The sequence below is a fragment of the Aegilops tauschii genome, chromosome 2 (assembly GCF_002575655.3).
Source record: "Aegilops tauschii subsp. strangulata cultivar AL8/78 chromosome 2, Aet v6.0, whole genome shotgun sequence".
In the NCBI taxonomy this organism is placed as follows: Eukaryota; Viridiplantae; Streptophyta; class Magnoliopsida; order Poales; family Poaceae; genus Aegilops; species Aegilops tauschii.
In genome coordinates this window covers 618,185,618-618,304,318 of record NC_053036.3, presented here as the reverse complement: position 1 = coordinate 618,304,318, position 118,701 = coordinate 618,185,618, and the positions used below count along the sequence as shown (strand labels likewise).

Here is a 118,701-nt window from a genome sequence, read left to right as displayed (position 1 = left end):
ATTTTTCGTCATCAGTGGTGTTACACCAATGGCGAACAATTGAAATGTGGGTCTAGTATCACTCACAATCAATTTTGAGAGATATTGATTTGAGTGGGAGTGCACTGTTGAATTAACATGTTTAATTCTTAGTGCAATTAATTATGAACATTGTCTAAGTGTTATATGCAAAATAGTTGTAGAATAATGGCTCGCGTTTCCACCTTCCCTATTAAAATTGAATAGCTGTTAAATATCTGGTTAAAACTTTACGATTGGTAACGTAATATGAGGATTGTCCTCAAAAGTGCCGAGAAGGACTTTGTCCTATCGCATGCTTTCCGTATCCTCCCGCTAATGCTATGGATCATGTGACTCTCGTCCTTCGATCCAAAAGCTAGAATTCTGTTACGGTCAAGTGGAATATGTTTGCTTCCATGAAACCCAAACTTCGAAAGTTCGGATAGTTATATGATATTCATGGAACTGAAAATTATTTTCAGATACAAACAAAGCAATGTTTGTTTGCAAGTATTAGTAAAAGTGTTTACTATGCATTTGACTGTTGGGAAAGGGATCCAGAAGAACGCCTGTCATATAATGAAAGGTGAATAAAACAACAACTTAAAGAGAAAGGAAGTGTCCAAAGGGTGTTAGTATGACTTACACGCCTAGGAAGTCCGGGGCTAACGCCACTCTTAAGTTGGGTGCTTCTTTTGCGAGTAGGAGAAATACTAAAAGTTAAACTGTTAGAAGTATAAAGGCAGAAAGAAAGATGACTGGAATATCCAGCTCATGTATGAATGTCATACAAGTTTTTGATGTATAGTAGGCTGGTCAAAGATATAGTTCTTGGGAATTATGGTTAAACATGTTAATCACTAATTCTTGGGTATTGTGAGTTAATCACAAAGATACCCGCTCGATTGCATTCTGTTGCGAATCAATGTAAGAGCTACTATGGCCTAAAAAGACTAGCCAGAAATGAGGTTAAGGTATACACAGGGAACATAGTAAATGTTACTATACCTTCCATCGGTGTATTGCCGTCTGTATTTATTTTCATAATTCATTTAGAGTTTTACAAACTCTATCCCATTGCATAAGGTATCTTGCAAGAAGGTTGTTCATCAGAGAACTTTTTATGTTCGATGTTATGAATAACACAAGGGCCATACTTTCATTATGAATGAGATGTATGTTATGAATATTGATAATAATACAATACCTCTGGGTTTACTTTCATAATTCATTTTAGAGTTTCATACACTCTAGCCCATTGCACAATGTTTGTTGCAAAAGAGTTGTTCATAAAAACAACAATTATTGTTAAGTATTATGAATAACATGAAGGGCCATGCTTCCATCCAAGATGGATGTATGTTATGAATATTGATGGTGATATAATACATCCATAACACTGACGCTAAATGTCGCAAGACTATGAGAATAACACACATGTGTGGCACTGTATTTTGTCACATTGGATAAACCCGCATGGAAAAATTCCATTGTGATGGATTTTGAAGTCGTTTGATTTTGAATCATCTGACACTTGCAACTTTTCTCTGAAAAGTGAAGTGACTGAAATACCGTTCACAGGCCATAAGGAACGAGCAACAAACTTATTGGTGATCATACATTTTGATGTGTGTAGTTCAATTATGTTGTTGCAAGTAGTGGATTTATATATCTTCAGAAATGACTCAAGTAGATATATGGATATTTGCTTGATGAGACGTAAGTCTGGATCTTTTAAAATCATTCGAAAGGATTTAAAAAATGAAGTAGAAGTTATTGTAACAAGAAAATTATGTTTCTGCAATTTGATTGCACAAAGGAATATTTGGGTTACATGTTTAGCGAATGTCTGATGAGTTGTGAAAGGGGTTTCATAACTTGCACCTCCCGGAACACCACTGCAAGTGAAAAGTCCGTGGATATTTAATCTAACCATTTATGACATGGTAAGGTCAAAGATGACATAAATAAATTTGCCATTATCCTTTTTAAAGTGATGCTTTAGAGACTGCGGCTTTTACACCGAAAAGAGCTACATCGGGTCTGTTGAAATTAAGCCATGGTATGGTACGCCCAACCATGTTATATCTTTTCTTAACATTTGAAATATGGGGCTTGTGTAAAAGGTTACAAACCTATTCCAAATCAGACAAGTGCTACTTTGTAGGTTATACCAAAATGTTGGGTATTCCTCCCTCACTATACCGAGGCAAATAGTTTTGCCGCGAAACGGTATGATTTTAAAGAGAATGGTTCTTTCAAAAAGGTGAGTGGGAGAATAGTGCAACTCGACGAGATAAACAGTATCTTCGTCATCAGCTCAAAGGAAAGAGACCTTGGAAGTTATTCCAGAGTTTCCTACTGCGACTGATACGTAAGTCTCTACAATAAAATGTATGAACTTCGGTCGAACTTGTAGCTGAACCACGTAGGCAAGGCTCGTGCAAACCTCTCAGGTGCGCAAACGAGATATTGTTGTTAGACAACATTATACCTACGATACACAAGGAAGCGTTGATGGGCCCTGACTCCGGAATTGGCTAAATGCCAATGCAACCCGAGTTAGTTTCCATATAAGTGATTCAAGATTAAAACCTTGATACACCTTTCGGAAGACTTCGAGTCTAACGAATATTTATGGAACTTAAAACTGATACGGATAAAAATGTTTTATCCATAAAGCTCGACTTGTTGAAATAACAAGTTCAAGAGTTGACTACGATGAGGTTGTTTTCATCGTAGCGATGCTTAAAGTCGGTTCGGGTTGAACTAGCAATTAATACATATTTCAATCATGAGATATGAAACATGGATGACAATAGGATTTCCATCTGATGGAAATGAAACCAAGGACTTGCATGTGTTACAGTCCAAGGCATTTTGTCTATCCAGAGGATGCTGGTAAGGGTGCAAACTTAAGAGTTCCAGCGATGGACAGAAGAGAGCAAAATGGAGTTGGAATCTTCGTGCTTTGATGAAATGGTCAAAGGGGTTTGACTTCATCAATGGGTAACGAAGATGCTTGTAATTCAAGAAAGTAAGTGGGAGCGTAATAATATTTCTAAAAACCTTGTGTGCTTGACACATTGTTAATTGGAAATAAATTTCTTGACACGAATTAGGACTTCATTTGAAAATAGTTTTTTGATGAAGTGCTTAGGCTAAATAGCCTCAATATTAGGCATAATGATCTATGGAGATAGATTTACCTAATAGGGCTAAGCAATGAATACATATTGACAAGGTGCTAAAATCTTTTAGCATTTAAAACCGCCAGGGAGTTATTCTTGCCGGAGTCACATGGAAGAGTTTTTTGCAAGACTCGGTGTCCCAAACCACTGATGAGCAAAATACATGATGCAGATTCCACACACTTTTGTGTTTGGATTAATCATGTATTCCATGGTATGTAAAACAACCAGATACGTCTGATACTCCCAAGGTGTTGCGAGTATGGATACTAATGTGATCAAAGTACTGATCATGGGACAACAGTGAAAGATGTCATTGAGTACTAGAGTAAGTACTGATGATATGTTTTCTCGCAAGCGGGGATCATGAAGAGTTCGTTGTAAAATGTTACATCGATACAGTCTTCATCTTTTCTTCATGCGATTTTCGATTTAAGTTAAGGGTTTTGTGTAATACACAATATGGTGGCACGTTAGTTGGAAATTGTTCCAAACAAGTTACTGTGGCGAATTCTATAACAAAGGCGGAGTATGTTGCCGCTTTAGAAGCGACAAAGACAAAGATGTTGAATCATATAGTTCATTCATGAACTTAGTATGGTTCCAAGAAGGCTTTGGTCAATGGGACACTATTGCAGATAGTTGCTCCATAACTCAGTCTGAGGAATCAGGTTTCGACCAATGATTCACATATATACAAAGCCAAGTCCACACAAAATATGAATTTTGTGAAAGAATGAAAATGTGAGGATATGCAGAGATACACATGGAGCTGAAGTTGTCAGATCCGATGGACATCAGGTTATACCACATGCGAAGCATTTTTTTACACCAGTATGCCATAGGTGTAAAGTGCATTAGCATTAACTAGATTATTGACTCTAGTGCAAGTGGGAGTCTGTAGGAGATATGCCCTAGAGGCAATAATAAATGATATTATTTATCTCCGAGTTCATATTATGTTTATGTTCCATGCTATAACTGCAATGATTCTCAAGTCTGCAATATCCACGAGGCTCGGAGGAAGACTCATATGCACGTGTGGAATAATAAACTGGAAGAAGTATTCCTAGTCTGGCCTCTAAGACTAGCTCAAGTGTTGCATGATGGTTCTATTTTCCTGATCATGGGCATGTCTATGCCAGCAACTTTGAGGGCAAAATGTTAAGAGAACATTTGTGTTGAATCGACCCGGATTGATGTTATGCTATGAGATTCATTCATCACAAGTTAATGGTACATAACATAGAGATGGTTAACGTTTGCATGATTCCTTAGACCATGAGAGTATCGAGTTTCTTCATGCTTGCTTCATGAACTTTGGGGTTTGTTAAACGTCATCCGTAAATGGGTGGCTATTACGGCGGCTTACGGGTTCATGGAAAAGTGTGTCAAGTAACTTGATAGCTCAAGATTGGGATTTTCTCCTCCGACAATGGAGAGATATCTCTGGGCCCTCTCAGTGTTACGGTATCCATCATCGTCTGGCCAGACACTTTGTGATTTGATCACGGGGATGCCGGAACACGATAACGAGAAAAGAGAACAATACCGCTAACGAGGTAACTAGTATAGTGGACAAGTTGTTGATCCACGGGAATGCCAACATGTCTCACCTCGGGTATTTGTAACATATCGCGAAGCAACAGGAATAGCACACGGCAACTGGAGGTTCACTCGAATATTTATTCGTGTGGGTATAGGGGTCAATATGGGTGTCCACGGCTCCGATGTTGATCATTGATCGGAAAGGGTTCCAGTCATGTCTATACTTCACCGAACCTATAGGGTCACACGCTCAAGGGTCATCTATCTGCTGAATACTAGACAAGGAGTCTGAGAGAAAATCACCGAAAAAGTTTCGGACACCGGAAAAGGTTCCGCAGAAAGAGGTCATCGGATGAGTTTCGATGAAACTGAAAAGTTGTTTCAGGGGATACCATAAAGTCAAATTGGTTTCGGCACATGCCTGATAATTCTTGGAGGGTGCCAGAATCATTCTGGAAGCTTTCTGGAATTTTCCAGGATAATAACCGGATATGCTCCGGAGCTGCCGGAACCACTTCAGATGCTTTTCGCAGATGAAAATCACTAAACCGGAATTGTTTCGGAATGCGTTGAAAATCATTATGGTGGGTACTGGAAATGTTCTAAGCCCACATAAATATTTTCAGTTCGAACTGACGCTGAAAAATGTCGTCGTGAATAGTGAAAGTGCATTTTGGGATATTTTATGGTGAGTCACCTTTTGGGATATTTCCAAAACGCTTCTAGAAGGGCTTGGGGGCCAAGCATGCTCCTCATGGGGGTCCCCCAAGGGGGTTGGCCGGCCACATGTGTGGGGCTCCATGGAGCTCCACTTCCCTCCCCATTATGCCCTTCATGTGTGACATTTGCATGGGCATTTTGGGTTTTTGTGAGCCATCCCTACCCCTTGGCTTTCCTATAAATAGAGGAGGAGTGGGCAGCCCAAACCTCATCCCTTCTCACATACAAGTGCCTTGCAATGATCTGGCTTCTCTCTCCCTCCCCGCGAAATAGTTTCGTAGAGCCGAAAGGCTGTCTGGGTTCCGGCAGGAACTAGTTCTGGACGGCGAAGCCCTGCCGGATAGATGACACCGTATGTGTGCAACTCTGTAGAGAGATCGTAGTTTCGATCTTAGTTCGTGAGTGCGTCCCGAAAGGCTGTCCGTGTGACCGTCCGAGTTTTGAAGGTCCTCCCGAAGGGCTGTCCGAGTGACCGTTCGAGTTTCGAAGGTCCTCCCGAAGGGCTGTCCGCGACACCGTCCGGGGGGCTGTTCGACCGCCTCCCGGAGGGCTGTCTGAGGAGCAGATGAGGGTATACATCCTCGCGGTTGGGAGGTTGTAAATCCTAGCTGAGGGGATTTGCACCGCCGATCGTCATCGACTCTACTTCCCGCTGCGCTACGAGTCGGTAACGAAAAAGATAAAACCTTGTATGCAGTCTCCATAGTGGTCCTGGGCTGGTGCGTAGGTCGGAAATTTTTTGTTTTCTGCTGCGTTACCCTACATGGAGGTCGGCAGGTGGAGCGGCGTTGGATCTACCGCGTCGACGAGGACGAGTATTGGCGGCATGGTGTACAAACTCAGAGGTCATCGTGAGAGCACACGAGCAGCAACAACGTCGAAGCCACTAACATGGGATAACGCATGGAGTCGTGCCATTGCCAACCCCTAGACATCGAGCACCCAACATTAGGGTGGTCTTGCATGTGGCAAGATGAGAATGGCGGAGGGGGCGAGACGCCGGCCTAACGAGCTTGCACAAAGAGAGGGTTAATTAGCACCAAGAAGGGGTTCTGGGGTTGGTGTGAAGTAGCGGAGGAGTGACAGGACCACAGATAGGCCTCCAAAAATATCTCAACCCATGGCTTTGTGTAAATGGAGGACACGCACAACCCCAAGTTGGCGATAACAGAGGATCCAGCAAAGACGGGACAGAATGTTGCAAGACAACTCATCATGCAAGAAGAAGAGATTATCAGGTCGCAGAGAAGGGGACTATAACACGAGGGGCCGCAGGTGATCCGATGCAAGATCCTAGGTGGATGCACCGAAGCTCCACAACAACGCCTCGAAGAAGGTAAGCAACGCCGGGGGGCAACGTTGTTGCTGCCGCTAGAAGGAGCTAGTGGAGAGATTTCCCCCGGAGACAGATCAGCATGCCTTGGTTTTGCTGATGGGCACTGACGCGGGAGCCAAAGGCGGCTAGTATTCACTCGAGTTTCCACCGGAGAATTGTCTGATCAACCAAACAACCTAAGGGCCTCTTTAAATCGCGGGACTTCTAAAACACATGAATGGAATGACATGGCATCTTCATGCAGGAAAAACGTAAGATTCTTTACACGAGGTTTAAAATTTAATTACAAAAACTAGTACATAGGAATCCTAAGAGCAACTCCAACGCGGCAACCCATTTCGTCCGCGCGTGTTCGTTTGGATCGTCACGGACAGAAAAGTCGGTCCAATGCGGCGACACAAAAGGACGCGCGTCCACTTTTCGTCCGCCTGCCCATTCCCAGCTCAAATTTGAGTCTCATTTGCATCGGCGCAGACAAGAAACGGACGCACGTAACGCGCACCTACTCCTACCTCTGGCCCGCCAGTCGGTGGCACATCGACCACCATTTCCCTCCACTTTCCCAAAACCCTCCCGCCCGCTAACGCTCCCGGCCATGGAGGACGCGCCGACCCTCGATCCCGCCACCGGCCTCGCCTCCCTCGCCTCATCCAGCCTCACCTCCGTCTCCCCCGCCAAAGGCAAGCCCCGTGCGCCCCGCAAGACCGCGGCGCCACCCAAGAAGAAGAGGAACTGACGCCCGAAGAGCGGGTCGTGCGGTAGGCCAAGAGGAAGGGCCGAAGACACGCGGCGGAGCAAGATACGAAGCAGCGGCCGTCCCCGCCCTCTCCGCCGTCGCACAGTAGGAGGAAACCAATGCCCGAGTCGTTGCGGCAACGATGGAGGCCCTGATCTACCTAGGGTTAAATCCTGGCCAGCATGGGCTCGTCAACGCCGCCGTGGACGCGGCCAGCACGGGCTCGTCGACATTTCCTCGAATGGTGCTGCCAGAGTCACCGCCAATGCCAAGACCAAGGCGAAAGGAGTGGCGCTCGCTAGCATGATGACGGGGTGGAGATCATGAAGGTGGACCTGAACACCGTGTCGCCGAGGAAGAGGCCATGGTTCGAGAAGATGCAGGCCGACATGCTCAAATTCGACGACTAGTGATCTATGGCGGAGAGCGCCATCCCTTTTTTGTATGTCGGCTATTGTGCTGGCATGACCACGACCGAGATGGTGTGGTCGAATTCCCACCCCTTTTTGTGTGCTGGCCGCTAGCAAGTGCGCCAACATGAACTGTGTGGTGCTTTTTTTGGAGGCTGGCATTGTATGTCGGCCGCTGACATGGCACCGGCATGAACTTTGGACGATAGCATGGCCGCTGGCACAGGGCCGGTCCTGAGATTTCGGGGCCCGGGGCGAACTAAACATTGGGGGCCCTCAATATACAAGTCATTATAATATAAGTATATATATAAATTTATCTCAAAAATAATGTATATATAAATTATTATCAGTAACACTTCAATGCATCTAAAATCAGTATGTGTATCAAATAATTTATACCTATTACCTTAAAATTTTCTTCTAACATTTCTCAATGCAAAGTCACTTATGGTGGGGTCGATGTCAATCTCATCCAATATTTTCTTCTCGATGCATAATGTAGCCAGACCATTTAACCTCTCTTGAGTCCTCAAATAATTCTTCAACAATTTCAACTTCGAAAAGCTTCTTTCGGCCGATGCAACCGTCACACGCACAATAAATAAGATGCGATAGGCAATGGAGATATTAGGATAGCGGTCAACTTCTCTCACATGCTTGAAAATCTCCATAGCAGACATTACGCCATCTGGCAAAGTGAATCGCATAATCTTCAATTCAGAAATAAGATCATATACCTCAACATCAGATGAACCATTAAGGTGAGAAAGTTTCTGGAAATTTTGTGCAACATTCTTCCAGTTCATTGTCTCTTAATGACTTCAGGGTGCCTGAGCTCAATAAAAATCCGAATATATCTTTAAACACCATCAGTTCTTTAAATCTAACATTCAAAGAAGTGGCCGCCATATCAACAAAAACATTAAAATATTTAACTCGGAAAGCCTTCTCAGCTTCTAGAATTCCTTCTTCTTTTTCCTTTTGCTGCTACCCGATGGATAATTCCTCTTACTGGAGGACTTCATAATAACACACACACAATGCCGGAAAAAAATTTGTTCTATCAATTATTGAACATTGCCGGCTATGCATCAAAGGAATTTTTCTGTATCAGTATTATATGAATATACCTCAATACCTGATGGAGAGATGGCTGGTCAAACGTTCAGTGCGTGCGCATACGTAATACATTACACAGGGGATTGGCCGATTGCACAGCGCATAGAGTCTGCAAAGGATTGAGAAGAGAACAATTGAGCAAATGCCAAAGGGGTCCCCGGAATTGAAATCAGCAGCGAACATATACAGATTAGGAAGAAAATTACCAGGCGGCGGCGAGGCAGTGCGTGCAGCGTGCCTGTACGGCGGCATCGGCGGACAGCAGCTACAGCTGGGACTTGGGCGTTGCGTGACTCCGCGTGATGGAAGAGTCGAACAGAACAGGAAGGAAATCATCCAGGCCCCTGATTGATCGCTCTTTTTCTTACGTGAAAGTAAATACCGCTGATCGCTCAAAAACAGTCGATCGCTGGGATCAGGAGATCGGGCTGCTGGCATGATCTATAACGGTTGGCCTTTTAAATTTATGTGCAGATATGAAATGGGTCGCACGCGTTGGACGCACGGCCGACCCAAAACAAAAACAAGACAGACGCCAAGCGGGCTGCTGATCCAAACGGACGAAAAACGAACAATGCGCGCGTCCGTTAGAATCGGCACGTTAGAGTTGCTCTAAGAAACTTTTTTCATTGATTGAAGAACCAAACACTATCCTAGGGAAAAATCCTACCGATTAGAATCCTCCAAAATTTTCCTTTGCAAGTCCTTTGAATGAAAGTGGCCCTAGACTGAAGAAGGGCGGGGAAGACCAAATCTGAATTCTACCCTCCCTCCAAAACAAACGTCCACCCGCCTTGCACATGAAAGGCAAGCAGGCTTTAACCGGAGCAGTTGCTAAAGGGCTCCCAAAAGAAGTAATCCTCTGTGGAACCCCTGTACTCCTGTAGCTGTATACCACCCCCCACGAAGACCAGTTTGACCAGGGAGACGACACCATGGAGGAAGGCGGGAGCCTGAGGGCCTTCAGGGAGCCCTCCGACCCACAGCTAGGGGGCGAGGGGAACCAGGACGGTGGGAAGCAGCGCACGGGAGAGGAAGAGGAAGAGGATAAGGGGGAGGGCAGCGCCGGCAAGAAAAGGAAGAAGGAGGGGGAGAGCAGCGCCGGCAAGAAGCCCCCGACGAAGGTGTGCTATGGCACCGGAAGCATCCTCCACTCCTGCGACCGATTCACTCTGGTGTTTTCCGTCGCCCACACCTTCGCCAGTTTCCGTCCCGCCGGCGACGGCCCGGGTGGAGCGCCACTGGTCGTCGAGGGCACCAAAGTTCTAGCGGAGTTCTTCGACGGCAGCGTCTGTGATGCGTCTATCCAGGCCATAGGATGGTCACACGACATGGCAATCATCATGGTGATGCCGAGCCGAACGTACCGCGCCGTCAAGTTCATCGATCACACTTGCTCTGCCATGGGTTTCTCCGCACATGACAGAGAGACGCGTATCTACAGCATCTGCACCTTCCCTGCCGACCCCATCAACGCCTTGTTTGCCACCGCTCTCTCTGGCAAGATATGGTTAGTAACTTATGCGTTCCTGCTGCTAGTTCATTAGTGTGTCTGAAGAATGTTGATGCAAATCTGAAATGCACTCTACAGTGGACCTCCCCGGCGTGGCCGAGACATTGATCCATCACTTCACCGGGAGCTAAGAATGTTCGAGTTTCTGATGGATGGAGCGACTGGCTGCTCCGGTGCTCCTCTCTTCACAGCAACTCGGCAGGTCATGGGGATGTGGACATCTCATGTTGGGGAGTTGAAGTTTGGTGTCCTTGTTGAGTCGATGTGTGAATGGCTTCGCAGCACCTACAATATACAAGAGGTTAGTACTAGTTTGTTTACGGTCAAGTGCGTATGTTCAATTCCTAAGTTGTGCCTAACTTTGAACTTGACTTCTCAGCAGACTAGCATGAAGCATGTGGTACCTAGGTTGGTGTCGATTTACTTGGAGCACCTGAGGCTACTCGATCTATCCACATGAATGATTCAGGTACATATTTTCAATGTTCGTTTGTACCTAGCTAGGATGTCAATGTTATGCGAGAAAAAACATTAGCTAATGCATAAAGTTTCTAGTTGGTTGGCATGGATAAAACTTTCACAGGCCAAGGATGATCCATTATGTTGCTTATTAGTAATGATCGATAGTTTTAGATTGTAATTGCACAAATTGTTCATGCATGTAAAAATAGTTGGATTACTTACTGTCGCTCCTTGGCTAATCTGTTGTGTAGCAAGTATATATAACCTGTTTTCATCGCACACAACTAGCTAGGGAACAGAAAAAAAAAGTATAAACTTCTTCTGTTCATCAGCTTTTTAGCCCTCTACGTATATTGGTTCTGTCCTCAACTGATTGAAGTAGAATAAATGATGGTTGCTCTATCTTATAAGTATGTGTTAAGTTTGGATAACAGAAATTGTTTTGTTGTAACTTGCCGGGCCATCTTCTTCCCCAACTTAATAGGGCTAACTAACTGGACTGCTATATATAGCAATTTAACCACCTGTATTCACATAAACATGTGTTGCACGTGCATAATTCAGTCATCAAATGAATGCAACTACTCTTGAGCATCATGTGGTTAGATCTCCTACGCCCAGGAGCATTATTTTTACTGTCAGTTCCTGTTCTTTGCTCTACTGGTCAGGTGTCCTGGAAGAAGCAGACAGCGAGATTCATTCTTGGCCATGGTGATGATGCAGGTTTTGGCTGGAGGAGAAGTGAGGAATGGTCGGTCACTCTTGTGTTGGGTTTTGTTGGCGCTCTTAGTCTCTGGTGCTGTGATAAAATGTGCAGTGGGAGCATGTGCCCAAGCTCTAATGCTCTCTGAACACGTACTGTTGTGTGATCTTGGTTGATTCTGACTTGTGTAGTGTCTGGTGTTAGTAGGGTTTTTGCCCTGCCATGTAGTCTAGCCATGCTCTCTGCTCTGCTCTCTAAAAATTGGTTGTTAGGCTGCCTCTACTGCTTGCTTGCTATCCTTAGTTTGCCTTCACTTGTTGATGTTCAGTGAGCATCTGATCTGATAAACTATGCATGGCTTGATTGGTGGAATGTTTGTCAGTCAGTAGTTCAACTGTTAGTACTAGTCGCTAAGATTGATACTACCTTGGTGATTTCATCCGGTCTAAGAAGAAGCGTACTAATTTTGAGTCACTAGCACTAGCATTGTTTAATCTGTTGACTCTGCGATTGTCTTGTCTACCTCCGCCGGCGCGCATGATTGCAGCATGCGTGATGCTCCTTGTACGTAGTACCGAGGTTCAGTTTCGGCAGCTAGCGATGTTGTTGGTTCGATTCCAACACCATCGGGCGGGTCGGCATGAAAACTCTCAGCGGTGCTGGTCGTCTCGCGCTCTCCTCGTCCCCTGACGTGCTCGCGTCGGCGTCGCGTACTCCCCCGTGCGTCCATCATCGGCACACGACCCTCGCCTGGCGGCTGGCGATGGAGGTGCTCCGCGCGCACGGCGTCGAGTTCGGCTCCGGCCCGCCGAACGGCCACTTGGGGCATGGCGAGTGCCCAGCAGAGCAGGCGGCGGGTGAGGATGGCCATGGCAACTGGGATATATATGGTCGGCAATGTCCGGCGGCCTCATTGATATATATGGTTTTTGTGCCGCCGGCTGCCGGCTGGATCCAGAGCACGACGACGGCCACCCACGGAATCATATCACAGGCTTACCGGAGCAACTCCACTGACACGCGACACGCTGAACGACGCGGAATGCGTGCAGCGGACACGCCCGGCTCGGTGCTGCCATCCTCGTCCTCGCGCTTTTTCGTTTTTTATCTGTATGCCATGGCCTTGGGTCGGTGTCGAGCGACGAGTTGGACTGCGAGAGCCGGAAGATGGATGGCGACTAGCTAGGTGGTGTGCAATTGTGCAGCTCCCGCACCCACACCACGGCGACACTGACACGAGGGCAAGAACCAAGCCAGAGGACGCGAGGCACGCTCCAAAGCCCGTCGCGACGTACGTACGTGTGCGTAGGCGTAGAGCACCCTCAGCGCCGGGCGGGACATCTCCACGGCCACGAGGATGCCTTGGTGGCCAGCAGACCAGAGACCACGGTGCGGCAAGCGTGGCACGTGGGCAGCCGCGACGTGCATGGCCACCCACTGCGTCACGTACGTACCCGGGGGAAGCCGGAGGTGAGTCCCTCCTCGTCCCGCACCTGCACCATCATCGTCGTCTCGCTGTCGCCGGCGCCCATATACTTGTGCAACTGGTAGCTGAGGTGCAAGAAGCATTTTAATGTTCATTTACGTGCATTTTCTTCTTCTTTTGACTGACAAAAAGGCAGGGTCACTGCTTTTCATTGTGCTTTCAAGGAATAAAATTTTACAGGGAGAAAATAGAATATATAGTCACATCAGTCTGGTTCTAGAGGGCGTTCAACGGCCGGTGTCGACCCAATCCTTTGCCTCTATCTGAATTTTGTGAACGCTCTAGAGCTTTTTTTTTTGAGCATGTGAACGCTCTAGAGTTGCAAGAAGCATATATTCCTGAACACTCTTTGCCGGCCGAGCCACGCGTCGCTAGGACGAGGCGGTCTACAAGCTGCGTGGACCAGCCGGTTGAAAATAAACGATTTCCTTTTATTTTTTATATAATTTGTGACACAAGTGACTGTTCAGTGCAACTTCATGTATACCATGGTTGGGCATATGCAGCTCTTTCTCCACGGGGCATGTGTCCGATTTTTCTGCTTGATCTGTCCGTCGGTGAAAGTATAATCATTTACCTTGCTTCAAATGGGATGCAAAAAAAATTCATGCGTCAGAAAGTCCAAGGCTGCCTACACGCGTACTTCCATTTTTTTTTCCTTCTGATCAGCTTGTTATCGTAGCCGTGGATCAACACGAGATCCACAGCAAATTACAGGTCATTGTTTCTCAAAAAAAAAATACAAGCCATGGAGATCATGAAGAAAAGTGTAATCGACACGGTTAGGTACTCTACCATGCAAACGCTAGGCTGAGGAGGGGGGGGGGGGGGGGGGGGGGTGCTAGTAGACGCCTATGCCTTGCGGCGTGACATTTACTACGCGCATCTTGTAGCTTGGCATCGGCGCAGGCCACCTGAATGCAAAACAAAACAAGATGTGATGGCAGTGTTACAAACAACGCTTCAGCAGCAAATATGACGTTAATGCTTTTTATTTATAAAAGAAATTGATTTTTGCCTGTTGTAATTGCTCTCTTCCAGCATCTCTGCAGCTATAGTTTTTGACACCGTGCTGCCATCTCCTTGTCGCTTTATTACAACCTAATAGAAATTGTAAATGAAAAGAGATAAATTTATGAACAGAGTACGTACATGCCAGAGAAAAATGGAAAAGAACATGTGATGGTATTTGAAAACATATCGCTTGAACGGCTAAGCAAATACCTCGATTGCCATGCCCCCATCACAACCTCCATCAGCTTCAATATGACTCACGGCAGCATCCAGTAATATTGCACCAAACTGATGCATGCATTTTGAAGTTATAGTAAATTACAAAAGGCATACAACGAGGCAAAATCATAGCAGCAAGCTACAGGAAACATAGTTACCTCTGGAACACTCGAGAGAACCTTTTCACCGCATTTTACAATAACATCACCGACACATAATCCAGCAACATCAGCAGGTGATCCCTCAACAACCTAACAATTTATTTGATCCATTTTATACAAAGCATGCTAGTGAAACAACTATATAATAAGCCAGAAAATAAATAAATAAAACTAATTCAGATATTGCATTTTGGGGAATTAATCTATATGTGGTTTGCAAAAATAGTACTATATTAAAAATACCAACATGTGCACCGTAGTTCAAACATTAAATTCACTAACCAGCAAAGCACACTCTTATATGCAGGAATCCTTTATAACTAAACAGATGCCCCCTCTATTTATTTTTCTTACCACCTCCTAAAGCCATGTCATCAGGTCAACTCTAGAGAACTAGGCATCAACCAGTTGGCTAGCTAGGTCATAGCCTGCCACCCACGTTCGAGGCTCAGTCTCCGCTAGGTTGGTGCTCGGCTTTCTTAAAACATGCAACCACGGGCTAGTCCTGGTTGGTCAAAGTCATAATAAAACTCATATTTTCCCCTTCTCCCTAAGACACCTCCAGCATGCCCCATTCAAATCCTCACATTATGTAACCATCAAGGCAACTATTCAAACACCCCTAGCGAGTAGCGAGGAGCAATCAAGCGGCAGAACATGACCAGAGAGTAAGGTATTAACTCTGCCCCTTCCACAACATCATATTTCAATATGTTCTCATGTTTCTGTTTCTTTTCATTAAAATCAGAGTTGAATCAACTTCACCGATAGTTTTGGTACTATATATTGTTGAAAAAGAGCATTAAGCTCCAGACAATTTGGTATTCATGGAATGCCATTAAAACTCCCGTTACTGAGCCCATGAACTTCCATCCTATTCTAATTTCCATGGTGATTATGTGATTGCTTTCAGATTTTCTCTTATGTAATTCAGTTGATACCATGAATTATTGTTTACCGAAAGCAGAAGATTGATGGTCATATCTCTAGCAGTGGTTAATCTAATTAGCTACTCTTTTTATGAACGCACGGGCGTTGCCATGTTTTTTAACTGATTGGTGCTTGCCATGCCTCCAATGGCTGAACAGCTAGTAGATCCTGCATTGGAACTTGAGGTAGGTGATTCAGATTCTTCTTCTTCAAAGTCATTACCAGGAGACTAATTGGTTTCAGTTTTTGTCTTTATTTACTTTTGCCTACAGCATTGTACATATACTTTTTCAGCAAGTTATACATATATAGTACTCCCTCCGTCCCAGAATAAGTATCGCTGATTTAGATAACACACACGCCATGTAACCTGCGTCACAATGCCTAAAGAAGCTTCTTTTGTGATTTTCTCTTTAAGCCTTGTTTGGATTGTCTTTTCGTTTTCAAATACCCCTGTAAAAAATACAGGTCTCGGCGGTCGTTTTGTTTCCGGCCGGAAATTGTTCAGCGGCCAGTAAGATATACTGTAAATTAAACACCCCCGTACTGAAATACAATGATCCCAAGCGCGGCCTTATTGTGCATGGAGATTGCCATGCACTACTGATGGTGCTACTCAAGCTCAATTTTACATGTTTCCTTTAATCAGCAGCACGATTTTGTTCAATGGTCTAAATAGACGGATGGTGCTACTCAAGCTGAAACATTCTGTAATACTGTGGAATTGATCAAAGCAAAGCTAACCGTTCATTTTCAAGCCTGATGAACAAGATATTTGTGTGCGGCAAAGAATAAAATAGCATCCATGACATGTAAGACTAGGTAGCAAGTTATTGGCCTGAAGTACCTAATACCATTGTGCGGCAAAGAATAATGTAGCATCAATGACATGTAAGACTAGGTAGCAAGTTATTGGCCTGAAGTACCTCATGCCGTCAAGCTTTACAGTTCATCTTTATGGGACACGGACAGGAAAGAAATAATTGGGTCACATATTCAATTTGTCTTTCACCGGTCTATGTTAAAATTTTGGTCAACAGCATAAATCACTTCTAGAGCTCTTCCATGTTCCTTTACATATTTCCCACCTCATTTCCTTGACTATTTGTGCAACTTCTAGACATGCATATCTTGGAAGGAAAAACTTTAGCAAAATGTAATATCTCTGTGCTTAGTTATTTATATACTACTTTTGCAGATCCAACATTTTTCTGTTTGGGCCCGCGGCAATGCATGAGCTACAAATTAGTACTCCCTCCTTTCACAAATATAAGATGTTTTGGATATTTCAATATGGACTACATACGAACTTAAATGAGTGAACAAACACACTAAAACACATCTATATACATCTGATTCACAAAAAAGTTAGAACATCTTATATTTGTGAACGGAGGGAGTACTAATTAATGAGGAAATCCTAATTGGATGAGCAACAAAGAGTTCCCATCAAGCGTCCTGCATCTAGATGCTTGCTGTAGCACCCTACATTTCAGCATCACCTATGGAGAAATTCTGATTTGATTGTCGTTCCGAAATATCAGACTGGCACCAATCGAACACCATCTAACCTTTCAGACAGATAAATCAGCCCAATGCGAACTATTCGTACAATCGTACTGATACTACTGTCTGCCTAGCGGTGCCTTAGGAGCGTTGAAACGCTGCCATTGTTGTATCCTTTCAAGCCATCAGCATGCTGCTGTGTGACTATGGCTGGCAACAGAGCTATTTGGGATGGCACTAGGGCTATTCCAAAAAGGGAGTGCGTTCCCATCCCAGCTTCCTATTCACTTATCACGGGAGCTCTTGCTTCCACCACCAACGATTTGGCCCAAAACTGGGGCCAGTTAAGAAACTAAATCAAATAACATTGGCATCAATTTTATCGTATAGTAGGAACATAACATTTGTATATTATTAAGTATGTAGAGGCCAATCCTGTGCAAACTCAATCCACTATTAAGAACTTGTCTAACATTTGAGAAAAGATGACATCATGCAATGCCTATCAGTTTACTCTAAAACTGGAAGGCTCATATTCCTAAGAGGAACTTTCTGACATTCAAATAAGATAATCAAAGCAAAAAAGAATTGAAAAAAATAGAAGAGATATATACCTTTGAAACATATAAACCCTGGTCAACATCTGGGAATTTTCTATAGATACGCTCCAGGACTGCCAGTGTCACCATATGAAGAGAAGTATACCTTAATCCAAGCCAAGGGCTAATTAATTTCCTGCACAGCAAGAAAATTTCTTATTTGACACATACTCAGCTAAAAAAAGAAAAGGGAAGTACTAAAGAACAAGTGAGGAGTCCATTTTCCCTAATAAGAATGCTAAGGTAAAACCTATAACAGAAAAAAAAAAGCAGTGGAAGCATCACAAGTAGAATAGTTTACCCGAAGCTATGATGTTGTTCCAGGATCCTTGAAACAATTAACACTGGAAGGCACGATGTTTGATCGTCTTCATAAAAGTTAATACCAAGAACTTGACCATTGTAATTGACAAGAGGTCCTCCAGAACCAGCCTGCCAAAAGGGAGAAACAATGGGAAAAATGTCAGTGTAATAAAGAGATAAACAAAGAATTTGCAAAGACTCCTGAGGACAACTGGCCAGCACCATGGATGGTGGATTAGCCAGTTCAGGTTCAGCTCATCCCTCGTCATTTTGTGCTTGTGTGTGCGGGCAGGGGGGTGGGGGGGGGGGGGGGGGGGGGTGTAAACAGAAGAGTGACATGTATATATAGTAATTTCAGTTTCACCATGAAATATGTTCGAAGGGGACCTCTTCCTTCTGTCTTACAAACTGAAAGAGAAGCATGCTTCATGAGTGCCTAGCTTCACTAAATTGAGATTAAATTTAACCAAACAAACAAAGAATCACAATTATGGTCAATTAATTAGACTTTTCCACTTTCGTAGGTGTTACTACATTGTTAGTTCATGCAGCTTCTGCACTATCTAGGTTTGTGTGGTACACAGGTCACAACTATGCGGACGGGGTCAATAAGAAGATAAAAAAATATGATATATTTTATACCATTGAAACCTCGCAGCTTGACACCAATAGCTCCGCGCACCCAAAATTGCTTTTCTTGTTTAAAACTTGACCCCGTGAACACATGATATAACCACCTTCATATGCACGTCCAAGTGCTAACACAGCTCCATTGTTGGTAGTGCTTTCTTCTAAGAGCGCTAAATAAGCTGCAACTTTGACAACAGCTACATTATAGTGAAAATCCACAAGAAAGATGTGGCCATCTATTATATGCCCATCAGGTAGAAGAACCTTGACCTGAAATCATTTATCAAACAACATAAAATAAAAACAAACTACTAAAATACATCTACAGACTTGGCAAGGATTAAGGCAACAATTACCGTCACGTCAGAGATCACATTATTATCTCCATTCAGAGATCTAACAAGTGTTGCTGAGGTTAAAACCATATTTACATCGGTATCGTCTTTTCGGCGCATCACAAATCCTGAGCAAACACGGATCCTCTTTCCACCTAAACTTTATTAACAACACCTTATATACTGAGGATTCAGTGCAAACCAAAAGTGAAAAAAAAAACGGCTACTAAGTAAACCTATGATATATATACCTGCAAAAGAAGACAGGCTGACGATTGATTTTGAGACCAACAATGCAACTTTACGAGCCTGGAGACTCTCAAGGCTGCCATCATTGCAGTTACCAAATGTATCCTCCACAGATAAGTCACTTTCCCCGTTGAGGCGTTTAACTACGATATGCAATTCATAGCCATGGATAAAGTCAGATAGAAGATGTGTCTGATGCCCAATTAGAGTAAATGATTATGCAGAGATAACAGATTAACCGTCCAAGTCTTGCACTAGTTTTCCAGACTAAAGTCTACTGCATATGATCGATGACATGCCGCCGCGAAAAAAAATCATGAAAATGTCTTAGCGAGAGAACCTTTTCCACGTATAAATGACTGACACACTCATAATCTGATTAGGTGCTTTATGATACAGTCATCAACAATTACAAGTAGAAATACAAAAGGCATACTGAAGTGAGAACACATTGGTTTTTTAGACGGTGTGCGAAATACTAAAGGCATGTTGAATGGAGATAATAATGTGATCTGTGATCTACGGCAAGCCTATACTAAGGTGCTTTGAATAGGAAAATCGGAAGGCGCTCTGAATTAATACTGAGGAGTTATTGGTTTTGAGTTAATTTTGTACTCAATCAGAGAATGTAATATAATTATCACCCCATGTACACACTAATGCTCATCTACAACAAACTACTTGAGCGATTGGTTCAATTTCTCAGGATCAAGGAAGGATGTGAGAACAAATGAAGAGTGGAACATTCCACAATCTAGTGTTATTCCTTGAAAGAAGTGCGGAAAGATAAACATATCTAAGGAAGAAAAAAAATAGATAGCAGTTACTGTATTTCTTACGTAGCTCGGCAGTTTCTTTCTTCCTGGCGTCGCGGACGGCGAGCATATGCCGCACCTGCTCGCCCACCATGGCCCTGACCTGAGCCGACCCATCGTCGTCGCTGGTGGTAGCGCGGTGCTCCTGGGATGGGGCAGGTGGAGGCGCAGGCGGTGCAGCCTTGGCGCCGCTCCGATTCCTCTTCCGCTTCCGCCTCCTCTTCCTATCCTTCTTCCCCGGCCCCGTCTCGCAAGCGACGCGCCGGCCCTCCTCCCTGCCGTCGGCACCGTCGTCGTCAGACTTCATGTCAGCACCGCAAGGGGTGTCAGGAACAGCTAGCTGCAGAGGCTAGGGAGGGAGATTAGGGCTTTGAGGATCGTGGATCGGGGCCGGGGGTCGAGGGCGTAGGGGGAACCGGGGAAGCGGTGGCTGGTGGACGGTGCGGCGAGGCCGGGGCGGTGGCGACGCGTTCTGATCGGGGAAGAGACGGGTTACGCCGACGTGATTGGAGGGCCAATCCTCTCTATTCCCCGCGTCACATGGGCCGGCCAGTTTACAGGTTTACAGTGTGTTTTTTAACAGGTTTTGCAAGGTTCTAGGAAACCGATTTTATATGTTTTTCTTTCCTGATTTTACCGGTTTTTATTATTTTCTATTTTTTTGACAATTATCTCCTCCTTTATTCATTCATAAGGATCATAACATCGCTTTAAGAGGAATAACCACATCCGGGACGGTGTCCATTCAGATATTTGGAGGAGAAAATCTAGCTATCCTAGCCGGTTCATGAGCTACTTGATTTCTTTCCCTATTGTAATGATCATAGATGACATGTGTAAAATCAAGCGACATAAAAATAATATTCATCAAAGATAGAAGCTACTGAAGAAGAATAACCATCGATTAGGGCAGCAACAACCTCCACACCATCAGAGTTAACCTTAATCTTACTGCATCCAACTGTACGTGCCAGGTTCATTCCATACCTCACTACAACTGCCTTCGTCATGAATGAGTCAAAGCAAAGATCAATCTTTTCATTTGTAGCTGTAATGAACTCTCCATGATGGTCTCGGATGACCGCTCCAACCGTCCCCTCAAGCGTGTCAACATCAAAACCCGCATCAATGTGTACCTTAACGTAGCCATATCTTAGTTTCAACCAAGCGTCTGATCGCACTTTGGCCTTAGGACTGTATGAGATAATATAGTTAGCGGCTTGTTTACATATTTCAGCAGGTTTTGGGAGGTTCTAGAGAACCGATTTTACACATTTTTCTTTCCTGATTTTACCGATTTTATTACTGTCTAATTTAAATTTATTTTTCGGAAAAATAATTCTTGAACATTTCTTGAATTTGGGGAACATATCTAAAGTCGTGAACATTTTTTATAAATTCAGGAATATTTTTAATTTCGTGGATACTTTTAAAATCCGGGAAAAAACTTTCCAAGAATATTTGTCGGATTCATCAAAATTTTCTAAAAGTCAGGAAACAATTCTAACTTTGTGAACATTTTTCATGATTTTTATGAATATTTTGGAACTTTTTATATTCAATGAACTTTTTTCATTTCATTATTGTTTTCGAATTCATGGACATTTTTAATTTGTGAACATTTTTTGGAAATTGAGTATTTATTTTTCATTCGTGAACATTTTTTCCAAATTCGTGGAATTTTAATAAAAAGTATAAATATTTTTTGAATTTTTGTTTTAAGAAATTTGAAATACTCGAAATGCATGCAAAAACGTAGCGATCAGCAACAGACGAATAAAACAAAGAAAAGTCAAGCAGGATATGGGCCGGCCCACCTAGAGCTCCAAGAGGGGAAGAATTTACACGTAACACGTTTGCACTATATCCAACGCATAGCGCGTGGAACAGGAGCAGTCTTGTTTGGGTCGATAACCATGTTTTGTTAGGCTCACAAAAAAAAGATGTTTGGGACAACACTGGTGTTTGAGTGGCATGTGTTGCTCCCTGAAAAAAAAACTGGTTCGATTATTTGATACTCCCTCCATAGAAAATATAAGAGCGTTTAGATCACTAAAGTAGTGACCAAAATGTTGTTATATTTCTTTAAAGAGGGAGTATAGTTTAAAAAATATTTTGAAATTTAAAAAATGTACACACAATTTAAAAACATTTGTGAGTTTCAAATCTGTTCACAATATTTTCAAAGTTCATGAATTTGAAAAAAATGTGAACTCAAAAGTGTTCGTGAATTCAATAAAATATGAATAGAAAAAACGTTTGAGAATAAAATCACAAGTTTGAAAAATATTTTTACTATTTTCTAAATTTTGTACGATTTTTTAAAAAGAAAAGGAAAAACCAACAAATAGAAGTAAAGAACGGCCCAGAGAACTGGAGGGCAATACCGGTGAAGGAGAGACTATATGGGTCACAACTCTATTTGGCATCTTAAGCGCCGCAACATTTTCCCTACTAGACCTCATCTTATGCCTTTTTTCCTTACTTCGAATTCTCTCTAACTCGAGTAGATTCTGCTACCAACACAAAATACCCAAAGTTATCTCTACTATTAAAGGGGAGTCAGCGGTTGTGATCGTACGTCATGGTTTGGTTTGGCTTCGTACGTTTGTTGGTTTTAGGTTATTTATGGAACGGGGGGGGGGGGGGGGGGGTCACGTTAATTATGGACTAACCTATTAATTTAGTGTGCGATGCTAGTTGCTATTTTCTGCATGTTTTTGGTTTTTATAGAAAATTCATATCTATAGAGGTCAAAATACCCTACCGATTAATAAAACTTTTTTGGCACGAAGATTCCAGGAAGCATCGGAGGGCCACGAGAAGAGGCGAGGGGGGCCCACACAGCCACCTAGCGCGGCTAGGTCCTAGGGTGTCCCGCTGGTTGTATGGGCCCCACACTTTACCGCCTTTTGTCCATTCAACCGCCATAAATTTCTATAAATACATAAACCTCTGAGATATTTTTATCTGAATTTTTTCGTCGCCGCAAGCTTCTTCCGAAGAGATCCAATCTGGAGGCCTATTACGAAGCTCTGCCGGAGGGGGAATCCATTGCCGGAGGCTTCTTCATCAACCTTGTTACCTCCATGACCATGTGTGAGTAGTTCTCTTAGGACCTTAAAGTCCATAGCAGTAGTTAGATCTCTCTCTCTCTCTCTCTCTCTCTCTCTCTCTCTCTCTCTCTCTCTCTCTCTCTCTCTCTTATCTTCTCCGTGAGATGCCTAATCTTGCGGTGATCTATATCCCAGTGACATAATGGGGACAAGACACGTATTGTATTGTTGCCACTAAGGATAAAACGACGGTGTCTCATCATACTGCTTGATGTTTTGCTGTCTACATTATGTCATCATGCTTATTGCAATGCCCTGTTTCTTGTAAACTTAATAATTCAGGATACATGTTGGATAACAGTCTTTGAGTGGAGCATTAGTAGTAGATGCAGGTGGATTAACAGTCTACTTATTATGGATGTAATGCCTATATGAGATAATACCATGAATGACCATAGTCATAAATATAAATATTCCAATTTAATCGCTGCCCAACTATAATTTGTTCATCACACCACTTGCTTGTTCAAGAGAGTTTGTTATCCATTACTGAAATTTTCATTAGAATTGCTACTTTTACTTTACCGTTTTATTTTGCTACCAACTATCTTTATCGTTTGCATTTTAATCTTGTAACTAGCAACACAAGGGGCTTGACAACCCTCTTGTTGTGTTGAGGACAAGCGTGTTTTGTGCTTTGTGTGCAGGTACCGCTCACTTTGTTTGCTAGGTGCTCTTACTGGTTTGATTAGTTGTTGCTCTAACCAAGGGAAATACTTACTGCTTGGTTACAACACCCTTACACTTGGGGGATCCCAACCATTACGAGAGAGCAAGCAAGGCCTCTGGAGTGGAGGTTAAGGAGGGAGAACAACTACTAACTAAGATCAAAGATGACATAAGAGGGCCTCCCTTTGATGCAGAAAATAAGAGAGAAAGAGGTATTGCCATGAGAGGAAGATGAAAACATGCAACACCTCGACTCCGCTCATGCCATCAGGAAAAACAATATGAAGCAACAGTGAAAGAAAATCGACATAGAGAGAAGATATCGTGGACCAGAACCGTCGAGGAAGGGTCAAGAAAGCATGATTTTTCAAGCTCCAGTGGATGAAGAGAAAGCGAAGGAAGAATATGACCAATTTTTTTTGATGTTACGATATTAATATATTCCCTTTGGCAAAAAATAATTTTTGATGTAATTTACGTTTACGAGTGGTTTTGTGTCTTGTCGCTAACGTCTCATGGCCTTCTTAGCTGCTTTTAATGGTATAATGAGACCTACCAAGGGAAAACATGATCACTCAACCCGTAAAATAGTTGTGAACCAAACTATGGTTGGATGGCTAGTCATAAATATAAATATTCCAATTTAATCACTGACCAACTATAATTTGTTCATCACACCACTTGCTTGTTCAAGAGAGTCTGTTATCCATTACTGAAATTTTTATTAGAATTGCTACTTTTACTTTACCGTTTTATTTTGCTACCAACTATCTTTATCGTTCGCATTTTAATCTTGTAACTAGCAACACAAGGGGCTTGACAACCCTCTTGTTGTGTTGAGTACAAGCGTGTTTTGTGCTTTGTGTGCAGGTACCGCTCACTTTGTTTGCTAGGTGCTTCTGCTGGTTCGATTAGTTGTTGCTCTAATCGAGGGAAATACTTACTGCTTGGTTACAACACCCTTACACTTGGGGGATCCGAACCACTGTTACGAGAGAGCAAGCAAGGCCTCTGGAGTGGAGGTTAAGGAGGGAGAACAACAACTAACTAAGATCAAAGATGACATAAGAGGGCCTCCCTTTGATGCAGAAAATAAGAGAGAAAGAGGTATTGCCATGAGAGGAAGATGAAAACATGCAACACCTTGAAACCACTCCGCTCATGCCATCAGGAAGAACAATATGAAGCAATAGTGAAAGAAACTCGACATAGAGAGAAGATATCGTGGACCAGAACCGTCGAGGAAGGGTCAAGAAAGCAGGATTTTTCAAGCTCCAGTGGATGCCTTTTTAAAAGTTTATTTAAGGAGGAGATGCTGAAGCGCAACCCTTATTATTTTATTATAATTATTAGGTGCGCGATGCGGCGGGCGTCACACGACCTTGACGATAGCTCCGCCCACTGTTAATCAGCCGGTGGGATGCTCAGCGACGCCATTGTTGCCGCCTACATGAAGGTCGTTGAGGCCATAGCTCATGCATTGGTGCACGCACAGTTCCATCCTTGACGGGTCATGGTAGTGATGTTGACATTTCATCTCGCAGAAAGCTCTGCTAGGATGATGATGCTCCCGGCTGTGGCACTCGTTCACGCACCGTCGTCTCCCGGCGGGGTCTTGCCAGTGCTGGCACTTGATGTCGCACATGTCGTTGCTTCGGTCGTCGGCACCCCAGCCGACCTCCAGCTCCCAGGCGTGGGGATGGTGATCGACGTCGTTGTTGCTGTCCGCATGGAGCTTGATGCCATAGCTCATGCACTGGTGCACGCACAGCTCCATCCTTGACGGGTCATGGTAGTGATCTTGGCACTTCATTTCGCAGAAAGCTCTTCTAGAATGATGAAGCTTTTGTCTGTGGCACTCGTTCACGCACCGTCGTCTCCATGCGAGATGTTGCCCGTGTTGACACTTGATGTCACACATGTCGTTGCCCTGGTCATGGACACGCCCACCGACCTCCTCCTCCACCTCCGCGACGACGGTGACCATGGCCCCATCCTCCTGCTCCGCTCCTACGGCCGCAGCAGCGAGCAGCACCGCCGCGAGAAAGAGGAACCACCAAACACCACCCTTGTGAACGAACACCATTGCTGTCTACGCGAGACTAGGAGAGACAGATGACAACGGAATGGAGAAGCGGGAGGCCGGCGCCGGCCTTTATATGGACGCGTGAAATATTTGCCGTTATTTATCAGGTCTCAAGCAAAGTTGATTTAGGGCCGGCCCTTCGCGAATGGAAACGCGTCTGTAGTCTGTAGGCTGTAGGAGTGCACGTAATGTAAAGAAAAGGTTGTCTAAAGAAACTGCAAAGAAAGAAAAAAGGACATCCAGATAAACACACATCGCGTGGCCAATGTCGGAAAATGTCGGTGTACCTAAAACTGTATTACCTGGGTATATTCTAGCGAAATACTACTGGTAATATATGTACTAACACAACGCATGAATGATTTATCATGATACCAAGCAACACATTTTTTAGATAAAGACATAGTAACATATGCACACACAGAGATCTAGCGCGGGTCTTCCCCTATGATTTTGCATGACAGCTAACAAATGTTTCTAGCACATCGATATAACACATGTCGCACACTGTTTTAATGTCTTGTGGCCTCAGTCATGATTTGGCTGGACATCTAAAAGATGTTTTTAGCAAACCAGTTTAGCACACATCTTGCACCGTTTTCCATGCGCTTTGTCTTGACTCATTATTTCATCAGACAAACAAGAGATGTTTCTAGCACATAGATCTAGCACACGTTTTTCTAGTGAAAAAGCATCACGCCTCACTTTATAGATAAAGCCATCTTCCACTGTTTTCAATGGTTTCACTCATGATTTTATCCAACTAAGAGATGTTTCTAGCACACAGAGCTTGCAAACGTCTACCACCACTTTCAATGTGTTGTGTCCAAGCCAACTCGGAAAAGATGCCTTTGCCGGGAGGAGTCCAGCTGTGTCACCTTTGTCGAGTGCCGCGTGAAAAGGACATGGAGAACACTTCACCGAGCTGATTTAGCTCACCGAGTACCCCTGGCACTAGCCAAACATGGTAATTCAAGAAAAGAAAAGAAAGGGTAGTCTGATGCATGTAGCTTCCGCTTGTGCAGGGTTCGGACTTCGGGAAAGGGTCCGACTACTTTGAGTTTATTGTACGCAATATTTCTCTGTATTTATGCAAGAGGTTTTTTTCATGTCACAAGGCGACGACTTTACCGCTGCGCCAAAGCTCCCTTTGTGCTAATTCGAGTAGTGGGTTAGAAATTATTTTGTGTCATACGGTGGCGTAATAGAACACACTTAAGTCTAAAGATCGATGTAACGAAAGATGTACATGTTGCCTGCGGGCCACTTTACTAGTTGCATGGAAATTTCAACAAGGCTTCGTGGAACCGCCTAGGAGTGAGACTGACGACCACGACGACAAGGTCGACTGTAGCGTACGTGCCACGGTCTCTTTCGTGCGTTTCATCATCGTACTAACTGCATGCCACCGGCTTACGAATGTAGACCATTGGCGATTGGCCAAAACACCTCCAGAGTGCAGCAACAATGGCGCCGTATCCACGAGCCATGCGCAACCTTCTCCCTCTTGCCGCAGCCCACGCCGGCGATCCTTCCTACCCCGAGTATAAGTCTTTTTAGAGATTCCAATAAGGGACTACATACGAAGCAAAGTGAGTGAATCTGCATTTTAAAATATGTCTATACATCCGTATGTAGTTTGTATTGAAATATCTAAGAAGACTTACATTTAGGAACGGAGGGAGTAGATGACATTTGATTTAGACTTTTTTTTACCAAGGCATGCATAGTGTTGTGTTGGTGCTGTGCAATGTGTATTCCATTCTTGGATGGTGAGGCATGATGATGCTCTCTTGTTGGATGGGTTCCAGAGCAGGGCTATAGTTTCTAATTCTGGGTTGGTCAATATTATGATCGCCTAAACCATATTGTACTGATGGTGTGGAGTAGCTCCTATTACAAAGTGTATGTGTCGTGCATAGTGTTTATCTACCCTGAGCATATGTTTACATTCTTTAGCTTGTATATTTTGTCAGCATGCACCTCTGTTGATGCATCAGAGAGAGACCGTGCAGCCGAACGCCAACATGGCACGCGTCCGGACGCCAGCAAACCTCCCCTCGGTTTGCTTCTGGTTTGTGGGAACTCGAACGCTCGGACCAATCCAAGAATGTGTAATGCACGGCGTTGGAAGACAAAAAGTATGCAAACGATGTTGTCCGAACGTTTAGGGACGTTTTGATGCATGGCATTGGAGTTCCCCTTATAGCAAACAACTTCGTCAACTCGGATTTTTAATGGCTATGTCATATTTCGTAGTTGAATGAGCCATGGTGATGGGGTTTAGGACATCTCCAACGCTGAGCCGTTGTATTTATGCGACGGGTATGGAAGACATCCATCCAATCTTATACCTCGAATGTGTGTTAACTTTAACAACACCAACCTTCCGCCGCCAAATAGCAGCGGTCGCCTAGCACGCTTTCCGCCAAATAGTTGACCAATGTTAGAATGTTAACTAAATCACAGGTTAGCTTAAGTCACAGAGGTTGGCTATGTAGCAAATGCTAGCATTAAGCCTTTCACCAAATCAACTAGGCATTAGCTAGCTTCTGCCCTTCCAAAATACATACTCCGCCGTTAGCTAGCTAGCTTCCGCGAAGTGCTTCACTATAAGCTCAAACGCGTACAAGCATGCATGGCCATGGACAGCCATGTTGGCTTCCGCCAACACACACAAGCATGGACACAACACCGTGAATCATATAATAGTCATGTTTTATCTACTATTTCTGTTAAGAAAATCATATGATAAATTGTTCATAATTTCAACACCGTGTAGACGCTTGCGGGAGGTCTGAGGATCCGCTTTGGAGATGCCTTTACCTCTAAGTATTTCGGTCGAGCATGGGTTGCGCTGCCTGGCTTTGCCCATTGTCCCATTTTATGCCCTGTATTTTTCTTTGTTACTGGCAGATTTTGCCACCGAGTCAAAATGCCGAAAGAGTAGAATACACCCAGCCACGCCCCATCGTGATTGAAACATGGCATGAATTTCAATCTGGTCGCGGCATCCTGGGAAGTGAAAGTTACAGTCACCAACCACACGATCGTGCAGGGTAAGCTATCACAAAATGAATCTGGAAAAAATGGAACATTTGACACCTAACTCTGCGCTGAAAGATGCATGGCAACGATGAGTGACGGCAATGGCATACACACAACTGAAAACAGCAACTTTATTTTAAGCAACGATGAGCTCAGATACATGAACATTGATACATATGTCGGACTAGCGAATGGTAGCAAAGAAAGGACAATAATTGATGGAATACCACAAATCGACTGTAGAGAAAAGGTCGAGCTAGCAATCAAATTACAGAGATGAGAATATAGGGACACCAGGTAGGATGAGGCCTGAATCTACAACAAAGATGTTACCACTTATATATGATGATGTTTCATGGATCAGGAAACGAACCAGCGACGTCAACGCTGGGTCAGGAGTGCCGATTGTCTTGAGTGGCAGGATCTTTGAAAAGACATCGTTCACCCATCTCTTTTGCAGTAAGGGAGCAGTTATCTCCGACTTGAAGATTCCGGGCGCAATCGTGTTCACCCGAATGCCATGTGCTCCTAATTCCAATGCCATTACCTGCAAACAATCGTATCACATCATGTATATTATGAGATGAAACCTACACATTACGTTCTTCGTGAAATAAAATACTTACGCATTACGTATTTCACTACTCAAGCTACAATATACTGTACCTTTGTGACGGAGTGCACGGCAGACTTGGACGCCGAGTAAGCCACGGAGCCATGTGTCATCCCACCATCAAGACCGGAAGTGGACGAAATGTTTATTACTGAGCCCTTCAGCTTGGCGTCACGCATGCGTCTGCACACATGCTTGGCCACGAGCCATACTCCCCTAAGGTTGGTCTTCATGAGTTTATCCCACTCGTCCTCCGAGCAATCCAACGCCAAATGCACACCTCCTGAATTACACAAAGCACACCTTAATGACTTCTTTTTCCTTCACCCGGAGCTTGATGACATAGACACTTACTCCCTCGGAGTGGGTATGTAAGTTACATGCACATGCATGAGATGATTGGCTATTGAATTTGCTGGACCAACAAGCTAGTGAGGTGCAGGATATGATCATCATGTTACACTGGAGCATTTGGCACTTGCGGAGTGAACTATCACATGGAAAAGATGCTCCTTCGATCGAGACGTATTCCTGTGCAACTATTTATGTTATGCATATTCTGATTCTCACAATTCTGGCACATCGGCGACACGCTTCCTAGGTTAGCCCCACTCCCCCTCCCCCGCCGTGCTGGCCGCTCCGACCGCGGCGGCCACAGATCCGACAGTTATGGCCACCGACCCACCGCGCCCCTCGAGCCGCTCCTCGGTTGGCCGACAGCGTGTGGGCCCATGCGGTGTCTCCCTCGACCCCGCGGTCCCTCGATGTCCAACTGTCCGTCGCCCGCCCCTGCCTCGCCTTCATTGTCGACCACTACGCTTGCGGGGTCAGATCCGGCCTTGATGCCGCAAATCCTGCAGCGGAGCCACTCATCCCTCACAGGGCAGCAGCGGAATACGGCGGATCTGGGCGTGTCGCCCCTCTTTGGGCATGGACGCCTTAAATCCATCGTGGTTGCTCCGGCTCCGGCGGTCAACAATTGCTCTTCGGGCAGCGATGAGGGATGGACAGAAGTCACTTCCCGGAAGGGAGGGCGTGCACGAGACAGCTCATCGCTCGATCAGCTCTGGTCGCAGGGGCAGCGCTCGCACCCATCGCGCGTTTAATGCCACGGCCGGCCGCGACACCTTCTTAAGAAGGTTATGGGGCAAATGCATCAGGTGCCTCAGCAAGCTGCATAGGCACAAAGACTACAGAGGTCAACTACACTGCATCATCTGCGAGCAGCTCGGCTACTTTGGCCGGGAGTGTCCGCAGAACCCAAGGGACAAGGGTCCAGGAGAGACTTCTCGTCCAAGGCTGCAACCAGTGCCGCCTAGGGCTCCAGTGCGCGAGCGACTGCACTTCCCGACGCCGTCGATGCTGCCCCTGCTGTGCACTTCGTGTGCCATGGACCGCTTCTTTCATTGTGACCCATCGCGGCAGCCACGGGGCAGCAACAAGGTGGTGGTGGCCTCACCGGCGCTGGAGCATGAGGAGTTCATCCTGCGCCAGCACGAGATCACCCTCAGGGCTGTCCACAGGGTCCACACCACCAATCCCATGGCGGTGAGCAAGGCCACTGAAGAGCAGCTCAGCACGCCTCCGTACTAGCTGCGCGTCACCACCCACCACCCTGAGGCTTTCCTCGTCCACTTCGACCTGCCGGCGCACCGCGACAACGCGGTGAGGTGCAACATCTTCAAGGTGGATGGCGCCAAGTTCTTCATCCGCGCCTGGCACGAAGACGACCATGCAGCAATCATGAAGTTCCCTCTCCATGTCCGCGTCATGGTGGGGGACCTGTTGATGCAGTTATGGTCCATGGAGGGCGCGGACGAGGCGCTCGGCGACTTCGGCCACGTCGACCGCCTGGATAGCGGGACACTCGAGAGGGCCACACCAAGACTTTTGCCTGCTAGCTTTGGGTGTGGGATGTCGCCCACATCCCGACCAAGCGGGCACTGTGGGTGCTCAAGTGTGGAGCTAGTCGCCTCAACGAGATCATCGACTTTTCTCCGCCGGATCACCGTGTGCCGCCCCACCAAAAGTTCGCCGCTATGACCTGCTGATACACATGGACAAAGTGGAGGACTGGACCCGCTCTCGCCACGCTCGTTGCACTCGGGGCAGATTGGGATCCTCCCTCGGACGAAGACGACGACCGCCCCTTCCCTCAGATCGAGCCCAGCGTCCGGTTGGTGGAGGATGGCCAGGCTGGTGGACGACGCTCAGGTCCACTAGTGGGGAGCCCCCCGCACCGACAACAGACACGACCACGACGATGACGGCCAGGGTGGCTAGCAGCGTTCCTGAGCAACTCCTACCACGCCAAGGGTAAGTCAATGGACGTCGTCGAAGCCATGCAAAGAAGACGCAGCAGAACCCCGGCTGGGGCATCACCATGCCGGCCAGGTCAGGGGCAGGTCCAGGGGGAAGTCAGCGAATGCTGCCCCAGCTCTGCATGCCACTCCGCCGCTACCCCGACTGTCATAAGATGCGCCACACCAAGCCCTCCCCAAGCCGGACCCAGTTGCTGAATTATTCTCCTTTCTTGCCGGCCGCACGCTCTCTCCCCCCTCCGCACACAGTCATCATGTAGTTGGAGATGGAGAACACTATGATCAAGGCGCTCTCCACTCCACTTGCGTTTGAGGATGGGGAACCATCTCCACCGCGCACCAAGACCCGCATCGTGGCGATGGTTGAGCTGCACGACGATGACATTCTGCCATGCATCACCAACCTCGCCTCTCCCATCGTCCACTCCTGCATCAGCTCTTCGGTGCCCGCTTTGGCGGGGTTCCATCTCACTGCGATCACGCAGAGGGTGGACCAGCTTAGGACGGGAGGGGAGCAGGGATGCATCAACCAAGACGGGAGATAGCTACAACTCTTCAACCCTGTCACCCAAGCCATCATTGTTGCACCGCCAGCACGCAAGCGTTCTTCTGCACCACGCCAACACGGGCGTCCTCCGCGCCAACACGCCGCAATGCTCATCAAGGAGCGGCAGGATGCGACGTGCCCGTGGCTTGGCGGGCCGCACTGTGCCTCATCCAGGAGCTTGGGAGGTTTTGCCGCAAGGGCAAGATGACCCCCAAGGTGCTCGCCGACCTGCTGAAGCGATTGGTGGAGTCGCTGACAGCCAAGGACATCGCTGCAATCGTAGAACTCACATGCCTGGATTGCAGGGCTCTGAAGATCGCGGCCGGCATGGCGGGCGGGGATGGAGATGAAGCAGTCTGATCATGTTAGTCTTCTTAGGTAGTCTTCATCGGAGGCTGTTCTTAAACCAGCCTGAGCCAGGTTTAATCTTGATCTGTAGTGACCGGAGAGTATGGATTGTAGCTACACGACGTTAGGAGTTTGGGTCTATTGGTGGCCGTCGTGGCCCCATGGCAGGATGTACCATGTGTTGTTAACTTCTTCAATAGTAATGTTAGTCGACGAAGAGAAATCTATGCCTCCATGTGTGGTACAAACTACATAATCATGTCATGGAACGTTAGAGGATTGAACTCCCCGACACAATGATCGGCGATTAGTGAGGTTGCGCACGCGAATAGGATAGCAATTTTGAACCTGCAAGAGACAAAAGTAGAGACTTTGACAACAGAAATGGTCTCTGACATCGGTGGTGCATCACTTCAGGGATGCGTGGTACTTCCGGCAATGGGGAGAAGGGGCGGAGCGGCAATTTTGAGGGACAAACAGTTGGTGAACATAGTTTCTCATGCCATAGCTAGTTTCTCTATCATGGTTCAAGTACAGATCATCAGTAGTCTGACGATGATCAAAAGTCAATTTTTTTGTCGGAGCTGGAGGCAGTTGCAGCCCCCCTCTAAACCATGGATGTTGAACGGCGGCATCAACATGATTTGCCAGGCTAGGGACAAAAAGAATGCTAATCCTAAAATAAGGATGATGGGCCGTTTTCACAAAGCAATAGACCTAGCCGGGGTTAGAGAAATCAAATGTAAGAACAGGAGATTTACCTGAAGTAGTGAGAGGGAGGAACCCACTTTGTGCAACATCGACAAAGTGTTCTGCAGCAATGCATGGGAGGACATGCACCCTAGTTTCATGCTCATGGCAGCGTCAACCTCCTTCTCGGATCATTGCCCTATGCTGTTGGCAAATGGAGAGCCACCGATCAGACAGGCCCGGTTCCATTTCGAAAAAATTTAGTTGCGGTTCCCACACTTTCAGGAGACTATTCAGCGAGCATGGGAAAGACCAGTTCAGCATGATTGCCCATTCATCAGAGTGGAGAGGAAGATGCAAAGAGTGGCCGCTAATCTCAAGATCTAGAGTAAATCTCTTTTTAGGGGAGCAAGGCTGCAATTCCACATCGCAAACGAGGTGATCCTCAGGCTGGACGTAGCGCGGGAGTCAAGAAGTCTGACTGACAAAGAAAGCAGACTCGAAAAACTACTGAAGATGAAAGTGCTCGGGCTGGCAGCAATCAAGAGGGCTCAGAAACGCCAGGCATGAAGAATAACTTGTCTTCATGAAGGCGGTGCTAGTTCAACATAATTTAATGCAAGAATTAGATCACGAAGGAGGAAAAACTGCATTCACTTGATCAAAGTGGGAAATTCAGAAATTACTAACCATCAGGAGCAGGCCAAAGTGGTGCACGATCACTTTGCAGAGGCTCTGGGTCAGAAATGACAGTGGAATTGCACTCTCAACTGGTAGTAAATCCAACTTCCGATAGTCAACCTGTAGGGCATCGATCTCCCGTTCGGTCAGTTGAAAGTTTGAGCTGCCATCGGAGCCTCCCCAACAGAAAAGGCACCTGGCCCGGACGGCTTCACGGGGAGGTTTTTCAGAACCTGCTGTAACACAATCAAGATTGACATCATGGTAGTCTTCCAGAAATTCTATGATCTGGCGGGATCGAATCTGGCCAATTTAAACACCGCGTTCATCGCTTTACTGCCAAAGAAGAATGGTGCAACAGAAATGAACCACTTTAAACCAATCAGCCTGATTCACTCGATTGTTAAACTGATCACAAAGATTCTGCCGATGCGGCTGGCTACTGCCCTCAAAGACCTGATCTCGCTAGCGCAGACTGCATTTCAGAAAGGAAAATGTATACATCACAGCTTCCAATATGTGCAGGGTTGGATGAGGGCACTCCACCAGGAGAGAAAATCGGATTTGTTGTTTAAGTTGGACATCACCAAGGCGTTTGATTCCGTCTCCTAGGAGCGCCTGTTGGAGTTGCTGCAAAATTTAGGTTTCAGTTTGAGATGGCGTGACTGGATCTCAATGTTGCTGTCAACGGACTCCTTCTCTGTTTTGCTCAATGGGGATCCGGGAGATCAAATCTGGCACTGCCAAGGTCTACGGCAGGGGGACCAGTTGTCCCCTCTATTATTCATCCTCGCCATTGACCCGTTGCGTCGTTTGCTGGCTGCGGCATCTGAGCAGGGGGTTCTGGCACCGTTGCTTGGCCATGCATGTCAGTTTATACGCGGATGGCGCATTAATCCTTGCCAATCCATCTAGGCAGGAGGTAGACATGTTGATGGATTTTCTCACATGCTTTGGGGATGCCACTGGCCTCAAGCTGAACCAAGAAAAATCATCCGTAGCCGCAATCAGATGTGAAGATTTGCCATTGCCGGAAGTGCTATGGGGTTTTGGGGGCAACCTCATCAACTTCCCCGTGACCTACCTGGGTCTACCGGTGAAGACATCAAGACTGAGAATGGTGCACTTCCAGTTCATCATCGACAGAGTCAATACATGTTTGGCCGAATGGAAGGGGAAGCTGCTGAATTTGGAAGGCAGAAGAGTGCTTGTCGGAAGTGTTCTATCTGCAATATCAACCTTTGGTCTGACTATGCTCAAAGTGCCAAAGTTCAGCATGACCCTCAGGCTGAGATGGTTGTGCTCATCTCTGCCCATCCTCTGCTCTCTCCAACTGCCTCGTCAACAATGACGGTGGAGACGAGGTGGCTGTGGACGCCGCCATGCCGCCCTCGCCACCTTCCCCTATGACGCGGCTGCTGCGCATCCCGATGTTCACCTCCGCACGGCTTCGATTTGTCAGGCTCGACAGGAAAGGCGACAGCGGACGGAAGGATCAGGTCGCCACCGAGAAGAGCGAGGCGGCATCGACCGACTCCTGTGCGTGTGCTCGTTGGTGGTTTCTGGTTTTAGTTTCATGGCAGCTAGCCTCTGCTCAATTGCGTGTCAGTCCACAGGTTCGAGCAGGGCTGGCGGTCCTTTTTTTTTCGAAAAAACTTCCAATCTATTCATCTTCAATCATGGCAGTACAACGGACACCAGAAATAAAAATTACATCCAGATCCGTAGACCACCTAGCGACGACTACAAGCACCGAAGCGAGCCGAAGGCGCGCCGCCATCACCGCCCCTCCATCGCGGGAGCCGGGCACAACTTGTTGTAGTAGACAGTCGGAAAGTCGTCGTGCTAAGGCCCCATAGGACCAGCACCCCAGAACAGCAACCGCCGCCGATGAAAAATAACGTAGATCGGAAGGATCCAAACCGAAGACACACGAACGTGGACGAACAACGACGAGATCCGAGCAAAGCCACCAAAGATAGATCTGCCGGAGACACACCTCCACACGCCCACCAACGATGCTAGACGCACCGCCGGAACGGGGACTAGGCGGGGAGACCTTTATTCCATCTTCAGGGAGCCGCCGCCGTCTCGCCTTCCTGAGTAGGACACAAATCCTAACAAGATTGAAAAAAACAACTAAAAACGGAGCCCTCCCGCAGGCCCTTGCCAGGATCCACCGCGCCTCCATGGCCCTAGGGCCACCGGAGACGAGGCGGACCTGCGCCGGCGCCGGTGAGAGGCACGAACCCTAACTTTCTTTCTTGGAGGAGGAGGAGGCAAAGCCCTGGCTCTATTTTGGGGGTCTGGATAGGGCTGGCGGTCCTTGACACTACACGGCCTTGGGCAGCGGCGCGGCGAGGTCCTTGACGCTGCTGGTGACCTCCTGTCGAACGCCCTGACCCATAGGACATCGCCGATGAGAAGACCAGCGACTTCAGGCGTGTCCGGCTTGCTCACTAGTCGTGTCGACTTGGTCACCATCGCCGTGGGGGCGCATAGCAGGTGTTCTACGAAATGCATGAGCCAAAAGCAAGTTTTAATCCGTTATATATAAGGATCGGCTAGGACCGGCCAAAACTTAGTGGAGTAAATTTACTACACTAAAGATTTACTCCACCGGATACTCCACTATTTATTGAGAATTAGTTAGAAATGCCCTTAGAAAAAGCTATTTCTCACTCGACCCTGATAGCCGCTTGATTGAAATCTTCTCATCCCTTTGTACTTACATGAGTTCTTAAATAAATAATTTAGATTGCTTACCACACATATCACGTGCTACTTACATGAGTTCCACTGTCTTGAGAAGGAACCTACGAGCAGAAGTATAGCGGAGTATAGAGGTATACCAGCTATTTCTTAGAACATGTTTATTTTGACGGCGTAAAAATCTGACTATGGATCGGTAGGTCTGTGGATAATTATACAAATATGGAGGCAAAGAAGCATCAACCCAACGGCAGAACAGAATGGCGCCCAAGCTGTTTTCAGCTGCAAATTTAGGGAAGTAGTAGTAGTACTGATCACTGGAGCATGCAAAAAATGAGTTAGAGTACCTCGGACTCCGGCGTTGTTAATCAAGACGTCGACACGGCCGAAGGCGTCCCACGCCGTCAGCACCGCCGCCTCGACGGACGACTCGCCTGCAGCGACGTCCAGCCCGACGGCCACCGCCAGGGGGACTTGGGCGGCCGCGTTGATCTCGTCGCAGAGGGAGCGGAGACGGTCGGCGCGGCGCGCCGCGCCGACGACCCGGCAGCCCGCGCGCGCCAGGTCGAGGCAGAACTCACGGCCGAGGCCGGAGGAGGCGCCCGTCACCAGCACCACCTGCCCCTGCAGCTTGCTCCACGGCGCTCCCCCCGCCGTCTCCGGCCGTGACGACGCCATCGATCGATTGCCGTCCGGGTTGCTGCTTCTGCTTGGTACCGCGCTCTGCCGGCCGGTCGTCTTGGTTTCGTTACGCGGTTAGGCCAACGGTCACGGTCACCAGTCTGCTCACGGACAGATCATGCATGTGGACGTGTGGATGGCGTCGTCTTGCAATGCTTACAAAATTAATCAATCATTTTTCTCTTCACCGTGAAGGGCTCCTTCCGAATCCTCCTGCATGCGCATGTTGAACACATGCTCGGCTGACTCGGCTCCAACTGGGCTCGCTGGGATGTGGACGGCGAGTCCGAAAATTGCTCCGATCCCTTTTTAACCCAAATACTACTGTAATGACGTCAGAAATTTCACGACTTGCAAGCGCAGTGAACGTCCTCTACGTCATTGGATCCCCTGCACGAATCTCCAAGTGTTCACCTTCATGCACACACCTCCTAGGGAACTACGAGTTGACCGCAATACACAATTCGCTCTGGTCGGCAATCTGAGTGAACACTTTTTTCAAGATGGCAAATTAAGTTGTTGGTGAAGCATGGCAATTTTCCTTCAGCTACATGGCAAATCGTGGGCGTCGCAATTCTTGCCATTTTCATGGATTCAAGAACTGTTTGTGATTTTGAAAAATGTTCGCGAAATACAACAAATTGTTCATGAATTGAAATATAGTGCACGATCTCAAAAATTATTTGCGAGTTCAGAAATGTTAACAAATTTATAAATATCGTCTCAAATTTCAAAAAAGGTCCACAATTTGAAAATTGTTCCCGTATTTTAAAAATATTCACATATTGCCAAAAAATTTAAGTAATTTCCAAAATGATCGCAAATTTGGATTTTTTGCATGATTTTCAAAAAGTAATAGAATTTGAAAAAACATTAGCGGGTTTGTAAAATCTTCACAAATTTGAAAACGTTCACAAGTTTAAAGTAAGTTTCTGGATTTGAATAAGGAAAAAAGAAAAATAAAAAGTAAGAAAATAAAAGAACAAGAAAGAAAAACCAGAAGGAAAAACAAAGGAAACAAGAAAAAACTAGTCAGTGAAGGTTCTAAAATCTTCGCAAAACCGGTGGGGAGAAAAAAGCAAAATGGGCCGGCCAATATAGGCGTGCGGGAGGGTATGCGAAGCGACCTACGCGCGAGCAACTAACTCGAGGTTACCCCTTGCGGGGGACCTCCAGGGGTCACTTTGGGTGCCCATAAGGCATGCCAAGTGATGCGTCCAGCTGCTGCCACATGCTCTCTCTGGATTTTTTTTTCATATGCGTTTTTGGGTTTTAGATGGGCTTTTCCTAGGTTTTCTGGCTTTTCGTTTCTTCCCTAGGGTTGGAGAAAAAAACCATGATTTCATTTGCGTGAAAAAGCACATATTTGATTCTCGTGGAGGCACAAACTTGCTTCTGTGAGCTATGCTTCTTGAAAAAAAACTGTGCTTCCACAGGAAACAGTGATTTGTTTCAGCAAGAAGCACAATTGTGCTTTTTAGAAAGTGAAAAGAAGCACATATTTACTTTTCTTCTCGTGGAGGCACATATTTACTTCCACGAGAAGCACAAATGTGTTTCTTGCAAAGGAAAAAGAAGTGCAAAACAAACCCTGCTTCCAGCTCTGTTTTTTTCTTCCATTTTCTAATCATTCTTTTTTTGGCTTCCGGTCTTTTTGGTTTTCTTTTTTTACATTTTTTGCGTATTTTTTTTTATTTTTTTCCAGTTACAAGTTTTTCTGGTTTTTTCCATGAAAAAGTTTGTTGAAATCTATTTACATGGAATCTAGTTTCGAAGATCTTGATATGAGAAATACAACGGGGAAATCAGTTCGAGATTTGGACGCACGGTTCAAGAGATAAAATATTCTGAATAAACAAATTTATGAAAAATAAAGTAAATACTCCTCGGTTGCGATAAGTGCGCCACTTGTGAGCGTCTGAGAAGATGGGAGTGGCCTTTACGAGGGGTGTTTTTTTGTACTCCCTCCGTTCCTAAATATAAATCTTTGTAGAGATTTCACTATGGACTACATACGGAGCAAAATGAGTGAATCTACACTCTAAAATATGTCTATATACATCCGTATATAGTTGGTAGTGCATTCTCTAAAAAAACTTATATTTAGGGACAGAGGGAGTAGTTGCAAGGGGTAATCTTAATTAATGATTTCGATGAAATAGGGATCACCTTTTTTTATATCAAAATCACTGCCATCTGAAGGCATTGAGTGCATGCACTAGGAAGTGGACAGGCCCTGCTGGTCGATCTGGGCCATGAACGTTTTGTGCTACTACTTATATGGGCCGCGTAGTTGAGCCTGTTTGATTGACATCCTTATCCATGGCCCCGGCTGTCTCAAGAAAAAAACAAAATCCATGCCACCGGCGGTGGCGGCGTGTCCAGCCAGCCGCGGCGGCGCCTCAATGCCCCCCCGGCAGGTGCGGCGAGGCGTTCGCGTGGTATCTTATCTTAGCTTTCTTCCCCCTCTGTCTTCCTTTCTTCCCTGGGTGCGGGGCGCGTTACCATTGGCTGCGGTGCTGGTGGTTAATTGCAACGACGGCAGCAGCGCCGCCGCCGGTCACCACCATGCTCTCTCCCATTGGCTAGCTCAGCTCCTCAGCGCAAGCTGGACTTGCTTAGATATACAGCCTCACCTTTCGTTTTTTTTTTTTCTTAAGCTTGCGTGCTTTGCATTCGGGATGGGGAACTGGGGATGCCTAGTGCACTACAGAATCAAAAAATAGTGCAGAAGATAATTGACAGCAATGAATGCCAGGTTCCTCATTCTTCAACTATTTCATTGCAAATCGAATCCAATTTAAAATGCTTCTACTTCATAGTTGTTACATCATAGTGGCTCATAAGCTACATCAGGAAAAGAACCTGACATAGTTGACTAATACGCAACCAAACTTTCTAGTTCTGCATATACTACTGCGACGAACTGCACTAGTGCCATGTAATACTGTATCCCTCAAACGCGTAGGACTAGTCCGCTGTGGTGCTACGATCTTCATGCTTTGTTATGGCGCGCGGCGATTGTCAGATGGGACAAAGGGCTTAGGCGGCATCTCTAGATCCTGCAAACTTCCCAATAACATGTTTATCACCTTTGTCATTGATGGCCGGTTTCTTGGGTTCCACTGAATACACCAAAGTGCCACAATAGCCAGCTGTCTCGCCTTTTCTTGCTCTTCTGGTGTCATTTCCAGAGTAAGCACCAGTTCCTCTCCCGTCACTACTTTCTCATAGATCCACTCCGGGAGGTATACCTGGTTCTGAATCCCGATACTTGGGTCTGAGTTCCTCCTCCCACTCACCATTTCTAATACCAGCATGCCAAAACTGTAAACATCTGACTTGTAGATATCCCTCCAAAATTTGTAGAGTATAGTTCTGGTGCGATGTAGCCCATAGTGCCTCTTGTTGCAGTCAAGGTAATGATGCTTTGCTCCCTTGGACACAACTTTGCGAGGCCGAAGTCTGAGATCTTCGGATTGAAGCTGTAGTCCAGTAAGATATTGTGAGGCTTGATGTCCAAGTGTAGGATGCGCTGATTGCATCCTTGGTGTAAGTATTCCATTCCTTTAGCAATGCCTAAAGCAATATCTAACATTTTATCTGGTGCCAGGAGTTCTCGGGAAACAATAGAATTACCCGAGAATATATATTTCTCCAATGAATCTTTAGGCATGAATTCATATATAAGAGCCCTTCTTGTCCCTTCAGAGCAAAAGCCAAGGAGGCGGACAATGTTTGTATGGTGGATTCTCCCGATAGTTGCAACTTCATTGATGAATTCCTGCCCCTCTCCGTTAGAGTTCTCTAGCATCTTGATCGCCACAGGAACTCCATTTGGTAGCTCACCTCTGTACACACTTCCAAATCCACCTTGTCCTAATTTATCCTTGAATCGTCTCGTTATCTTCTTAATTTCGGAGAAAGTGTACCTTGTGGGTTTTGATGTGCCATATGTCTTGAGGAACATTTCAACTTTCAAATGTATCTCTTCATTGTATCTTGTCTTTAGCGAAAGATAAAGAGCAGTGGCTACCATCAACAGAAGAACAACAAATGCCGCCGAAGATGATGTAGCTGAATACATGGAAATCAGCATGTTCATTAGGGTTGGAAGTTATTGCTTTAACGATTGTAATGGGGATGAGAGAATATTAGTGGGAATAGCTAGATAATTAATTTATAAGCAGCAGATATATACTTTATTTTCATCTTTTTTAATAAAAGTAATGTTTGGATTGGAGCTGTACCTGCAATGATTTTGACACGTGAACCTGCAAATACCAAAGAGGAGATTAAAATTTGATTGTTTATTTAGTACATAATAGGAAAATTAACTAATTAAGCTGAGGAAAGAAATATTAGATCCAACATTGATGTATGGCCAGTGAGGGTGGGGCAGGATTGGGTGAGAAAGATCAGAAGAAAGCTTCCATTACCAACTCTGGTAAGTGGTAACAGAGGAGTCTTTAGGGTCAATCAAGAATCATAAGGGTGGGTCCTGCTCAGTGGCTTGATTGGATTAAGGGTTATATCTCACCTTACAGTCACAGTCTCACATATCTTGGCCTCGTCACCCGTCAAAACACCCTCCTATTGTAGAAATTTCCTGCTTGTATATACCTTGCACTGCTACTGCCAGATGTCACGTTGGGGACACACAGCCTCCCAGGTAAACTTTCTGCAGGCATATCATGCATTTATTCATTTCTTGCTTTCGCTTCTTATATTTCTCAACGTCAGGTGGTTCTTGTTCTTACTCTGTTCTTTCTGATATTTATTCCATTTTATATTCTTCACCATGCAAATCTATTCTTTTTGCACAATACCACATTATATCAGTATTAGTACAGCTGATGCGGCATCAGGCTCTAGTACTTCATATCCCAGCATAAATATGGTAGCACAATAATGCCTGGAAGTGAATGCATGGTGGTGGATTTGAGCTGCCTAACTATAACATGTTTTGAGTTTTCTGACATGAGTCGACGCTATTTGTCATATCAAATTGTTGGCTTGTCACTCCACTCCCTGAGAACAATGCTGATACCAATGCATATTTGCGGCGTTACTAATATTACTAGTATGAGCTAACATGTATTCTGGACCGAGTTTAGCCTAAATTGTTGCAACCCGATTTATCTTGGCAAGTTTGTACAGGGGGAAAGGAGGGAAACTAGAAACAAAAATGGATGTAACATGTTGGCTTGCGTCCAATGGCGACCATAGAAACTTGAAGTTCTTTGAATATGCTATAGGAATTCTGAAGTAAGTATATTACAACTGAGAGATTGCTTGTGTTTATCTCAGATGTGTTTTTGTCTATCTGCATATTTATCATGAAAATGCTAAAAAATTATAGTAGTATACTGTCATATATAAGAGATGGCCATTCGCAAATTGATGAAATAAACCCTAATCATTGCCATAATTATCATGGACTGCTTAACAATGGAGCTGCTTTGTTTTTGCTTAATTTAATTTTGGACCACCCAAGTTTTTCTCCAATGTTTACAAATATGTGACCCATTTTTGTTTCCTAATTTCAGAAGATTCAGATGAGAATTTACATGAGCTTATAATGTTTTTACTCAAGCTACCTACCCAAATGGTTTGTCATACTGTTTATGCAAAATAATTTGACAAAAAAACTCCTGGAAATATCGTACAGTAGAAATTAATGATACCTTTATGAGGTTGAGACAAGCAGAATGTTTCATTCTTTTGCGAACTGAATGTGCAGTGTTGCCCGTCCTTCTCACATTTTTGGCACTCAGAGGGAATGGATGACGGCTCCTGTTCACTCCAGTCAGCTGCTATGTCATAAAAATGGAGGGCTCCTTCAACACCATGCTTGGATGCTGAGCCATAATATCCTGTGCCAAATATTGGGAGGGCGACATCTGATATGACCTTGCAGTCTAATGGAAGATCATACATGAATGCATAAGTTGCCACCAAATACGAGAAGTGGGTTTTGTTGCTAAGGCAGGAGATTGGGCCGGCAATAGTATCGGCAGCTGAGGCAGAAGCATAGTAACTGCCTCTGTCGTCATAGACGGGATACTGAGTAATCCCGCTTGGCTTGAACTCCCTTGAGCAGCCTACAAGCCTTCCAGTTCTGCTATAATGTGGAGTACAGTGGTGGCCAGTGTCAGTCGGTGGTGAACTTGTCGATATGAGATTCTGAATCACTGTGCACGCAGAGGTAAGCGGGGTGATGTTGAGGAGGGCACCGGTGTAATTTATGGCGTTGACATTGCATGGGCCAAGAAGTGGGTGAAGCATGATAGTGGATTGGCCTGAGCATGCTAGCTTCGCACATGTTGCACCGCAGGATGATGATGTATTGCTAGAATCAAGCCGGAGTGGGAACCGGATCTCGGGTCCATCTTTGCTGCACCGGGACGGCGGACAGTTTCTGAAGAAATCTTGGTCATCCCAAGCTGCCGAAGATGTGGCCATGTCGGCTCCAGGGCTGACAAGGCAGACCACCAGGGCTGTGACAAGGAATATACTCATCTTTCTGCTTCTGCAGTACGAGATGGATGAAGGTAAGCCAGGTATTGTAATTACAAAGACATAAGAAAGTCAGTAGTCTAAGTTGTGCTTGCCTGAGTAAGAACTTCCTCCGTCCGTGGATCGGTACAAACCTCCTGTATGTTGTTTTGTAGCAGGTGACTGCATCGTTGTAGATCAAGCTTTGTAGACTGCATCACTACAGTAGAATCCAAGACCTGACACTGACATGTATCAACCCCCTTGCCAAGTCACAGAAGCATATACCAGCATCCCTGCCTGATTATACTAACCAGGAGGAGTTAACAAGGATCATATACATATGGCAACATCCTCTTTATGATGACATATGGCAGCAGTGATGTGGACGTTAACCATCTCTGACCGGGTCATTCTACAGTTTTTTTATTCCATCATCCCTTGTATATGTCGTGTTTGTTTTCACCCTTGTTTCCTTGCAGTCCATTAAACATGAGAAAAAAGCACGCAACAAAGCCAGAACAAGAGATTAACAGTTGACTATCGTCGATGCCTCCATGGTGGTTTCTGGTGCACTTCATGGTCGCAGTTCTTGCCGTGGATGTTCAGGGGCGACATGATAGCAGGTACGCCTGCGCTCCTTTCTCTTGCGGACATCTCCAAGATGTCCAGTACCCTTTCCGCCAGCAAGGAGATCCATGGTGGTGCGGTTCTCCATCATACGAGCTGACTTGCACCGATAGTAATGCTACAATTCAGATCAACACAGGGACGTACTTTGTCACTGAGATTGACTACAAGTATTCTTCCTTCTGGGTCGTGGACGCCAACTTGGACATGAGCAGCAGCTGCCCTCTTCCTCGCTGGGATCAACGCCCTTATCTACATGGCCTCGAGCAGTCCGACGGCTCCATCATATTTGACCCTTTTTTCGTTACGTGGGCTAGCTTTGTGAATTGTTCGCGGGTGGTCACGAATAATAGTGACTACATACCGGTCACTTGCCTGAACACGAGGTATTCTTTTGTCTATGTGTTGATTGACTATATTTCTGTTGGGGACCTTGAGCCTTCTTGCGGGTACTTGGCCATGGCTGCTTTGGGTGGTCGGAGCATGCGATACGATAATGCAAGTCATGAAATTCTGGTAGAATCCATGAGGAGAGGATTTGCCGTTAGGTTTCCTTTCAGATATCAAAGGACTTTGGAGGGCTTCAAGGGGTGCCTAAAGGATCGCTTTGTGTGAGTTTGGGATCATCTATACACTGTGCTTCTGTTTTGGAAAATACATACATTCCTGACTTTTCCACATTTTCTCCAATGTCTGCAGCCTAGGCCCTGGGTATTCAGTGGGTTATCTCGTCGCGCGTTCGGCTGTGATCATTTTGGCACTCGATTTTGAAATATTGTATTGCGCATTTAGAACGACAGTTTCTTCCAATGAACATCTAGGCACACTACAAGTTGCATTACTATACTCCACGTCAACATTGAAGTTGATTGCTGGTACGTCGACAGTATACATATAGAGGCCTCTTACATGTACAAGCTACAAGTGTAATTTCTTGGCGATCTCACGTAAAATTGTTCTGTATGTGCAGTACTATGCAGGTTCGTGGTTGCTCCCCTGGTGGTATTGTTCTTCCTAGCCCACAAATACTGGAAAACGAGGATCACAATTGATGCGGTCGAGAAGTTCCTACGGATGCAGCAAATGATCGGCCCGACAAGGTATGCCTACACAGATATTGTTGCAGTAACAAGCCATTTCAGAGACAAGCTGGGCCAGGGAGGCTACGGCTCGGTGTACAAGGGCGTTCTGCTCCCAGGCGATGTCCATGTGGCCATCAAGATGCTAGATGGTAAATCCAGCTGCGATGGAGAAGATTTCATCAGCGAGGTCTCCACCATCGGGAGGATCCACCACGTCAATGTGGTGCGTCTCGTCGGGTTCTGCTCGGAGGAAATGAGGAGGGCGCTAGTCTACGAGTATATGCCCCATGGTTCTCTGGACAAGTACATCTTCTCGGCTGAGAGGAGTTTCTCCTGGGACAAGATTAATGAAATCGCCTTGGGCATTGCGAGGGGGATCAACTACCTGCATCAAGGATGTGACATGCAGATTCTGCACTTTGACATCAAGCCGCACAACGTCCTTCTTGACAGCAATTTCGTCCCAAAGGTTGCCGATTTCGGCCTTGCCAAGCTGTACCCAAGGGACAACAGTTTTGTGCCGTTGAGCGCCCTACGGGGAACCATTGGGTACATAGCTCCTGAAATGATATCCCGGAGATTCGGCATCATATCGACCAAGTCTGACGTTTACAGCTTCGGGATGCTGCTGCTGGAGATGGCCGGAGGACGAAGGAATGCCGACCCGGGCGCGGCGAACTCAAGCCAGACATTCTACCCGTCGTGGGTGTATGACCGGCTAAGCAAACAGGAACTGGGTGAGATGCGTGCTGAGATGCATGAGTTGGAGAGGAAGCTTTGTGTTGTTGGGCTTTGCTGCATCCAGATTCAGCCTCACGATCGGCCGGCGATGAGCGAAGTCATAGGGATGCTTGAAGGCGGCATGGATGGCCTGCAGTTGCCTTCGAGGCCATTCTTCTGTGACGATGGGCAGACCCCTGTAGCGGAGTCTTATGATTTCTGCTCTGGGCTGACTGCCATTTCAGAGGAGGATGAGTGAAATTTTGTCTATGTTCAGTGTCGTGTATTATTACTAGAGGCGATGAACTTGTGAAAAGTTACGGTAATGGTTGTCTTGGGAGTAAAAGAATGTGAATTATCTACCGTGTTTCTTTTGAATGTTATCCAAAATTCAATCATATCGAGTGTAAAGTTTCATTTGACCTCCAACCTTAGGAGGATGGTATCCTTTGCCAGAAAAGGTGTGAGATGTTATGAAAAAAAATCTGAAGAAAAAGGTACAGCAGAGAATATCAAAGAAAAAAATGTATGCAGTATACAGTGAGCTGTTGGCGAGGGCCTGATGATGCCAAATGAAAAAAAAAATCTGATGATGTCGACCACATTATCTTTCTTCATGGCACATTATGAATATGAAAACAACTTACACTCTCCATGGGATATTCAGATCAGAAGTAAGGCTGTTTGTCAGTGACCTGCTTGAAAGTTGAAATCTGATTGTACATTACCTAGTTTTTTTGGTGTGTGAAATCTGTTAGGAATGGGCAACTACATTCACAGGAGGGCCAAGGGCCAGTACATATACATGTGTATGATAAAGTGCAAGAGAGACTATACATACTCGAGCGAGAAACGGCAGTCTGTTTCTTTGTCTTCCAGGCAATAAGAGAGCCACCAAGAAAGACACAATAAGCAGACAGCAAGCGTCGATCAGAGGGATCACTAGCCCAGATAGCATCAGAGTAGGCCTGGAGCTCAAGAGAGCTGGAGCGGGGAAAGAAAAGGCGCTGAGAGAGCGTGTCACGAAGATATCGTAGAACACGGAGGAGATGACTATAGTGGACAGAGGTGGGGGCTGAAACGAACTGACTCAGGATATGAACAGGATAGGAGATATCAGGACGCGTAACAGCAAGATAGACAAGACTGCCAACAAGGTGACGATAGCGAGTGGGGTTAGGGAGAGGGTCACCATCAGAAGCACGAAGCTGAACGTTGAGTTCCATAGGAGTCACAACTGTGCGCTCATCACCGAGAGCAGCGCGAGCACGAAGATCCTGAATATATTTTTCTTGGGAGATGTAGAAGCCATCAGAGGTCGAGGAGATCCCAATCCCAAGAAAATAGCGAAGTGGACCAAGATCAGTCATGAGGAACTGGTCGCGAAGGCGAGCCTTAACAAAGGCTATGTAGTCAAAGTCGTCACCAGTGATGATCATGTCATCAACATAGAGAAGGAGCAGAGTCCGACCACGAGGAGACGTGTGAACAAACAACGCGGGATCATGATCACTGGACAAGAAGCCAGCGGCAGTCACCACAGAGGCGAAGCGCTCAAATCAGGCGCGAGGGGCCTGTTAAGACCATAGAGGGAGCGGCGAAGTCGACAGACCAAACCATCAGGAGCATAGTACCCCGGTGGTGGCTACATATAAACGTCCTCACGCAACTCGCCATTAAGAAAAGCGTTCTGAACATCAAGTTGAGAGATAGACCAATGACGAACAGAAGCAACAGCAAGAAGAGTGCGAACAGTGGTCATGTGGGCCACAGGAGCGAATGTCTCATCATAATCGCGTCCCTGCTCCTGCTGAAAACCACGGGCCACAAGGCGCGCTTTGTAGCGCTCAAGAGAACCATCAGAGCGAGTCTTAATCTTGTAGACCCACTTGCAGGTGATGGGACGGACACCGGAAGGGAGGGAAACCAGATCCCATGTGCCAGAGCGCTCAAGGGCAGCAAGCTCTTCGGCCATCGCAAGCTGCCATTCAGGCTGAGTCATGGCAGTCTGATAGGAAGTGGGCTCAGCAATAACAGAGAGGCCGTACCGATCAGGAGAGTAGCGATCAGGCGGGGGCGAGGCCGAGCACGGAGGTTATGAACCGGGGGAGGCGTGAAAGGAGGTGCACGAGAGGTGGAAGGCGCATCAGGGGAAACATCCTCAGAACGAGGGCGACGGATTGGAGATGATGGTGGAGAGTTGGAGGAGGAGGATGGGGAAGATGGTGTCGGTGGTGAAGGGGAAGGAAGGAGAGGTGTAGGCGGAGGAGGAAAAACATGAGGAGGCACATAGCAGGGTGTATCAGGGAGAAGAAGAAAAGAAAGATCGTCCACAGAGAAGCTCGAGGTAGAAGGACGTGGGTAGTAAGAGCGAGACTCGTCAAAGGTCACATCACGCGAGATGCGCAAACGAAGACCAACAGGATCCCAGCAGCGATAGCCCTTGTGCTCATCACTGTAGCCAAGAAAAACACACTCAACCGACTGAGCAGTCAGTTTGGTGCGTTCTCGCGGGGCAAGAAGGACATAGCACACACATCCAAACATACGAAGAGCTGGGTAGTCAGGAGAGTGACCAGTGAGACACTCCATAGGAATACCACCCTGCAGAGCAGTCGATGGCTGTATGTTGATGAGATAGGTGGATGCAGAAACAACCTCAGCCCAAAAATGGGGTGGGAGAGAAGCGGCAATCATCATAGCATGAGCCGTCTCAAGTAGATGACGATGCTTACGTTCGGCAACGCCATTCTGAGCATGTGCACCAGGACATGAGAACTGGGCAAGAGTACCCTGTTCCGCAAGAAAACCACGCAACAGCTGGGAGATAAACTCACCAGCGGAGTCAGCACGAAAAGTACGAATGGGCGTGGAAAACTGGGTGTGAACCATGGCAGCAAAACGTTTGTATATAGAGAGAACCTCGCTACGAGATTTCATAAAGTAGAGCCAAGTGTAGCGAGAGAAATCATCAATAAACAAGATATAGTAGTGGTGACCACCTTTCGAATCAAAGGGAGCAGGACCCCATACATCAGAATGAACTAAGTCAAAAGGACGCTGAGATACCGACTCACTGGTAGGATAAGGTAACTGGGTCTGTTTGCCAAGTCTGCAGCCATTACAATGCAAAGAAACATCTCCAGATACAGACCCTAAGAGGCCCTAACGAACTAAAGAAGACAAGCGAGAGCCACATATGTGACCAAGGCGATGATGCCACTGCTGGAAGGACGCAGACGAAGAGGCAGCAAGAGCATGGGAGCTGGCTGAAGTGGTGGCAGCGGAAGGAACACAAAGCCAGTCAACCTCCCAAAGGCCCTCTCACTCACGGCGCCGGGGGCCAGCACCAACCAAAGCCTTGGTGCGACGATCCTGAATGGAGCAAGAGTCGATATCAAGAATGACACGACAACCAGAATCAGCAAGTTGGGCAGCGGAAAAAAGGTTCATGGTGAGGCGAGGAACATGTGAAACAATAGGAACAGAAAAAGATGGAGTGGAAAGAAGACCACGGCTAGCAACAGGAAGAGGTGTGCCATCAGCGGTAAGAACATTAACAGGCGAATCAAGAGGTTGGAGAGAAGACAGCACGGAAGAATCAGAAGACATATGAAAAGAGGCTCCAGAATCCAGAACCCACGAAGATATACCTGACTGTGTAGATGCCTGCGGTGGTGGAGCAGTGGCTGCAGTCACAGCAGCAGCGGAACCGGTCGACGAAGAGCCTGAGGAAGCTAAAAGACGCTTGAGCCTCATAATGTGCTGGTCAGTGAGTGACGGGGCCGAGGAGGATCCAGGAGTCCCACTGGAAGAGGAGCGCCTCTGGTCTCGCTTCTTCTCACGGCAATCAGACTCTGGGTGACCCGGCCGAGAGCAGTAGCCACAGAAGGTGTCACGGCGCGACCGGCCCCTCTCAGCATAAGAAGGACGACCCACCCCCTCTGAAGGAGTAGGTAGGAGCGGTGGAGCGGTGAGGCGAGCAGGTGGCATAGGAGCTCGGGCGGCCAACACTGATGGAACCACAAGTAACCCAGCAGAGCGTAGGCGGGTCTCTTCAGCACGAAGCTCAACAAGTACCTCCGAGATAGGAACACGACCACGAGCGAGCAGGTGAGCACGGCGAGGCTCGAACTCAGAGCGAAGACGAGATAAGAACTCGTGAACCCGCTGAAACTCCAAATCGGACCGTGTAGTCTGACAGCAACGGCAAGTTCCACAAACGACGGTCCGAAGAGAGTCAAGCTGACGCCAGATGGCAGAGCACTGTGAATAGAACTCATCAACAAAGGAATCACCTTGCTGGAATGCATGCTCCTGACGCACCACAGATAGGTAGAGAGCATCACCAGAGGGCTGATAGCGCTGACAGAGATAAGACCACATCGCTGCAACTGTGCCAAGTCCCATGAACTCCGAGGCGAACTGAGGAAGGACACTCGCAGTAAGAACAACAGCAGCACGAGCATCATCATTGCACCACTGAGTGTAAGCAGACAGATCATCACGATAGGCAGAAAGGGCATCCGAATAGGCTGACATCTGCTGATCATAGGCATCAACTGCAGTATCATCGAGAGCCTTGGCGGCATCACGATCAGCCTGAGAAGCATCAGCAGCAAGAAACGGCGGTGCTGGCGGGGTAGGAGCCACTGGAGCAACAGGGCAAGGCGGACAGGGGACCTCGCCAGAGAGAACACCCCACAGAAGGAGACCACGCATGTGGATACGCATAAAGCCCGCAAACTCGGCATAGTTGGTGCCATCGAAGATCACCGAGCACCGAGTAACGGCGACATTGCCCGAAGAAGACATGAGGAGCTCTTTTTTTTGGTCAACTGCTACAGGAGACCCCGATCCAGATCGGGATGGGGCTCGCGCTGGCTCGATCCAGCCCCGATGGAGGAAGCGGGGGGGGGGGGGGAGGGCGAGCGTGGGAGGGGCCGGCCCTGGGCAGCATCGGCTGCAGCAGGAGGCGGCCAGGGGCGGCAGGGCGCGGAAAGGTCGCGGACGGGCGCGGGGAGGTGGCTGCCGGCCGCGGCCGAGCACGGGAAGGCGCAGGGTGGCGCGAGGCGGCAACGGCAGGCCGCGACCGCGCTCGGGGCGGCGCGGGACAGCGGCGGCAGGCCGCGGCCGAGCTCGGGGCAGCGCAGGCTGGGGCGAGACGGCGTGGCGGCGGGGAGGGAGAGAGCCGGGGGCGAGGGAGGAGGTGGCCGGCGCCGGCGACGAGGTAGAGGGAGGCCGGCGACGGGGGAGCTAGGCATGGAGCTGCGAGCGTGTGGGAGCGGGAGAGGAACCTAAGCATCTGATACCATGTTAGGAATGGGCAACTACATTCACAGGAGGGCCAAGGGCCAGTACATATACATATGTATGGTAAAGTGCAAGAGAGACTATACAGATCTAAGAGCATGTCTAGTAGAGCCCTCAAACCCTTAAATCCAAAACCAGTTTTAAGGGTTGAGAATTGGCCATTTTTGACACTTTTAAGGATTGAAAAACAGGGGCAAAGACTAGAACCCTCAAACCCAACCCTTATAACAGAATATTCCGTTATAAGGGTTGGGTTTGAGGGTTGTAGTCTTTGCCCCAACCCTAACCCTTAAAACTGTCATTTGACATATCACAATTTTCACTAGAAAAACACAATCAACCTTCAAACAAACACGCAAATGAAGATCATTGATGCATGGCTTAATAGTTTACATCACCCTCTCATCGGCACCATCACCAAAAAGTTGCACCTGCACCATCTCCTAGACCACTTCCACGTCCATCAAGCACCTCCATTGTCGTCGGTGGTGGAGTCCTCCACACCGCCATCGCCACCACCACTCATCGGAGTGTCACCTCGAAGAGTAGAGGACGCACCACGGAACATCCTCTTCCTCTCCGCGATGTCCTCCTTGTAGTCCTTCCACCATTGCAATTGGTCTTCACCCATGTCCTTCTTGGACATCATCATGTGCTCCTTCTCTTCCACCATGAGTTCTTTCCATACCTTTGCCTCTTTGAGCTTGATCATCCTCTCCTCCAAGTCGGCCTTGCGCTTTGCTTCTTCACGCTTTGCTTCAATTTGTGCAAGCTTGACCTCTTTCTTCTTCTCGGTTATAAGAAGCTTCGTCTCCAATGTCTTCGTTGTCAATTCCTCTCTTGCCTTCATCATGTGCTCCATCTTCTCCCTTAGGCTTGACGCCTCTCCTTCCATCTTCTTCCTTAGCTTATCCTTCTTGTTTCCAGCGGGCTTGTGCTCGTTCCTTCCCTCATCTTCACTATCATCCATACTAAGCATTGCCGACTTCTTGGGTGCGGTCTCTTGATCCCTCAACTTCCACTTGTCAAAGGTTTGAAGAATTGCCCAAGCATGCTTAAATGGGAATGGCTTGCCCTTGGAAGCGGCCATCTCCTTGTACCTCATGCCGGCAATTGTCTCCTATCAACCACACATAATCACATAAGAACCCACCAATAGCATAGTACACACACATAATCAAAATAGTGAAGAGATATGTACTCACATAGTCACTCTCCACGGTTCCACTAGGTGGTGCATCCCTCACTTGGTCCATGGCCGCACTCCAACGAGCACAAGCGGGCTTCATCAACTCCCACCGGCCTTGAAGCGACCGGTAAGTGCGAGAGATGAACCCACTATTCTTCGGCTTTATCCTACAATAGGTGTCCTCGATCCTTTGCCAATACCGTTTACCGGTTTGATCGGTACCGGTGCTTGCATCCATCCCCACAGTTGCCCAAGCATGAACCAAGAGGATATCTTCCGCCTCGGTGTAGTTTGTCGACCGCGCCTGTGGGCGGGAAGCGGCGGTGAATGCCTCCTCCCCTATCTCGGCCACCTCCTCCTCGTCATCCCCTTCATCTTCCTCATCTTCCTCCAAGTCGTCACCAACCCTAAAGGGGTCTAGAGGCGGAGCTCCGAGGTCCACCTCCGCGTTTTCGAGGAGGTCCATGAACGAGGATGGGGTTGCCATTTCCTCGAACACCTCGTGCGCGGCGGGAGGAGGTTCGGCGACGGCGGCGGGCGGGGCCGCGGGCTTCTTCCGCGCCGCGGGCTTCTTCCGCGGCTTGTTCACGGCCGGGGACGAGCCGGCGACCTTGGAGGAAGCCCCTCGCGGCCCACGGGAGCCTGCCTTCGGCCGGCTCTTCTTGGGGGCGGGCGCGGCGGGGGCGGCCGCCGGGGCGGGGCCGGGGGCCGGGGCGGGAGCCGGGGAGGCGGGAGGAGGCGGTGCGAGGCCCGCCCGCAGCCGCTTGGCCCCGACGTGGGTCGCCGCCACCACGTCGGCCACGGTCGGGCCGGAGGCGGGGGCAGGGGCGGGGGCGGGGCCCGAGTCGGCCGGGGCGGGGGCGGGGCCCGAGTCGGGCGGGGGCGCGGCGGCGGCGGAGGCCTCCATGGCCGGCGCGGGGCGAGGCGGCGGGAGGAGCAGGGGAGGCGGGATGAAACTTCCCTCCCGCGCGAGAGGAAAGAGGAGTGCGGGTTGGGGGGGGGGGGGTTCCTCTCAACCCTCACTTCTACAGGTGGGGAAACAGTTTGAGGGTTGGACCTCTAATTTTTTTACGGGTTTGAGGGTTTAGAGGTTCTAGTCTACGGCTTTTTTTCAACAAAAACTGTAAAAAAGCAGTTATTTTTAGGGGTTTGAGGGTTTGAGGGCTCTACTAGACATGCTCTAACAAAATCCATGGGCTTGAGGATCTGCCGACGCTTATTGATACGGCTCTACACGAGCGACATTTGCAAGCGCATAATGGATCAGTGAGCTTTCATGCATTGATCCTGATTCGTCGCTGTTGAGTTCTCAAAGCATGCACATTTTGTGAGAACAAGTTCCTGTTTGGTGGTGTTATGAGAGAAGCCAAAGCTGTAATAGCTATTTCATCAGTTTTAGAGGAGTGCAACCTGTTTACATACCTCCTGTTTGGAGCTTAAATGTTGCTCCTAAAACTCTTTCGAATGTTGAATGTTGCTCCTAAAACTCGTACCTTTCTCTGGCTACTTGCTCATAATAAGCTCATGATCAGAGATGACCTCAAGAAGAGACACATAATCAAACTTTTAGTTTGTGTTTTCTGCTCTCAAGATGAAATGATAAACCATTTGATGTTTGAGTGTGTTGTCTCTAGTTATTTGGTTGGTAATCAGTGAAGACTTTAGTATATCACTGGTACTGATTACCTTTCAGTTGCTAGATTTTGGATCTCTAGTAAGTAGAATTCAGCTTTAAATACAGCATGTGCAACAACTTTGTGGTGTATTTGGAAATTCTGAAATTCCGTGATCTTTAATAACACCATTTGGATGTCTGTGAACCAGGTGATAGGGAATATTCTAAGGACAATCAAAAACTGGATGATTCTTTCTTTGCAATTGGTGAGAGTGAGGGATTATTCTCACAGTTCCCAACAAATCAACATCGGTCCTGGAGACTTGCTGGTCGCCTGTGAAGCCCTCCTCTTCACAGCTAAATTTTGGTCTTTACCAGCCATTTTCATCTTTTGGCGCCTGCGTGTGCTACTTCTTTCTTTTAACTGCTTGAACTATCTGTGTGGCAGCTTTCAGCTTGCCTTTACTTTTAGATTTTTGAACCTTGTTTGAGATACTCATGGTTTCATTCCAAGCTAATGGAACGGGGGATCACCTCCCTGTTTTTCTAAAAAAAAAACAATTTGATTACAATCATACTGTGGTTATTTTTTAGGGATAATTAGATTTATGCCCCTAGTTGTGTTCCACTCGTCTGTTTTACCCCTAATTCTCAAAAGTCACCGGTTCTGTCCAAGTCACTTTGCGCCTCTTATGCTTTTGCCCTTTGACCGTTTGACCGTCAGTTTGAAAACTTCATAACTAATTCATACTAAACCAGAAAAATGCAAATAAGATACCAAAATGTTCGGAAAAACATCACCTATTTGTGATTGTCATTTGCTTTCGTGAAAAAAGTGTTGGAAAGTGCCCATCCGAGTTTTAGCTCTTTTGATACCACCATGAATAGTAAAATCTAAAAAAATTCAAAAAAAATATGGTGGCAAAGAACGACAAATGTTCTAAGTGCTTGCCAAGTTTCATCAGGGAACGACATTCGTGGAAGTCGTGTCAAACAAATAATCTATTTTGGAGTGCTGATTGTTTTTTTTGCCGCGGCACTCACGAATGTTATTTCCTGATGAAACTTGGCAGGCACTTAAAATATTTGTCATTCTTTGCCACCAAATTTTTTTTGAATTTTTTGAACTTGTATAGATTTTACTATTCATGGTGGTAGCATAAGAGCTAAAACTCGGATATGCACTTTCCAACACTTTTTTCATGAATGCAAATGACACACATATATGTGATGTTTTTCCAAACATTTTGGTATCTTATTTGCATTTTTCTGATTTAGTATGAATTAGTTATGAAGTTTTCAAATTGGCGGTCAAACGGTCAAAGGGCAAAAGCATAAGAGGAGCAAAGTGACTTGGACAGAACCGGTGACTTTTGGGAATTAGGGATAAAACAGACGAGTGAGACACAACTAGGGGCATAAATCTAATTATCCCTATTTTTTATGAACAACAAGCTACTCCGCCCAATACATCAGGGAGAAACAACCATCATATAGTCAAACGAAACTGCAGCTTTACAACCTCAGCAGAGCCTGAACTACAATGCAGAACATTCAAATCACAGCAACACAAACACAAGAGCCAAAATCTTGGTGAACGAGAACTTGGTCCAGCCAAATTTTTTTTCACAAAAAGCACTCAGATTGCTTCATGGTAAGAACAGAACCTTATCAGGGATACATAACTTGGTGAAGGAGAGAAGGTACTACTCGAAACAGGCTTTCGCCCCGCTTTATAAATAAAGCAACGACCACAAGTTACACGGTGGAACCATACAATATGATGAAGTAGCCCTCTGACACAGCTGACCCCGAAATGACATACCAACATAATCACACGATTACGTGGCCGAACACCTAAGCATAGGACGACCAGATTACAGACGACGAGACCTAAGAAACCTAGCCTCCACGACAACACCCTCGGGAGGGGAACGCAAGCACCGTCGCTGCCGGGCCCAAAGGCCAGGGTTTTCACCCGGAGACTTGCCACGAAGAGAAGAACCACGACGACGTCTTCAAGAAGATAATGACACCCGCACATTTCGTCGCTGTTGGTGCCAGGGCGCGGAGCTTTCGCTCGGCAACTCACCCGTGTCACCATGAGGTCCCCAGATCAGTCGCCACGAGAATCAGCCTCCAGATCCGGATCTGGGCAACGCCATTGCAAAGAGCAGAGAGCTGCCCGAGCTACGCACTGCTACACCTCTCGCCATCCAGACGACCAAGAGGCGTAGCCACCACTGCCGCCATGGAGCCTGCCGGAAAGCCACCATCTCGGAACACCGCCCCGGCGTCCCTGTCCCAAGACCTCGCCACCCATCCACCTCACGACGCACTAACCCCGGCACGAAGAGTAGAAGGCACTCCTTCCACTCCTAGCCTGGCATCAGTCCCTAGATCTGGGTCAACACCTTCACAGTAAGAGGCGTCAACGCCTGTATCCGCATCCAGTCTCAGTTGACCGGGGGGACACGACCCGAGGACTGCCGACGGCCGCCGCCAAACCCCTAGGCCTAACCCAGGAGCTTACACGACGCCAAATCCGTGGTCATCGGCATCGAGATACAAGACGAGGAGCATAGTCAGGACCACCACCACCACCATGCACCGCATCCATGAGGACACCGTACACGGACGCAACCCAGGCCAAGACCAACCTCACCTACCCGAGGAATGAACCCCGATCTGCCCTGGGCCCAGATCCGGCCTGCCTAGGCACAAACCCTAGGATCAAGCCGCCGCCACAGCACGCAGCGCTCGCGTCCAGCCCCGCGCGCTGCCGGTCCAGTCCCGGGAGAAGAGAGGCCACCGTACCACCGGCCAGGCCGCAGCCGCCACGTCATAAGGTTTTGCAGGGTAAATATTACTGAAGCAAAGCATTCTTCCTAGGGTCTAGGCACATAAATCCCCATCTTGACAGGATAGGGTGATTCATCTTAACAATACTAAGCAGATGAACAATATTTTTTTTTTGAATTTTTTCTGTAGCCACTGCCCCTCGTATTACGATTTCAGCAATCCTGCCTCTGCCACTGCGTACACAATCTTGGTTTGCATGTATGTGGTTCTATTTCCAAGTAATTGGTCTTCATTGATTCCCTAAATATCCATTCCAGTAGTTGTTGCCCAGTGTATAGAGAAATAAGGAAACCATCGAAAATGCTACACCTAGGTACACCTACTCGTAACCAACTTACGTAACCTTCCTAAATTCTCTCCTCCCCCTGAATTCAACCGGACAAATCCTGTTCGGCGCCTTAAGCGCGCCGAATATAGGCCATTTGGTACAGGGCGCACACACCATAACCAGCCGACCAACTAACCTCGTGTGCTTACATAGTGGTTTCTTTTGCCTTTTCTTCTTCTTCTTCTTCTTTCATCTTTCTTTTTTGTCCCTTTTTTCAAATTCATGAACCTACTTTTTGCGAAAGAAATTCGTGAACTTTTTTCAAAATTGATGAACTTTTTTATCAAATTCATGTACTTTTTTCTTAAAAGTAGATGAACTTTTTTCAAACTCACGATTTTTTTTTCAAAATCTATGAACTTTTTTGAAATTCGTGTTTTTTTACAAAAGTTTGATGAACTTTTTTTGAAAATAAGTGAACTTTTTTAGAACCCGTGAGCATTCTATTTCTTAATTCTCTTTTCTGAAATTTCTAAAACAAATCTGAAAAGACAATGGTCTATGGTTGACTGGTCTACCACTTCCAGTTATACGAAATGATCGAGCATCTTTTTTTTCTTTTCAGTAAATGAAACACGATCGAGCAAGGAAAGCCGGGAGAGCGCGCGCCGTGCGCGAGCTCGTCGGCTCATTCTTGGGCTGGCTTACGTAGCCAGGCGCGCGGGCGCTGGTTTTGGGGCCTCTATGTCTCGCTTTAAGCGAGATCTCGGGAAACCCTTGCGTCATGGCAGCTCTAGATGGGCCAGCCCAGGTGCGCTGGAGGGCACATCCTCGTTTTTTTCTGTTTTTCTTTCACATTTTTTTGTTTCGTTTATTTTTTTTACTTTTGTTTACACTTCCAAAAATTATAAAAATATATATTAAAAAATATAGTTTACATATTGTTTTAAAAAATGTTAAAAATGCATAGAAAAGTAATGTTGAAAATATATACGAAAAATATTGAAATAAGTATTTAAAAAATGTTGAACATGTATGTAAAAAATGTTGAACAAGTATTTCAATTTTTCTTAATAAGTATTAAAATATTGAATGATTATTTGAAAAATGTTGAACAAGTATTTGAAAATGTGGAACAAGTATTAAAATTGTTGAAAAAGTATTTGAAAAATATTGAACAAGCATTCGGACAGTGTTGAACCTGTATACAAAAAATGTTGATCACTTATTAGAAAAATGATGAATTTTTTATCATGTATATAAAATTGTTAATCGAGCATTTCGAAACAAATGTTGAATAAGTATTTAAAAATTATTAATCAAGCATTTGGGTAATGTTAAATGTGTATAGAAAAAATGTGAACCATGTATTAAAAAAATAATGATATATATATATATATATATATATATATATATATATATATATATATATATATATAAATGTTAATTAAGGGTTTAAAAAAATGTTGAACAAGTGTTTGAAAAATGTATATCAATCTTTTGGAAAATGTTAAACGTGTATAGAAAAATTGTTGACTATGTATTTAACAAATTTTAATCTTTTTATTTGAAAACTGTTAATCAAGCATTTTAAAAAATGTTTCAATTGTATATAATTTTTTTTGAACATGTATTCCAGAATAGTTAATGTTGTATTTGAAAAAAAATCAAGTGTTTGAAAATGTTAAAATATGTGTAGAAAGAATGTTAATCATGTATTAAAAAAATTATAATTTATATTTTAAAAATGTTAGATGTGTTTTAGAAAAATGTTGTTGACATATACAAAAGATGTAGTATAATAACCAAAAGAACAAAGAAAACCAAAAAAGGAAACGACATGAACAAAAGAAGAAGAAAAGGAAGAAACAAAATGCAAAAATTAAAGAAGAATGAAAAAACAGAGAAGTAAAGAAACAAAAGAAAACGAAAAAACAAAAGGAAAGAAAGAAAACCTGATTGAATCCCTAAGTAGGGTGCGCCGCTATTACTTATCGTGGACGGGACCTAGCGGAGTGGCTAGCAGCGCCTGGTTTCTCCTGGGAGACCAGAGATTAATTCCCACTTCTGCCATTTCGTCTACTATTTTTCTTGTTCTGCGCACGCGAATGGGCCGGCTCAATACAATGTGAGGGAGGAGAAACCTTCAGCGAGAGCTTGCTACTATCTTACTTAGGGCCTGTTTGGGACTGCTCTGCTCTTTAAAATTCAACTCTGCTCCGGAAAACACAAGCCAAACAGGGGCAGCTCCACGATATGCTGCTCCGCAAAAAACTAGAATTTGGGGTATAGCTCCTAGTTTTTTATGAAGCTCCTCAGGGGGTGCTTCAAAAAACTATAGAAGCTGGAGTTGGGTGGAAATTACCCACCACTGCCACCAGTAAGTGGATACCCCTTCGTTTCTCCGGCCTCAACCAATTAAATAGATCCTTTCCACCAAATTTCACATTCTTGAAGCTGGAGCTAGATGGAAGCCAAACATTATCTTTGATAGTGCTACAACTTCTGCTTGAAACTGCTCCAAAGTGAATTTATTGGAGCGAAACTGATTTTGAAGAAGCGGAGCAGTCCCAAACAAGCCCTTAATGCGAGACATAGGGCTCACGCTAGTTTCGTCTACTGGCGCATAAGGCGCCAACGAAGAGCTCCCATTTAACTGTGGGGGTGGCCTAGCAGCTAATCTTGGCCCAACTAATTTGGGCCACATCAGCACGTAAGATTAAGTACGTAGCAATTGTACGTAGATCTTAGCATTGGAAACCATACCCCAAGACTAATTGTCAAGACTGGTGACATTACTGTCAAATATTTGAAGAACTTAGTGAGCAGGATGTCCATTAATTCATATACAAGTTCATATACATTTATTGCTAAAAAGTCACTTTAATATTTTGATTAACAAACAGAAAATGCAAAACTAAGCCATTAACAAGTCACTAGGGAGCAAATATACCTTGAGAACTTTTGGACAATTGTAATACGCATTGTGTTGCATCAGCAAATGCTTGGCAGGACCCAAGCCAGAGGTACGCATTCCTTCCTTGCTGCTCGCCCTTGGTACGTACTCCCTCTGTAAAGAAATATAAAAGCATTTAGATCACTATTTTGATGATCTAAATGCTCTTATAAAAGTTTACAGAGGGAGTAGTCGGTAACAATTTCATGCAAAGATCATCAACCAAAGAATACTCGCTCCAGTTCCCGGAGTCTCCACTGAAGTACAAGCAGTCTGTCTGAATTGCCGGATGATCTGGACCAAGGCAACCCGCAAACTGATGTCTATTAAAGAACAAGCTACAGCCACCAAGGCTAGTAGTCCTCGCCCACTTCCTCTCCCCATATTACCACCGGCAAACAAGCTACACACTTGTTCTGACAATGACCAACAGCTCACAGCGGCTCTCAGCAAGCCAGAACATGGTAGAATAAGGGACTGTCTGCGTGCTGAATTTGTCACCAAGAAACGACAATATCACCGAATTGTTGTCAAGCTTGACGACAACGACAAAGTAATTTGGATAGATGAGTGCATAGAGTGTGTCTTTCACGAACATCAGACTTTAAAGCAGGTGGCCTTGATCGCACCATGCCGCTCGCCAGTGAGCATCCCCAACACGACAGTAGTAGAGGTCATAGCAGCATCGCGTGAAGGCGACGACGAGGTCGCCAGAAAAGGTGACTGCTGCAAAGCCTTTCGGGGAATCGGACATGCGGGTTCGCTCCCCCGTGAGGAGGCGGCGAATGCGGAGCTGCGGTGCCTGGGGCTGCCGTTGTTGCCGTAGATGGCGACGTGGTAGCCGAAGGAGTGGAAGGAGGTGCAGCCGATGTTGTGGGCGCGGAAGAACCGGCCGAAGGAGTGCAAGCAGGCGAGGATACGGCTGCGCGGGAGGCGGAAGCGGAGGACGCGGCGGAGGGGGACGTGGAAGAGAGCCTCCGACATCTTTTGTCCCTGGTCGACATGTTTGCTTTGGCCAGCTTGATGGTCTTTCTTTCGTCCCTGTAAAAATTGTGATGGTTCAATACAAACTTGAGAGTTTGCCTAAAAAACCCCTGAATAATCGTTTTCCCTTCAAAAAAGAAAATCTGAATATTCATTTTTCTCTCAAAAAACCCTGAATATTCATTCCACTAGCTTTCCGAGAAGTTTAACCTAAATTACCTCCATGAAAGAGTTTTTTTTTACCACAGTACGGACGCAGATGCTTATACACACACATACACTTATCCTTATAAACACACGCTCGCATACCCTGCCCCAATAAGTACATTCGAGATACTAAGCCTGCACATCATCTCTCCATCGTCCACCAAGAAATGTTTGACAACTACTCCCTCCGTCCGAAAATACTTGTCGGAGAAATGGATGAATCTAGACGTATTTTAGTTATAAATACATCCAATTTTATCCATTTCTCCGACAAGTATTTTGAGACGGAGGGAGTACTTATGTGGCACAAGGCGAGAGTTTCCTGCCTGGAAACATGGAACAATCACTGACATATTCTTTCAATGCATCTATACATATTCTTTTTGTTCATCATCCAATGATGGGTCCATGTTGTGTAAATGCCGGCATGTGAAGTAAACATATTCCCACGGTAACGGTGTTGATTATAATTGACTGATGCGAGCTAGGAAGTAGAAAAGTGAAAGATGCATCCAAGTACAATTATATATTGTCATGCCATCACCGTACATCACCAAAAAAATTGTGGATCTTTATTGTCAAATGTACCAAAATTTTATCGGATACAAATCAAAATCATTGTTACAAAATGTTATGAAAATTGGTTAAAATTTTCAATATGAATGTTGATTGCCCCTAGTGTTTTGTTATTTTATCATTTCATAATGTTGCCCGATCCTTTCTAAGGAACTTATGAAAAAAAAACGTTATGAATATGGAGTATGTTTATTAAGGAAAACAGTATGGTAATGCTTCACTAGAATTTTCATAATATATATCTATATCTATATATATACCTAATAATAATAAATGGGTTATTTATTCTGGCGGTAAGTCACAAAAATTACTCATAAAGTTACAAAATATAGTACCCACCAAATGCCACCTATAAGTGATAAATAAACGTTTTACACAGGGGAATCCCCCGCCTGGGCCGGCCCATGCAGTAAGGACCTCCTATACTGCGCTCTGCACGCTGGAAGAAGACGCAACGTGTCCGTGTGAGCTGGCCCATGTCCGAGTGGCCTTTTTTTTTATTTCTTTCTATATTTATTCCATTTTTGTTTTTTCTACTTTAAATAATTAGAGACTTCAAAAAAGTTCGGAAAATTATAAAAAATAAGAATTCTGAAATAAATTTTTAACTAAATTATAAAATGTTTGTGGATTCAAAAAATGTTCGATTTTATAAAAAAAGTAGCTTATACAAAAAATGTTTAAAATTTGAAATTAAATGTTCGGGGAATCCGAAAATGTTCATGATTTTTTTAAATATTCTTGAATGGAAAAATATCCTAAAAATTTAAGAACTGTTTGTGACTTACAAAATATTTTATTCATTCATAAAATCTTGTCTGATTCAAAAAAGATCATGCATTGCAAAAAATGTTCATTAAAACAAAAAAATGTTCATAAATTTCAAAAATTGTTCTACCACTTTCTAAGAAAATGTTCGTTGATTCTAGAAATGTTTTCCAATTCAAGAAAATTTGTCTAAAGAAATGTTCACAATTTTAAGAAAAATGTTTGCAAATAGTATACAATTTCATGAATTCAAAAAATGTTCTTGATTCTACAAAATATTCAAACATTTGTAAAAATGTTCACGAATTTGAAAAAATATTCATGATTTCAAAAATGGTTCTTGATTTCATGAAATTAAGAGTGTAGTGTATCTGGGTGATGCAGCCAAATGTGGCCATCATCATTGGAGATTATGATTTTTTTTCCGTTACAACGCACGGGCCCTTTTGCTAGTGAGTATAAAAAGACTCAAAGGGGAAGATCCGACTAATCTCAGCCAGTTCTAAAAAAAACTAATCTCAGCCATCAAACCAGGTCAATCAAACGACCTAGACTACTCCAATGTCGAGCATTCAACATGTTTAGCGTGCAATTAATATTATTCCAAATATAATGCTAATCACATAATTAACATGCGGATAATATCCTACCTAATATCCACATGCAAATATAATGCCTAATATTGATGTGTCACATACACATCTATCTATTTTTGTGAATGCTAAAAACTTATATTTCTCAGATGATAGACATATAGTTTACAAGTAGATGAGAAATAAAGTTAAGAATTAACTCATCCCAAAGACCAGGAGATCTAGAGCTAAAGAGTGTCTACCTAATTCATCTGCTACTTGATTTGCTTCTCGGTGACAATGTTTGAATGTGATCTTTGCAAGGTCCTTCTTGGTGACAATGTTTGAATGTGATCTTTGCAAGGTCCAAAGCCATCTGCTTACGTTCCATAAAGTGTTTTGGGTAGCTCTCTATTGATTTCCTAATATTTGAGAATTTATAGAAGTGGAATTAGGTCAGACGGAGCCTCGAGGTGCCCATAAGGCATCAGGGCGCAACCCCTAGGCGCGCCCTGTTGCCTTGCCGTCTCCTCATATGTCCCCTGGTCTCCTCCCGAAACTTCCGTGGTCTCTTATGTCCAAAAAATCATAAAAAAAGTTTCGTCGCATTTGGACTCCGTTTGGTACTGGTTTTTGGAAAACCAAAAACAGAAAAGAAAAATAGCAACTGACACTGGGCACTAGGTTAATAGGTTAGTCCAAAAGATGATATAAAATAGCATATAATTGCATATAAAACATCCAAGATTGATAATATAATAGTAGGAAACAATAAAAAATATTTCTGGAAAATATTAATAAGGCAATGACATGTGGGCCCAATATCTGTTTGAAAAGTCCTTTTTTCCTTTTCTTTTTTTAGACTGGCCCCACATGTAAGTGTGTGTGTGTGAGAGAGAGAGAGAGAGGGTGAGAGAAAGTGTTTTTCATTTTATTTTTTGAGAGTGGGACCCACCGGTAAGTGGCACATGGACACAGGGGCAAAAATGTCAAAGAAACGGCCAGATAGCTGTCAAAGCTCTTTGACCGGACGGTAACGGCACGGAAGGGGATTTCTGTAAGGGCACCTAACAGCGGAGGGGCATTTTTGAGCAGGCTTTCGAATTAGGGGTATATCTGATTAGGTGGTTCGAGTTAGGGACAGAAATGCAAATGACCCAAAAGATTATAGATACGTTGGAGACATATCATGCACCAAGGTGTGGGCTGCACCCCAAACCCTAGCCACACCATATGGTGGATTGCCACCAAGCCTATGGCGGCGCCCCACTAATGGGCCACTAGGGCCCATGCAACTGCTACCCACTTGGGCCTTGCCCATGGGACTAGCCCATGGCACCCTGGAACATTCCGGGAGGCTACAGGAAATTCCGGAACCTTCCCGAGCCTTCCGGTGGTACTTTTTAGGGTTCCAATTTTTTTCGATTCACCAAAGCGCTTTTGGTTTTCTTTGAAATACTTCCGATTTTCCTTGGACACTTCCGGATCTCTCTCCATAACACTTTCGCTATTCCTGAACTTTCTGGTGCATTTTTCATTAGCTTCTAACCCATCTAGTACTCAACAAATCGATGACCTTTAATCTTGTGAACCCCCATATTTGGTAAAGTGTAGACATGACATAGGACTCCTTCTGGTCAATGATCAATACTGGAACCATGGAGATACATATTGACCCCTACACCCACACGAATTAATACCGAGTGAACTTGTTGTTCCCATGTGCTATTACTTTTGCCTTGCAATACTAGCCCGAGGTGAGACTTATTGGTATCCACATGAAGAAACACTTGACCATTATGCCAAGTTATCCTCGTTACCGATTTTGTACTCTTTTCTTGTTCACGTATTCTGGCATCCTCGTGAGTATGTCACGTCGTGTCTTGCCAGACGATGATTGATGCAGTAATACCGAGAAGGCCGTAGGGAATATATCTACATCGTCGAAGGAAAAAAATCATGTCTTAAGCTATCAAGTCCCTTGTCATACATTTCAAATACACCACAAAGTTGTCGTTATGGTCATCCTATTATGGGTAACGTTTGACGAACCTCAAAGCACGTTCACTATGAAGATACTTGATACTCTCATGGTCTAAGGAATTATGCATAAATTAACATTTGTGTGATTATACTAATAACTCGTGATGATGTGATCCCGTAGTATATCAATCGACTAGGTCTGTTCAACACAATTATTGTTATACAATGTGTTCCCATTGTCTACTTTACCTTTCCCATGATCGAGAAAATAGGGTCATCATGGAACACATGAGCTAGTCTTAGAGGTGAGACTAGGAATCTACCTACTTGCCATTTATTATTCCACACATGCACACTAGTTTCCGTTGAAACTCGTTTATATTTCATACTTGAGAACCATTGCAATTATAGCAAAAAAATGAACATTAATTACAAACTTGGAAATAATTAATAACATTTACTATTAGCTCTAGGGCATATTTCCAACAGCGCCTACAAGCTCCCTTGCTATGAGACCATCATATCTAGGTGGACAATGAAGAAGTATATGGAGGAGCATGCGGCTGCATCGGATTGGTGTGGCTTGATGAGTGATCCAACACATCATCATGTCAACCTCACCCTCCCCGGCGTCATGTAGAAGAGGGTAAGAAATGGAGTATCACTTCTTTAGGGCTTTCTTTTAGACCCATGAGGAAAAGTAGCTGAATCTGGAGATTTCAGGGCTGTGGTCGGTCAACGCAAGAGCCAAGTTGAGGGTTGAGGTATAAACGAAGAAGTTCAAGGCGGTGCATGAGGCCGTGACTGATCTACTTGAGGACCACATCGACCCTGAGGTTGCTATGTCGGTAGGAGAAGGCCTAAAGAATGGCAGTATGGTTTGGCAACGGTTTCGTCCCTATAGATGGCATTCGAAGTATCTCCGAGCTATGTGCTACTTCACAACCTAGTATAGAGCGTCGTCCGCACAGCCAGCAATAATGATGATGCTTAACTCAATGCAGCTATGTTCTTCTTCATTGATCTTACACATGATTATGTGCTTGCATTGCAACGGAGATGACCCTACGAGGACATAATGTAGGCCCACATGGATGAAGAAGTGGGACTATTGGAGGAGCCCGAGAGATATGCGGAGGAGGCCCAGAGAAAGACGGAGGAAGGTCGCTCCAAATCTAGCAGATGTAGGAGATACTCACACTACAACATGTAGCCTACGATGGAAGGTGTACACTCCTTTTCGTGGCAAGTTCTTTACCATAGTAGCCTATGATTCCATCCATCAATTAGCTTAGAACATGTAACCATACATGCTCAACAAAGGTATGTTGAGTATAGGGGCTGTGCAAGGCGGAGATCTGCAAGATCCTTCCTCCTCTTCCTAACTTCAACTTTGTGAGTTCTCTTCCGATACTTTTCAATCACCATTTTCATCCTTACCTAATACATCTTACTGTCTCATGTTTACGTCTCAATCTGAGTGCTGGATCGAACAATATGCAAGGAGGTGCATCTGGCCCTGCGCAAGGAAGCCAGTGACGCCTACAACTCATGCCCCTTCGATCTCCAAGCAACGATGACTCCAGGCCAGACGAGTTCTTGATATGTTTGCTTGCATGTGATTGCAATGAAAAGACACCTCTTTCGATGAGATAAGCAACCTCCATTGATGTCATCACCGCTTTCTCATAAATTATACTATGATTTTGTGTCCATAGACACAACTTCCACACCATTAATATATTCTCACAAATGCCATAAGCAACACATTCTAACTTAAGTGTGCACATCTTTTGATAAAGAGCTTGAAACGTTTTGCTCATGTGTATGCGGTGAGTGTTAGCAATCATAGAAGACTATATGATGGTTGAGTATGTGGACTTGCCAAAAAGGCTCCGATATGTGACCCTTCCTGAAAAGATGATGAATTGTAGTTGCAAAGTTGTCGGAGAACATAGTTTGTTGGTTTTCAATAGAGTTTATGCTTTATACTTCGATGTTGTGATGAATTGTTACTTATTCATAAGAAGTCTATGATGAAAGTTTTATGATAAAAGTTCTATGATAAAGTATTATGTTAAAGTTTGTTGTTGTTATAATAATATACATGATGCTTCTATGTCCGTATTTTTTTATCGACACCTCTCTATCTAAGCATGTGGACATGTTTTTCGATTTCGGTTTTTCACTTGAGGACAAGCGAGGTCTAAGCTTGGGGGAGTTGATACGTCCATTTTGCATCATGTTTTCCTACTGTTATTTATATTGTTTTTATGCATAATGATGCCTTTTGGAGTAATTCTAATGCTTTTTCTCTCATAATATGCAAGGTACACACAAAGAAGGAGAATACCGACAGCTGGAATTCTGGACCTGAAAAAGCTACGTCAGGCTACCTATTCTGCACAACTCCAAATGAGATGAAACTTCACGAATATTTTTATGGAATATATAAGAAATATTGGAGCCAATAAGTACCAGAGGGGGTCCACCAGGTGGGCACAACCCACCTGGGCGCACTAGGGAGCCCAGGCATGCCCTAGTGGGTTGTGACCTCCTCGGCCCACCTCCGATGCCCCTCTTCTGGTATATAAGTCATTTTGACCTAAAAAAAATAAGAGGAGTACTTTCGGGACTAAGCGCCGCCGTATCGAGGTGGAACTTGGGCAGGAGCACTTTTGCCCTCCGGCGAAGCGATTCCGCCGGGGCAACTTCCCTCCCGGAGGGGGAAATCATCATCACCAACAACTCTCCCATCTTGGGGAGGGCAATCTCCATCAACATTTTCAACATCACCATCTCCTCTCAAACCCTAGTTCATCTCTTGCGTTCAATCTTTGTACCGAAACTATAGATTGGTGCTTGTGGATGACTAATAGTGTTGATTACATCTTGTAGTTGATTACTACTTGGTTATTCGGTGGAAGATTATATGTTCAGATCCATTATGCTATTTAATAAGCCTCTGATCTTGAGTATGATTATCATTTGTGAGTAGTTACTTTTGTTCTTGAGGTCACGAGAGAAATCTTGTTGCAAGTAATCATGTGAACTTGATATGTGTTCGATATTTTGATGGTATGTATGTTGTGATTCCCTTAGTGGTGTCATGTGAACGTCGACTACATGACACTTCACCATATTTGGGCCTAAGGGAATGCATTGTGGAGTAGTTATTAGACGATGGGTTGCGAGAGTGACAGAAGGTTAAACCCTAGTTTATGCGCTATTCCGTAAGGGACTGATTTGGATCCAAAAGTTTAATCCTATGGTTAGCATTTATTCTTAATACTTTTCTTGTGGTTGCGGATGCTTGCGAGGGGGTTAATCATAAGTAGGAGGTTTGTTCAAGTAAGAACAACACCTAAGCACCGGCCCACCCACATATCAAATTATCAAAGTAGCGAACACAAATCAAACCAACATGATGAAAGTGACTAGATGAAATTCCCGTGTACCCTCAAGAATGCTTTGCTTATCATAAGAGACCATTTTGGCATGTCCTTTCCCTCAAAAGGATTGGGCTACCTTGCTGCACTTTTGTTACCGTTGCCGTTACTTGCTCGTTATAAATTTTCTTGCTATCAAACTACTCGTTACTTATAATTTCAGTGCTTGCAGAGAATACCTTGCTGAAAATCACTTGTCATTTCCTTTTGCTCCTCGTTGGGTTCGACACTCTTACTTATCGAAAGGATTACGATTGGTCCCATATACTTGTGGGTCATCAGCAACCCCACCCTCCCTGTCATCGTGTAGAAGAGGGTAAGAAATGGAGTATCACTTCTTTAGGGCTTTCTTTTAGACCCATGAGGAAAAGTAGCTGAATAAACCTTAATAAAATAAATAAACCTTAATAAAATAAATAAAACTAAATAAACCTTAATAAAATAAAATAAAATAAACTATAGTAACTACAATAAATAAACCTTAATAAATTAAGTAAAATAGCAGCAGTAAAATAAATAAAAATAGCAGTAGTAAAATAAATAAAAATAAAATAATTAAAGTAAAATACATAAGTAATTAGAAATAAAATAAATAAGTTTTTTGTTGTAAGTAGAAACAAAACAAAACAAATAAAGCAAAAGAGAAAAAAAACAGAGGAAAAAAATTATGCCACCTACTGGGCCACCACGGCCTGAATACGACTAGAAACCCATCCATGGGCCAGGATTCAGGCCCGCAGAAGGCCCAGTAGGCCCCACAGGCAAAGAGAACAGTTAGGCCCGAAAGCCTGCAGTTGAGAGGAGTTCGAGAGGGTGGGCGCAGCAGCGCTTATAAACCACTCTCGAGCTCTCTCAACTAGCGAGGTGGGACTAAACTTTTGACGCGGGGCAGCACAAGGCCTTTGGTCCCGGTTGGTGCCACCAACCGGGACTAAAGGGGGCATTGGTCCCGGTTCATGGCACCAACCGGGACCAAAGGCCTTTAGTCCCGGTTGGTGCCACCAACCGGGACCAATGAGTTCCCTATATATACCCCATCGCCACAACAGAGCACTCCAGAGTGCTCTGTTTTTTCTGGCCGGCGAGGGGAGGGCATTTGGGTGCTCTAGCTCACCTCCTATGCACATGAGGTGTTCGATGAAATGTCTGAGCCACACTAGTTAATCTTTGTCCTCTCGAAACTCGACCTCCGAGCTCCATTTTCCCCGAGATTTGTCTAGGTTTAGCGGTCCGTCACGTCCCGTCCCCGTCTTCACCGCCGTCGATCGCCCGCGCCGATCTCATCGCCAGCACCACCGTGGTGAGCCTCTTGTTCTTATCTTCTTTCTGAAAGGAAAAAATTCTTACTTTAGATAGTTACTTGTCTAATTTTGTTACTTTTATTATTCCTTCTTATTACATAGTGCGATGGTTTTGGTATCCGCCCCCGTCGGCCCTCGTCCTGTCTATGATTCGGATGTGGTATATATTATCTTTTTATAACTATTTTGTTCATTTATTGTTTATGACAAATATACCGACCAACGTGACATAGATTTTATTTATCTACGAGGTGGTTGAACCGAAAATTCTAACCGACCCTATTGTCGAGAGGTTAAATTTAGTTGAAGAAGAAAACAATGACTTGAAGGAAAAAATAAAAAAATTGAGGAGGAGAAGATGATATTGGAGTTGCATGTTGCGGATGTCGTCGATGATCACAAGATCAAGATGGATGCAATGCGCTTGAAGATTAGAAAGATTAGAAAATATGCCATTCATACCGAGGCTTGGTATCATTATGCCGTTGGATCAATTGTTACCTTGGTTGCGATTATGATCGCATTTGTTTTCGCATTGAAATGTTTTACATAGTTTCAATGTATGGTTTAATTAATTAGATGCTCTGGAGAGCTATATATATGTTGTTAGATGAGAACTATGTATGTACTTTGGTTCTAATGTGATGATGAACTTCTATTATTTGGTCACTTAATTATCTATTCATGATGTTCTGTAATGGTTTTTGACACACTTAATTATATATAATGCACGCAGATGAACCGGCAATGGATGTATGGTGACAGACACACCTCCGAGTACATTAAGGGCGTGCATGATTTTCTCGAAGTGGCTGAGGCAAACAAGCAGAATGGTTTTATGTGTTGTCCATGCCCTATATGTGGGAATACGAAGTCTTACTCTGACCGGAAAATCCTTCACACCCACTTGCTTTACAAGGGTTTCATGCCACACTATAATGTTTGGACGAGGCACGGAGAAATAGGGGTTATGATGGAAGACGGCGAAGAAGAAGAGGACGATGACAACTATGTGCCCCCTGAATACGGTGATGCTGCAACGGGGGAAGCTGCTGAAGATCAAGAGGAACCAGACGATGTGCCCAATGATGCTGCAAGGGGGGAAGCTGCTGAAGATCAAGAGGAACCAGTGCCCGATGATGATGATCTCCGCCAGGTCATAGTCGATGCAAGGACGCAATGCGAAAGTCAAAAGGAGAAGCTGAAGTTCGATCGCATGTTAGAGGATCACAAAAAAGGGTTGTACCCCAATTGCGAAGATGGCAACACAAAGCTCGGTACCGTACTGGAATTGCTGCAGTGGAAGGTAGAGAATGCTGTGCCTGACAAAGGATTTGAGAAGCTATTGAAAATATTGAAGAAGAAGCTTCCAAAGGATAACAAATTGCCCGACAGTACATACGCAGCAAAGAAGGTCGTATGCCCTCTAGGATTGGAGGTGCAGAAGATACATGCATGCCCTAATGACTGCATCCTCTACCGCAGTGCGTACAAGGATCTGAACGCATGCCCGGTATGCGGTGCATTGCGGTATAAGATCAGACGAGATGACCCTGGTGATGTTGACGGCGAGCTCCCCAGGAAGAGGGTTCCTGCGAAGGTGATGTGGTATGCTCCTATAATACCACGGTTGAAACGTCTGTTCAGAAACGAAGAGCATGCCAAGTTGATGCGATGGCATAGTGAGGACCGTAAGAAAGACGGGAAGTTGAGAGCACCCGCTGACGGGTCGCAGTGGAGAAAAATTGAGAGAAAGTACTGGGCTGAGTTTGCAGCTGACCCAAGGAACGTATGGTTTGGTTTAAGCGCGGATGGCATTAATCCTTTCGGGGAGCAGAGCAGCAATCACAGCACCTGGCCCGTGACTCTATGTATGTATAACCTTCCTCCTTGGATGTGCATGAAGCGGAAGTTCATTATGATGCCAGTTCTCATCCAAGGCCCTAAGCAACCCGGCAACGACATTGATGTGTACCTAAGGCCATTAGTTGAAGAACTTTTACAGCCGTGGAATGGAAACGGTGTACGTACGTGGGATGAGCACAAACAGGAGGAATTTAACCTGCACGCATTGCTGTTTGTAACCATCAACAATTGAGACGCTCTCAGTAACCTTTCAGAACAGACAAACAAGGGATACCACGCATGCACGCACTGTTTAGATGACACTGAAAGTATATACCTGGACAAAAGCAGGAAGAATGTGTACCTGGGCCATCGTAGATTTCTTCCGACCAACCATCAATGTCGAAAGAAAGGCAAGCATTTCAAAGGCGAGGCAGATCACCGGAAGAAGCCCGCCATGCGTACCGGTGATCACGTACTTGCTATGGTCAATGATTTACACGTAATCTTTGGAAAGGGTCCCGGCAGACTAGCTGTTCCGACTGACGCTGAGGGACACACACCCATGTGGAAGAAGAAAACTATATTTTGGGACCTACCCTACTGGAAAGAGCTAGAGGTCCGCTCTTCAATCGACGTGATGCACGTGGCGAAGAACCTTTGCGTGAACCTGCTAGGTTTCTTGGGCGTGTATGGGAAGACAAAGATACACCTGAGGCACGGGAGGACCTGCAACGTTTGCACGAAAAAGACGGCATGCCTCCGAAGTAGTATGAAGGTCCTGCCAGCTACGCTCTTACGAAAGAAGAGAAAGAAATCTTCTTTGAATGCCTGCTCAGTATGAAGGTCCCGACTGGCTTCTCGTCGAATATAAAGGGAATAATAAATATGCCAGAGAAAAAGTTCCAGAACCTAAAGTCTCATGACTGCCACGTGATTATGACGCAACTGCTTCCGGTTCCATTGAGGGGGCTTCTACCGGAAAACGTCCGATTAGCCATTGTGAAGCTATGTGCATTCCTCAATGCAATCTCTCAGAAGGTGATTGATCCAGAAATCATACCAAGGCTAAGGAGTGATGTGGCGCAATGTCTTGTCAGTTTCGAGCTGGTGTTCCCACCATCCTTCTTCAATATCATGATGCACGTCCTAGTTCATCTAGTCAACGAGATTGTCATTCTGGGGCCCGTATTTCTACACAATATGTTCCCCTTTGAGAGGTTCATGGGAGTCCTAAAGAAATATGTCCGTAACCGCGCTAGGCCAGAAGGAAGCATCTCCATGGGCCATCAACAAAGGATGTCATTGGGTTTTGTGTTGACTTCATTCCTGGCCTTAAGAAGATAGGTCTCCCTAAATCGCGGTATGAGGGGAGACTGACTGGAAAAGGCACGCTTGGAGGGGGGACTCAATAATATGCAGGGACGGGCATTCTTGGTCTCAAGCACACTACACAGTTCTACAGAACTCTACCTTGGTGACCCCGTATGTCGATGAACACAAGAACAGTCTGCGCTCCAAACACCCGGAGCAGTGTGACGACTAGATTACATGTGAACACATCAGGACTTTCAGCAGTTGGTTGGAAACACGTCTCAGAGGTGACACCACTGTTTGTGATGAGTTGTACTCGTTGTCCAGGGGACCATCTTCGACTGTATTGACTTACAAAGGATACGAGATAAATGGGAATACATTTTACACGATCGCCCAAGATCAAAAGAGCACCAACCAAAACAGCGGTGTCCGCTTTGATGCAGCAACCGAGAGGGGAAAGGACACATATTATGGTTACATAATGGACATATGGGAACTTGACTACGGACATGATTTTAAGGTCCCTTTCTTTAAGTGCAAATGGGTTAATCTATCAGGAGGCGGGGTACAGGTAGACCCACAATACGGAATGACAACAGTGGATCTGAACAATCTTGGGTACACTAACGAACCGTTCGTCCTAGTCAATGATGGGGCACAGGTTATCTATGTGAAGGACATGTCTACCAGACCGAGGAAAAGAAAAGATAAGGAAGCGAATACATCATACGATGAGCCAAAGCGCCACATAGTTCTTTCAGGAAAAAGGGACATTGTGGGAGTGGAGGGCAAGACAGACATGTCTGAAGATTATGAAAAGTTTCATGAAATTCCTCCCTTCAAAGTCAAGGCTGACCCAAGCATGCTGATAAACGATGAAGATTATCCATGGTTACGGCGCAATAAGCAAATGACACAAGCGAAGAAAAAGTGAAGACTTTCTCCCGCAACTATTATGATGATACCATGCCAACTTTGTAATAGACGAGTATGATACCATTGTCCATTTTGTACAAGAAGTGCATCTATTTTTTGCCGTAACCCTCTCAACTTTCTTGCACATGCTATGTGGATGAAATGATGATACCATGCCAACTTTCAACCTTCTCAGAGTTCATTTGAAATGCTTTTCAATTTTAGGGTCTTATAGCTCAAAATAATTAGTAAATGCATGAAAAATAACAGGCCAAAAATTAAAAATTATGCCACCTACTGGGCCACCACGGCCTGAATACGATTAGAAACCCATCCATGGGCCAGGATTCAGGCCCGCAGAAGGCCCAGTAGGCCCACAAGCATGTACAGAGAGGTTAGGCCCGTAAACCTGCTTTAGAGAGGAGCTCGACAGCTCAGGCGCACCGCACCTTATAAACAGGTGCGGCTCTCTCTCAGCTAGCGAGGTGGGACTAAACTCACCACCACGCCGCTGTGCAAGGCCATTGGTCCCGGTTGGTGGCACGAACCGGGACCAATTCCACCCTTTGTTCCCTGTTGGTGCCACGAACCAGTACTAATGAGGCTGTGGCCCCACGAGCACCTTTAGTACCGGTTCGTGGCACGAACGGTACTAGAGTTTCTTACTAAGCAGTTTTTTAGTCCCACCTCGCTAGCTGAGAGGCACTACGAGCGGTTTATAAGCCCTGAGTGCAGAGACGATGAAGAAGAGGCGCAATCCTCACGTTGCTTAGCTTCAAGCCTTGAGGAATAAGGTAGACTGCATGGAGCTATGTGCAGTGCAGTCTACACTATTCCGAAAGGCTTGAAGCAAATCAACGAGCATTGCGCCTCTTTTTTATTTTTAATAACTTATTACAACTCCGGACTTCTTGTGTTCCGACAAAATAAAATAAACTTTAATAAAATTTATGAAACTAAAATTAACAAAGTATTTTCTGTTCAAAACATTATAAGAAACCTCTATTATTATTGAAACTAAAATCATATAAAATTGATGCAACTAAAATTATCGAAGTATTTTCTGTTCAAAATCATTAAAAGCAAAAAGAATTTTCATAAAGAACTTTTTTTGATAGAAACTTTAATAGCAAAAAGAATTATCATAAAGTAAAATAAATAAGTAATTAGAAACAAAATAAAATAAAATAAATAAGTTTTTTGTTGTAAGTAGAAACAAAACAAAATAAATAAAGCAAAAAAGAAAACAAAAAAACTAAATATAGCAAAAAAAAATTCATAAAGAACTTTTTTTGATAGAAACTTTAATAGCAAAAAGAATTATCATAAAGTAAAATAAATAAGTAATTAGAAACAAAATAAAATAAAATAAATAAGTTTTTTGTTGTAAGTAGAAACAAAACAAAATAAATAAAGCAAAAAAGAAAACAAAAAAACTAAATATAGCAAAAAAAATCATAAAGAACTTTTTTTGATAGAAACTTTAATAGCAAAAAGAATTATCATAAAGTAAAATAAATAATTAATTAGAAACAAAATAAAATAAAATAAATAAGTTTTTTGTTGTAAGTAGAAACAAAACAAAATAAATAAAGCAAAAAAGAAAACAAAAAAGCTAAATACAACAAAAAAATTGTTAGGGCGCTGCCCGCTTAGCCTTCCAACCCTCAGGTTTGCAAATACAGGCCCAGAAGGGCTAGGAGGCTAAACGGGCAGCGCGCCAAAGTTAGGCCCAGAAGCCTGCTATAGAGAGGAGTTCGAAACAGCAGCCGCGCCGCGGCATTTAAACTGGTGCGGGCGCCCCTCGGCTAGCGAGGTGGGACTAAACTTTTGGCCGCGATGCGGACAGCAAAAAAAATTGTTGGGGCGCTGCCCGCTGGGCCCTCCAACCCTCGGGTTTGCAAATACAGGCCCAGAAGGGCTAGAGGGCTCAACGGGCAGCGCGCCAAAGTTAGGCCCAGAAGCCTGCTATAGAGAGGAGTTCGAGACAGCAGCCGCAGCGGGGCTTATAAACCACTTCGAGCCCCTCTCAACTAGCGAGGTGGGACTAAACTTTTGGCCGCGACGCGGGCAGCAAGAGGCCTTTGGTCCCGGTTGGTGCCACCAACCGGGACTAAAGGGGTGCATTGGTACCGGTTCGTGGCACCAACCGGGACCAATGCCCCCCCTTTAGTCTCGGTTGGTGCCACCAACCGGGACCAAAGGCCGCCGCTTCCCGCCCTTTGCGCTGTTGAAAAGGGACATTTGGTCCCGGTTGGTGCCACGAACTGGGACCAATGCCCTTGCTATATAACCAGGACTTGTGAAAATTTCACATCTCCGTCGCCTCCCTCGCCAGTTGCCCCCGCCGCCAGGCTGCCCAAATCGCTCGCGTGCTCCTCGTCGCTGTCTACGCCGCCGCCAACGCCGCCGCCTCCCCGAGCCTGCGCCGTCCTCGTCGCCGGCATCCCTCAGCCCGCCGTCCTCGTCGTCCCCGTCGCCGCGTGCCTCCCCGAGCCCACCCCTCCACGTCCCTGTCGCCGCCTGCCGTCCCAAGACCGCCGTCCCCGTCACCGCGTGCCGCCCCGAGCCCGCCGTCCTCGTCGCCGGACTCCTGCCATCGCCGCCCCCCTCGAAGTGAGCCCCCCCTTTCCCATGGTCCCGATCGAGCGCCGCTCTTGCGCCCGAGTGCCCCTTGCTCTCTGCCGCCCCTGCTCCATGGTCGCCGCCGGCCCCGACGCATTGAAAAGAAGAAGGAGAGGAGAAGGAGAGGAGAGGAGAAGGAGTGGAGCAGCAGCAAGACGCCGTCCAATTTTCTGAAATTTCTGAATTTTTTTACAGATATGAACAGTGCATATAGAGGGTGTTTGATCAAATGCTAGATGGCTTTGGGCATTTTTAGAATTTATGATATTTTTTGTGGTGAGGTACTGATGCAAGACAAAGGTGAGGGCAAAATTTCAGAATTTTTGGATTGGTTTAGAATAGGTTTTCAGCAAGGAATTTGAATCTGGTTCAAATTTCATTTGAATGGAATTTGAAAATTTTGAACTATGGATCAGAAGGTTTTTGGTGAAATGGAGTGTGGGTACTGTCATGAAGTTGGAGTAATTTTTGTGGTTGTAAAAGAGTTAGGAAAATTTAGAATGTGCTAAATATGTCAAAAAATGTTTTTTTGTTCATATACAGAAAGTTTTTATATATGACTATGGATATATGAGCAATGATGATCCATGGATGTATGCATTGATATATATGAGAAACGATGTTCATAGAATATTTACCAAGTATATATGTATTTTTGTTCATAGCATTTTTTCCATTTATATATGTATGTGGCTATAGATGGATATATATGAGAAATGATGATCCATGGAAAAGTTTTATATATGCAAAAGTTACATTTTTAGAAAAGTTTTATACATCTAGCTAGGAAAGGAAGAAGAAGAAAAAGAAGGAGAGGAAAAAGGAAAATAAGAAGAGGAAGAAAGGAGAAGAAGAGGAGAGGAAGAAGAGGAGAAATAAATAAGAAGAGGAAAAAGGAAGAAAAAGAAGAGGAGAAGAAGAAAGGAATAGAAGAGAAGAAGAAAAAATAGAAAATTTCTATTTTTTCTTCTTCTCTCCTCTATTCCTTTCTTCTTCTCCTCTTTTTTTTCTTCTTTTTTTTCTTCGATCTTCTCCTCTATTCCTTTTCTTCTTCTCCTCTTTTTATTTCTTCTTCGTTTTCTTATGTTTTATCGGGTCTGTCGTCGTCGATATACCCCTCTCCCGATAACTTCAACACGAGGGGGGTCGATATACCCCCTCCCCGCCGATAATATTATTTTCCCATGTACGTATGTCGTCGTTGTCGATATAACCCCCTCCCGATAACTTCAACACGTGGGGAGGGGGGTCGATATACCCCCTCCCCGATAACATTATTTTCCCATGTATGTATGTCGTCGTTCTCGATATATATAACTCCCTCCCAGATAACTTTGACATGATGGACGGTCGATATTTATACCCCCTCTCGACCGTCATAACTTATACCATGGGAGCACCCCCCGGCCCTCTCGCTCGACCAAAACTCTCGAGGACACCCAAACCCTAGAAAATAATTGTCATGTTGTAATATTTGCAGAAATAATGGAGCACGGACGAGACGAGCAAGCAGAAGAGGTGTTGGGGGACATAATCTTAGCCGGAGGTGATATCTTGTCGTATCTTAACGACAATGATGGTCTGGAAGAACAGGGTGAAGAAGCAGGCTACGGTGATCGAAGAGTGGAGGAGGAAAGACATGATTATGATGGCTCCGGTGACCCAATGCTGGTGCAAGAAGGAGCCCGTGGTGACGGCTCCGGTGACCGTACAGAGTCCGGCCAGGTAAATATATTAGTTAAGCCTGTGCTGACTAGCTAATTGATGCATTCGTTGTTTTGGTATGTACACATATTAATTAACACTCGTCTTTCTTCTTTTTTCTAGCCCTCCGGATCGAGCACAACTTTGGTAAAGAGACGAGGCGCGAAGAGAAAGTTGCGCTCGGATGAAAGGTTTGAGATCACAGCAATCGCGCGCGACGGCCAACCGATTGAACCCATCCGGACAAAGGATGCATTTGCTGCTCAGTGCGGGGTTCTAGTTAGGGACAAGATCCCGATCAGCATCCAGCAATGGTATAAGCCTAAGAAGGAAGACCCTGAGGTGTCTTATGTCAATGATATGCAGAAAGATGATCTTTGGACTGAGCTGAAGGCAAATTTCACCCTACCGCCAGAGGAGGATCCGGAGAAGCCAGTTATAGAGCAATTAATCAAGTCTCATGCTCTTAAGAAGATGGCAGACCTATTCAGGAGGTGGAAGAATGAGCTGAAAACGTTTGTCGACAAAGAAGAGACACCAGAATTCATCGGCTGGTATGAGAAGATCAGAGATCACTGGCCCGCATTTGTGGCCCACAAGACATCGGAAAAGAGTAAGAAGATGTCAGCGACAAACAAGAAGAATGCTGCGAAGAAGAAGTTTCACCATCGCACGGGGTCAGGTGGCTACCTCAAAGCCCGACCTAAGTGGGCCAAGGCTGAGAATGATCTGCTTGAAAAAGGGATCGAACCACAGACAATGAACTGGACAGACCGTTGCCGGACTTGGTTCTTCGGGGTTGGCGGAACCTTGGACCCTGTATCAGGGAGGTGCGTTTGGACGAACGAGCTTTTGAGAATACCAGTCAAGAAGATTCAACAATATATTGATAGAGCGCAGGAAGGGACGTTCGTTCCAGACAGAGAGAACGACGAGCTCACAATGGCCCTCGGGAATCCTGAGCACCCTGGACGGACACGAGGCACGCCAGGCTCCGTTCCGTGGAAGGCTGGTTTTCCGGACGCGGGCGGTTACAAAAGCCAGGAGAGGAGGAAAAAAGTGGAGCAGATCCAAATTCAGAAGCTGCACGAAAGGGTTCAAGCGCTAGAGGAACGAGACGGCAATCGACATGCCGAAACTGCCCCCGAAGCTACACCGCCATCTCAGCGGAGAAGCAGCGTGGCTTCCACCGAGCTGCTTCAGCTGGAGCATGCGGCTCCTGCTAGCTACCCCGTGGATGCTATCACGGAGTCTCAACATTGCCACCTTATGGCGGAATGGCAGAACTTCAAAGTCAAGGCGGCTGTTGGCTCTGTTTTACCTCCTGAACCCAGCGCAACCTACCACTGCCGGCCGATTCCAGAAGGATATGCTAGGGTGATGGTGGATGAAATAACGGAGGGATTTGAGGAGCTCCAGCTTGACCACCCTACCCGTGAAGGGGAGACTCGGCTGGGTTCTGCTCTGAAGACTCCATGCCTATGGCGGAAGGAGCTCATCAAGCTGCCGAACTGGACGGCTCCGGCGAGTAAGGGCACTCCGTCTCCTCCTCCGCCTCCTCCCCGGCGAGTGATCAGGGCACTCAGCCTCCTTCTCCGGCGCGTGGCGGCACTCCGCCTCCTTCTCCGCCAGCGCCGGCGCGCCAGAGCAGCCAGCCTCCTCCTTCTCCGCCTCGTCAGCAAGGGCGGAAGAGAGCCGCCGCCGTTGCGGCTGCTCCGGCGCGTCGTAGTCCTTCTCCTCCGCCTCGTAAGCAAGGAAAGAAGACAGCCGCAGCCGCTCCGTCTGCTCTGCCGGCGTCTAGCAGTACAGCTGCCAGAGGCGGGAGGCAATACAGATTCGGTCCTTCTCTGAAGACTCCAGAGAAGTTACCATACGAGAGGACCGAGGAGGAAACCAGGAAGATCGTGCGAGCCGAAGTGACAAACTTCTTTGAAGGGGTGAAAGCAAAGAAACATCCACCTCCGGAGGAGAAGGTAGATCCGGTGAAAGCAAAGCGCACTCTGGCTGCCCTGACAAAACCACCAAAGTCTCCGCCGAGAGGCAACTATGAGCGCATTCTTGCAAAGACATATGCCGAAGCGGAGCGGTCGGGAAGTACTGTCAGTGATAAAAGGTTAAAAGAACGACGAGCTGGGAAAAAAATTGCCCAGCTCGGCGAACAAGCAAACCAATCGTGCCCCCCGCTCAAGGTGTCAAAAGGCATCATCGCTAATGATCCGAGTATGGTGCCCGGTTATAGCAATCTTGGAGATTACCTGCCCGACGATGTACATTATGAAATCATGGAGGTGGACGAACACAAATACCATTACGGGAAGTCTCTCGTCAAAGATGAAAGATCTCTAAGCACGATGATGCGAAGACTACTTGATTGGTACATGAAAACCTGTAGAGAGTCTGATGGGATGGATACTTTGACGCTGAGAGTTAAACCGGAGCATGACCTCGTTGGAATTGATCTGCTGAATGTTCCATTTGAGGATTTCTTCCAGTTTTACAATCAAAAGGCCCTCGATAAAACAACGATCACTTGCTACTGTCTGTAAGTAGTACTACTTCTGTCATTAAGTCTCTCTATATAGGTCAGCTCTTTCACTGCATGTATTTATACTTATCCTCACTATATTATGCAGATTGAAGATCGCCGAATTGAAGAAAAGACAAATCGGTGATATTGGGTTCATTAACACAAATCTCATAGATGCATATACGGTTGAAAAACATCCCAAAGAAGCCGAGGCCAACTTGCTACAATCGTTGGTATTAAATCAAAACAAAGATATAATACTATTTCCTTACAACTTCAAGTGAGTGTTACTGTCTTGTGCATATTCGGTTTCCCTTATTAGTCCAGGTTATGGTAATGTAATTGATGACTTATGCATGCATGCGTAGCTTCCACTATATTCTCCTAGAGATTAAGCTTGAGCAGGGAGTAGTAACCGTCTTAGACTCGAGACGAAAAGATCCCCAGGACTATGCGAACATGACTCAAATGCTCGAGAAGTAAGTTAAATCGATCATTATCCACCATATCAGCAACTTTGTTCATTTCCTGATATCAAGTAATTGTTTTCTTTGTCTGGCAGGGTTTGGAGAAAATTCACCTCAAAAGCTCCGGGACTGCCGAAGAAGCTGCAATTTAATCACCTGAAAGTAAGTACTATAGTAGCATGTTCCGCGCATCTCCTAGTGATTCAAGCGCTAGTTTCATCAATACCATTTAGCATGCTTGCTTATCAGTTTGATTGACCTCTATTTCTTGTAAAGTGGTTGTGGCAGGAACCCGGGAATAATTACTGTGGATACTACGTTTGCGAGTCCATCCGCTACACGACCTGTGAGCGGGGCTACACTGAAGAACAATATGAAGTGCGTAAGCAATAATATTCACAATTTTATTTTATTACCATCATTTGTGTTGAGTTTCATTTATTCATATATATATGTATTGACCCCCTTCTTCAAATTAGATGTTTCGGAAGCGGGATGAACTCCTAGCACCAGATCGTATGCGAGGAATTCAAGAGGAATTGGCGGCATTCTTCCTTGACCACGTGATCGCTGAAAATGGAGAATACTATGTGGACCCTGTGTTCCTACAATTTAATTAGGAGATTGTATTGTAAGAGATAATTATTGTATATATGTAGCCGGTAGTGCCGGATAGATATACGAGAACTTGTTGTTCGACCAATATCTCGGAGAAGGAGAGGTGGTCGATATCACTTCTCTCTGTATGCATATGTTCATGACGATCTTCTGTTTCCTTCATTTGATTACTAGCTAGCGTGTCTACTCCTCTCCATACATATATAGTACGTAGCGTCGACCAAGCACGGAGATAAGAAAGGACACTTCTCTCTATTAATTAGCTAGCTAACACAATATATGAAACACCTAAATTAACCCCCCAAAACCCCTAAACCACCCCCTTTCAAAAAAAACAAAACCCTCAGCTCCTGCCAGCTGCTGACGCGTGGATGCCTATTGGTCCCGGTTGGTGACACCAACCGGGACAAAAGGCCCTGCCTATTGGTCCCGGTTGGTGGCACCAACCGGGACCAAAGGCCCTCCTGCCTGGGCTCCCCGCACCGGCCACGTGGACGGCCTTTAGTCCCGGTTCGTGTAAGAACCGGGACTAAAGGGCTAGGGCATTAGTAACGACCCTTTAGTCCCGGTTCCAGAACCGGGACTAAAGGCCCTTATGAACCGGGGTAAAAGCCCCTTTTCCTACTAGTGTTTGTGAGTTCTCTTCCGATACTTTTCAATCACCATTTTCAGCCTTACCTAATACATCTTACTATCTCATGTTTACATCTCAATCCGAGCGCTGGATCGAACAATATGCAAGGAGGTGCATATGGCCCTACGCAAGGAAGCCAGTGACGCCTACAACTCATGCCCCTTCGATCTCCAGGCAACAATGACTCCAGGCCAGGCTAGTTTTTGATATGCTTGCTTGCATTTGATTGCAATGAAAAGTCACCTCTTTCAATGAGATAAGCAACCACCATTGATGTCATCACCGCTTTCTCATAAATTATATGATTTTGTGTCCATACACACAACTTCCACACCACTATTACATTCTCACAAATGCCATAAGCGACACATTCTAACTTAGGTGTGCACATCTTTTGATAAAGAGCTTGAACTTACCCCTAGTAGCTCGTTTGACATTTGAACTTGCAAACTCATGCATGTGCTTCTAAACTTGTAGGTTTCATCACGGACGCTGTCGGCGGTGAAGCTCATTGCATTTCTTGGAGTGTCTATGCTGCTTGTTGGTTTTAAACTTGTTCTTGGAGTGTCTATGTTGCTTGTATTCTTATTATGCTATGGATCTATATGAGGTTGTCATGCTATATGTATGCTTGTTGGAGAGTGTTGTATACTTATATATGTGACTTGTTGCTTCTATATACCTATGAGGTTGTCATGCTATATGTGCTTGCTGAGTAATATGCGTTGGACTATATATATGATTCCTATAGTGAGGCTGGGTTCTTTTAGAGGCCAGACGAGTGTGTTCGTTATGGTTTGTACCTCCTTGATGCTACATTTATGAATTAAATAAAGCATTATATTCATAAATAAAAAGTAGGAGAGAGGAGAATATGTATTTCAATAAAGCTCTGAAAGAATCACCATTTGCTTTCCAACCACATAAGGTTCAAATTGAACAGCCAATCTTTTCGTACACAGGTAATACACCTCACACTCCACATTATGACCACACTTTGCTTATAATAAACCTGTAAAAGCTCGGTTGTGTTACTACTAGTAAGTATGCGACGGCGTGCGCGACACAGACTAACAGCAGAATGCATCTACCAACACATACAAACCACGCACGGTAGAATATATATTGTACAAACAAACTCGGCAGTAGAAGCTGTAGTAGTATGTTTTTCCATGAGAGGAAGATAATAGATGGAGAAGGAGCGATCACGCGGTGGCGCCGGCAGTGATGGGGACGCTGTGGAGGACGACGGTCTCCACCGTGAGGCCGGGGCCGAAGCCGAAGAGGACGCCCCAGTCCATTCCCTCGCCGGTTGTGGCCTGGCCATCCTCAGCGGAGCGCTTGCGCATCTCATCCATGATGAAGAGGACACAGGCACTGGACATGTTGCCGTACTCGGAGAGGACATGCCTGGTCGCGCGCATCCGCTCCTTGTTGAGGTTTACCTTGGCCTCCACCATGTCAAGGATCGCTGGGCCGCCTGGGTGCGCTATCCAGAAGACGGAGTTCCAGTCGTCGATGCCCAGTGGCTTGAAGGCCTCCTCTAGGGCACGCTCGATGTTCTTGGAGATGAGCCCAGGCACGTCCTTGAGGAGGTGGAAGGTGAGCCCGACCTCCCGGAGGTGGCCGTCGATGGCGCCCTCCGAGTCCGGCAGGATCGTCTGGCTCGCGGACACCAGCTGGAACAGTGGACGCTCCACGGACACGTCGGGGTCCGCGCCGATGATCACCGCGGCCGCACCGTCGCCGAAGAGCGCCTGGCCCACCAGCGAGTCGAGGTGGGACTCGTGCGGGCCACGGAAGGTCACCGCGGTGATCTCCGAGCAGACGACGAGCACGCGCGCGCCGCGGTTGTTCTCGGCGAGGTCCTTGGCCAGGCGGAGCACCGTGCCGCCGGCGAAGCAGCCCTGCTGGTACATCATGAGGCGCTTCACGGACGGGCGCAGGCCGAGCATCTTGGTGAGCTGGTAGTCGGCCCCCGGCATGTCGACGCCGGAGGTGGTGCAGAAGACGAGGTGGGTGATCTTGGACCGCGGCTGTCCCCACTCCTTGATGGCCTTCTGCGCCGCCGCCTTGCCGAGCTTGGGGACCTCCACGACGACGATGTCCTGGCGCGCGTCCAGGGAGGGCGCCATGTAGGCGCACATGTTGGGGTTCTCCTGAAGGATCTCCTCCGTTAGGTGCATGTATCTCTTCCTGATCTGCGACTTGTCACCTGCAAATCAAGGCCGGCAGGCAGGCAGAGTTAGCTCGCTCGCGTGTCCAACCGAGAAAAGGCAAAGTAGACGGGAGACAAAGTATTCATGGGTTAATTAGGTATGCAACCGATGTCTATATTTGGGTCTCTCTCTCTCTCTCTCTCTCTCTCTCTCTCTCTCTCTCTCTCTCTCTCTCTCTCTCTCTCTTTAAAGTAGGAGGTTAATTACTATTTGAAGAAATTCATGTAGGAGATTAGCTGTGAAGTCAACTCATGGATTCGCTCTTGTTTCTACTTGCATATACTTTCTTTGTCGAGTGGCCCACTAGTCATAGGTACAGTGTGCACTCAAAAGAAAAGTTCTAGGTACAGTGTCAAGTCATAGTCGCGTCCGGTAGCGACATTCTGGATTAATTGCTTGTCTTTAGAAATTTTTAGTAAATTGGCCGTTCATGCAAACATGTCTATTCTACTACTATTAGATATTTTGCAAATCATTGTCTCTTTTCTTGAGGGGACAAATCATTGTCAATTCACCATCTTGTATTAGGAGAGTGTAATCCTGTCACTATGAAATAAAACCCCCTTTACCCTGCCAAAAAAAAAACCATTCTCATTGTTTTCTTCTGAAAATCAGTTTTGTTTCCTATAAAAAGATTTAAATGCTTCAACTGAAAAAAATTAAATATGGGAACATATTGTTCGACCAACCGGTAATTAATGGTACATCTAAGGATGATTTAGATGAGCCATCAGTGAGGAATTTTTTTTTTGAAGCTCATCAGTGAGGAAATTAGTCCACATATAAGCACGTTATGTAATCAACCTGTCCGTAGATTTAGGAATTAATTTTTGGCCGAACCGATCCACTGTAACACTGTTGAGTGTTGACCTTTAAACATGCATGCTACTGATATGTAGGCGAGACACTCCAGTGTACTACCCACGTGCAGGGTTATCAAAAGACAATTACGTGCACATATTTACCTACCTTTGTAGCTAAAACAGAACAACAGTTACATGGACAACAGGTTCGGCGTGTGCGGCCGTTACCCAGTTCATGGCCATGCTTATTGTGTTCGTCGTTTCACGTCTATATGCTACTCCGATCCATGGCTACTCGTAAAAATATCCTGGCTTATTGCTACTGATCGGTTTTCCTCCTAGTACTTATTTTCTAACTATCAACAAAAGTTTACGGGGATTACTATAAGGAGTAAAATATTGACATCCATGCAGACACATGTATAATATATAGTAGCGCCGTTAGCCGTGCATGCACGCCCGAACACAGAGATGGTGAATATAGACTTACACATCCTCTTGAACTTCTCCTTGAGGTCGGCCATGTGGTCGCTCTTGGTGATCTTGAAGTAGTAGTCCGGGTAGTCGGCCTGGTACACGCAGTTCGCGGGCGTCGCCGTACCGATGGCGAGCACGGTGGCCGGCCCCTCCGCCCGCTGCGCCTTCCTCACCTCCTCCACGGTCATGGTGGCCGCCATCGATGGATCTACGTACGTACCAGCGGCCGACGAGCTAGGAGTTGTCGCACCAGTGGCCGGCTGCGTGACGTCTAAGTTTGCGGGACGCAGAGGGAAGCAGCTAGCAGGTGGTAGACAAATGACAGGCGCTGCTTGTACTGGTGTGGTGTGGTGCCATGAGTATGGGCGACGGGATATATAGGCGGGAAGGGTGGGTAAGTAAGGGAAAGCTGGCCGTTGGGAGAAGGGGGTTAGGTCCATTGGACGGGAGGATGGATGGCCACGAATGCGCGGGCAGGAGATGAGGGCCGAGCGACACGTCTACCTACCATTGCTACCAACCAATCCGCCCCAAGTGGGAGTTAGTTGGGTTGCTTGGCCTTGGGCCTTCCCACTTGCACGTGCTCGTCTGTGTAGGTTTGGGAATTGCCCAGCCCATTGTACAACCCACCTAATCTCTACATCTAATCAAGGTTTTTAAACAAACTAAAACTACAGAATATATGCAAGATTGTAACAATGAAGATATAGGATTGGTACGGAGAAACGCATGCAATATGGAGCCCCATCGTTATCTTCTCTCACACCACCCAAGCAGGTCATCAGAGATGATGCCAAGGCTGGAACGAAATCCTTTTAAGCTTGCCGACGGTAGCCCTTTCGTCATGATATCCGTAAGCTGTCCCGAAGTAGGCACGTGAACGACACGGGACTGTCCAAGAGAGAGACCTTTTCGCGTACGAAGTGAATGTCTAGCTCAATGTGTATGTTGATGATTAACGGGGTTGATGGAGAGGTATATGGTAGATAGATTGTCGCAGAAGACAACAATTACCTTGTCGACGGAGCAATGGAGTTTGACGAGTAATTGCCGGAGTCAACAACATTCAGCCATTGTATTAGCTAAACAGTGGTACTCTGCTTGTAGCGACCCGGCCCCTGATAAGAAAACAGACTCTTTGCGCTTTTGTGCTAGTCGAGCTAGATCAATTGCCAGCACACACATTACACGGTCAAATATTTCCTCCATTCCTTTATATAAGGTGTATTTGTTTTTTGATAAAATTCCACAATGTAAGGTGCATTTGTTTCAATTCCTTGCAATTCCTTTTTAACCATCTAGAAAAAGGAAAGTATCTCTCATCTGATTGCATATATCTCTCCTTATAGAGAAAAAAAAGGAAAGTATATCATCCTTTCCTAGCCTAAACAATTTACTTGCCGCTAATCAACGAATTCGATAAGGGTAATTTTGTCATAAATTGTCTATAATTATGTGTCTTGGTCACCGAGACAAAAATAATACACCTTACACAAAGATACGGAAGGAGTATTAAGGTAACCACCTGTCATGAGTATTACATCATAGATCCAGTCTTTATTACATTTCGTGTCTGCTTAGCTCAAGGCTAGCTTACAATAAAATAGAATATTATCTTGTGGTGTCCATCCACTCACAGGTACAAGTGGAATATAGACATCGTAAGCCTAATTCATAATCCTTGCTCATTATGCATAAGCCCTCCAACATGCTACGTTGCAACCACAAGGTTCAATACATTGAATGTACTCGCAAGCTTCACCAATAAGTATAACAAAAAGAATCATGCTTTTAGGGTAAGGGTAGGTTGATTTTCTTTGCAGAAAGCAATATAGATTTTATCCATCTTTGTAATAGGTGGACCTACTCCAATATACTAGACATACCACATCACATAGTAGCCCAAATCTGTTGGCTCCAACCTAGTGGAGGGGCCCCACCATCAGTTGCTTCCTACTAGAGGCCTATACCCATGTTCAACCCAACAAGTTTTACTTAAGAGAAATGGTGATGAGATCTTCCAGACAACTCCTAGCGAAGTTACTCAAAATTGTCCATAACCGAGGGCACGGCTAATCATTTTTTACACTCTCAAGATGTTTGTGTACTTTACCCGCAAGACCCAGTCTAACCTTCCTGCAACTAAACTCAAGTGTAGAATAGCCAGGTAGACCAAGACAAGACCTTTCTGTTGGAAATATGCCCTAGAGGCAAAAGTATTTGTATTATTTATTTCCACATTTGTAATTAATAGTTTATATTCTATGTTATAACTGTTGTGTGATTCTTGAATATATGATTGGAGGAAAACTCATATGCACATGTAGAAAGATAAACGGTAAAACCTGATTCCTAGTCTTGCCTCTAGGACTAGCTCATGTGTTGTGTAATGATCATGTTGTCCTGGTCATGGGTATTTTCTTAAGTGTAATGAGGATACCAAACATCATTGAGAGTATGATGTTAGTAGAACGATCATATTGAATTGACCCAACTTGTTTGTTGTGACAGCCTGGTTTTTGCCCTCTCCTCTTTTTCTGATTTTTATTTGGTTTTGATTTGAATTTGGAGTTTGAATCACTTCAGTTGGACTTAAACACTTGGGCACCACCTTGACTTTCACCCAAGTGACTCATTTCTCTCTCTAGCCATCATTTCTTCTCTGATCAACCTCAAAATAATATTATGAATATTTTTATTAAATGAAAAATATTCATTTTCTCCTCTAAACCCCTAACCAGCCACTTGTGCTCCAAAGCAACCTCAATTTTTCTTGCCCACAAAAATCTGAGAAAATTCCCAAATATTCTTTGAACCCTAGGGCACCTTCTGAGCAAAAAATATTGCATCACTTTTTGGAATATTTTTGCTACAGAAAATATTTTTTGTTCTGGACAGAAATGGTAGTTTCTACAGCAACTACCATTTTACTTGCTCCAATGCTGCTGGATTTTCTTGTGCATCACTACCTTACTAGATGATTGCTAACCTCCAAATCTCAGCTCCCAACTCCTAGTAATTTGACCACAGTTAACTCTCAAAGTTACTGTCCAGAAACTTACCAGGAAGTGAAACTCCAACTTACTGCACCTGAGCTCGACTCAAAGCGTTGGCTCAACCCAAAACACTAAGGACTACACGCCAGCCATGAAATTGGGGCCAGTCGTGGCTCTATGCCAACGCGCACTCGGTGACCACGCATGTGCACGGTGCCAACCCGCTTGTCGCCGCGCTCTGAGTGCCGCCGAGCGCTCTGTTCGGCGCGTGCTCGCTTCCTCGCTTGCCGCACCTTGCTAAACCTCGCCACCATCCCCGTCTCAACTCCCTTAACTCCCTCCTGGCGCTCGCCGACGCCGGAGCTTGCCACAGCGAGCACGGGCGCGGTCCGACCAACCCAACAGTGCGCCGCGCACTGTGTTCGTCGCCACCCTCTCGTTCCTGTGCTCGTCTCCGCCCGCTCACAGTGCCCGCGTGAGCTGCGTCGCCTTCCCCCTCGCTCACTGACGCCGATCGTCGCCGGGCGCCGTGTCCAGGTGTCCTCCGGCGGAGCCCGAACCCCTCACCTCGCTCGGCTATAAATATAGCCCTCCCCAGCCCTCTCGAGCATCACCAGCTCATCTCACACACTCCACAAGCCAGTAGGAAGCCGTAGCCCGGCCGGGCAGGCCTCGGGCCGCCGTCCCCGAGCTCGAGCTCGCCGGCGATCCCCTCGGGTCGTCTCCACAGCTCCAACCCCTCCCAGGCTCGGGCCACTATTCCAGAGCCTCCGCCGTGCTTCAGTGGTGCCGTCCAACCCGGTTGGAGGCACTGGTGCAGCCTCTGGTCGCCGTCGTCCCCAACTCCGGCAACCTCCGCTCTCTGTCGCCGCTGGAGAAGTCCGTTCCGACGCCGTCTGACCACCCCCAGCTAACCTACGGGTACGGGCAGGTGCGCCTCCATCTTCTCCTTCGATCTATCCCTCTAGCTCGGGCCAAGATGCCCTCCTCGCCGGCGTGTGCTCCGGCGAAGCTCCGCCATGCTCTGTTTCCCTCTCCCCCTCCCTCTCACCTGACTAGCGGGGCCCGCTGTCAGCCACTCTGGCCGTGCCCGAAGCGGTACGAGTGGAGGCGCCCTGCGGGGTTTACGCCTTCGACGTCACCCTCCCAGTTCTGTTTTTATTTAAATCAAATTCAAATTATTCCAAAAAGCTTCAAACAGCTACAACTTTTTAACCATAAGTCCAAATGAATTGATTCTTTTTGCATTGTGTTCTTCATGAAAAGGTCTAGCAGCTCACCAAAAATGAGATTTTTCTCTGCTGTCTAGATTTTCTGGTGAATTTCAGAGTGGTTCTTGATGTTTTCTTTTTGTGTTTATAATTGTTTTCAGAAGGTGAAGCTTGTCTTGAGGATCACCAGGAGGAGTGTGAACCTCATCTGTACTAAGGCAAGCCACAGCAACATTTTCATGGTGTCATTGCAATATTTGTGATTTTTCAACTTTAACAAATGATTTAACCATGCATTTAAATCACTTAAATAATTATATATATTCTGTTGGATGTTTGTTTAAGTTGATATGTTTAGTTTACAGAAGTTTAAAACTAACTAAGCTAGTTTAAGTCATTAGAAGTAATATTTGATTATGAAGAAGTAATTTGTTTATGAAAAAGAATTAGTTGGCTTAATATTTTCTTGAGTAAGAAAAGAATTATGCTAAGATATTGTCATGGTTAATTTGCTAAATAAACATAACCAGAGAGGTGTTATGAGTTATTGATATCTATGCTTAGTATTTGATGAAGTTGACCCAGTTATTTCCGATGATATGTGGTGTAAATATATTAGTGTTGCATTTTCATGGCATATCATGACACCGGTTACTTTCACTTTAAGTTGAACCTGATAATAATTGAACTTGAACATATCGCTGATCGGATCATGGTGCCACTGAATCGAGATTTTCCCCAGTGCAACCACATTTGCCTTTGTGGGAAGGCCTTTATTCGGTCCGTTGTCATGCCTCTGGTCGGTGCCTCCAACGAGGGAAGGTTATGGGCGTGCGTTACCCTGGCCCGGTAAGCAAACATAACCTTGTGTGCCCGTTGTTGTTATGGTACCTTGTCCCCGTTTGGGACCGTTTATGTTTTGCCACGACGGTGGTCGTTGGTGTTTTTGGTAGGCACAGGGCCACCCAGGACTTAGCCCAGTGGGGAGTGAGTCGGAGTGGCCGGGAGAGTGTCAGGTCAATGGTGGGGTTATGTCGGAGTGCCGTTGGTCCACCCGAATGGGAGTGTGAGGCCATGGGTTCCGTGGTGTGGGTACAGTGCGCTACCTCTGCAGAGTGTATTAAATCTATCGATAGCCGAGCCCACGGTTACGGACACGCTCGAAAGTAGGTCACACCATGGGTCAATGTTTAAATAATTTTGCACACTAAGATAATAACCTTGCACTGTTAGGGAGAGGATGGTTGAGAAATCATCTTGATGCTGGAGGCCAAGTTGTTGGTCAGTTTGTGATCCGACTAAGATCACCGTTGGGTTACGAGGTAACCCGATTAAAGACCAAAATGTTGGTCCGTTTGTGGTCCAAGAGAGATCACCGTTTGGTAAGCAAGTCCGAGGGACTTAATTAGTCACGAGATCATGATCACTTCATTCCTAATATGATTTTGCATTAATGATTCAATTGGTTAATTATCATGATATTGTTTGTCATTATGTTTATGCTTGTTGTGAGCTTGCAAGTACATTCAATGTACTGCCTTGCGTGTCATGCCAGCTTTTAGGAAAGTCTCGTTGGAAAAGAGTGCTGTCCGAGTCTAGATCGTGTCCACATCGGTGTCCCTGTGCTATGGAGTCCCGCTTTGTCGTCGTTCCGCTGCCGCGTAGATGTCATGATTGAGGCCCCTTTATGTTCACTAAATAATGTACATATTGTTCAGCTGCATCGTGTGTGCCGCTTGGCCTCGCAACTCATTGTAATATGAGTCATGTTCCGCTAGCATCAATAAAGCGGCTGTATTTTGTACCAAGATGTGTCAATTGAAGTTAATCTTAGATCAAGAAATATGATCGACCAACTACCAGGCTCACTATGGAACGGTGATGTAGTTTGTGAAGTTCAATAATTATATAGTTATGTTTTTTTGAACCCTAATAATTATATAGTTATGTTACTACTTGACTAGTAACTTTTGTGAAGTTGAACTAGCTAGTATATAAGTACCTATGTAGTTTTATGGAATTGAACTAGTTCAGTTGAGGAGTACCTATATGTAGTTTTGTGGAGCTGAACTAGTTGATGCAGCATTACATCTTAAATTAGTTGATTGTTTAAATGCATTTTTTTATTAGCGAAAAATCAATTTTATGGCATTGGACACATGACACGCCATAAGTATGTGAAATACTACTAACGTGGGCTCCAACGCCACCACTACTTTTTAACAATGGCGCCATATTGCTGGTGTCTGGTGTCCGCGCTAGCAAGGCCGTTTTTCCATGCCATAGCTAGGCTTTTCTCGAAAGTACCTTTCTACACCTGAGCTCATATGCTCCTGCTATGAACAGTAAAATAAATAAAATAGAAAAACATTCAAAAAATTCTGAAATTTTTTGTGGCATACTTTAAGAAATGTTTGTTGTGCATGCAAAATTTCATCACGAAATCACATTGGTGGAGGTCGTGGCAAAAATAACAAAATCAGAGCTCCAAAATACGTTTGAAAGTAACATTTTCAGAGTATCGATTTTGTTCTTTTTACCATGCCTTCCACCAATGTCATTTCATGACGAAATTTTGCAAGCACAACAAACATTTCTTAAAGTATGCCACAAAAAAATTTCAGAATTTTTTGAAATGTTTTCCTATTTTATTTATTTTACTGTTCATAGCAGGAGCATATAAGCTCAGGTGTAGAAACTCCACGTCCGGCTTTTCTGCACTAATGTGGGCATCCACGGCCACCCGCCACTGGAAACTTTTACAAAACGTGGACTTTTTTGGCACGACTTGCCAAAATGTAGTTGTGGCGGGTGCGTTGCACCACCATCCACTTGTTTATGACAACCAGTGGCGGACGCCACCTATTGCCTGCCACTACTCTTTCCATCCTAGCGGGCTATTTTGGAAGAGGCTACATGTGATGGGTACTGGATGGCGCCCGCCACTGGATTGTCCCTAGCTATGGCAGGTACGTCCAGTTACCCGCCACTACTATTTTGGAAAAGTAGCAGTGGCGGGTACCCGGCCCTGCCCGCCACTAATTTGAGTTGACCTATAGGGCTTTTCCTAGTAGTGTTGAAATAGTTTTCAGTGAAGTACTTGATCAGTATAGCCTTTGTATTAGGCATTATAATCTACGGAGATAGAGTTCCTAATCGGGCTTAGCCAAAATACATATTGATAAGATACTAAAGCAGTTTAGTATGAAAACATCATGACTAATTTTTTGCCAAAGTCACATGGAAGGAGTTTTACGTAAGAATCGGTATCCTCATATACTGATGAGCGAAATACATAATTGAGATTTTACTCATACTTGTGTTAATCATATATTCCATGGCATGTCAAGAACCAGATATGTTGAGTTCTCCAAGTAAGTTGTGAGTAAGTTACCAGATTGATCAAATTGTTGCTCATATAACAACATTAGAAATGTCATTAAGGACTAATATAAGAAAGATGATATGTTTCTCGCATACAGAGAAAATGAAAGATTGTTATAAGGAGTTACATCAATGCAATTTCATTGTAAGTAGTTACATTAAGAAAATCTTCATCGGTGCTCCAAGCGATTTTCGATTTCAATGAAGTGATCTGTGTTATACAATAATTTGTGGCATAGTAAACTGGTCCAAGAAAATTACTGTGGTGAATTCTATAATGATAGGCTAGGTATGTTGTCTCTTTAGAAGGAACATTGGAGGGTGATGAATCAAGTCATTTATGAACTTGGTATCATTCCATAACTGAGTCTAAGGAATCAAAGGTCCTATCAGTGATTCAATATATACAAAACCAATTTCATACAAATTATGAATTCTTGTAAAACATGATACACTCGGATCTGAACCTGTCAGATTCGATAGGATGAAGGCTATACCACAAGCAAAACACGGACAAACACCTGATTGCCATCTATACCTACTAATAAAGCAAGGTGCGTTTCTTCAATTTTTTCATCCATTCATCATTAAAATATTTTTTTCCTATCCGAGGTGGTACTAAACTTTTTTCGTCGTCTGTTAGCAAAGGAAAAACGATTTCTGCAGAATTACGTGCGTGGGCCGCGCGAGCTATGGCCCAGTAAAGTCAGCCCAGTTTTCCCTGCCCACGCAGCAATAAAAAAATCATATTTCCCGCACAGTGCAGCAAATAGTTCAGTTACGCACAGGGCGCCCAAGACTCGGTGGCCCATTTCTGTTTGTGCTCTGTTCCAATTTTTCTTTTGCTGTTTCTTTCTCTTTGTAGTTCCTGTTTCTTTTTTATTTTTCCCATTCTATGTCTACTTTTCACTTTTCCTCCGAAATTCAAGATTTTCAAAAAATGTTTGCAATTTCAATTTTTATTCAAAATTCGTAAATGTTACGAATTTAAAAAATGTGTTCCTATTCTAAAAAATGTTTGGATTTCTTTTGCCATGCCAATAATTGTTCAAAATTTGAAAAATACTCCCATTTTTCTAAAAAATGTTCTTATTTTAAAAAAAGCAAGAGTTTAAAAAATAATTTGACAAATGTTCGAAATTTGAAAAATATTTTGTTTTAGCGATATTTGCAAAAATTGAAAATAATTTTTGCATTAAAGAAACACATTTTTCAAAATTCCTCCGAATTTTTAAAACATATTCCCGTTTTCAAAAATTGTTTACAACTTAAAAAATAATCGTATTTTTTGTAAAGGTTCGTGTTTTAAGAAATTTATGTGAATTTCCGGAAATGTTCGGTTCAAATTTTTTGTTCTATCTTTGTCTTAAAATCTATGGAATTTTCAAAAAAATTGTTCTTAATTTCAAAGATTTTTTACGTTGCCAATTATATTCGGTAATTCATGTTATGAATTCCAAAATTGTGTTCATTATAAAAAATGTTTACAATTTTCAATTTTTTTGTCATTTTGAATTGTAAAAATTATTCCAATTTTTTTAAAAAATATTTGTGTTTTTACGAATTTGTTGAACATTTAAAAATGTTAAAAATTTGAAAAATATTCTTCTTTTAGTGATATGTTGAGAAAGTTGAAAATGTTTTTTGCATTAAAAGACATATTTTCTAAATTTCTTCTATATGTTCAAAATATGTGCCCATTTTCCAAAATTGTAAAAAAAATAAAAAATATCATACTTTATAAAATCTTCATGCTTTTAAGAAATGTTTGTGAATTTCAACAAATGTTTCGTTCAGAATTTTGTTCATGTTTTTTTAAAATGTACGGAATTTTCAAAAAAATGTTCGTAATTTGGAAAATTGTTCATTTTGCCAAGTATATTTGGCAGTTGATAGTAATCAATGTCTGAAAAGATTAAAAAAATAAATAAAAATGTTTGGAAGCGGACGTTGCATTATATTCTTTAATGTTCACGCTGACCATAGCAGGACGTGTTTGTTTGAGTGGCTAGCAACATGTGGTCGGGTCTTTAAGGTCGTGAGTTCGATCACTCCCATCCTGGGCCTGCTCCGCATCTGGCACATCGAGCTAAGTCGGTTTGTTCAGAATAAGGGGTGCCATAAATTATTAACGGTGATAGCTTCCATATATGCCAATAAAAAAAGAATATGCAGGTTAATTGTAATTCAAAGAAATTGTAGGCACGTGCCAATACAACAGAATCTACTGGTTTGGCTCTAATTAAAGGGTGCCATGCTGAACTAGAGAATACGGTCATGTGGGGGTCTTGATCCATTCTTATATTGAGCTAGAGGCATGTAATTTTATTATCCCGTTGCAACGCACGGGCATGTGTGCTAGTTGGTGTAAAAAGAAAATGTGCTAGCTGGATTATTGACTCTAGTGCAACTGGGAGTCTGTTGGAAATATACCCTTGAGGCAATAATATTGTATTGTTTATTTCCACGTTTATGATTAAGAGTTTATATTCTATGCTATAACTGTTATGATTTTGAAATGTGTGATTCAGTGGAAAACTAATTAGCACATGTGGAATGATAAACAATAAAACATGATTCCTAGTCTCACCTCTAGGACTAGAAGGTGCTTACGCTGACCACCCAGGCGCGTTCCACTCAATCTCTCACGTCCAAAGAGCGTTCGGAGAATCGTACGATGCCGAGTGCCCATACTTATTCCCGCGTGGTGGTTAGTGCGAAAAGGTCATAGGCCTACTCACATCACATATCCAAACCCGTTAGTGTCTTGGGAGCGCGCAGAGATGATCAATGATCCATGATCTGTGGTCCTGTCGCCCCATATCATGGACTTACGGCAAGGGCGAAGAATGCCCGGTCGTGCCGCGTAATTATCTCGCGGGTACCCTCCAGCTCAACCCGACTCACAAGAGACTGTCAGGAACTCAGGTCCACCTCTACTAGGGTGGTACCGCATGTCCCTCCAGTCCCGCAGAAACAGTAACTCTCGCGGGTACCCTCACGGTCAACCGGACTTCACATTTCTCGCGGGTACCCCTCGGGGCCGACCTGACTTCAACAAGGTTCTGAGGTAAAGTCAAGGTAACCGTGTGTCTGTAACATCAAGGGGGAGACCCGAGGAATCACCCTCGATGGATTCCTACTCGATGTAACCGTCAAGGTGAACTTGGAGGAATCACCCTCGAATGGTTCACACTTGAGGTGTTGCATGACAAAGTCGTCATAGGGAGTGGTGAAGGAGGAATGACCCTCCGGAATCCACGACCAATTAGCTAAACTATAGAGATATCATCAAGAGTGCGTTACGAGGTATCACCCTCGGCACTTGATAGTACCTCTGCAGAGTCGTACAACTAAGAGGGTGTGCGGTGATGTGTGGGTCTCTGCACATCGATCACGTTGATCGAGTCGTCTAGTAACAAAGTGGGGGCAACAGGGACAAGGTGAGGGGCCACTCATGGATCACTAACCAACCTATACTAAGCATATAGGATATTAGGTCAAGTACAAATAGCAGGTTACAAAAACAGGCTATGCATCAGAATAGGAGCTATCGAACAACAGTAGCAAAATCTAATGCAAGCATGAGAGAGAAAGAATGGGCGATATAGGAATGATCAAGGGGGGTTGGCTTGCCTGGAAGCTCTGCTACAAGGGGCTGAACGTCACGGGCATAGTCGTACTCTGGAGCAGCGTCAGTCTCGGTCTCTACCAGAGAGAAGAGGGGGAAGAAACAATAAATATAAAGCAAAAAATGCATCATGATGCATGACATGGCAATATGCAGTGCTAGGGGTGACCTAACTGAAGGAAATATGCCCTAGAGGCAATAATAAAGTTGTTATTTATATTTCCTTATATCATGATAAATGTTTATTATTCATGCCAGAATTGTATTAACGGAAACTTAGTACATGTATGAATACATAGACAAACAAAGTGCCACTAGTATGCCTCTACTTGACTAGCTCATTAATCAAAGATGGTTAAGTTTCCTAACCATAGACATGAGTTGTCATTTGATGAACGGGGTCACATCATTAGAGAATGATGTGATTGACTTGACCCATCCGTTAGCTTAGCACTGTCGGTGTCAAAACCGGCGGATCTCGGGTAGGGGGTCCCGAACTGTGCGTCTAAGGCGGATGGTAACAGGAGGCGGGGGACACGATGTTTACCCAGGTTCGGGCCCTCTCGATGGAGGTAATACCCTACTTCCTGCTTGATTGATCTTGATGATATGAGTATTACAAGAGTTGATCTACCACGAGATCGTAGAGGCTAAACCCTAGAAGCTAGCCAATGGTATGATTGTTGTTGTCCTACGGACTAAACCCTCCGGTTTATATGGACACCGGAGGGGGCTAGGGTTACATAGAGTCGGTTACAGGGGAGGAGAGCTACATATCCGAATCGCCAAGCTTGCCTTCCACGCCAAGGAGAGTCCCATCCGGACACGGGACGAAGTCTTCAATCTTGTATCTTCATAGTCCAACAGTCCGGCCAAAGGATATAGTCCGGCTGTCCGAGGACCCCCTAATCCAGGACTCCCTCAGTAGCCCCTGAACCAGGCTTCAATGACGATGAGTCCGGTGCGCAGATTGTCTTCGGCATTGCAAGGCGGGTTCCTCCTCCAAATATTCCATAGAAGATTTTGAACACAAGGATAGTGTCGGGCTCTGCAAAACAAATTCCACATACCACCGTAGAGAGAATAATATTTCCACAAATCTAATCTGCTGACAGCTTTTCATAACGTGACATTCTGCCGTAGTCTGGTCATGACGAACCGTTTTTTCTGAGCCTGCCACTGCACGTGTTGCGAGGCGGTTTTATTGGCACGTCCTGTCGAAGCAGAGATCGTGTCCCTCTTTTCACGGGATTCTCATCAATACGGGTGTGGGTAACCCAATCGTGCCTGCTGGTATGACTCCTCGATTTTAGGCAAGTTCCAAACGGCCACGCGGAGGACGCTTGATATTCACCCTCTTTATAAAGGGGCCAAGGCCTGTCCTTTTCTTCTCGCGCTCGATCCTTCCCTTCCCCCCACCTTGAATTCCAACACTCAAAGCTCAGGCTAAGCACTTCGGACCTTTAATCATGTCCGGATCCAACCTTCAAGGCCGATGGATGGCCTCCTCAGACACAGAGGAGGACATCAAGAAGCTAAGAGAAGCCAGGTATCTGACCGCCGAAATCTCACACAGGCTGCCTGCTCAAGGGCAGGTCATCCCCACTCCCGAACCCAACGAGAGTGTCGTATTTATTTCCCACTTCCTCCAAGGGCTAGGCTTTAGTCTTGATCCCTTTGTTAGAGGGCTTATGTTCTACTACGGGCTCAATTTCCATGATCTGGCTCCGGATTCCATCCTTCACATATCGTCGTTCATCGTCGTGTGTGAAGCCTTCCTCCGCATCACCCCACACTTCGGCTTATGGCTCAAGACCTTCAATGTGAAGCCGAAGATGATTGAGGGGCGACACGCAGAGTGCGGAGGTGCCATAATAAACAAAGGCGCCGATGCTCCATGGCCAAAGGGTTCCTTCCCGGAGACATCCAAGTTATGGCAGCGGGAGTGGTTTTACATCACCGCCCCCGAAGCGCTAAGTGGGTAGCTGCCCCCGCCTTCCGTCTGGGCCCTCCGCCACAATTGGCGTCATGGGTCAACAAAGGGCTGGACTGGGGGCCAGCTAATGATGTGCCGACATTGCAGAGCCGCATTCGAGATCTCTTCAAGGGAGATGTCAGCCTTGTCAAGGTAATGCAAGTCATGCTAGTTCGTCGGGTCCTGCCATGCCAACGTCGATCTCTCCGTATGTGGGAGTTCAACCCGGAAGGACCGCAAACTATTCAGCAATTCTTTGGCGCGATGCTCGAAGAGATGTATGGATTGTTCTTCAGATCACGAATAAAGTGTCCGGACACCAGCGAGGATGCGGGTCTGAACTGCAATCGTCCAGGCACCCATGTAAGTAATTCCGCGGCCGAACATGTTGTTTTTTAATTTATCATAAAATCATTCTGAAAAGTCGGTCTTTGACCAGGACTGGATAAAAAAGGCGAAGATGATCAGGTGTTCGGTCCCCCTTCCCGAAGGCTCACCGGATCCTGTACTAGCCAGGATGCTTGAGCTTGCGCCTTATCAAGCGCCATCAGGGGAAGATAAAGGGAGGAATAAAGAAGCCGAAAGCGGGCCTCACTCATTATGCATCCAAACCGGGGGAATTAGTGCCTCCGCGAAGGAGGATAACCGGGGAGAAGAATCTAAAATTCCCTCTCCCCAAGGAAGGAAGAGGGCCGCCTCTGAAGACTTGGAAACAATGGTTTCCAAACGAGGGAAGAAACCTTTGTCAGGGGGCCCTGCCCCGGAGGGCATCCTTACCGCACAGTGCCCGCGGGTACCCTCACGATCAACAAAAGCACTTTATAGTAAATATATCTTACTTTATTTCCGAGGACAATAACCGAGACGTATGTCTTGTAGTTCAGATCGTAGCCCTTCTCGACAGAGTTCGTCTTCGGGGGATCTTCTTCCGGAGATGATGGAGAGCAAAACGCCTCCCCGTGCCTCCCCGCCTCATGAGGCGAACGACCCTGAGGTGTCGTCACGGAGGATTTCTCCTGACCCGCCAAAGCCAGAAGATAACCCTTCGGCCACCCGAAGTCCAGTGTATTCGGCTCCTAAGGAGAGCCACAAAAAGAATCCGAGACTGTCCGGCGCACGACCGGACGCACTGATGAGTCTTCTGGAGCAAGCGGCTATCTCGGAGGCGCATCGTACTCTAATGGGTACGGTGTTTGAGAGAATTTCATCCGCCGAAAGTGGGTTGCATGAAGCTTTTATGAGCCTGTTGAGAGGCTTTGAGGTACGCAAAATAATATGTATATTTTTGACGGTACTGCACACGCTAGGTGTGCCCTATGCAGATAGTAGCCCCTGAGACTCTGGTTGCTGTCGAAAAAGGCGGCAAACAGAGGATCATAGTCCCAGGTAATGATCATGCCGCTTTCATGTGCAGGCGGCTGAGAGTCCGGTGGCCAGCCGGACTGGAGAGTTTGCCGAACTGAAGCGGCAACTTGATGCGGCGGATGCCGACATCGTGCTTGTAAACAGGCGGCTTGACGAGGCATAGGGTATGTATTCTCCGGTGGTCAACATATATTAAGAGGAGCATGATGCTAGTATCTATAATATGTTGTAACTGCAGATGGAGCTGCCGCCGTGGAGACCCTTCGGGCGGAACTTACCCGAGCCAAGGAGCAAGCCAGGAGGAGTGATGCGGCCGCCCTAAAGGCGGTCGAAGAGCTAAGAGCCGAACAGGCTACGCATTGCCAGAGCAAAGAGGAAATAGCCAAGATGGTTGTTGAGCTGAAAGATGCCGCCGACCGTTATGAGCTTCTTGAAAAGGAAAGCAAAACGAAGACGGCGGACCTGGAGAAAGCCATGGTAGCAGCCAAGGAAGCCCGCTCTAAAATCAGAGCGGCGAAGGAGGAGCTACGTCAAGCCGGAGATATCGCGGCTGGGAAGCTCTTTTTGTTGCGGACGAAGTTCGGAGATCCTAAGTATGCCCTTCTGGATCAATTATGGAGTTCTGCAGACGCGTACTTGGATTTGGCAGCGAGTGCTGCTGATGCGACCGAGTTTTTCAAAGATCAAAAAGATCACGAAGTGGAAAAGTTGTTCTGGTCGCAGTTCAATGTCCCAGTGCGTCCGCTGCTGTTAAATGAGCAAATGGCCGAGTGGGCCGAGCTCCATAGGTTGTCCGGGCTTGCCATGAGGTATGTTGTGGATCATCTTTGGCCGGAAGGACCAAGGCCGAATAGTTATTTTGGCTTAGTGCAACGATTCCTTGGTGCTGCGCCGCATATCGACGCTGTGAAGAGGTCGGCGTGCATAGAGGGTGCGTGGATGGCTCTTGCCCGTGTCAAGACATACTGGGCAGAGATGGAGGCCACCGCTATTGCAACCCAGAATCTGGCCGTAGGCCAGGTTTCGGCCGAGCACTATTTTGAAGAAGTCCTAGAAGGTGCTCGTTTAATAGAGGCTCAGTGCCCGAAGAATGTCATGTTCGAGTGACATGTATCCTGATTGTAAAAACAATGCTATTTGAATTATAAAGGTTGTGTTTATACTTTTGCCTGAAAGTATTATGATGCCTCCTGTGCGGCCGTTTATGTATATATATATATATATATATATATATATATATATATATATATATATATATATATATATATATATATAACCTGAAAGTTTGCAGTCGTCGGCTTCAGCCCCCACGCATATAATGCGGGGGTGTTCGCAAAGGCGCATGTTCACACTTGATCCAACGTCTTGGTCCATTAAGGAGGTGGTAGCGGGGCAAACGAGGCAATCGGACTATATTGCTTTAACACTTTCACTGAACCATAGGAGTTTGACAGTGGGGCTACTATATAGCCCCTGGTACTTCCGCGCTCATCCGAGTACGGGGCGCGTACGTACATGACCGGGAAAACCGGCCCTTCGTTAATGCGGAGGAATCCCGAAGATTTTGCTAAGTCATCGAGTGGTTGACCAGTCTCGCGCCTTATCATGACAGTCAGTTTTCGGCTTTCTCTACTGAGGTGCTCATCCGGATGAACCGGGGCACAATTGCAGTAGTTCTCCCAGTGCCACCTTAGCCGATAGAGCGGAACGTAAGGTAGCAAAACGCGGGAGCCGGGCAAACCCAACATTTGACCAAAGACATGATTCGGAGCTGGTGCATATGAGGCCAAACTCGCGATGCTGAACACTCCCTAAGGTGTTCGGTCTTTACAACGTGTACCGCTGAGTAACGCCCTTGATAATGGACCCTAAATTTCTAGGTACGTGCATTAGTCTCACGTGGCGAAATGCCAACAACGCCAGCCTCCCTCACGGTTGTGTTAGGTATCCGGGGGGTCAAGCAACAAGAGACAGTAAGAAAGGTTTACACAGGGTCTTAATCTAAAAAGAAACCTTTGAGCGGGGCCCTGCTGCACGTCTGCGCCTGTGTCTCCATTGTGCCGTATCCTGGAAGGGTGTAGCACGATTGTCATTTGTAAAAGAAAAAAACTTAGATGAAAGTCTTCGTGCGAAAAACTGATTATTCTCATTAAAATTCAATCTAAATGAGGTAAAGCCGAACTGTAGTTGTTTTTTCATGCGAGAAGCCCCTGGTACCGCCTATGGGGTATATCCATCAAACCAATCTCAGGTTTATCTAAGCTATTACAGCTATTGGTGCGCCAGACTCGTCTAGCCGTGTCCGCGGTCTTGACGATCGACCATTTATTCTGGTTGGAGAGGCCATTTAGTGTTCAGCTGCTAAAGCCTCCACATGTTCTTCCTCGCATAAGGAACGCTCAGTGTTTCCGCTAACTATGATGATGCCACGTGGACCGGGCATCTTAAGCTTAAGAGAAGCGTAATGCGGTACTGCATTAAAACGAGCGAAGGCTGTTCTTCCGAGTAGTGCTTGATAGCCGCTTCGGAATGGAGCGATGTCGAAGGTTAACTTTTCACTTCGGAAGTTGTCGGGAGAACCAAATACAACCTCTAGTACTAGAGAGCCCGTACAGCGGGCCTCTGGGCCTGGTATTACTCCTTTAAAGGTAGTATTGCTTTGGCTGATTCTTGTCGGGTCTATCCCCATTTTGCGGACTGTGTCCTGATATATCAGATTAAGACTACTGCCGCCGTCCATGAGGACTTGGGTGAGATGGTATCCGTCGATTATTGGGTCTAGCACCAAGGCAGCCAATCCTCCGTGCCGGATACTAGTCGGGTGATCCCTGTGATCAGAGGTGATCGGGCGGGCCAAGGGTTGAACTTAGGGGCGACGGGCTCTACGGCGCATATGTCTTGGAGTGCGTGTTTGCTCCTTCTTTTTGTTACGTGAATCATTTTCACTGTTTTGACCTCTGGTGGGAATTTTTTCTGTCCCCCAGTGTTTTGCTGGCGAGGCTCATCCTCGTCTTCACTTGGTGTCTCTCTCCCCTTGTGTTCGGCGTTTAGCTTGCCGGCCTGCTTGAAGACCCAGCATTCTCTGTGGGTGTGATTTGCAGGTTTATCGGAGGTGCCATGAATCTGACATAATTTGTCTAGAATCTTGTTTAGGCTGGACGGTCCATCTCTGTTGCCTTTGAAAGGCTTTTTCCGTTGACCGGGTCGAGAGCCCCTAAATCCGGCGTTTACTGCCGTGTTGTCTGGGCTGTCTTCGTTATTTCGATGCTTGCTTTTACTGCGTCGTGGTTTTCCATTGCCATCCCTGACTTCGGATGTGCCTGGATCGCTGGTGCTACTACGGGCCAGCCAGCTATCTTCGCCCGCGCAAAAGCGGGTCATAAGGCTTGTTAGGGCTGCCATTGTCCTCGGTTTTTCTTGGCCGAGGTGTCTGGCGAGCCATTCATCCCGGACACTGTGCTTAAAAGCTGCTAAAGCTTTGGTGTCCAGGCAATCGACGATTTGATTCTTCTTAGTGAGAAATCTGTTCCAAAGCTTTCGGGCTGACTCTCCGGGCTGTTGAATTATATGACTTAAATCTTCTGCATCCGGAGGTCGGACATAGGTCCCTTGAAAGTTAGCCCTAAAAGCATCCTCAAGTTCCTCCCAACTTCCAATTGAATTTTCGGGGAGGCTCTTCAGCCAGTGCCGAGCTGGTCCTTTCAACTTGAGGGGCAAGTATTTGATGGCGTGGAGATCGTCTCCGCGAGCCATATGGATATGGAGGATGAAGTCCTCAATCCATACCCCAGGGTCTGTCGTTCCGTCGTACGCCTCTATGTTCACGGGTTTGAATCCCTCTGGGAATTCGTGATCCAGCACCTCATCGGTGAAGCATAGGGGATGCGCGGCACCCATGTACTTGGACGTGTTATGACGTTCTGACGGTTGTAGTGTTTGGTTTTGATTCTGTGCCGGAGCGCGCTTCCTAGATCCGTAGATGGACCTGGTCATACCGACGTCGTTAGCCGCCCTATCGCGGCCACGGGGTGGTCGATCCGGCTGATTGGCCGTTTTATTTTTCGGCTGTGTGGGCTCTAAAGCCTCGTCATCGAATTCAGGCAGCAGCTTGCGCTTTGGATAGCTCTTTTTGTGGCGACTGCCACCGTACTTTTCTGCAGTGTCGAGCACTTTGTTCCATCTACTGTTGAGTGTATTTTGCGCGGCCTTGAGCCTTTGCTTCTGCTTCTTTAGACTCCTCGCGGTGGCAAGAAGCCTTCTATGGAGGTTCTCTTGTTCCAAATGCCTTTCCGGGATGATGTGTGCATCGTCGTCCGGACTGTTTTCCTCTCTGGAGAGAGGTTGATGTGCTTTATCCTCGGCGTCGCCGTGATCAGACAGCGGCTCCGTACTATCTTCGCCGTCCGCTGGCTCATCCTGCTCTGTCGCTGGGTCCGTGTGGTTGTTGTTTCCTCTGGAGTCGACCGGGGTATTATTTTTTCTTGCGCTGTTATCGCTGTTTTTGCCGAGGCGGGATTTGGAGCGGCGCCTACGCCGTCGCTTTGGTTGCTTCTCGAGGGAGCTATCCTTCGCTGCATCCTTCCATTCCTCGTCATTGTTCTCTTTGGGTGTATCCACCATATATATATCGTGTGATGAAGTGGCTGTCCAGCGCCCTGTGGGCGGTGGTTCCTGTTCCTCTCCTGCATCGTCGTCCATACCGTCGATGTCTTCGGAGGCGAAATCAAGCATGTCGGTTAATTCATCGACAGTGGCTATTAAGTGGGTGGTGGGTGGGGAACGAATTTCTTCGTCGTCTGCCTCCCACTCGAGCCGGACATAGTTCGGCCAAGGGCCTCCTGACAAGGAGAGAAACCTTAATGAATTTAGCACATCACCAAAGGGCGAGTGCTGAAAGATATCCGCGGAGGTAAACTCCATGATCGGCGCCCAATCAGATTCGATAGGCATGGACGCAGGCGGTTCGGGGCCTGTGGCCGGGGACGAATCCGAGGATCCGGCGACACAGGTCTCATAGGGGGTGAAGTCAGTATTCGGCTCTATCGCCACTGAGTGTGTGGCCTCCGAGGCGGGGTCCATCCACCCGCCCTCGGATGGCGCCATCGACTCCAGATCCAGGGCCGGAGTAGCCACAGGTGTGATCTCCCGAACACCGTCCGACGGCAGAGCTAAGTCATGCTCGTCGTGACTGTGCGGCGCACCTGGCATAGGCTCGAATCCGTCAAAGATCAAGTCTCCGCGGATGTCGGCAGTGTAGTTTAAATTTCCAAACCTGACCTGACGGCCGGGGGCGTAGCTCTCGATCTGCTCCAGATGGCCAAGCGAGTTGGCCCGCAGTACGAAGCCGCCGAATACGAAGATCTGTCCGGGGAGGAAAACCTCACCCTGGATCGCATCGTTGCCGATGATCAAAGGAGCCATCAAGCCTTGTGGTGACGGCACAGTGGAACTCTCAATGAAAGCACCAATGTCGGTGTCAAAACCGGCGGATCTTGGGTAGGGGGTCCCGAACTGTGTGTCTAAGGCAGATGGTAACAGGAGGCGGGGGACACGATGTTTACCCAGGTTCGGGCCCTCTCGATGGAGGTAATACCCTACTTCCTGCTTGATTGATCTTGATGATATGAGTATTACAAGAGTTGATCTACCACGAGATCGTAGAGGCTAAACCCTAGAAGCTAGCCTATGGTATGATTGTTGTTGTCCTACGGACTAAACCCTCCGGTTTATATAGACACCGGAGGGGGCTAGGGTTACACAGAGTCGGTTACAAGGGAGGAGATCTACATATCCGAATCGCCAAGCTTGCCTTCCATGCCAAGGAGAGTCCCATCCGGAGACGGGACAAAGTCTTCAATCTTGTATCTTCATAGCCCAACAGTCCGGCCAAAGGATATAGTCCGGCTGTCCGAGGACCCCCTAATCCAGGACTCCCTCAAGCACTATGATCGTTTAGTTTGTTGCTATTGCTTTCTTCATAACTTATACATGTTCCTATGACTATGAGATTATGCAACTCCCGAATACCAGAGGAACACTTAGTGTGTTATCAAACATCACAACGTAACTGGGTGATTATAAAGATGCTCTACGGGTGTCTCCGATGGTGTTTGTTGAGTTGGCATAGATCGAGATTAGGATTTGTCACTCCGATTGTTGGAGAGGTATCTCTGGGCCCTCTCGGTAATGCACATCACTATAAGCCTTGCAAGCAATGTGACTAATGAGTTAGTTCCGGGATGATGCATTACGGAACGAGTAAAGAGACTTACCGGTAACGAGACTGAAATAGGTATGATGATACCGACGATCGAATCTCGGGCAAGTAACATACCGATGACAAAGGGAACAACGTATGTTGTTATGCGGTTTGACCGATAAAGATCTTCGTAGAATATGTAGGAACGAATATGAGCATCCAGGTTCCGCTATTGGTTATTGACCAGAGATGAGTCTCGGTCATGTCTACATAGTTCTCGAACCCGTAGGGTCCGCACGCTTAACGTTCGATGATGATCGGTATTATGAGTTTATGTGTTTTGATGTACCGAAGCTTGTTCGGAGTCCTGGATGTGATCACGGACATGACGAGGAGTCTCGAAATGCTCGATACATAAAGAATGATATATTGGACGATGTTATTCGGACAACGGATGAGTTCCGGGGGTCACCGGATAAATATCGGAGTGCCGGAAGGGTTATCGGAACCACCGGAGAAGTAATGGGCCTTATTGGGCCTAGGGGAGAGAGAGAGGGGCAGCCAAGGGCTGGCCGCGTGCCCCCCCATGGGCCTAGTCCGAATTGGACTAGGGGGAGGGGCGGCGCCCCCTCCTTCCTTCTCTTTCCCCTCTCCTTCCTTCTTCTCCTAGTAGGAGTAGGACTAGGAAAGGGGGGAATCCAACTCCCACTAGGAGTAGGATTGCCCCCCTTGGACGTGCCCTATAGGGCCGGCCGGCCTCCCCCTTGCTCATTTATATACGGGGGAAGGGGGCACCCTAGGACACACAAGGTGATTGTTTAGCCATGTGCGGTGCCCCCTCCACATATTTCCACCTCGGTCATATAGTTGTAGAGCTTAGGCGAAGCCCTGCGTCGGTAACTTCATCATCACCGTCAACATGCCGTCGTGCTGATGAAACTCTCCTTCGACCTCAGCTGGATCTAGAAGTTCGAGGGACGTCACCGAGCTGAACGTGTGCAGATCACGGAGGTGCCGTGCATTCAGTACTTGATCGGTTGGATCGCGAAGACGTTCGACTACATCAACCGTGTTACTTAACGCTTCTGCTTTCGGTCTACGAGGGTACGTGGACACTCTCCCCGCTCGTTGCTATGCATCTCCTAGATAGATCTTGCGTGATCGTAGGAAATTTTTTGAAATACTGCGTTCCCCAATAGTGGCATCCGAGCCAGGTCTATGCGTAGATGTTATATGCACGAGTAGAACACAAAGAGTTGTGGGCGATAATAATCATACTGCTTACCAGCATGTCATACTTTGATTCGGCGATATTGTTGGATGAAGCAGCCCAAACCGACATTACATGACCGCGTTCATGAGACTGGTTCTACCGCCGTGCTTCGAACACAGGTGGCTAGTGGGTGTCTGTTTCTCCAACTTTAGTTGAATCAAGTGTGACTACGTCCGGTCCTTGTTGAAGGTTAAAACAGCAAACTTGACGAAAAATCGTTGTGGTTTTGATGCGTAGGTAAGAACGGTTCTTGCTAAGCCCGTAGTAGCCACGTAAAACTTGCAACAACAAAGTAGAGGACGTCTAACTTGTTTTTGTAGGGCATGTTGTGATGTGATATGGTCAAGACGTGATTATATAAATTGTTGTATGAGATGATCATGTTTTGTGACACAGTTATCGGCAACTGGCAGGAGCCTGATAACCCACAAGTATAGGGGATCGCAACAGTTTTCGAGGGTAGAGTATTCAACCCAAATTTATTGATTCGACACAAGGGGAGCCAAAGAATATTCTCAAGTATTAGCAACTGAGTTGTCAATTCAGCCACACCTGGATAACTTAATATCTACAGCAAAGTATTTAGTAGCAAAGTAGTATGATAGTAGTGGTAACGGTAGCAAAAGTAATATTTTTGGGTTTTGTAGTGATTGTAACAGTAGCAATGGAAAAGTAATTAAGCGAAGAACAATATGTGAAAAGCTCGTAGGCATTGGATCGGTGATGGAGAATTATGCCGGATGTGGTTCATCATGTAACAATCATAACATAGGGTGACACAGAACTAGCTCCAATTCATCAATGTAATGTAGGCATGTATTCCGAATATAGTCATACGTGCTTATGGAAAAGAACTTGCATGACATCTTTTGTCCTACCCTCCCGTGGCAGCGGGGTCCTAATGGAAACTAAGGGATATTAAGGCCTCCTTTTAATAGAGTACCAGAACAAAGCATTAGTACATAGTGAATACATGAACTCCTCAAACTACGGTCATCACTGGGAGTGGTCCCGATTATTGTCACTTCGGGGTTGCCAGATCATAACACATAGTAGGTGACTATAGACTTGCAAGATAGGATCAAGAACTCACATATATTCATAAAAACATAATAGGTTCAGATCTGAAATCATGGCACTCGGGCCCTAGTGACAAGCATTAACCATAGCAAAGTCATAGCAACATCAATCTCAGAACATAGTGGATACTAGGGATCAAACCCTAACAAAACTAACTTGATTACATGATAGATATCATCCAACCCATCACCGTCCAGCAAGCCTAGGATGGAATTACTCACGCACGGCGGTGAGCATCATGAAATTGGTGATGGAGGATGGTTGACGATGACGATGGCGACGGATTTCCCTCTCCGGAGCCCCGAACGGACTCCAGATCAGCCCTCCCGAGAGGTTTTAGGGCTTGGCGGCGGCTCCGTATTGTAAAACGCGATGAATCCTTCTCTCTGATTTTTTTTCCCCAAAAGTGAATATATGGAGTTGGAGTTGAGGTCGGTGGAGCGTCAGGGGGCCCACGAGGCAGGGGGCGCGCCCAGGGGGGCAGGCGCGCCCCCACCCTCGTGGACAGGTGGAGGCCCCCTGACGTGGATTCTTCTTCCAGTATTTTTAATATTTTCCAAAAATAAGTTCCGTGGAGTTTCAGGTCATTCCGAGAACTTTTGTTTCTGCACATAAATAACACCATGGCAATTCTGCTGAAAACAACGTCAGTCTGGATTAGTTCCATTCAAATCATGCAAGTTAGAGTCCAAAATAAGGGAAAAAGTGTTTGGAAAAGTAGATACGACGGAGACGTGTCAACTCCCCCAAGCTTAAACCTTTGCTTGTCCTCAAGCAATTCAGTTGATAAACTGAAAGTGATAAAGAAAAACTTTTACAAACTCTGTTTGCTCTTGTTGTTGTAAATATGTAAAGCCAGCATTCAAGTTTTCAGCAAAGATTATAACTAACCACATTCACAATAACTCTTAGGTCTTATGTTTACTCATGTCAATGGCATAATCAACTAGCGAGCAATAATAATAAATCTCGGATGACAACACTTTCTCAAAGCAATCATAATATGATATAACAAGATGGTATCTCGCTAGCCCTTTCTGAGACCGCAAAACATAAATGCAGAGCACCTTTAAAGATCAAGGACTGACTTGACATTGTAATTCATGGTAAAAGAGATCCAATCATAGTCATACCCAATATAAATTAATAGTGATGGATGCAAATGACAGCAGTGCTCTCCAGCTGGTGCTTTTTAATAAGAGGGTGATGACTCAACATAAAAGTAAATAGATAGGCCCTTTGCAGAGGGAAGTAGGGATTTGTAGAGGTGCCAGAGCTCGGTTTTAAAGCAGAGATAAATAATATTTTGAGCGGCATACTTTCATTGTCAACATAACAACCGAGAGATGGCGATATCTTCCATGCTACACACATTCTAGGCGGTTCCCAAACAGAATGGTAAAGTTTTTACTCCCCCTCCACCAACAAGCATCAATCCATGGCTTTCTCGAAACAACGAGTGCCTCCAACTAGCAACAGTCCCAGGGGGAGTTTTGTTTGCAATTATTTTGATTTAGTTTGCATAAAGCATGGGACTAGGCATCCCGGTGACCAGCCATTTTCTCGTGAGTGAGGAGCGGAGTCCACTCCTCTTGAGAAACCCGCCTAGCATGGAAGATACGGACAGCCCTAGTTGATACATGAGCTATTCGAGCATACAAAACAGAATTTCATTTGAAGGTTTAGAGTTTGGCACATACAAATTTACTTGGAACGGCAGGTAGATACCGCATATAGGAAGGTATAGTGGACTCATATGTCATAACTTTGGGGTTTAAAGGATTGGATGCACAAGCAGTATTCCCGCTTAGTACAAGTGAAGACTAGCAAAAGACTGGGAAGCGACCAACTAGAGAGCGACAACAGTCATGAACATGCATTAAAATTAATAGACATTGAGTACGAGCATGAGTAGGATATAATCCACCATGAACATAAATATCATGAAGGCTATGTTGATTTGTTTCAACTACATGTGTGAACATGTGCCAAGTCGAGTCACTTAAATCATTCAAAGGAGGATACCACCCCACTATACCACATCACAACCATTTTAATAGCATGTTGGCACGCAAGGTAAACCATTATAACTCATAGCTAATCAAGCATGGCACGAGCAACTATAATCTCTAATTGTCATTGCAAACATGTTTATTCATAATAGGCTGAATCAGGAACGATGAACTAATCATATTTACAAAAACAAGAGAGGTCGAGTTCATACCAGCTTCTCTCATCTCAGTCAGTCCATCATATATCGTCATAATTGCCTTTCACTTGCACAACCGAACGATGTGAATAATAATAAGAGTGCACGTGCATTGGACTAAGCTGGAATCTGTGAGCATTCAATAAACAGGAGAAGACAAGGCAATATGGGCTCTTGGTTAAATCAACAATAATGCATATAAGAGCCACTTCAACAATTTAATCATGATCTTCTCCTATCGACCCCCAAAGAAAAGAAAAGAAAAGAAAAGAAAGCTATTTACACGGGAAAGCTCCCAACAAGCAAAAGAAGAACAGGAAACCTTTTTGGGTTTTCTTTTTAATTAATACTACTACAACAATAAAAGTAAACTAACTAAAAGCTACACTAATTTTTTGGTTTTTCTTAAGGTTTAACAAACACACAAGAAGAAAGCAAGAAAAAGAAAATAAACTAACATGGATATTACAGTGAAAGAGTATGAGCACCGACATCTAGCAATGAGTGTGTGAACATGAATGTAATGTCGGTGGGAAATACGTACTCCCCCAAGCTTAGGCTTTTGGCCTAAGTTGGTTTATTGCCACGGATGGCCTGGCGGATATCCATAGTTGTAGCTGGGGTCGTACTGTGATGAAGAAGACTCTGACTGCCACTGGTTGGCAATCATCTCCGGGTCCCAATGGTAGTTAGACTGTCGTGGAGGTTCAAATTGTGGTTCCGACTCCGTAGCTGGTGTAGGGTTCCGGTAGGCGTGAATGGCCGCCAACGGAACGAGATAAGGACTGATTGCGTTGGTCGCAGAGGAAGTCGGTGAGGTCTGCATTCTCAGCCAATTCATAAAAATCATCATAAATCCCGGCTTCTCTCAAGAAATCATTGGAAGGCCATTCACATGGCCGGACCTCCGCAGTGCGAGGCAAATTATATTTGGGCCTCTGTGCTTCTTCACTTTGCTTTTCCTTCGAGCTTCGGCTTGATGAGCCCCTCAAAAATCTCTTCATTATTTCCTGAAAATTTCTGATTTTTTTAGTAACTTCAAATAAAAGTGACCAAAGCTCAACAAAATTGATAGCAACTACTCCTACAAGTGCCTAGAGCCTATATCATGCATTAGAACTACTTGGAACCATATAAATTTGACATGCAAGCTCAAGAACATGGTCACCTAGGCAGCACAAATTTGCAATGAATAGAACACTAGAACAAAAACTAATTGGACCAATGGAGGAGTCACATACCAAGGAACAATCACCCAAAGCAGTTTTGTGAGAGGTGCTTTGAGCAAGGGGATCGAAAATCGCAGCAAAATGAGCTAGAAACTCGTGCTTGAGCTGGATGGTGATTTTTTTGGGAGGAAGAAGAAGTGTGTGGGTGCAGGAATGAGTGGAGGGGAGCCACCATGGGCCCACGAGGCAGGGGCGCGCCCTCCACCCTCGTGGCCAGGTGCTTGCCCCTCCTGCTGTGTTCTCAGTGCCAGATATTCTCAAATATTCCAGAAAAAATCATATTCCATTTTTCAGGGCATTTGGAGAACTTTTATTTTTGGGGTATTTTTATATTGCACGGATAATTCAGAAAACAGACAGAAAAATACTATTTTTTACTTTATTTCAACTAAATAACAGAAAGTAGAGAGAGAGTACAGAATGTTGTGCTTCTAGTTTCATCCATCTCATGCTCATCAAAAGGAATCTACTAACAAGGTTGATCAAGTCTTGTTAACAAACTCATTCCGGATAACATGGAACCGGAGAAATTTCGAATAACACTATGTTACCTCAACGGGGATATGCACATCCCCAATAATAAGAATATCATATTTCTTTTTAACAGTACGAAGAGGAAATTCAAAACCTCCAAAAATAATTGATGGATTTTTTCCAATAGAATTTATACTATGAACTTGAGGTTGTTTCCTCGGAAAGTGTACCGTATGCTCATTGCCATTAACATGAAAAGTGACATTGCCTTTGTTGCAATCAATAACAGCCCCTGCAGTATTCAAAAAAGGTCTTCCAAGAATAATAGACATACTATCGTCCTCGGGAATATCAAGAATAACAAAGTCCGTTAAAATAGTAACGTTTGCAACCACAACAGGCACATCCTCACAAATACCGACAGGTATAGCAGTTGATTTATCAGCCATTTGCAAAGATATTTCAGTAGGTGTCAACTTATTCAAATCAAGTCTACGATATAAAGAGAGAGGCATAACACTAACACCGGCTCCAAGATCACATAAGGGAGTTTTAACATAGTTTCTTTTAACGGGGCATGGTATAGTTGGTACTACTGGATCTCCTAGTTTCTTAGGTATTCCACCCTTAAAAGTGTAATTAGCAAGCATGGTGGAAATTTCAGCTTCCGGTATCTTTCTTTTATTAGTGGCAATTTATTTCATATGCTTAGCATAAGGATTCATTTTGAGCATATCAGTTAATCGCATACACAAAAAGATAGGTCTAATCATTTCAGCAAAGCGCTCAAAATCCTCATCATCCTTTTTCTTGGATGGTTTGGGAGGAAAAGGCATGGGTTTCTGAACCCATGGCTCCCTTTCTTTACCGTGCTTCCTAGCAACAAAGCCTCTCTTATCATAACGTTGATTCTTTGATTGTGGGTTATCAAGATCAACAGCAGGTTCAATTTCTACATCATTATCATTGCTAGGTTGAGCATCAACATGAACATCATCATTAATATTATCACTAGGTTCATGTTCATTACCAGATTGTGTTTCAGCGTCAGAAATAGAAATATCATTTATTCTCAGGTGTTTCAGCAATAGGTTCACTAGAAGTATGCAAAGTCCTATCATTTTTCTTTTTCTTCTTTTTAGAAGGACTAGGTGCATCTAAATTATTTCTTTGAGAATCCTGCTCAATTCTCTTAGGGTGGCCTTCATGATACAAAGGTTCCTGAGTCATTTTACCAGTTCTAGTAGCCACTCTAACAGCATAGTCATTATTCTTACTATTCAATTCATTGAGCAAATCATTTTGAGCTTTAAGTACTTGTTCTACTTGAGTGGTGACCATAGAAGCATGTTTACTAATGAGTTTAAGTTCACCTTTAACTCTAGACATATAATCATCCAAGTGTTCAAGCGTATCGGAATTATATTTCAATTGTCTACAAAAATAAGCATTAAAGTTTTCTTGTTTAACAATAAAATTATCAAACTCTTCTAAGCATTGTCTAGCAGACTTATAGTGGGGAATATCACCTTCATCAAATCTATAGAGAGAATTTACCTTTACTACCTGTGTCCGGTTATCAAGACCATGAATTTCTTCAATAGGTGATGGATTAAGATCATATGTTTCTTCAACAGGCGGTAAATTTAGATCATGTATTTCTTCAATAGGAGGTAAATTCTTAACATCTTCAGCTTTAATACCCTTTTCTTTCATAGATTTCTTTGCCCCTTGCATATCTTCAGGACTGAGAAATAGAACACCTCTCTTCTTCGGAGTTGGTTTAGGAGTAGGCTCAGGAGTTGGCTCAGGAAGTGTCCAATTATTTTCATTTGTCAACATATTATTCAATAAAATTTTAGCTTCATCCGGTGTTCTTTCCCTGAAAACAGAACCGGCACAACTATCCAGGTAATCTCTGGAAGCATCGGTTAGTCCATTATAAAAGATATCAAGTATTTCATTTTTCTTAAGAGGATGATCAGGCAAAGCATTAAGTAATTGGAGAAGCCTCCCCCAAGCTTGTGGGAGACTCTCTTCTTCAATTTGCACAAAATTATATATATCCCTTAAAGCAGCTTGTTTCTTATGAGCAGGGAAATATTTAGCAGAGAAGTAATAAATCATATCCTGGGGACTATGCACACAACCAGGATCAAGAGAATTAAACCATATCTTAGCATCACCCTTTAATGAGAACGGAAATATTTTAAGGATATAAAGGTAGCGAGATTTCTCATCATTAGTGAATAGGGTGGCTATATCATTTAATTTAGTAAGATGTGCCACAACAGTTTCAGATTCATAGCCATAAAAAGGATCAGATTCAACCAAAGTAATTATATCAGGATCAACAAAGAATTCATAATCCTTATCAGTAACACAGATAGGTGAAGTAGCAAAAGCAGGGTCAGGTTTCATTCTAGCATTAAGAGATTGCTGCTTCCATTTAGCCAATAACTTCTTTAGATCATATCTATCATTGCAAGCAAAAATTTCTTTAGCAACTGCTTCATCCATAACATAGCCCTCAGGCACAACAGGCAATTCATATTTATTAGGGGAAGAGTCTTCATCATCACTTTCATCAATATTATCAATAATTTCATTCTCTCTAGCACTAGCAAGTTGTTCATCAAGAAATTCACCAAGTGGCATAGCAGTATCAAGCATAGAAGTAGTTTCATCATAAGTATCATGCATAGCAGAAGTGGCATCATCAATAACATGCGACATATCAAAACGAATAGCAGAAGCAGGTTTAGGTGTCGCAAGCTTACTCAAAACAGAAGGTGAATCAAGTGCAGAGCTAGATGGCAGTTCCTTACCTCCCCTCGTAGTTGAGGGATAGATTTTTGTCTTAGCGTCTTTAAGGATATAAAGGTAGCGAGATTTCTCATCATTAGTGAATAGGGTGGCTATATCATTTAATTTAGTAAGATGTGCCACAACAGTTTCAGATTCATAGCCATAAAAAGGATCAGATTGAACCAAAGTAATTATATCAGGATCAACAGAGAATTCATAATCCTTATCAGTAACACAGATAGGTGAAGTAGCAAAAGCAGGGTCAGGTTTCATTCTAGCATTAAGAGATTGCTGCTTCCATTTAGCCAATAACTTCTTTAGATCATATCTATCATTGCAAGCAAAAATTTCTTTAGCAACTGCTTCATCCATAACATAGCCCTCAGGCACAACAGGCAATTCATATTTATTAGGGGAAGAGTCTTCATCATCACTTTCATCAATATTATCAATAATTTCATTCTCTCTAGCCCTAGCAAGTTGTTCATCAAGAAATTCACCAAGTGGCACAGCAGTATCAAGCATAGAAGTAGTTTCATCATAAGTATCATGCATAGCAGAAGTGGCATCATCAATAACATGCGACATATCAAAACGAATAGCAGAAGCAGGTTTAGGTGTCGCAAGCTTACTCAAAACAGAAGGTGAATCAAGTGCAGAGCTAGATGGCAGTTCCTTACCTCCCCTCGTAGTTGAGGGATAGATTTTTGTCTTAGCGTCTTTAAGGATATAAAGGTAGCGAGATTTCTCATCATTAGTGAATAGGGTGGCTATATCATTTAATTTAGTAAGATGTGCCACAACAGTTTCAGATTCATAGCCATAAAAAGGATCAGATTCAACCAAAGTAATTATATCAGGATCAACAAAGAATTCATAATCCTTATCAGTAACACAGATAGGTGAAGTAGCAAAAGCAGGGTCAGGTTTCATTCTAGCATTAAGAGATTGCTGCTTCCATTTAGCCAATAACTTCTTTAGATCATATCTATCATTGCAAGCAAAAATTTCTTTAGCAACTGCTTCATCCATAACATAGCCCTCAGGCACAACAGGCAATTCATATTTATTAGGGGAAGAGTCTTCATCATCACTTTCATCAATATTATCAATAATTTCATTCTCTCTAGCCCTAGCAAGTTGTTCATCAAGAAATTCACCAAGTGGCACAGCAGTATCAAGCATAGAAGTAGTTTCATCATAAGTATCATGCATAGCAGAAGTGGCATCATCAATAACATGCGACATATCAAAACGAATAGCAGAAGCAGGTTTAGGTGTCGCAAGCTTACTCAAAACAGAAGGTGAATCAAGTGCAGAGCTAGATGGCAGTTCCTTACCTCCCCTCGTAGTTGAGGGATAGATTTTTGTCTTAGCGTCTTTCAAGTTCTTCATAGTGACCAGCAGATATAAATCCCAAGTGACTCAGAGAATAGAGCTATGCTCCCCGGCAACGGCGCCAGAAAATAGTCTTGATAACCCACAAGTATAGGGGATCGCAACAGTTTTCGAGGGTAGATTATTCAACCCAAATTTATTGATTCGACACAAGGGGAGCCAAAGAATATTCTCAAGTATTAGCAACTGAGTTGTCAATTCAGCCACACCTGGATAACTTAATATCTGCAGCAAAGTATTTAGTAGCAAAGTAGTATGATAGTAGTGGTAACGGTAGCAAAAGTAATATTTTTGGGTTTTGTAGTGATTGTAACAGTAGCAACGGAAAAGTAAATAAGCGAAGAACAATATGTGAAAAGCTCGTAGGCATTGGATCGGTGATGGAGAATTATGCCGGATGCGGTTCATCATGTAACAATCATAACATAGGGTGACACAGAACTAGCTCCAATTCATCAATGTAATGTAGGCATGTATTCCGAATATAGTCATACGTGCTTATGGAAAAGAACTTGCATGACATCTTTTGCCCTACCCTCCCGTGGCAGCGGGGTCCTAATGGAAACTAAGGGATATTAAGGCCTCCTTTTAATAGAGTACCGGAACAAAGCATTAGCACATAGTGAATACATGAACTCCTCAAACTACGATCATCACCAGGAGTGGTCCCGATTATTGTCACTTCGGGATTGCCGGATCATAACACATAGTAGGTGACTATAGACTTGCAAGATAGGATCAAGAACTCACATATATTCATAAAAACATAATAGGTTCAGATCTGAAATCGTGGCACTCGGGCCCTAGTGACAAGCATTAAGCATAGCAAAGTCATAGCAACATCA

The 118,701-nt window shown here is 45.2% G+C and overlaps 6 protein-coding genes and 2 pseudogenes across 7 annotated transcripts; 1 reads left to right on the top strand and 7 right to left on the bottom strand.

The window, feature by feature from the left end:
• Positions 1 to 13,855: 13,855 nt before the first annotated feature.
• Positions 13,856 to 20,451, bottom strand: LOC109738902 (putative protease Do-like 14). The gene is made up of 10 exons (XM_020297999.4): positions 20,013 to 20,451; positions 19,176 to 19,316; positions 18,946 to 19,079; positions 18,602 to 18,859; positions 17,958 to 18,088; positions 17,672 to 17,792; positions 14,619 to 14,711; positions 14,452 to 14,529; positions 14,246 to 14,328; positions 13,856 to 14,141 (listed from the first exon to the last, which is right to left on the bottom strand). Exons 1-10 carry the CDS (start codon positions 20,293 to 20,295, stop codon positions 14,069 to 14,071), a joined length of 1,395 nt encoding a protein of 464 aa, XP_020153588.3. The 5' UTR covers positions 20,296 to 20,451; the 3' UTR covers positions 13,856 to 14,068.
• Positions 20,452 to 25,036: 4,585 nt separating this feature from the next.
• On the bottom strand, positions 25,037 to 25,925 carry LOC109738903 (uncharacterized). The gene has a single exon (XM_073509292.1). The coding sequence runs from the start codon at positions 25,857 to 25,859 to the stop codon at positions 25,182 to 25,184; it is 678 nt and encodes a 225-aa protein (XP_073365393.1). The 5' UTR covers positions 25,860 to 25,925; the 3' UTR covers positions 25,037 to 25,181.
• A 3,089-nt stretch (positions 25,926 to 29,014) lies between these two features.
• LOC109738904 (uncharacterized) lies at positions 29,015 to 37,671 on the bottom strand. Of its 2 annotated transcripts, XM_020298001.4 has the most exons (3): positions 37,167 to 37,649; positions 29,574 to 29,803; positions 29,015 to 29,454 (listed from the first exon to the last, which is right to left on the bottom strand). In XM_020298001.4, exons 1-3 carry the CDS (start codon positions 37,495 to 37,497, stop codon positions 29,176 to 29,178), a joined length of 840 nt encoding a protein of 279 aa, XP_020153590.1. In that variant the 5' UTR covers positions 37,498 to 37,649; the 3' UTR covers positions 29,015 to 29,175. The 2 variants fall into 2 exon arrangements, with proteins under 2 accessions (XP_020153590.1, XP_040255954.1); XM_040400020.3 differs by lacking the exons at positions 29,015 to 29,454; positions 29,574 to 29,803 and adding an exon at positions 35,745 to 36,617 and having other exon boundaries at positions 37,167 to 37,671.
• Positions 37,672 to 39,884: 2,213 nt separating this feature from the next.
• Positions 39,885 to 44,022, bottom strand: LOC109738901 (rust resistance kinase Lr10-like; annotated as a pseudogene).
• LOC109738900 (rust resistance kinase Lr10) lies at positions 41,507 to 46,789 on the top strand. The gene is made up of 3 exons (XM_020297998.4): positions 41,507 to 45,239; positions 45,328 to 45,503; positions 45,599 to 46,789. The coding sequence occupies exons 1-3, from the start codon at positions 44,548 to 44,550 to the stop codon at positions 46,687 to 46,689; spliced, it is 1,959 nt and encodes a 652-aa protein (XP_020153587.1). The 5' UTR covers positions 41,507 to 44,547; the 3' UTR covers positions 46,690 to 46,789.
• Positions 46,790 to 48,075: 1,286 nt separating this feature from the next.
• LOC141041354 (uncharacterized mitochondrial protein AtMg00820-like) lies at positions 48,076 to 48,432 on the bottom strand. The gene has a single exon (XM_073507495.1). It carries the CDS (start codon positions 48,430 to 48,432, stop codon positions 48,076 to 48,078), a length of 357 nt encoding a protein of 118 aa, XP_073363596.1.
• A 7,638-nt stretch (positions 48,433 to 56,070) lies between these two features.
• Positions 56,071 to 61,945, bottom strand: LOC120974260 (uncharacterized; annotated as a pseudogene).
• Positions 61,946 to 84,004: 22,059 nt separating this feature from the next.
• Positions 84,005 to 87,071, bottom strand: LOC109787049 (chalcone synthase 2). Its single transcript, XM_020345608.4, has 2 exons — positions 86,638 to 87,071; positions 84,005 to 85,340 (listed from the first exon to the last, which is right to left on the bottom strand). The coding sequence occupies exons 1-2, from the start codon at positions 87,062 to 87,064 to the stop codon at positions 84,331 to 84,333; spliced, it is 1,437 nt and encodes a 478-aa protein (XP_020201197.2). The 5' UTR covers positions 87,065 to 87,071; the 3' UTR covers positions 84,005 to 84,330.
• Between the last annotated feature and the right edge of the window lie 31,630 nt (positions 87,072 to 118,701).

What these genes read in the sequence shown, in the direction of transcription:
- LOC109738904 (XM_020298001.4), bottom strand. Translation starts at nt 37,497, where the DNA reads ATGGCGTCGTCACGGCCGGAGACGGCGGGGGGAGCGCCGTGGAGCAAG. An exon ending in TAACAACGCCGGAGTCCGAG is followed by an intron (nt 29,804 to 37,166) that starts GTACTCTAACTC and finishes TGTGTAATTCAG; the next exon opens with GAGGTGTGCATTTGGCGTTG. An exon ending in CCGTGCACTCCGTCACAAAG is followed by an intron (nt 29,455 to 29,573) that starts GTACAGTATATT and finishes GATTGTTTGCAG; the next exon opens with GTAATGGCATTGGAATTAGG.
- LOC109738903 (XM_073509292.1), bottom strand. Translation starts at nt 25,859, where the DNA reads ATGGTGTTCGTTCACAAGGGTGGTGTTTGGTGGTTCCTCTTTCTCGCG.
- LOC109787049 (XM_020345608.4), bottom strand. Translation starts at nt 87,064, where the DNA reads ATGGACCTAACCCCCTTCTCCCAACGGCCAGCTTTCCCTTACTTACCC. An exon ending in GGAGAAGTTCAAGAGGATGT is followed by an intron (nt 85,341 to 86,637) that starts GTAAGTCTATAT and finishes CTTGATTTGCAG; the next exon opens with GTGACAAGTCGCAGATCAGG.
- LOC141041354 (XM_073507495.1), bottom strand. Translation starts at nt 48,432, where the DNA reads ATGACTCAGCCTGAATGGCAGCTTGCGATGGCCGAAGAGCTTGCTGCC.
- LOC109738900 (XM_020297998.4), top strand. Translation starts at nt 44,548, where the DNA reads ATGCCTCCATGGTGGTTTCTGGTGCACTTCATGGTCGCAGTTCTTGCC. An exon ending in TGCCTAAAGGATCGCTTTGT is followed by an intron (nt 45,240 to 45,327) that starts GTGAGTTTGGGA and finishes CAATGTCTGCAG; the next exon opens with CCTAGGCCCTGGGTATTCAG. An exon ending in AACATTGAAGTTGATTGCTG is followed by an intron (nt 45,504 to 45,598) that starts GTACGTCGACAG and finishes CTGTATGTGCAG; the next exon opens with TACTATGCAGGTTCGTGGTT.
- LOC109738902 (XM_020297999.4), bottom strand. Translation starts at nt 20,295, where the DNA reads ATGAAGTCTGACGACGACGGTGCCGACGGCAGGGAGGAGGGCCGGCGC. An exon ending in AGGGTTTATATGTTTCAAAG is followed by an intron (nt 14,712 to 17,671) that starts GTATATATCTCT and finishes ATAAATTGTTAG; the next exon opens with GTTGTTGAGGGATCACCTGC. An exon ending in ATGGGGGCATGGCAATCGAG is followed by an intron (nt 14,329 to 14,451) that starts GTATTTGCTTAG and finishes AATTTCTATTAG; the next exon opens with GTTGTAATAAAGCGACAAGG.